Here is a 144,179-nt window from a genome sequence, read left to right on the forward strand (position 1 = left end):
GCTGACTTCCAAAAAGCGTTCGATTCAGTTGAATGGAACTTTTTAATAAAATCACTAGAAAAATTCAATTTTGGGAATAACTTTATTAAATGGATAAAAATTTTGTATACCAATCCAAATTTCTATATCAAAAATAATGGTTGGATTTCTAAAAAATGTAAAATGCACAGAGGAATACGACAAGGATGTCCCGTATCAGCAATACTATTTTTATTTGTAATGGAAATTCTAAATGAAAAAATTAATAGCTCAAATTCAATTCGAGGCTTTAGGTTAGAAAATATGGAAAAAGAAATAAAATGTATTCAACATGCCGATGATAGCACCTTTCCTTTAAGAGACATAACCTCTCTAGAAAAAGCAATCCAAATCATAGAAAATTTTGGAAATGTTTCAGGAACAAAATTAAATCTATCAAAAACTGAATGTATAGTATTGGGAGAACTTAGAAACATTCTTAATGAGGATACAACCATAAAAAATATCAAAATAAACATAAATACAGTAAAATGTCTAGGTATTTACATAGGACATAATAAAATAGAGTGTAATGAAAAAAACTGGCTATGAAAGCTGAGAGAGTTCGAAAAAATATTGGACTCATGGCGAACAAGAAAGCTAACTCTCTTCGGAAAATGTCAGATAATTAATTCTTTGATTATTTCTAAGCTTCTTTATGTCGCAACAATACTTGAAAACCCTGATCAAACTATATTTAAACAAGTAAACAAAATTATTTTCTCGTTTCTATGGGGGAAAAGAGAAAGAATAAAGCGTAAAACTCTAATAAGACATATATCAGATGGAGGGATTGGTATCACCGACTTTGAAACTAAGGTCAAAGCTTTAAAAGCATCATGGGTTTCAAAACTTATTCATTCTAACAATGATTTAAATCAACTCTTGAACGCTTGTATAGAAAGATATACATGTAATTTAGATATTTCTTATCTATTAAACACTAATATTACAAACGCACAAGACCTAAATATCAAATACCTCCCACATTTTTATAAGGAAGTAATATGCGCTTTTAATGAATGTAAAAACACTGATCGAGAGAATATCCAGTTTCAGAATATATGGTTCAATAGAAATATAACGTATAAAGGAAAAACAGTCTTTTTTCCAAATTGGATTAAAAGCGGTTTTAAGTACGTGAATGATTTATTCAATTCAAATGGATTCAAACCAATAAACGAAATCAAAGAGAGTCTGATATCTACAAACAATTACCTATGTGAATATATAACTCTAAAAAGTGCCCTTAAGAAATATGCCGCTAAAATTAACTTACAGAATATAACACATAATAGAAGTACAAAGTTGTTTTTCAATTTTCATGGATATTTCGAACATGTCGAAGGAAAAAAATCTAATTTTTTTTACCACATCTTATTACAAAAAAACTCAAAAGAGCCTAGAATGGAAAATTTTTGGTCCAAACTTTTTTGTATTGATGACCGTCAAATGTGGGGTAATATCTACCAAGAAAAAGTGAAAAAGATTTTTGATAAAAATGTATCAGAATTTAATTACAAATTAATACACAATATTTTATCTTGTAATAAATGTGTAAGTAAATGGAAAGAAAATTTTGACAAAAACTGTCTGAACTGTAATGTAGAAGAAGACATTAAACATCTAATTTTTGATTGTTGTATATCTAACCCCATTTGGAAGAAAGTATCTGATATCTTAAATATAAATGTTACATGGAAAGTTATTGTTATTGGTTTTCCAGCATATTGCAACAAAAACACGTTTATCTTTAATAATGTTGTATCTTTTGTAGCTTATAAAATGTACAAATATAAAATGAAATGTAGAGTTTTGAACGACATTGTAACATATAATGGTTTATTATGTTTTTTGAAAAGTGCACTGACACAGTTTTATATGACAGTTAAATCAGCAAAAAGCATTATGTTTAAGTTTGATATTCTTAATAGATTGAATGAAAAATTGTAATTATATTTCAAATTATGTTTGTCTAAAGGTGACCTGGCCTTTAGATTATTAAACTGGTAGGGGGAGTCTCTGGACACTTATTCTGATTTCCCCTACACATATCTACCAGAAAAATACTTTGCTGTTACATGTATTAGCTATATCTATGTACAAATCGAAATATTATGCTTATAGTTGAAAATTTACTTGTAAATGAATGCCATTGTGAAAAATATAACTCTAAAGGTGACCAGACCTTTAGATTATAAAACTGGTAGGGGGATTTTCTGGACACTAATACTGTTATCCCCCTACGCATCTAACAGAGAAATATACTGTTACATAAACCTGCTAATTACTTATGTACAAATCTAAATATATGTTTGATATCTATATATTTTTCATGTAACAACCTGGTTATTTTTTTTCCTTCTGTCTTTGCTGTATTAATGACATACTTAGCATGAAACATTTCATGTGCGGAAATTTACTTGTAAATGAATATTTTCCTCCTTTTTTTCGTGCAAAATTGTAATACAAAAGAATTTCCAAAAGTTTGTTGTACTAAGCCTCTGCGCAGGCCCACTACCTTCTGTTTTGTTACATATATATGATTGAATAAATGTGTGAAAAAAGAAAAAAAAAAATTGACTGAATGGCAGAGATTCATCATGTGTGGTTTATAGTTGCACTTTCAATGAAATGAGAATTTAGTTATAATCAGTACAAAACCAATGATTCCTTCCTGTATACACCTGTCTGTCTTCCTTGATTATCTCCTCTCTCATTCTTAGTTTACAACTTTATTTGTTCCTTTAATTCGAAGCTACAGTGAAAGACTATTTTCGTAAAATAAAAAAAAGTTTGTTTCAAAATAACAATATATACCAATCCCTAAATACAGTAAATCCAACATGGCTCGTGTTTTATCTTCTTGTGGTTTCAATAATTGGAGTTTTTCTCGTCTGTTCTCTGCATCTCTAGGGTACTATTCACCTTTGTTGAGTTGTAAATCGCAAAGCGTTAACGGTTTTCGCCAAATCGATTCCAGTGTTTTGGAGGTCTGCGATAATTGTTCCACTTTGTCTGCACCTTGCTCACTATCGCCAAATCTGTCAAATTCTGTCGTCCACTCGGTAAATGTTTGAAAAACTAGTTGGTGTTATCTCCGGGAGACAAGTATCCTTCTTGTATTACTGACATACTACAGCAGGCCAAAGAATACTCTAGATGTCTATCATACCGATATTTAAAAACTGTCTGGCTGACAAATGATCAATGTCTATGTTCGATTTACATTAAAATCATTTTTCTCTTTACCCATTTATGTAAAAAAAAATTTCAAACAGCAGTCTTAAAATAGTTATGCAAGCGTCACAGGGCTCTCCAGTTTTCCAGTTTCTTTGTATACTTGTAAACCAACTTTCAAAAGGAACAATATAGACTCTTTTGCGAATGACCGATATAATTATAGTTTTTTGCACCCACGCGTTTAGATTTCATAACATATATATTTTGTATTTAACAAATACTTCATGTATTATATATCATTATATGTTTGGTCTACGAAAGTATATCGGGTCGTTAAAGTTCATATATATAAGGCAAGTCGCAGCAGATTTTTCAGCGTTTCATTACTGCGTTATTCACCTGCGTAATCAGATAAATAAATGAAACACATCATCTTTGCCATGAAAATGAAAGCGAAAAAAAATCTGTATTGAAAGAAAAGAGTGAACTATTGAAATGTGAAAGGAAAAACCTCAAGGCTCCAAAAGTCGAAGTAAAATACAATTTATTCCTGACAACGACATTTAAAAAACTGCGCAATAAACTAGTGTATTAGATAGTGCTTTGAATCATTAACATGCAATTAAGCATATTAACCCAAAAGCAAAGCAAAAAACCATGGTATGGATTTTAGAATAGAGTATGACTGCGTCATACTTCAACGGCATTCAGGTGAAATATTGTTAATGCCAACATCTGAACTCTTTGTCTCTTCATTAAATGATGTTTGAGTCATTTGAATTTCCCAAGCATAGCACAAAAACAGATAGATATATATGGAATGGCAAGTAATAAGAATACCCTGGGTGTTTTAGGACAATTGCAGGATATTAGAAACAAGCTGCGGGTATTTCAGACTATATTAAAATCCGGTGCTTTAACAGTCAGACATTCGCACACGATTAAGCGTTAGAAAAGTATGCTTTGCAAACAATGGTTTTCAACACGCATGCATGGTTGCTACTGTCTGAAGTCATGGTGGAGCATTTTCTCTATTTTAGGTTTGGATACTAGGTGATGCAAACCGATTTGATAAAGTTTAATACAATCCGTGATTTCATATACATTTCGACACGATAAAAAAATCATACAAAACCAATGCACTGTGTTGCGATAGAAATGCATTGTATATAGTCGCGAAATCCTTCACGATCGGGTCAGTACGACTGCACCCTGACGCATTTTTGCACACAATTATTTAGCATAATCATTAATGATCTTCATCGCAACAAATCGTGGAAAATCGCATTGCGTTCGACGTAATGTGGTAATTAACTATGTGCTTTATCTGATAAAAGATTTTATAAGGTACATTTTTTATTCTTTTAGCTGGACCAACAATATTTATTAAATGTATATTCACAAAAGGATTATGTTTACACTTGATATTATTTTAATAAGATCGCATTTTAAATTTTATATGAAAAGGATGTTTTTTTTTTTTGTTTTTTTTTTTTTAGAAATAAACAAAAACAGAGATAACTAGCTGTCGATATCAGTGATATAGTGACATAGTGTGAAGTTATTATTTGGACCATATGGTTATACGAAGTTGTTTGTTGTACTCTATATTTCTTTGCATTTTCACCCGTTCCAGCGTTTCACGGTTGAATACTTAATAAATTGAAGCCAATGAATGTTCGACAATAAATCATAGAAAACTGCCCCAGCCCTACTGATATGTCGTTGTTTTACAAGAAATCGAAGTGAAACAGCTTTCAAGACTAGCAATACCATTCTTTTCTGTGTTATTACTCTCTTGTTGGGATAAAAATGCATCATTCAATAACGCATGCAATGTGATTTGTCAATTTTGAGCATCTTATTTATAATTATTGTGCGTCTGAGATTATTTTACTATTGATCTCTAATCATAGCTACTTAAATTAGTTTACAGCGAGAAAGGTTATATCTTCCAATTGGTTGAAGCATTAAAGTGGTTCTTTAATTAGTTAAAAACCAGTTAAATTATAGAATGAGCAGCAACTGGAAGCATGCCTAGTGATTCTCTCTCTATTTTGAAAGGAAACCAGTTTTCCTACAAATACTTCGTCAATTGATTCTTGTATTAACTATTAAAGGATTAGATTAACCTGCACATATCTTCACAACACAATGCTATATAGATAGCACACTTGACAACAACAAATAATCTTTAATGGTAAAGTCATCTTTATAGTTATTACTTATTACAATTATAATGAAAATTTACTTTCAATCTATTTTCATAAAATATACATGCTATGTAAAAGTTTTATAACTATTTTAGCTCAGTAAAATAACGTTAAAAAATGTAGATGTAACTTTTTTCGTCTTTTTGTAACCTGACGATATACCAGTGCCAAGCGCTCTTTTAATAGTAGTTTTCACACCGCGTCAACAGTTCTCCCTGTAAGAATTCACAAACATTAAAAAAATGAAGATAGTGTTTTGTAAAGTCCATTAGCCCTGAAAATTTGAGCAAAAACCGTTCAGAAATGAGCACGATATGAAGCCTCAAAGTTCGCGTCTAGGAAGAAAAAAAAAAAAAAGAAAAATAAGAATAATCTTAACCCGCACAATAATAGAAAGGTCTTCCGTTGGAAACGGAAGACCTTAAATACATGACATTAGGGCTTGTGATGTGTTAACTTGGTAATCTATTCACTTATTCTGAGTACATGATGTACTTGCTTATTTAAAAAATGTACAATGTATTCTCTGTTGTCTCAAAATCGGTCATTGAACACTTATATATATTCGCAGTGTTTGTTGAAGAATTGATCTACAAAATCAAATGGTCATCAAATTAAAAAAAACCTGTTATTGATAAAAGTAAGGCCCGCTGTGCTCGAAATTATGCATATTCTCAAAACAATGACTTAACGAAATAGCGAAAATCTACGAACATTTAAATCAGTGAATATTAATGAAATCACGGTGAGTACTATTGTTGACTTTTCTACACGGTCTCATTGACAAAGGAAAAAAAATCGATAAAAAAAAATTCAAACGGGTGATTGACTATAAATAGAAAGGTGGGTGTCTGATGATTAAACAACAACAAAAAATATATCAAATTATCCCTTGGCATCTATAAAGCATAAATACCGACTTTTGAGTAGATTTATGAAAGGACAGATCTTGCACAAATTTGATTTGACGAGGAGTACAAAGAGATTATACTTTATAGTCGGCCAAGTGTCTTTTTTTATATATATATTTTCTGTCTAACTACACATGAACTCGACTGTCATTCCCTCTATACATTTGAATACGATACAAAAAAAAATGCAATTAGTCTTTAAATATTAGAATAACGAATTCCCATCCTATACCTATTGGCTATGGCAATTAGTCCAACTTCAAACATTTGTCATGTTAGCGAAGGTTTTGACTGTCGGGTATATCGCTTCGAAAGACTTGCAACTCTGTTTTACTCATTATGTAAATTATCTATTTAATCCGCAGCGGCTTAACTGGTTTATTTTATCATGATTTTGAGGCAAACTTACTGCATGAACATACATAGTGTAGGAACGTGCGCACTTTACATACTATAAAGTACAAAACGATATTTCACAATTGGTTGATTGTAGATTAATTATTTTCATTCATAATAACAAAATCATATGACTGATACTGAATCCAGCGCGCTTAGACGTTCCCAGGTATGAGAGAGAGAGAGAGAGAGAGAGAGAGAGAGAGAGAGAGAGAGAGAGAGAGAGAGAGAGAGAGAAATGGTACATTTCCGTTCGACTTTAATCTCTTTAACAACTTTCGTCTTTTTAAAATGAAGTACTATCTTCAAATAGTTCAATGTTTATGCTCATAGTGGTTTTGCTACCATTAAATGATTTTCAAGACCTACAAATCTATGGCGTAAAGAATACAGAAGCAAGACGTGAACCAAATCTATGTGTTAGTGTGATCAGACCATCTGACATGTTGAATTTGCCAGACATAGTAATGAGAAACCAATAAATAAATCACACCCGAATTCTCTCCTGAATTGATCAATTAGTTTTATAAGCTACAGAGAGAGAGAGAGAGAGAGAGAGAGAGAGAGAGAGAGAGAATGCAAAATTAAAAAAAATCTAAAGCATGTGACAAATTTCAATGTTTTATGTTTAACATAACGATGAACAACAGACATGCAATAAACATACACTAAACAGTAATTTTTGCCATTGATGACAATTCATTAGGAAAATACGTTCGATGTTATGTTATCTACGTGTATCTTGTCGATTGAATCTAACAGTTTCTCAAAAAAAACCGAAATAAAGTCCTTTAGAAATCGTCTCTCAATCAGGTGGAGAAAAAACCATAAAACACCCACAGGGGATTACTGTAAACAGCTAATAAACAAATTACTACCCACTGACAGCGTTAAATTGATATTTTCGTCTCTAAAACTCTTTGAACTTCAGTCAAATGCATAGAGTACATGCATTTGTTTGAGGAAAAATAATGACAGTCTGTCGTACATGCTTTAAACAAAGAGTATTCCTAGCAGACATTGAAATATAACACATCAAGGACAATATTCGGCAGTGTTCGAATTACAATATTTTTGGATACACACGCAAGTAGTTGAAACATTGTTCGATAACAATACAATACATACAATAAATATAAAAGCACCAACCATTAACAAACATTGTTTGAGCTGAGTTAGTTTACGAATCGTCAAAATGGTTACAACACCATTTCAGAGAGAGAGAGAGAGAGAGAGAGAGAGAGAGAGAGAGAGAGAGAGAGAGAGAGAGAGAGAGAGAGAGAGAGAGAGAGAGAGAGAGAGAGAGTAAATTAAGAACATATTTCATGATTAAAAAAAGCCCTTATTAATCCTACAAAAACGAAATTCTTATCAAATGTTGCTCTGAAAATATTCGTGTAATTCACTAATTCTCAAGTAATTGAAACCTCCTTAATCCGTTTTGGATTCATCAAGGGCAAGTAATCTCTTAATCACAGACAGACGGGTAATTCACAGCAACCCGCTTTGTTTTAACTTGGTTCCAGAGTCATCATCGTTTTCTTTTGAATTCAGGTTCGAGTTATTGTACGTGGTAAATCCATTTGAACTTTTCTGAATCTTTTTCAAATTCCGCCCCAGTATGGTGGCCATTTCCCGTCTGAAATTGTTATTCAGCCAGCCGTAGAAGAATGGGTTAATACAAGACGAGCTCATGGCAATGATTTTCAATAACAAGTCTACAAGTTTGTAAGACGCGCCAAGGGTTTGGAATAAATCTGGACTGAAGTACAAAGTGATGCTGAAGATTTGGAATGGTAACCAGGTTAATGTGAACAGAATGGTGATAGAGACAAGAATCCTTGTTATATGATAATTCCGTTTGGTTTCCTTGCGCTTCACTGGTCTTCTTTTAAGGACCTTGTATATTTGGAAATACAGAACAGATATCAAAGTTTTGGGTATTACGAATTGAAAAGCAAAGCCAAAGATTGTATATAATCTGCTCGCTTTCTCTTCCCACACTTCCAAACAGAAGGGCCGGTATATTTGCTCATCAATGAAAGGTCGCATGTCATACTCGGCAATTTTCAGTTCGGTATGCACAATGGCGGGAACGGTAAACGTCATCGCAAATAAGATAATAATGATAACAATGCACACAGCTTGTCTCTGGTTAATCTTCTTCCGAAAAGGAAATACGATGACGATGTATCGCTCAATGGCAATCATTAACATAGCATACGTGGAGACGAACACGGGCATTGTGAACATCGGGATGATGATCCGACACAACACTGGTCCAAATTTCCAAAAGTCGGTGATCCCGTAATGAAGTTGGAATGGTAAATTAAACGCACAAAGCATGATATCGGAGAGAGCAAGGGTACAGATGAAGATGTTAGTAACAGTGTGAATCTGCTTGTTGATTATGATCACAATGACAATAGCGAGGTTCTCAAAGAATCCGAAAAAAATCACGACGGCAAAAAGAAGAATGAACGTAATTTTCCAAGGCTGTTCCCGAAGAAGATTGGGCATTGACAAATCCACATCAGACCTATCATAGTTGATGAAAGAACTGTAGTTCAGGTTCAGTAGACTCGCAGCAAAAGAGTCGTTCATTTTCTTTAAGTACCTCTTGCTCAGTGGTTTCTTTCTGTTTTCAAATGACGAGGTACTGTGTGACTATAAAAGCAAGAAACTGAAATTTGATAAAGTAATAAAGTGAGAAAAGTATCAATAAAAATGCTGAAGCCTTTGAAAAAAAAAATGTTTTGACTTTTTAATTTCAAATGGACAGAATGGATAGGTTATTGTTTAACTATAAACAATAAGAAATTGAAATGTAATAATAAAATGAAAAAAAAATTGACATCATATATATGCTTAACGCTTTTTTTTTAAAACAAGTACAGTTATGCTCAATTTAATTTCACATGGATAATGTATTGTGTAACAATAAAAATATAAAAATTGCAATATGATAAGGAAGTGAAAAGAATATTGATAAAATGCAAAAGTTAAATAATGTTACGATCTTACATTAAAAAAAAAACCCCGACTGAATTATATGATTTAAAAGTACATGCAAAGAAAAGTGTCACTAATGGAGGAAAAAAAGAAGATATTTACCTGTTACGATCTGCCCAATTACTCCATTCCTCCCCTCTGGTTTTTTGTTAGTATAAATGTAACTTTATGCTCCACGCTTATAAAATGATTTCAAGATCTTTCAGCACGGTAATTCATTTCCCTTTTCAGATTACGCGAAGGAATCAATCGAACTCCCATCTAATGGATCTTTTTCACTCGTGGCTGCAGTGCACTTTTCCCCCCGTAAAACCTGCTAATCAAAATGCAATTGATATTTATGTTTTTGTGTATAGCAGCTATAGCTCAACTAAACCCACATAGAGTCAAAAGTTAAAAAACCAATTAGATTTAAAAATGAGTTTCGCAAAAACTATATCTTAATTAAACCCAACCACTTTACATAAATACGTAAGTGATTATGGACATTTATAAGTCAACATTCATTGCGGTAATAAGACAAATGTTGCTATTTACCTGATCTTGCACAAGAACACTGGACTGCAGGCGCTTCTAACCCAATTCTTTAAACTACGTGAATGATGTAGGCGGCCTGAAACAAGGGGCGAAACTCTGCTACAGCGAATCGTAAGTTCACACTACATGGCATCGATTTTTTTCAGAATAAAAGTTATTAGCCATGGTAATAATATTTCTACCTTGAAAACTACAGGAGTTTATATAAAAACCGCAGATAACTAATTTTAATTACCCTTGAGACATTTTTTTTTATTTGCATTGACGTAAACATCCTTAATAACTATAATTTGGCATGTCAGAAACAATTACAGACGCTCTCATTTACATGTAGAATGCATTGAAAATTTTATCTACAACGGAAATGCACGTGATAGTTTAACCTGCATAAAAATTGAGGTCATGAACGAATGTAAAGTTTTGAATTATTTTGTAAGGAATGTAAATAGCTTTATAATGGAATTCACGCTTTCCAAAAGTTTTGTCCCTTTCTTGTCATAGGATATGAAGTTTTGATTTTTTTCATTTGACATAGCAAATTCATAGCAAATTATATTTCAGTCTTGTTCGTTTCTGTATGAATTACAATCAATTTTCTTACCGATATAAAAGAAAAAATAGCAGAGTGAATGTAAACGTTGATCTTAAATAAACAACAAAGTAAAGAAAACAGTTTCCCGATTGGTAAGGAAATCTATTTATATACTGAGGTATCCAAGAGAATCACCTAGTATAAAAAAAGATTTTGAATCCACCGAAAAGAAATCCATGTCATGCTTATTATTGTTAGAAACGTATATCTGCTACAAATGTCCAAATCAAGATTTTCATAGCCTTTTATGAACCTTTATGCATGTATCTTAGTAAAAAAATCCTTGAACAGACACACAAAATAAATTATAAAAGAACTGAAAAATTATCTCATATATTTAATGGGTATTTAGAGGTAATCAAGAAAAGCTTAGAATGGGAGGTGATGAAAAAATATGGAATTCATATGAACAATTTTGATAAGTGATTGAACTTAAAATTCGTTAGGTTTTCACACAAGTTAGCAATCTTATTCAATTTATTTGAAGAATGTTTAGTGTTCATTTGCCTTCAAAACATTTCGTGGCCATCTGATAAGATAAAATTTATGACAACATGAATTTATTTTATGAAAAACCTACAATATCTGATCTCTTGTATCAAAAGTTAAAACAGATTTGTATGTGCAGATGTGATGTGTAAACAAGAATTCGTTTTGAATCTTTTAAAATCTGTAAAATCATAACAAGAATCAGAAGTAACACTATTTAATGGTATATAATTAAACATTTATCAAAAAAAAAGTTTAACATGCAGTTAAGAATGAAATAAAAAAAATCAAGAGAAGAAGAAGCAATATGTTCAGAAGAATTGTTGTGATGTCGTTTTTTCTTCTACTATGTCACTTCTAGCTCAAGTGGAAATCTTTTAAATTTTTAATTAATTTTGAAATGCCATGTAGAGTTCATATTAACATAAATGCATTTTACCCTTAATAGGGAGGATAAAATGTAAATAGACCATAGTATATTTTCATACATAATAGCCTATTTCACAGATGATCAGTATTAATTATCCTTAAGTTCATGATTTCACTTTACAAATGATTAAGACCCAATTTAAAAAAACGTTTACATTACTTTAACCAATTATCATAAACTGTCTTTAATGGCTAAAATGTAAAGTAACGTCTTATTGAGACAGCATGCTATTATGAACGCTTATAAACTTCAAATATCTTTCATGTGTTTCTTTCCAATGCTTTTTATGAAAACTGTAAGAATACATGCATCAATGTTCATTTTCAGACAGAATTCTTCTTCAGCTAGTTTTGTTACGTCATCCTGCGTGAGTTGACATATTTGTGCTCTGACACACGACAGGATAGTTTTTGTATTGAGGAAAAAGCGTGTATGTCTAAATAGATACTTTTGTGCATTGGAGAAGAGACTCGAGAGACTCCAGTCCTTGCACGCTAAATAGAGAAACCATGCCAAGGTCTGTCTCTTTCCATCATAATATTGGATGAAACTCGTGTTAAGAATCTAGACAGGAAACTAGGCTATGTAAATCTTAGTGTAAGGTTTCTCAACATTGATAATCACAAGGTACTTTTCGTGACAGATCGACCAAGTTTGAGATTTACATGCCTTTGGGGTTACTTTATCGAAAGATGGGCTTGGCTTAACTACGCATATCAGAATTAAATTCTGCTGTACTCTTTTCTACTATGTTTTAAACAAGTACATATATGAAAATGATATCAAGTTAGCCGTTGAAACAAATATCGTGCCATCCACGAAAAATGCTATATATGCATGTCATATCAGGCCTGGTACATGTTAGAATTAAGGAATAAGGAATCATTCTTTGAGTACTATGAGGTGATAATTTTGGTCGGGGCGTGATCAAATCTATCATAAAGCCCGAAGGGCCTTATGATAGATTTGATCACGCCCCGACCAAAATTATCACCTCATAATATTCAAAGAATGATTCCTTATTTCTTACATATATATATAATTTTAAACCATCGTACGATTAAATATTAAAACATAAATAAGCAAACCCCGCTGGCGCCTCAATTTGGCGTCATTTGAAGTTATGGGTTATATAGTACAAAATCGATAGTAGTGTTATCACAGGCACAGACACTGGAAAATGTAAATATGAATTGATCATTACAACATTTCACAATTTATTAAACAAAGGAAAGTAAATAGAAAAAATAGCTTTATTTCTGTTATTTCTGTTTTGATACAAACAATTCTCCTTATCTTAGTCTTTCTTTCATGATGTTTTATGCATTAAATTGCAGTTTTGTAAATTAAGCACATGGCTCAGTGGTCATGGATGTTAGGCCAGTAGCCCAAAGGTGTCCCATTCTGGAGGAGTCCATAACTTTCATCCGCAAAGCATAAGATAAGCACCTGCTTTATCCGCCTTCATGGATCGGAGAAATATTTAGCTTATGTAAATCAAGACTAATATTCACTAAACAGTAATTGTTGGTACATGTTAAGCGATTTGTGAACTTGAAGCAATGTAGGAACCCTACGTTGAGCGGTTTCAATATGCACCCAGCTTGGGCAACCAATGTATGTCAGAAGGCTAAGATATCACCAGCCACCTCATTCATTAGAATTAACTGATATAAAACAGCCCTACCATTAAAAGTCTTGAACTTTAGTCAAATATATCTAAGCGTTGCAGGTAATAGTAGTTTATTCGTTAGAGTCCGGAATTCTTTCTTTTACAACAAATAAATTTTGTTTTGCAGGAGAGAAAAGTTCATAGGCTCACGTGACAATAGCTTAATAAACTAAGGCGAATAATGCTTTAAATGTATTTCAACATGAAGACATTCGGGCGTTGAATGGAAGACAGACTCCCTCCTTCTTTGATATCACGATCCAGATTCTTATAAAATTAATTTCCTTTTTCATCATAGTGATAAATACTTTACGATTGTGCCTTCGGTGGTTTTCCCCTTAAATGAACGTTAAGACCAAAAACGGATTATTGGAGAATAAGAAGAACAGATAACATTTCTCTAAGGCGTCTTTACGGCAGCTCATAGAACATGTTTCTTGAAGCGTAATAAAACTTTTTAGTAGCGTTAGATGATACATGTATATTGCAGAAGCGATCTTGCCGATAAAGCACCTTCCAAACTTTCATCAGTGAAATCCTTTTATCATGAAATATTTTATCTATCGAACCTTGTCCAACATAGTGCTCTTTCTTTTTCTCCTCCCATGTTAAACCAAAGTTGTTGAATTTTTTGTTTTTACAATTGAAGAAACTTTAGCAACAAACACATCTAGGAATGATATTTTACAACTCAAAATCATAAAAAAGTTCATATATAAGTCATGTTTATATCAAAATAACCTCTCATAAACACACCCTTAACTTATTAGTATCAATTTCATATTGCACGAAAAAATAAAAGGTGATAGCAAAGCCACTGACATGAATTATCAATAATGGTAATATAACACCCTGAAAATCTCCATTTACTGTTTTCACAGTTATAATTTCCGCTACTCGTCAAAAGTAATAAGCCACCAGACCAATCGGACTAATCGTTTCTTCTTATTATTATATCTCATTATTTATGTGTTTACTCAGATAGACAGTCTAGTCCCCGTGATGTTTTGATCCTAATGTACTTGAAATATCTCTTACATGTAAGGCCAGACGACACGTTCCTCAAGCTTCTGATGAAAACATTTTCAACGGACTGATAATATACCAAATAAACTAATTATTATCATTTATGACAATTTTTTCATAATATATTAAACCATGAAAAGCCAATGCTTTAAAATGCTCTTTCCCCATATTTATTACGTATTCCAATGCAACGGGGCATATAGCAACAGTTAAATGTTGTTTAGCTTGCTCGCTTGTTAAGACTGTCAAACTGTAATTTTAATGATTTTTGAAATCAATTTAACAAGGTTTGTGTTATGAAGCGTCACTCGTGAAAACCATAAGTTTGTGTCAAAGATATATATACTTTCACTAATCCTTGACAAATCGGGCGAGTGTCCAAAATAATAAAACGATTTCAGACAGATTTATGTCAAATGGAAGTAGGTGAGAAAGCAGTTATGACACTGAGGGAAAGCGTAAATAACGGTACAACACAGTTCCATTTTGACTGAACGAAACGCAAATTTTAGACTCAAAACATATTTATAATTTTTAGCGATTTTATGTTTTTTTCTCCATTTTTGGGAGTTGATTTTAATCAACTCTCCTATGCAGTTACTCTGACAAACCGAAAGTGAAACAGTGTTTGGACCAAAGCACAAATCATCGCCGCTGACATGACTTAGTTCTTGAAAATAATTAATGAATTCGATATAATGTATGCCAAAGCATTGTTTTTCAAGGAAACTCATTTATAATTACCTTGAAAATAGTCAGATTTTAAATGGTACGAACATTACAGATATTGTTTGTGGTCGAATGTATTCTTACGCCAGAGTTTAATGCAGTCTCGTTCAACTCGACGCTCGGCTGTCTCCGTAAATCTCCGACAAGCAGAGAGTCTTTCTTGCTTGTCGGACATTAACGGCGATAGGCGAGCTTTGGTTGAACGAGAATAGAGTTCAACATTGCTAGGATCCATAAATTTTCCAGAAATATTTCTATCACTGATACATAGTTTGGTTGAATTAATTCTATCTTTAAATATTACTTGACATGATTCATATGGTTTTATTTCAACATTCTTTCGTCGAAAAAGTCCGAAAATTCGTATTATAAAAATGTGCGTAATTCAAATACAGATTGAATCCTACCTGTACTTGTTATGCAAAATAATAAATCATTGATTTAGAATAAATAAACATCGATATAATTAACTCCCGTCAGATCTTCGGTACTTTGATTTGAATTTATAGATATCTAAATAATTAAAACAGTTATAATTGCGATTCATTGATCCACTTTTGCAATTTAAAAGAATCAACCAAATCTTGACACCTCTAAGAAATATCAAGCTATACAGGTTTAAGCTTTTATGTATTATATTTACATTTTTATAATCATTGAAGAATGATAATAAGTACTGTATTTGTGTGGTACTTGATATGAAAACTAAATCAAAATTGTTAAATTACGGTACATAACATCAAAATGTTCGAAGTTGGTGAGAATTTTTCAACAATATGAGATATTAAAAAAAATAAAAAAATAAAAAGAGTCATTCGTCATTCTCAGTACACGCTCGTGAAACTTATAAAACATTTTATGCACTTTTGAAATAATAAATGTGTGCCCGTTAAAGCAATCTTTTTGGGTTTAGGTCTTCAAGCAATGAAGTTAAATGCTGCTTTTGTTTCTAAATACCAGTCAGGCATTGAAGAGGCTACATACAAGCACATAGAGTGGTGAATAGTGCAAAACCCTCGAAAATGGCAAAATATAGCATGATCATTTTACACGGAATCAACTAATGGTAGGGGGAATGACCAAGATGAAAGATATCTTTAATTGGATGAATGCATGAATTACAACGTGGTCTAAACGAATCAATCAGATTCCTTTGTTAAACATTGACCTAGTGCCCATACTGTCCGGGATTTACCCTAATCCCAAACGAGGCTAATCCTGCCATGTGATTTGAAAATGAGGTCTTTGTGAACTTGGCCATTGAGAGTTGTCAATAGGACCATGATATGGTGATACAGTCTCTAAATAATCCGCAGTTCGCTATTAATTGCCAGTGATATCGCACTTAAAACCGATTAATTGGTATGCATAATATTAAGATTTGCGGAAAAGTAGATCTTCTGATAGAGGTTTCAGATTACGCCTTAGTAATAGGAAACCAGATTCAAAGCCGAACAGATCCGAAATCCGTTCAACGCCTTTTCATGTTCGACTTACAAGTTAGGCGTGGGTTTATAAATTTCATTGTTTTACACTAAAGTGTTCATATTTTTGATAACCATCAAATAAGACCACCTGGTGACTCTTATCTCTAAAGTAAATTCAGAATATAATCAGGTAACGCTTCTCCCTGTCATTTTGTCGGCATCCCGTCTCAAGACAAGACAATGAGAACAGACTATCAAGTTTACGACTTTTTAAAAATAGTTGCAAGTTTGCATAATTAAATAAAACAAAAATATAATGATTTTTTTAAATTCTTATTCAATGTCAAAAGTGACGTATATTCATAAAACCACCTGGGTATCTCTTGACCATTTTAGACTGAACCAAATAGATAATATACGAATCAATGATAAAAATAGAACATCTCTGATAGATGTCAGAATAATGAGAAGAGAGGACGTTGCATCAAACCATTTCTTTGTGGTTGGAGAACTCAGATATAAATCTAAACAAGAAGCCTAAAGGCCTTGATGGTCACCTGAGTTACCATAGACCTTTGATTGACATATCAGAGGGTGTCATTTTTTGCATTTTAAAATTTATTTTGGAGTCTTGAACCCTAATCCAAAACTCCTCCGGCTGTTATCCAAAATAACGCAGGACAAACAGCATATGATATCCGAGTGTCTCTGGTGGTAAAAAAAATCATGTTTACTATATATACCTATGCATGTGTATGTCAACCCCCCCCCCCCCCCCCCACCCCTCCCCCCACACACGCACACCCACATCAAAAGCCTTAACCCCTGCCTATGGGAATTTCACTTTTTAAAAAGAAGACATTATGAAAATAATAACAATGCATTTTGTTTATCGATCTCCATTGACATTGAAAATATATAAGAAAATATCAAAATCTGAACATTTGTCACCATATTACAACAGAAACCACAGAGAAAAGCGCAAAGGAGAACACCAATACTGACATAGAGAAGAGTCTTCGAAATATAATTGTCAGAGAAAGGACTGGAACAGTCAAAGGAAACAGAAAAATCGAAAAGAGATATCCGTGGCCTATGCTTCATAGGGAGTGTTACAGGCTTACGTCAAGTACTGAGTAAAGTTTGTATTATTTGATAACAAATACATGTTGAAAAAAACAACTCTTTTTCGAATTTATTTCCAATCCTGGTTTCAAATTTCGAATTTCAATATATGGTTTAGGCGCGTGGCTCTGGGGACTATAACACTAAAACGAATACACTTTTGAGCTCAGTCTCACTTTTACAAAAGAAATATAGCGGAAAGTAAGAGCGATATCAAAAGTAAGCTCGTCTAAGATTTACTGTCCAAGGATATGGATGGTGTTACATGCGATTTTATCGACATCTGGTATCAAATCCATATTTTGAAGTTGTAGTCAGCTAAAATGAAGTAGTACATCTCTGCATATGATTGAAAAATTGCCAAATAGTAAAACCCGGAGCCAGGAATAATGTTACCAATTAATTTGTTAAACATTTTAAAACAGTATCATCAAGGTCGAGCTGTCTGTTTTACTGACTGGAAGCAAATTTTTGGTGCAAGATCTTCCACGAGAGATAATAAATTTTATCTTCAACCAACTACTCTTTTTATCTCTTTGTTGTAAACATCATGTTTACTTCTCACTTGACTTCGTGTAGTATCTAACTGGCTTGGCTAATGAATTAAGAGCTATTGCAAACGATTCCAATATCAAAAGGTCGCTTATTCCACGAACATTCTTCATTATATGAACGTCACTGTAGCGATATCTTTGACTACCAAGGTGGACATTAATTTCCCAATAGTCTATTGAAAGCTGCGGCTGATTATCTCCTATACCCTTGAAAAACAGGAAAAATTTTAAGTACTTAACTTTATGAGCTCTAGGGGCAATCAATCAATTCTTTTGTTGCATGGACACTTAATGAGAATTTTATGTCTTTTTCAATTATAAAAAAAGCCTACAAGTACCTCTGGGGTAAAGGAAAAATAAATTCACAATGTTGTGTTAAATTATCACACAGGGATTTAGACATGGATTATCAATGATCGAAAGAAAGGGAAGAAACTGCTGTTTGGTCATTAAGTGATCGTAAGAATAAACCGAAATTTACTTGAAGATTGATCGATTAATTGTATTTATATCCATTTGTTCTTTATGTACTTTGTGAGCTAACTTTAAATACAACTACGATCGCAATGGTCAATTCACCTGAGAATTGAAATAACATTTCTCATCCGCTTTTAAATGTAAAAGCAGTTGATAGACAATGGAGATATATATTCTCTCGTATCTCCAATGATGCTTAAACGTATAAAAACGGTTTACAATTATAAAACCCACAGAAACTTGGTTTTTAAAACGAAATAGTTACACATAACATTTTTGTTTTGTATTTCATCAGAAGATGTTATTAAATCTAGGAGGATCTGTATATAATTTAATCTGAAATCTAATTTAATAGAATGTTTTCTTTGTCAAACAGTTTTGTTATTACAATCTACGTTTTCCATTTGCCTTTCCATTTAGCTTTCCAATAAAGAACTCTATCAAGTGTTAACGAGTACTCGCATGTTATGTTAGCTAGATTACATTTGGCTACTTCATTCGATTGAATGATTATAAATAGATTGAATACATCTTATAAAACGTTCCGCGATGCAGACACAGTTGTCCTTAATGCAAAATTGTTTGTTTTGAATGAATTGAGTTGGAAAAAAGCTTTTGCAGTTTACTTAATCGTGAGAAGCGGATTACAAGACATCATCTACAATTTGTATTTTGAAATTTACAAAATTAAAAGAATGTCAAGAGTAAACAAATTATACATATATATTATATTAGTGCACGAAAGACCGAGTCTCATAATAAACTTTCTAGGCATTCATATCCACGGCTTTGTGGTAACTAATTAATTACATATAAAATATACTGAACAATATTTGTCTGTTTGATACTTCACATTTTCCTCTTTCTTTGTTTTAATTAGGATCCATTAACGCATAGTAAATGATATTCTATAAATTGCATAATAATTATTAATATTTATACACATTAGTACTGAGTGCAATGAATAGTTTGCAAAGGATAATTGTGGTAAATAATACTAAAGATGAATTTTCTGCAAAGGATCTCTATTCATCTACATGTATATTCATGATGAGTCTAGAGTGAATTTTGACCCCATGGCCATGAATCATTTAACTTGTGTAAGATTGTTTATTCTTAGCTGACTAAGATATATCTTTTTTTTCCAAACATTTATTCAATCATATATATGTAACAAAACAGATGGTATATAGTGGGCCTGCGCAGAGGCTTAGTGCAACATACATTATGGAACTTTTTTGTACTACAGTTTAGTACGAAAAGAAAATATTTGAAGATTATTGTCATTATCATTTTGTGAACGGTGATTACCCTGAACAATTGCCCATAAAAGGACGAACTACGAACAAAGACCAGTTTTGAAAGCATAGGTCTAGTTGAATATGACATGCTTAACGCAGGGTCATATTTTTTTTTAGAGAACGATATAACGAATTTGTCGTGTAATAGGAATTAGTTTTCCGACCTAAACTAGATGATTTTTACAGATATCAAATGAAAATTTCTAAGAATAGTCAATATATTTAATCCCTTATTGCTTTCGATTGCTACTATTTTCTTAATGTTTCCATAATCTTGTCAATGCATTCACCAATGCGTGATGCTTGATCCTGATTGCATGAAAATAAGTCAGTTATAATTAAACAATGCTGTTTTGAGTTACACTTTTCAAATGTACTCCTGGGGCCTATGTAGGCGGGGATTATTTGCATTAAGGAAAAGGCAGATACAGATTCCAAAGATTATTGTATTGTGCATATATAAAATTCGCCATTCTGATGATAGCGGTGTAATATTTATTAGTTTGGATGTATCAACTTAAATCAAAATAGATATTTTTTGTCAGAACGAAAGCTATGAGAAGACACATTGCTTATTCAATCGTCGTATGGAAAACTGTTATCCTCTATCCAAAAGTTAATGTTTCCCCTTTCTTCCATGAGAAATAAAGCATTTCCAAACATGGTCACCTGGCAAGTATTGATGTATTATCTTTGTGAAATAAAAATTGTGTATTTAAATTCAAAATATTAACACAAACTGAGCAGTAAAAACAAACAATTTAACTATTTCCACAGTGTGCGAGATTCATTATTTTCCTTTAATCTATATTCGTTTCAAAGATGAACACAATTGGTAAAAAAAACCTTTTAGTTAAGACTATGAAAATGCATTACATTTTTTTCCTGACACATACAAATGCTCTCTATATGACCTACAATTAATAAGTAGTTGACTATGCTTACGCAAACAAATTGAGTATATTTTTAAGTTTTCTCAAAATAAGCAATTCGGTGTTTGTATTAATCATACATATCTTTTTGTGATGAAGCACTTCGATATTGACGAACTGCAATGTGTTAAAACTCTATTACAACGCATACCAGCGATTGCAAACAGTGCATTTCTGTACGTTATTATATTTGATATGCATTAATATGACAGCAATGGGAAAATGAAATCTTACTTAATCTTTAAAATAGATTTACGGTTGTATTTAGAAAATAATTTCCTCAGCTACATTGATTGTCCGCGAACAGTAAAGTCGCTTTGCAACACGGTGGCTTTAAAGTTCCTCTGATGGCGGGAAATCGTTAGGCTTGGACGACTTTTTACGTTTTGGCGAGTTTTCAACTAACTGTACTCCCAGTTGGGTTATTAACATATTAGAAATACGGCCAGGAGTCGTACATCTCGCTAAAATTGACAGGATACTGATTTTCAATATATTCTTCGACAGTGTGAAATGTCTTCTAGGGTAATTGGTCCGCTTTAATGCCTCTCACCAATCAAAGTTATTTGAATAGAAAGAACGAACTCTTAGTCATTGTACAAATTGATTAATTGTCTATGTCTGTGGAATGTGTTTACTTCTATTCATATTCAAATTGACTTATTCGAAAGGCGTTCAAGCGAGCAGCAATGTTTTGTGATTCAAAGGGATTTTAAATGATTTCAGTTAAAAAAATAAACAAAAACTTAAATTACGGCCATAAACTGATTATCACCCTTAATAGACAGTTAACTTCCAAGCTGTAAATATTGCAAGTTTATGTTGTTGTGTCAACGTACAAAATACTTCCAATTTTGTTCAACTTCTCATATACATGTTTATTAATGCATGCTTGTTGATTCCATTTACATAATAACTTAACCGTTTACACAGCTTTGTGTGCCTGTCTGGTATATGTATAAGCTTTATGTTTGCATGGGTAACTTTCTAAATACTAACTGGATACATGCATCTCAAAGAATAACCTGCATGTCCTCATGATCATGTACAGTAAATTGCATGCCTAAATTACATGTCTGCATGTACATTAAATTTGTTGTATGGTTAAAAACAATCTGTAAATAGCTTGTACTTGTATGTCTATATGAAGAAATTGAATGCTGAAATTAATTAGTTGCATGCATATACTAGTATATGTTTTCATATATTTGAAGCAGATTTACACACTCATCATATTTCTACGTGACTTATTTACATAACTGCATATATAGTACCATGCATTTTTAAATGGATGCCAACTTTATTTTCTGAATGCAACTTGCTTGTTTTATTCCCCATAAATTAAGTAGACATGCAGAATAATTGCATGTCAAAATTTACATAATTGTTAAAATTGTTCAACGTTAATAGATACACGTAGGAATGAATGTGGTCTTTGAATGATGATCAACTATTGACAATGTTATTGTAATCTGACAATTTGGTCAGTGTTTCTTATGAACATAAAACTTGGAAAGCAAAGCCATGAAAACAAAACAAAATCGTTGAAAAATTCACATCTTAGCTTTGAGCTTAAAAAATAGACAATGTGGGATTTCAACTTTTAAAATTGAAATAAAAGATATCATTAAAATCTAATAGATATCAAAGTCATTGTACATGAAATGAGCATGGGAAGCTCGAAAATGGTTGACCTATTTTTGACTTTTGGAATACTGAACCACTCGTCACATGACGAAACAGTGAAAAACGATATCAAGCTGAAGGCTGAGTATAGAATATTTAATATAACAATATGCAATTGGTTTGATTGACATTCAGTTTGACCAAATCAATTCAATAATAATTCTAGGAAACCAAGTAAGAGGAAACTTATGTAATTATAGCAAGGAAAGGTTAGCTATAAAAACATTGATAACAAAAGTCTCTTTCGATCGGTTTGTGTTGCTCAATAAATCATATCATAATTAAGAAGACTGGTTCTGTATGCTTGTGTAGGAATATAAAATGCGGATTGTTATCTAATAACGCTTGTCTGGAAGTTACAGTGGCGTTAATTGCTGCACCCTGCTCGTCTTCCATAAACATGAATTATATACCTACCTCATGTACTCGAACTGATTGGGATCCGTCTACATTCATTTTTAAGTACCTGCAAGTCGTTGTTTCCACCGTTACCCCAATATGTTTCTCTCTCAGAGAATAAAGTTACAAAAATTCTTCATTCCTATTAAATGTACTTGCAACAGAACTTAAACATAGGTAGCCTTTTACTGGATGCTCTGTTAATGATGTCTGCAAAGTCATCAATTATATATTTGCAAAATATCATCAATTAAAAGTCTCAGAAGGCCATCATATCAATGTCTCCAACATTTCATCATTCAAATGTCTGCAACATGTCATCAGTTAAACGGCTGCAGTTTGTCATCAGTTAAAGGTATGCAACATACGCGTACCATCAGTATCAGTCAATTGTATGCAACTTGTCATCAATTAAATGTCTGTAACATCTGATCAGTTAAATGTCTCTACAATGAAATTATTAGCCCAATTTTGACAAAGACTTGAATTTAAAGCAAATTGTACTTTATAAAAAGGAATGGGTGTAAACCTCATTTAAATAAATTGCACTGAAAGAGACTTTCAAAATTATGATTCAAAATTTAATAAATTTTCGTTTGCTTTAAAAAAAAATATCCATGTTTTTATCATCCAGTGTCACAATTAAAATCTATTAGAACCAAAGATAGTTGTAAATGCTATTGCCTATAGCATAATTCTGGAATACTGGTATATTGCAAACTCCTTTCCATTAGATTCATTAGAAGTATGCGAATATGTGAATACTTGAAGACTTAGGTGTAAGTAAATAGCTTCATAAACACTGAAATAAAGAAAATATATTTGGAAAAAAACCTCGAAGCTTCTTTGCTCAATTAGAACCATGTTAAAGAGTTAACGAATGCTACAATTGACAGGCTAACGGTTATTTTATCTGGTACAAGGACAACGACCTGCGAATATATGCTGAAAGATATGGTTACATGTAATTAGGTACATTTACATCATTCACACGTCTACAGAAATTGTTTAAACTATCTCTTTAAATAGATAACGAAGGAAGTGTTTTGTAGCGGCTGCTAAATATTTCTTGCTACACGATTACAGCTATCAATTCTTGATTTGTATCTGAAATGCCACCATTTAATTTCTTTTTCGAATTCAATCTTGTGTGAACATTGTTATCTATGTTTTTGTCAGGCAAAATTACAAATTAAAGAATATTTTTTTTTAAATAGTGTCAGCTGGACTTCAATGAACGTAAAGTAGTATACTAACAGCAACGATTACCGATAAATACAGAGGAAATTAGGATTAAGATATACTAAATATTGTTCCAAAAATACATTTAAATATACACTAATTTAGCTTAACTTGCGTCCAACTCCTTAATAAGAAGGAACATCAAGTATTGAAAAACGTGATCTATCAGTCATTAAAAATCTATATAGCTAAAAATATAATTTTTTTTGTTCGATATGCCAGAAATAACAACTCAAAATAAAAGAGACATGTTTATAGAATAAGAAGCGGTTATCCTTAAGGCAAATACAGTCACATTTAACACAAATATCGTAGTATTTTACGCAAGTCCAACCTTCGTTTGTAATTGTTGAACATACATCCTCCATTTTACAACAGACTTTGAAGGACAGAGTCCTAAACAACATATCACATTTTGTCTTTGAGATTTTGTCTTTCATAATTTGATCATATTTTTATCTGCTTGCCTGGTAGGGTTTTGCTGAGATAAAAGTTCGATTGATTAATTATCAAATGATTTACGAATATAGACAATAAAGGCACAGCTAACAATGTAATTCAAACAGCTTTGGGACTCCGGATGCTTCGTAGCCATCTTGTCGACTTTGAATTTTTACCATCCTTGCCATTGGAATTTTATTTGATTATAAATTTCATTCAGGTTTTTGATAAAAAGTACAATTTATTGCCAAAGACGTTCTTTAAAACAAATTAATTTTTATGAAATTGCGTGCTTAGATTTATCACAAGAGACAAGAATAGCTTCATAGTCAGTCTTTAAGTAAGTCTTATTTTATTTACTGATCGTCATCAATGCTTAAATATCGTTAATGAAGATGGATACTGGTTGATATGAGGCATGAAAATGTTGTCATAAATCAGGCTGACCCAATCTTCTATATTAGATTACCCTATGCAGTCTCTTCTAACAATTTTGCATCGTTTTAATGTGTTTCACTCAAAAATTTTCACATCAACTATATTTTAACCTTGTCATAAAATCTATATGTAACACGGATATCGCTTACAACTGAGCTAATGAGAGGTGACATGGTCTACACTAATGTGCTCTTTGAAATTGTGTAAAGTAAATTTATATTGTCTCTTATTCTCGCAGTTAAATATCAATATCGTCGAGGTTGAACCAGTCAATACGTTTAACATTTTCGATTCCATGTAATATCTTTCAATTTAATTTTGTCATAAAAACCGGGTAATAAAAGGTCTCATACAGTTTATGCTTTTTCCATTCCTAATTTACTGGGTCAAGGTACTATGTTTTGAACCATTAATTGCCACACTTTTATGCTTCTTGAGATAAACTGAGTTACTTAAAAAAAAATCACAAAGGAATGTCTCCTAGTTCAGATTCTATCCCAAATATCGTCAGATAGAAAAAGCAGACTGTTACTTTCGATGATTAATAGAGTTAATTGAGAATACTGATTTGTTTTGACTGGTTATACCGGTATGTATACGTTAACTAGCATTGTAGATGCCAGTTTATCAGAAATGAATAAATACCATTTTTATCAAGATCAGCATTAGATGACAGAATTTATTCCACAAAACTTAGATTGCAAAAACCCATATTTCAGTCTGTTTTTGGGTTTTTTTTTATCTAGTTGTTATTATGACAGAGGAAATCATTTGTACCTTCACCTTGTGAATGAGATGGTTTTATGTGTTTATTATCTTGTTATGCCCGATTGATTTTTGTTAATAGATGTGTTTGTGAGTTTTACTGTTTTATCAAGGTTATTTATTTATCAGTATCGATGGTCCACTTCAAACATACAAAACCTGTTGTAAAAAGTTTTATACAATGTAGTTTAATTTGTTAAACATTCGCAGCCAAGAAGATCGGCCGGGGACTGTTCCATACAGATATAATTTTAATGTGTTTTAGCATGCTATTTTAGGATAAAGGGACTAAAAAACCACACATAAATTGTGAGAAATATTTTTTTTACCAATAAATCTAAAAGTCTCAATTAACAATACGTTTTTTTATCTTTAAAGGTTAAAAGTATTATTGTGCTTTCTGATTTCGATATCCAGGCTTGCTCATGATATGCTTATGTACAAAATCGAAGGTAGCTATCATTGTTTCAGAACGTCTTATCATAAAAAACGAAAACACATGCATACTACTAAAATATGCCACATTGTAAATCAAATCGAATTGAGATTTAATATTGTGTGGAAAACATCTAATGGTATTAACAAAAATTTTATGCAATTAAAAAATTACAATATCAGAATGTCTTGTTTTGCCGAAAAATGTTAATCTTGCATCTATTCATCAAACTAATTATTGTTCTTCTCCTGATAGGTTCAAAGCTTGCCACTGAAATATAATTAATCTTTTCTTATACTTTTATGTTTATTTGTTAATACTTGATAAAAAGCATTAACATGTATATTCTAAAACATATGAAGTCATTCTTGCCAAATTTTCAGCTTTGCTTGCTCTGCGTTCACAGAGGTACATGTACATGAACTAACTTTAAAGGTCTTTGAGAGAAATATCAAGTTGATAACACCATTTTCAAATTAAACAAATTACATCAAAATAACATCTTTTCTACAAGTCACAATAGATGTACCTTCCTCCCTCTTCACGATTTAATACGCAAACCGATATATAAAGTATGTTTTAAAATTCAAAGCACCGTAGACAGGCATAATTTTGTGAGCCGCTCACATAATTCATTCACTTTCTGACGCCTTCCGGACATCAAAAGCATGTCGCACGAATACTGACAAAGAGAATGTTTGACAGTTTATCTACGCAATATGCACAATTACGCATCAAAGGAGCCGGGCTTTCAGTGGTTCAGTACTTTGATTACACTTAAATCTAAATGGTATAAGAGACACAACATTGTCCAAAAGTTTACTTTTTCCAAAACATCGTTTATACGTAAAAGCCGAGAAAAATGTCAACAGAGTTATGACGTCATGAATTTGAACCAACGCTTTACCCATTCTTTCATTTTTGAATGAAAATTACTTCACAGCATCGATACAATCAAGTGAGTTATTCGTGTTCTGCACTACCAGAAACGATTTACGGAAAAGACGACATGAATGCGTGCTTGCGCTTGATTCTTAATTCACAGGTCGAACAGATGTCACAGACAATTTCGTTATCAATTAAGTCGGTCACGATCAGTCCTATAATCTTATTATAACTATATTCTCCGTCTGTACCTATTCCCCATAGACTCCAAATTGGCTTTTCCTAGAAATGATTTGTTTATCACATGTATTTTTTTGTTTGACCAACTCTTTATACAAGAAAGCCCCCCCCCCCCCCAACACACACACAGCGCCAACAAAAAAAAAGAGAAAAAAGATTTAAAGGGTTCCTTTGTACACAACACAACATATCTGTAAACTATTTAGCCGAAGGAAAATGTTTCAGCCAATTATTAATGAATACCGTACTTTATCACCAAAGTCCGCTCTATGCATTAGCTCTCATTACGGGGGAAACGTGATAGGCCGTAATGGAAGCCACACAATCGATCCAAAAACCAAGGACGCTTTGTCCGATTGCAATCCATTTTATTTTGTAATTAATCAGGATACTTTTTCATTAGAGAAGCAACGGCACAATGGGTTCCCTAAAGAAGTCGTCTTTTAAAAAGTCGTTCAATTATAATGCAAACTTCTATGCAGGTAGGTAATGAGAATACATACGTGCGTACGAATGCTAAAATGAATAAGAATGGATGAATCAATGAATGGCTGAATGAATTAAACAATCAATCGATCGCTCAATCAATCATTCAATTAATTAATTGAGTGCAGATATTCAATTCAATTCAGTTTATTTCGCTCACACCATGGAATGGTACATGAGGTCAATCATTATATACAGTTCAAAAGTCAGAGGTACATTGTATAAATGAATAGATAAGTAGTAAATAAATAGTAAATAAGCATAAATATACAATATATACAATGAAGATAGGAAAAAGTATAATAATGGAGGACAGACTATTATATCAAACTGTATATTTTGATAATAAAATAACATAATTTTTTCAGGTTTGTAGCATTTGAACAAGACATAAGTTCACAGAACTTAATATAGTATTTTTCATCAAGATATTTACGTCTAAATGTCAATAGTTCTTTACATTCCAGAATATAATGAAATTCGTCAGCAATTTGACCAGAATTACACAGTTTACACACTCTTTGGTTTAAAGGTGTATTGTACCATCTCCCAGTCTCCACTGGGAGATGGTGATTTGAAGTTCTAAATTTCATAAAAACCTTTCTGAGCCTAAGTGGCAATATATTAATGTAATTTTCATAATTAAAATTTATAAAAAATATAAAAAAATATAAAATTTATATAAAAAGAAGTCAATAAGACATTGATAAGCAGAAGCTTAAGTTAATAAGAGAAGTTGATAAATGAATAATCATTGTATTATGTTTGAAATGTTAACTTATTAGCTTCTCCATAAATATTTTTTTTTATAGTGCTACTTGTTTGACCAGTGCCAGATTAAAACCACAGCATTAGAAAGTCAGTTTTTGAATTTCCATTGATATTCTAAAGACAATCATATAATTCAAGAGAAATTTTATATTTGTAAAATACATACAGATTAAGAACAATGAATGCAATTTTTAGCTGCAAATTTAATACCCGTTACTCTTCTTTGAAATCCATATCAGATGAATATGAATATACAATTTTATAAGTTGCAACGAAACAGGTTTTGTAAGGCGATCTAATTTACCTTCTGAACTACAAAATACAGATGAAGTTTGCCGATTTTATCATGCTTGCTTTTTCAAATAAACAACTTAAAAGTTTATTTGTTGTGTTGTTTTGTAGATAAAGTATCGGATATGAATATGCTTAGCTTGATATTGATTTTGATTGCCCTTAATATCAAGTTTCAGTGCCAGTATTTTTATTACAATCTCACTTTTTCGGTCGCTACTAAAGAGTATTCTGCTCCTGTTTACTTACCAAAGATTTTCTTTGGCAAAACTTACATCTTCTTATCGCTTGCATATCTCATTAAACAGTTTATTGAAAACTTTATTTCAGGCAAAATATTTTTGTATATGTAAAACGTACTGTTATAACGCTAAAAAGTTCGCATACAAAGAATTTGAATATAATGAGTCTGTCTTTTCCTTGAAGAAAACTAATTAAAAGGTATAATGAAAAGCAACTCCAAATATTGAGCCTTTTGATATACATGTAGTAAAAATGGGAGTGTACCGAACTTTCATTTCATAATGAAGTTGAACTAAGAGTATAAACTACTAAATTATATTTCTGTAAAGCTACGATTTTGTCTGATGTTAAAATAGCCAGAATAGGTTCTTTGAACACATGTACAAGCGTGCTCTGCCTGAGGCATGAAGACAATCCTGCGTTATCTTCAGAACTGCTTTCTGATATCGATAACATCACAAGATAAAAAGCCCAATTAATTTTTCCCTGTAATACTGTGAAAATATTCAGCGAGAAACCACTGATTAAGAATTAATGTAAAGCCGCCATTCTTTGATCGTGAATAAATATACCTGAATTTATTTAGTATTAAAAATTCCACAGGGAAATGATGATAAAGAAAGCATAAAAAGGAGGGATTATTTGATAGATTATACTATAATCGATGTTGAAATCAAAAGACAAGGCCTTTGGGTGTCCTTATAGTCATCAACAACATTCCTTAATGGGCCTAATATGTGTAGAAAAAAATGTTACTAATTAGAAAATCCTTGCTTAAATATATGATTAGCACAGAAATTGCAGTAGCTCTCAAATTGACATAAACCTGTCTTGTAGTGAAGAAAATAGATAAAGCACCAAGAAATTCACATTATTTGGATCTCCTACCAAGCCCCGGGATTTGAACTCACGACTTCAGAACCTACTCATGCTACTGTCCTAAGCAGTGAGCTGCCAGCGCACAAAGCCCATCTAGGCAAGGCAAAACGAACCTAGCACGTCAGTCGCACACTATACAGTGGTTTGAGATGGAGATGGAATGCAGTTAAGGTGTTAAGGTAGCACGGGACTTTCTGTTTTATACAATTCACTTTAGCCAGGGGACGTGTGTCTTCGGAACTCTGTAATTAAAATTTCCTCTGTTCCCATTCCGAACAAAAGCATTTAATTCACTCCTTATGTTACCAATTATGGGCGGCGGAAGGGTTAAAAAAGACGTTCATGCAAAACGAACAGCTAATTTTTAAAACATACTAAAATACGAAATGCTTTTACTACTCAGGCGAGGCTTGTTTGTGCCTAAACACATTTATTGCAGGAACGTAGCGCGGAAGGGGGGGGGGGTGTTCCTTCCACTTTTCCCGCAGCAATCATTTTTCTTAAATTTACATATAAAAACCCCCGAAGTATCAAGGAGCATGTAAAAATTGAAACCAAAAATAGTGATGTTAAAGGGACATGATCACGATTTTTGTCAAATTCTATTTTCCTGTTTTTATTATTGACAATGCTTTAGGAATGCATTTCCAATGACCAAATGAAAATGGAGAGCCAGTAGTGAAGTTATAAGCAAGATACAGGACTCACAATTCTTTGTCATGTAAACAAGGCTCGTGCCCTGTTATTGTTTACATTAGTACAATATACCGGTAACAGTTTTTTTCCAAGCTGATTTTTCCATCATATTATTCATTTTAAGCATAAACAAACAGATCTTAACGTTTACCACATTCATTTCGGTCTAAAACTGGAGTTTTCACTTCAACGTTCAAAATGTAAACAAATGCGTTGTTTACATAGCAAAGAATTGTAAGCTCTGTAACTCACTTATAACTAACCGAATAACACTTAAATTTTGGCTGTCTATCAAAAATGCCTTACTGAAGCATTGTAAACATTAAAATTGGGAAAATAATTTTTGACCAAAATCGTGCCCATGCCCCTTTAACAGTGAAAATGAAGTTATAGGTAAACGCATACTCCTGTTTACACCCTCCCCGGGAACGGATGAGGATTTTCATGATTTGCATATCTTTCTTTTTGCTTGTCAAGGTTTTTAGGACGCCCTACCACCCAACCCCACTATCGAAAACGATGCTACGTGCCTGTATTCTTTAATTATTTATTCAATCTGATTATGTAAACAATGATACAGGCAAAAACGATATAATTGTTTATTGAATAAGTTACATGTTACTCGTATTTAATGCATTAGTTATTATAAGTATTTTAATTCTTGTTACGATATCGATTTCTCTAAGGTACGTTTTCTCTCGGAAAAATGCACTCTAATTTATGGGTTTTTTCCGGGTTACTTTTTCTCCAGGAAACGTTTTCTCTCGGTACCTCTTTGCACGACATCTTACCTTCAGCGGACAGAGACAGATAGATGTGTGAGGGATACTGTTTACAAAAGGTTTCATATTTATTTCAAACATATGAAGTCTCTCCTGAACATTAATATTGGGTTTCAAATGGGATGCTCTGATGTGAAATAACTATTTAAAGAAAGACAACTACCTCGTCGACAGAATACATTCATAGCACACACGTAAAATAGCAGAATAGCTAAACAACTTTCACATGAACACGAAAACCGAAACATATTAAGCAGATGCTCAGAACGTAACTGCGCACTATCTAAATACAAAACAAAGAAAATAAAATTAAATCATTTTAATATGCAATTAAGTAGATACATGCTAATAAATGTTAGTGCAGCTGAATTTTTTTTTTAACTTGAGAGACATGTATATATAATGAAGCTATAATAATAAAAATTATAAAACATTTGTAGGTTTAAAATTTAAACAACATTCTAAAGGTCAATTAAATTGTCTTACTTTTCAAACTAATAGCAGAAAAGAAATCAAATTATCATGAACTAATAATAGCTATCCATTGTGTAGCGGTTTGTGTAAACTGTTCTAACCTAGTTTAGTTGAGAGTAAATTGAATAGCTGGATATTTTAAAACGTGTATTTTTAAAGGTAAATACATTTTAAATCTATAATAACTGGTAAGAACTAAGTAATTAAAATCATGGAGGCAATTTCTGTATTTTTTCAAGTGCATCGATCTCTCCGTAATAATTGTAAATTGAAGGTCAATGATATCTCTATTAGGCATTAATGTACTTGTGTATCGTCCTTTTGACTGTATACCATGGGACATTGTACATAAAATCTAAATATATATAAAACTACAACTTATTAAAACGTATCAACGTAAGTTAAAAAAAGCAAATCTAAAGACATTGATGCCTGCAGTTTCTACACGAGTCCAATAACAAGAAGTACTAAAAACACATGGCGACTTTACACAATCAGTGTTTTTCAGAGTAGTAGTAGAAATCGTCGGATGGTGCAGAGTTGAAGGTTTTTCCAATGTCAGCTGTCATGTCACGGAAAGATGGGCGTTGCTTTGGCTTCGTTTTCCAGCATTGCTTCATTATGTCGTAAAAGCTGTTTACCAAAAAAAGGTTTTATTTTTAGAACAGCATAAAAATTGTATTTTTTATGATTGGTAATTAACAATGATATGGAGAGGGTAACTTAGAGGATAAAAAGTAAAATGTAGATACTATAATAAGTTTTTATAAACAAAATAACTGGAGAGACATTGTTAATGTTAAATGTAATATTAAACTTACAAATCATTAGCAAATTCGGGTTTATCCATTCGATATCCGTTTCGTAGATGAGCCTGTACATCTCTGCTCCGAATACCTGGGTAAGGAATTTCTCCTACAATAAATAAGATGTTATTATTTTCAAACAAACTAATATTGTATAAATAAAGTATTGATTATGTACATATAAAAACTAAAAATACCAAAACTAAATATCTCCCATAGAACTACTCCAAAAGACCAGACATCACTTTTTGGTGTGGCGTGTTTCATCGTTACCAAGCACTCCGGAGCTGTCCATTTCACAGGGATACGACTCTAAACAATAAGTGCATAAGTTCAAAGATTAATACCAAAAATGCAAAATGCTGTTCGATAACGTTCTTAACAATCATAATTACATAAATAAAGTCGTCGGTTGCATAAAAGATATGACGGGACAAAAATAGCAGGATTTTAAAGTAAAAAAATACCAAAGTGTAGTGCAAGTTGACGGATCTTTTTTTATTTCTGTAGTATAAAATATCGTACCTTATCTTCCTTGGCATCACCATCATCATCTTTGTTTTCACCTTCAGCTTCCTGTTGTTGGGGACAAAATCCGTAAATTTTAGGCTCTAGTTCACTGGTTAGAAGAACATTCCTAGCTGCCAGTCTCCTGTGTACCAGCTTAAAATAAAGAATATTGATTTTATATCTCGATGGATTTTGTGACTACTTAGATATCAACAACATACACTTTTCCCTACAAGTACATGTCCTAAAACTTCGACCTGTAATTTTACTTTCACTAAATAATGAAGTTCATTGTGAGTCGTACAAGTTACCTTTCTACTCTCTAAATGCAGCATTCCTTTACATATTCCGTAGCATATTCTACAAAGCTGTTCCGATGTTTCTTCATTTGCTGTATTCTTTTGTTGTTGTAACCAAGAGTTGAGCTGGCCAACTTCACAAAATTCAAGGACCATATATGGCCCAACTGTAAAAAGAAACAAATTACTTAGGACTTCAAATCAAAACGACATTTTAGAGGGGAATTACAAGCAATATGTATCTAGTCGTTATTGGGTTCATAATAAAAGTAAGAAGACTCATTTTATAATATCCTACCGTTTAATTTTCTCAGTAATATAGAAGATAAATTATTTTTTTTAAAAAACTTGCGTGTGTCGTCATCAAACACTGCTCCCATGAAATGTAAAATGTTAGGATGTTCTCCAACCTTTGAAGCATAGAAATTTATCTTTGCTCGCATACTTATTCGATCTTCTTCAGAAGCACCAGCTGTGATAAAAAATGATAAACGTTGTTTGTTACTGATATTTGACATGATTACAAAATGAATAATTATAAAATATACATTTCACCAGCTTTGATTAAGCATGTTTAACTGTTGTTAATGATTTTTGACTTGAATTTTTTTATCAACAATCTGTTAGAATGAATAATTATAAAATGCCTACATTTCAAAACTTTCGCCACAAAGGCATTCATTCCACAATCACTCTTCTTTGGTTGATATCGTATTTTATATATATCTGCAAACTTGCCACTTGTAAAGAGGGACTCGAGCACAATACATACATGTGGGATGACCCAGTCATCTGACTTATTCACCTCCATTTGACCATAAAGGTATATATCATCTTGATCCTCATATGGTACCTGAAATAGCAAAAAAAAAATAAATTTACACATCCCGAAAGATTGCATTTAAGTTTGTTTTATTGATTTAATTGTATTGGATCAACTGATAAAACTAAAGCATTACAGAAATAACTAAAAATGTGCAAGGAGCTTTAATATTTAAATTTTTAGGCTGAAGTTGTTTATGCCTTGACAGATTAATTAGAATCAAAGTATCATTGTGACACAACTATAGAGTAAGGACTCTTCTGAAAAAACGTGCCGATATTTGTTGTTGATATTATTAAACCTCTATAGAGTAAGGGCTCAATACTCACACAACAAGCTGATATTTGTTGTTGATATTGTGACACATTGTTGTTGGTATTGTGACACATCTGTTGAGTAAGGGCTCTATACTCACATAATCAACTGATATTTGTTGTTGATATTGTTACACATCTATAGAGTAAGGACTCAATACTCACACAACAAGCCGATATTTGTTGTTGATATTGTGACACATTGTTGATATTGTGACACATCTATAGAAAAGGACTCTATACTCACATAACGAGCTGATATTTGTTGTTGGATCCTGTCCCGGACGACAGTCATTCTTCTCTGTATTCCCTGTTTTGCGACTGACAATCGCCCTGTCCTCCACATAATTACTCCAGCAATAATGATCGCCAGTAAGAAAACCATCACTGAAAACATGTAACAAAAGAGGTAAAGATGTAAAGATACATAAATATAAAATGCATCACCATCACCATCATCATCATCATCATCATCATTTATGCTTATTTTAATTGAATATCTTAAATGTGATTGCAAAACAAGATTTTGCGAAAATAATTACTTTATTTATTGTATTTTGCTTTTTAAACAATCTTGATTATATACTTTTCTTATAGCATAATCATACATTTGGCCTTTAATATAACATCTTTAATCATGGTAATTACAGTTTGCAAAACTCCCAGTATCAAAGTTTTTCAAAATTCTATTTTGTAATTGATTAGTACTTGTTATATTTGGATTATTCTTAAAATCAAGTAAAAGTGTAATAAACGGAAAAATTCAATACCCCCTCTGAAAAAAACCTACCAAAACAGAGTAAATCAAACAACCTACAAGTAATCTATTTTTCGGTGCTACCGTTGTGGCGAGCGCAGCAAGAAGCAAGAATTACTTTGCAACATTGTCAGATAGGTGATATCGTAAATTGAGATTTAAAAGGGCATGGTCACGATTTTTGTCAAATTCAATTTTACTATTTGTATAATTTACAATGCTTTAGTAATGTATTTCTAATGATAAAGTAGAGAGAGTCAGTCGTAGAGTTATAGGCAAGATACAGGGCTCAGAATTCTTTGTCATTTAAACAATGCTCGTGCCCTGTTGTTGTTAACATAGGTTTAATAAACCTGTATAATAATGTTTCAAGTTGATTATTCATTTCTTATTCATTTTAAGCATAAATAAACAGTTCCTAATATAACGTTTTAACACATTTATTTTAGGTCTAGATCTAAATATGGAATTTTCATATCAACATTCAAAATTTAAACAAAAGCTTTGTTAACATAGCACAGAATTCTAAGCTCTAAATTGTCTATTGAAAATGCCTTATTGAAGCATTGTAAAGGGTAAAATCAGAAAAATAATTCTTGACCAAAATTGTAACCATGCCCCTTTAAATGTTAGCCATTTTTGGCATAGCACTACGGGAGAAAACATTAAAAAGTATTATGGGATGGTGCCAAAATTTTTCTTGATGAATCCCCGGGTTTAGCTAGTTCTTTTTCGCTCGCACTGATTCTTAGAGTCCGTTTCGGTCGCCATACCTGTGCGCCGGTAAGCTGCGCTCGCTATAACAATAAAACTAAATGCAAACTTTCAGAAAAAGTTTGATGTTTCAATGTCGACACAAAGTATGTAGACGATGTATGACAAGACTGCACGCATATACTTACAAGCTATATTCTAAATGAAATTTACAATTCGAAGAATCTTTCATACCTATGGATATTCCGGCTATGCCACCTGCTGTCAAAGCAGCCGGTGCTTCTATTGTCTGGAAAGTTAAAAATATCGGGTCGCTTTTCTGATCCCCATATACTGTGACAAATGTCAAGTTATATGTCGATTCCGCTTCTAGTCCATTTATGTCCAAATAATCTGTGTCCCTGTCTATCCCTTTAAGTTGCGAAAACCCGTTTCCGTCTTTAGATATACCGGATACCGTAATTTTAGTCCTTTTGTAGCAGGTTGGTGAAACAGTCCACCTCAAGCGAACAGCGTTAGAATACGTTGTTTCAACATGCAGGTTCGTTGGCCCAGAGTCTAACAAAAAACAATTAATAATGGTTAAAAATTCAATGCTGTTCCTCGTTTGTTACTTTTTTATGCTGTCTATATTATTTCAAATTTTCATTTTTTAAATTACGTACATTCATCGATTCCGTTAAGGGATCCAAGGTCGGTAATCTTAAATGGAATATATACTTCCTTTATTAGTAGTAGTCATAGTTATTAACTTAGCAAATTGAATCTTTAAGGTGTTATTTCAGAAAAACTGGTAGATGTAGAACAAAATCTACTAACCATATAGGTCTTTCTGGTTGATACTAAGGCTCTGTTGTACACAATCAGCTCCAAATTGACAAATTCGTTTTTAAAGGCGTCTTTAGTAACCACCATCCAGCAATTGTCAACCTCCAGATAATGACTGTAGTAAAAGTAGTCTCCCATTTGGTCCATGTACCCTTCTTTCAAGGAAAGTGCTACCTGTAATTAAGTACCATATCATTACATCTATCTAATTCTATCCAGTTACATATGTGTTTTTTATACTTCTAAATTAAATTACTGCTGGTATCAAATATATTATACATTGCTGACGTTGAAAGGTTTAGGAACAAACAAAATCATACGTTAGATTTATTTCCAGGAATGAAATCAGTTTTGAACACAGCGCCTGTGTTGTTAGACGTAAAACTATATCTAATTCCATAAATGCCACTATCAGTATCACGGGTGTCGACAATTAATCATAAAACAATTAATCATTAAAAATAAAAAGTGTATAAAATTTATTAAAACATGTGCAATCATACTAAGTCTTGTAAAGGAACTTGTTGCATTTATTTAAAATGATAAACACACACCCAGTACTTACCGACTTGAAAAAGGAAGCGTTGAGTTTTCGATATTCTTTATAAATACGATTTCTTCTAAGTTATCAGGGGGCGTTTCGTCAAAGTATATTTGCATCATATCAATCTTTTCATTGCCTAAAATGTCGATAGCTTTTACCCACACGTTAAGAGAGTCGCCATTTTGTTTGATGGCATTAAACGAAGCCGTTTGAGACATAAAATTATCTGTTGGGTCTTTCCAATCATCAGGTGGATCATTGCCTTGATTTGAATGACGATATGTATACTGGAACTTGACTACCCCATATGCATTTGTTATTCCTTTTAGTGTTCTCTTGCCGTCTTTGTCCTCTAGATCATCCGGCACAGCCTTTTGAAAGTTGACATAGAAATTATGGTATTTGTATGGTGTAACCGGCCTTAATAGCTTGTTGCTTTCAAGAAAATCGTTCCGGAAATGACTCTTCCACGAAACAGAGATCGGATTGGTCAAATTATTTTGCCATTTGTAATTTGTTTCTTCTGCTGCACTTGTTGCAATCATCGGTGACGTATCATATGTTGTTATTGAAGACTTGGGGTCGTATAAAACCAGCGATCTAGCATATTGTGTATTGTTTGCTCTATCGATTACATTTAAGATATACGAATACATACCAGGCTGAGCAGGAACGCGCGTAAAGTTTCGCGAAGATTCGAGAAATGTGAATACATTCATTGGACTCCACGGATCGGGTTCGTTGAGATTTAAATTATTGTTTGGGTTTGGCTGTAGAAAAAACTCTTCAATTTTGTATTGGCCTATTCCAGAAAGAACATCATCCCATCCATCCCAGTAAAAATTTATTGCACTCTATGAAAATGAATTTGATATAGTCATTTAATTATTATCTTTAAACCAAGAGTATATAAATGAGTTTCACCGAACCAATCGATAATTTTTAAAAGGACTCCAAAGAACAAAAAATAACGTATAATAATATTTTGGAATAATTATTTGAGTTGAACTTAGTTAGTGTTTTTACTTTTAATTGATATTTTAAGTATTAATCAAACAGGGAAATTATAAATATGATGCATGAAAAACTTACTTTTGTTACATCGTTTGTGACATTGAACGGTATCTTCGAACAGGGATTATCATCAAAGAGGCAGTGTACCGGTTTCCTGAAGTCAAAGCGAAACATCATCGACTTCTCCGCAGGCTGTCCAATAAACGGGTCCATGACAGTAAAGGTCGGTGCCACTAATTTTCTAAACCCGCCATTCACAGCAATGACAGTCAACGTCAGACTAAAATCCAATCAGACGTATTTATTTGACCAATGCATAAGCACAAAGGAGGTACAATTGTGTGCTATTAAAATATTACAACTAGTACATACTTTAAAAAAAAGAGGTAAAAAGTATCATTATTTACTTGTCTCCATCCTCCAACAGTCTGTCAAAGTTTTCGTGAGTAATATTACAAGCGTATACACTCGTGTTTGGAGTTAAAGATCCAGGTTGATTAGAGCAATGGTATATAGAACTGTTTAAGCTTATAAATGGGTTGTCCGGATCTGTAAATTATCGATAGTTACTTAATTTACTTTCCAAATGATACATTTTTCGATCCATTGTAAAATAAACTTGCATTAAGTAGTCAACAAAATATGTAATATTACTATTAAATGCAGCTTTTGAGTTTATTTTTAAAACAAATAAATAAATATATATTAAAGGCTAGTTTAACCTTTTCTATCAACCTTGTGCAGATCTAACCGCATTTTCCCTTCAACTATCCCAAACGTATAGTTTTCGACATAGTCTGGTAGTTCATATTTCACCTCAGGAACATATATTGCAGTAAAGTCAGCATTCACGTAGTTGTAGTCTTTCTCACTTAACCACAATTTGTCTATTTCCGTTGAGTTTGGTTCTGACGAGTCTGTCATGAACCGATACAGTTCCCCCTTTTTTCCAGTCCTCTCTATATTAGCCAAAAATGCAGAGGCCTTTGTGATGATTGGAATATTATTGATATCCACTGAAAAATCCATTAAAAGATGGTTAAGTAATTATAGGTTTATATTCTTTATGATTACAGTATCCTTCTAGAACTTAAAAGTTTTGTTCAAGAAAATGTTCTTTTTATTATTTGTACACGTGTATATACATGTACACGTATATGGAATTTTGTGAGCAATGACAATGATGAGATTTTCTAGATTTTGCTACTCGAAATTTTTAGTGAGGTTTTTATACGATGTGAAGGTAACTTTATGCTTGTTTAAACTTCATTTCCTTTTATGACATATATATAACATCTATATTTTGCATAACATTATCACCATTTCAATTACTATTATTTTTTTCACATCAAAGAATCAACATTATCTAACATCAGTTATTTTCTGTTGGCGTTGATTTTAATGAATTTTCTTAACATACATGTTTTACATCGACTAAGTCCTGTATTTCCCGTAAACCCATTATTACACTGACAGTTGATTGTGTCGGAGCAACTCCCAGGAAAGCATGGCGAATGGTGGGAACAAAGCGCTGTAGATTAAAAAAGATGTGAGTTTATATAATTACCACTGGATAATGCAAATGATGATTACATCACGACATTTTTTATAAAGTGATGCTAAAAAATATAAAATGATATGAAATATAAAATGATAGAACTCTTTGCAATATTTCATCACTTTGTTTTTGTCAAGATGTGCTTCGTTAATGTAACAATAATGGGAAAAACATTTTAAAAATATTTCTAAGTTTATTTTAATCATTTAAAAGTATTTTTTGTTTGTTTTAAAAGCCTGTTAGCAAGTAAACTTTTGTTGATTCGTCTTTGTTTCAACGAAAACCCTCCCCAATACTCACGTATTTCACAGCGTCCACCCGTGTAAGTCTGTAAACAAGAGCATGTTGAGGGCGATACACAGGTTCCATTGTTCGCGCATGGTGGATTGCATATTGCTGCAAACGAAACACATAAGCATTAACTCTGTCTAAAATAGTTTCTTACTAAAATTATAACTATAACAGCATGTGTTTCAAATGTCTGATATCATATAATGAACTTAAACTGGGCAAAAATGTCGATAGGGAAAAGAATAAATTACATTGAATAAGAAATAAAAAATCCCAGAACAAATTTCATTAATTGTACGTGTAGAAGAACTAAAACGTTATCCAATGGGTCATGACATAAATTAAACAATATACTGTCTCTATCCCCCCACCCCAAAAAAAATCCTTAGCTTACCGGTATTTCTTTCATAATACTGAAATGTTAATTTTCTTCGATAATTTAAACACCTCTTTGAAACTTTAAAGATTGCTAGAGACATTTAATTGAATATTTGCTATATCAATTGCTTCCACATAAATTTAAAATATCATATAATTTATAGCATTTATACTCAGCATACACTTTTCCGCTATATAAATTTATAATATTCTAAATATAAGTCCTTTTTTGAAATCGTGGTCTTCGTGGGAACCGAATTTTTTTTTTCATTGAATTTCTCACTTTCACAGCATATATATGTACATATATGACATATCTTGTACATATGTTTATATGATCATCTTTGAAAGCTTTTAACCATTTGAATAAATATTATACAGATCTTATGTAGTGAAAGTAAATTTTGGGAAAGAGAGAGAGTAAATAAAAGGAATAGAGCAAGGGAAAGATTTGGGGCATTGTTCACATGGGTATATAAAATATAAACCATAATCATGTGATAGGTTCCTGTTCTACAGGTATACTTGAAAGAGGAAAAAAGAATAAAACACAAAAAAATCAAAAAGAGACATCATAGTTCAAAATAAAATTGAAATGAGACACAAGAGAGAAAAATTTAACTATATATACTGCAGTGCTACAGCTTATCACATATTTTTTGCCTATGCCTTTTATACTCCTTCTATCTACAATTTTTCATTTACATTAATTTTTCGGTCAAGAGCATTTCTATTATAACATTTTTTAATCCATGTATATTTGGATTTGCATTACAATTTTTTATTTACAAGAAAAAAATATATTGCTTCACAATAAGAACTATCAAGTTAAAAAATCTATAAATATCTCTATTTTTGTGTTTTCCAAAGAGAACTGATTGTTTATCAAATGTTATTAACAAATCAAACTGTCGCAAGATCCAGTCTTCAACAGCAGACCTTAAATCTTTTACAATAGTAGTGTACATTCATAAAATAAATGCCCAATACTCTCTTCATCTCTTTTACAGAAAATGCATACAGGAGACTCTGCTTTTTACTTTTTTTATTTTGAAAAAATATTTATTTGTCAGAACAGTCGTCCTATGAAGAATTTGGAACTGTAATTAATGTAGTTTTGATTCTTGTGTAGATTTAAAGGGGAGTTCAAAAATTTTGTTTCAGGTTTCTTGTGCATAGTTATGACCCTTTTCTTTCCATTTTGATATAGATGTACATGCTACCCTCTTTTTATCTAATAATAAGTTGTACATAAGTTTGCAGCCTTTCCAATTATTATTAAACAATAGGATATGATTAGGAATAACTGGTCAATATTCTTTTATTATTTGTAAGTTTGGTATGTATAAATCTTGTGTATGCAATCTGGTCCTTACAGCAGTTCATATACTTGCATATTCAATAAAGTTTGTCATTGGATTGATTTGTTTCAATTTTTCAAAGTTCATAAATGTTCATTTAATATTAAGTAAATCACCAACACATATAAATCTTGTATTAGCAAAGCTTTTAAAAAATATTGATTTATTGTCTACTTTGATTTTGGGATTGTACCATATATTATTATCTATAGCCTGGGATTTTGCTCCTATATTTTAACCAGCTAAGAAGCACCTCTTACCAGAAGGAATTTTCCAAAGTTTTACATAAACTATATGAATAATCTGTGCCATTCATCCATATTTCTGGGATTTCAATTTTCAAAATGGATTCTATAGGCTTTACCCATTTTGTATCAGCCCAAATAAGTCTTTTTATCCAAGTAGATTTGAGTGCAGTAATAAAATCCCCGTAATCAATCATTTTGAGACCCATGACAGTAATTTTGTACAATTGTACTCTTCTTTACTCTTTGCACTTTACCACCCCATAAAAATTGGAAAATAGATTTCAAAGATTTCAAAGTGTTTTAAGTAATCAATGCTTGGGTTGGGTAATGTTAGTATTAAATGATTTAATTTTGGTATTATTAATGTTTTAATGACTGTAATTCGCCCAATAGGGGTTAATATTCTTGATTTCCATTGATTTATTAATTTTCTTATTTCTGAGCGTTTTGGTAAATAGTTTAAGTCTTTCATTTCATCTAGTGTTACTGAGAATTTAATACCTAGGAGCTTAAAAGTTAAATTGTCCCAACTCAGTTTCCATCGTGAGTGATGAAATACAATCTCTTGAAAATGTTTTACTACCGATCCAAACCATTTTTGTTTTTGTGAAATTTATTTTTAAGCCTGAAACCTGTGAGAAGGAGTCTAAAACCCTGAGGATGCCATCATATGATTGGGGTGGACCATCCATTATTATTGAAGTGTCGTCTGTGTATTGATATATTTTGTATTCTTCTCCGTCTATGATCATGCCTTTAATATCTTTATCGTTTCTTATTAATATTCCTTAAATTTCAGCACAAAGTAGAAATAGGTATTGCGATATTGGGTCGCGTTGTCTACAGCCTCTTTCTGGGTAAAAATATTCTGAAATTACACCATTTTGAATTACACAAGCTTTTATTCCATTATAAAAGGTTTTAATCTAATTTTTGAAAGAGGGTCCAAAATTAAGTAAATTAACATTAATAGGCCTGGTATATCAATTTGTTCTGTATAGTACATGAGGTCATTAATAAGTCTTATGTTTTTCCTAATGAATCTTCCTTTTAGAAATCCAGTCTGGTCTTTATTTATTAATTTATCTAGAACCGTTTTCATACGTTCAGCTATACTTCCTGATGCTAGCTTGTAAATTACATTTAATAAGGTTATAGGGCGCCAATTTTTCAAAAATTGTTTAAGATTTCCTGCTTTAGGAATGCACATTATTGCACCAAATTTATTAATTTCTGAAAAACTTCCTATTTTAAAAGACTGATTTATTGCCCTTGTAATGAATGAGCCAAAGTCTTTAAAAAAAAATAATTAAAACCTCACTTGTGAAACCATCAGGGCCGGGACTTTTGTCATTTTTGTTTTGTTTTTTATTTCCAGGAAATTCAGTACCTCTGTATTAGTTAAAGGACCTTCAAGGGTATTTAATTCTTCATTATTAAGTTTAGGGCTATTTATTTTTTTCAACTTTTCATAAACACTATATTCATCTATGATTTCTCTTTTCTTATGCAGCTTTTCATAAAAAGACTTTGTTTTTTTAATATCTCTGTTTAATCAAGAATAAATGACCCATCTCCTTTTTCTATATTTGGTATTTGTTTGTTAATAAAGTTCCGAGTCTCAATATTTATATAATATCTAGTAGGCTTTTCCCCCTCATCAATCCATTTAGACTAAGACCCTATACAATGCCCTTTTAATCTATTTTTTCTGAAAGTGAATTTAAAGAGATTTCTGTTAGATTTTGCTCTAAAGACACAATATCTTTTTCTCATTCTTTTTCTCTTTCATTGATTTTTTTTCTTATAAGTAGAAAATGTGATGGATATTCCTCTTTTTTCAGTAAGCAGAATGTCCAAAAAAAGTTGATCATCAATAATGAATTGTATTTCACCATTTCTAATATTATTTAGGTTTTCTAAGTTGTATATGGGACAAACATATTGTCTTTTTTCTTTCCTAATTATTTTTTTACGGAGTGAATATATGTCATATCAACTAAAAGGGAATTATTAAATGTCCAGAAACCTTTCCCGTTTATAATTTCGTTTACTTTATATTCTAAAATTACAGGAAAATGGTCTGATCGATAACTATTTTCATATTTAAATTGTGGTACTCGGTTTGTAAGTGTTTCAGATATTAGAAAAAAATCTAGTCTAGCTTGTTTTGTAGGGTTTTTTCTCCTCTACGTGTATCTCTTTAGTTTTGGGTAAGTTTCCCTAAATACATGTATGTCTACCAGATTAAATGTCTCTATAAATTTCAAAACTTCCATTCTTGCTTTTGGGTTGTTTATGTGCTTATAGTTCATAGAATCTTAATCATATAATATGCTGGTATTATATTAAGACAAGAGTCAATTTTACCTATTATTTTCGAATAGAAATTGGGTGTATCTAAATTTGGACCATATGCATTTACCAGTAAAAGGTTCATATTTTCAATAATGGTATCTAGTATAAGATAATTACCACTATCGTCTTTATGTACATTGTGTACCTTATATTCTAAGGTAATTTAAAAGAATTGCTACCCCTCTTGAATTTATTTTATAACTATTGGGAACAAAAGTTTTTTAAAGAATAGAGAACTTAAAATAATGTCAAAGTATCAACGTGTACATTGTGGTTACTTCTGCATTCATTCTTTTATAATAACAACCATTATTATGTACTCATAAAGGCCCACAGTCTTTTACGTTACCTCAAAATAATAAAATAAAACTTATACACAGTTTAATCGAACGACCACCGATACATATAAAAATGCTTGATCGAGATCTTAGTTTTTTTTCTAATGATAACCATATAGCAGAAAGCGAGTAGGAAGTAAGATACATATACAAGCTATTATTCTGCTGATAAAAGAAGGTTTATGGCCCAATAGCTAGTCCAATTAATTATCGAGCTTAATTTTGTTGAAAACTGTGCCATTGGTTTTGAGTAAGAAATTAAATTAGAAATTTACACACCGAACTATACTGATAAAAACATCTACAGGCGCCGAATAAAGGTAGCTCATCACAGGAGTTTCAACGAGTCCTCTTTTCAGGTGAGCTAAGAAGTGTACTAAACGTATGGCATATTTTCTAATGTTTACTACATACTCTTGTTTTTTGTTGATTTGTCAACTTATATTTTAAAAATCTTACGTGTTTGACACTGGGGACCTTCGTATCGATTCAGTATACAATGACATGTACTTGGTGGTGATGCACATGTTCCACCGTTTAGGCATGGAGGATTACAGACAGCTGTAGAAAATACACATCTTAAGCATGACATAACAAAGAATATTTATAGTATCATAAATAACGAAATGCATTACAATTTATCGACGATGAACTCCTGCAAAATAAAATTGGAAAGTCTTCCTACGTTGTCTGCAGTGAGGACCCGAGTATTGAGTAGAACATTGACAAAAGTTTGGACTTCTGCAGTATCCCCCATTTTGACACGGAGGGTTACAGTCAGCTGAAAAATAATACTAGTAGAAGTTTGCATGGTTTTTTAAGATCATTTTTAATGATTGTTATTTAAAATAAATACATGTTAAACATTTCATTCCTTAAAACTTTATCAAGATAATAAGATTTGAGATTAAAAGAGTTTGAATTCTAAAATGACATTATTATATACAGTGACAAGATTACACAATCAGAGTGTATTATATTACGTGTAGAACAATCAGTGCCCTTATATCCTCCATAACAGGTACATTGATTCGGTCTTGAACAATGACCATGTCGACATTGTGGATTACACAAAGCTGAAAAAAGTTCATAGTTATTGTAAATAATTCTTTCGTTTATAATGGCTGAAGTTAATCCTAAAGTATATTTTAATTTGAGAATATTCACAATATAAATTTTTTAAAAAAATAATGTCAAGAGTATGCATTGTAATCTGTGTTAAATAAAACTTATTACTTACATGTAGGTTTGATTAACGCAACACGATGCATTTTTCTATACACGCAATGCAATTACATACTTTCCTTTTTTGTGCAATGAGAAATAAAACATGCCACGCGGCAAAAAAAAAAAAAACAACAACAAAACCACCCTGTCATATGTATGGCAGTTTGGAAAAAGATAAAAGTCTTACGGGTTTGGCACGAATTTCCTCCATATCCGGGAGGACACCTACAAACATTTGGAGCTACACAAGTTCCACCGTGCTGACAGTTGCAAATAGCTTTAAATAAAAACACACGGTGTTACAACAAAACTCCACAAAATATTTATTATTTTTATTTCCAATTGCTATTTCATTTTTTCCCTTTCCATGCAAGAAGACATTTTAAGGCACAAATAGTTGCTATTGACAACTAAGTTTATTAAGGACAGGTTTCGCGCAATGCGGAAACAAACTGATTTATTCTTTATGCAGTTGTCAAAGTATACCAAAGTTAGGTTGGCAGTAGGAAGTTTGTATGTTAACAGAAGAAACTTAATCATGTTTAGACAATACAGCATACATACGCTGTGAACAATCACTTCCTGTGTATCCGGGACAACACCTCTTGCTGTACTTGTAGTAAACACGGGTAACATAGCGATAATGGGTGCTGTAATACATACACATAATCTTAACAAAATATAAAAAAAAAATCAATCTAAACTATCATAACATTATTAAAACCATCCATATCTTTCTAATTGAATAAATAGACAAAATAATTGTACATATGTACTTTCATAGTTATATTTATTATAATAGAAATACAAATTTAAAATCAATTCACATCTTTTATAAAAGAAAAATGTAATTTATGAAAATGCTTTAATTACCAGTGTCGAGACCATGGCCACCATCTATGACAAGAACAGACGCTCGCACTGTAGTAAATGGGCACAGGTCGATCTGTGTAACAGGGTGAAGCCGCCCTAAAATTGTTACTAGGTCCATACATTTTGGCATCAATATTGAAATTCTGCATTCATACATTATTAATTCTTTTTATCGTTATGTAATACGAAAAACTGTGTATAAATGCATGTATGCAATATCTTCCTTGTTTAAATTCCACGAAAACGCCCTATTTAACATATTATTTGATAAATTAATTTTTTTTTTGTCAAGAAATAAGGCTAATTCAAAACAGTACGACAAAAATTAAGTTTGAAAAAGTATGAAATATCGAAAATATATGATGCAATTTAAAGTTTAACCTTATCAAATAAAATACAGAAAATGAAATATACGAGAAAAAATGATACAAATTTGTTTTTCCATTTATTCAGCTTGAGCATTTAAAGCAGGGGCGTGTACTGATTGTTTAGAGGCAGCAAAGGAAGAAAAATTACGTTCATTCCAATCTAGTTGTTTTTTTAAGCCTTCAGAGATAACTTTGATTTTACACCAATTACTAGGCTTCGTAAGACATATTTTATTGAGAATTTTGATTCAGAAGTAAAAACTTAAGAGATTCTTTTTTTAAATATATTTTTAACTACTTTAAGTAGATAAAAAAAGTTTTGTAACTGCATACCTATATTTATACGAAGATTACCAACTTACATAGTAAGGTAACAAAACTAAAGCAGATATATGCTTTTTTCTGTGGATAAAACTTTGATGGGCAATTTTTGGTTAACTTGGGATATTGATGTAAAAAGGTTTTTTTTTTATTTTATTTATCTTTTTTTTTTTTTTTTTAGCGAAAAATCATTATAAAAATATTTAACTTACCTTACAGCAGAGAAAATGTACACAAATAAAGAAAGAAGAGTAAGAAAAATAATACAGGGCTTCATTGTGATGCTCACAACTTAAAGCATTTAACTCCAGGTGTTGTCATTTTATTTGATGACAATTCAGGAAGAAATCCCCGCTATCCAATATATTTGCTTCTTATCTACTTACGTAGAAAAATTATATCTGTCCTTAATAGATTGCAGATACTTAAAACTGCGAAGCGAAAACTACACAGCATCAGTTTTCCCTGATTTATTGAAATCTAAACGTTAGAGTTTCACTAGAAGAATTCAAATAGGCAGATCTATATGAATTTAAGGTAGTAAAGATTAATTTTAATGACGTATTGAATTCATGTCACATGTGAGAATAAAATTTCACATATTTGCAAGCATTTTTACTATGAGCTGTAATTTCCAGAATTGTATTTTTTGTACCCCATCCCCCTGTATTTATGATATTGCTGCATGAACTTTAAAACCTTGGGATATATAAAATTATAAGAAATAAATTAATTCAGGAGAAAGATTTCTCTGTTTAAGAACAAACATGTATAACAAATTAATTTTCATAAAGAAAACAATATATCAATTTTGTTGCAATCATGGCCTTTAAATGGCTTTTCCCATAACAATGTGACTAAAGAAGTTTAATTTATTGTAGCAGTTCATCACAATTTCTGACCAAAAAATTCAACATGAAAATTGCAGCAGATATTGTTTTAAAATCGCCTAAAAATTATCACCAAATAAAAGCATGTAAGAATTGAAGAAAAGCTAACCACATAATACATAATTTACAATCTACATACATTTTTATGTTAATATTTTAAAACTCATTTTAACTGAAAGATTTGACAACATTATTGGTTAAAATTTGCTCCGTTGTCAGATGCCTATTGTGCAAACGACGCCTATACAGACATCTACAAGCGCCATTCCAAGTTTAAAAAAAAAAGACTATTAACCAACGCGCTGAAAAGTAGGTATTTTTAGCCTAAATATTTGAACAAATTTTCGTCGAAGTTTTCTCAGCAACTAATTCTCACAGATGTTTGAAATTTTAATGCACTCTTTATTTGGGCATGCCATATGAGGAATACATTTTTTAACATTTTCGATGATTACTTTCTGTTAAATGTCTACAATTGATCAAACATTAAAAATGCTGTCTCTTTCTCCTTCATAGCTATTTAGTCATTTTACTTGTGCAGCTTATAAAATTAAGCCTAAACCTTATGCATGATAAGAAAGATGGTACATCCTTGACCAATGACATACGGCTATGTATTTCCTGCTGCACTTAGTTATTTCGTATTATTTCCGTCTAATTTGTTTTGATAGAAAAAAGCTCCACCATATTTGAAGCGAAAGTTATTTACATAAATGACATTTTTGTAATTACTTTATGATAAGATATTTTTTATTTCCTTCCACGTAATTGATGAGTATTACCGTATAACGGGTAATTTTTACTGCTGCGATTTTTTTTACGAATTTGTCTTAAAATATGGCGATTTGAATTTTACGCGTAATTTTTTCACGAATTGGACATGTTCGTAAAAATTAATATCATCTGTGGTAAAAGGGGGGAAATTTCACCGTGACATTGTTACAGTTAACACACATACAAATCAGAAAAATCGTTTTTCTGTTAACGAGTCCTTAATTATTATGATTGTGTTTATTCATTTCCCTTTATTTCATATGTGATATACATGTACACTTTACTTCTTCCTATTAATCTCAGTTCGATTTACCGGGGGAAAAAAAGAAGACAACTCCATTTCAAAATTCAATAGCGGCACGATCGGAATCGATGTATTTCGTATATTTTCCCCTTTTCGGTGTTCTTGGTGGAGAATTAGTTGTGGCAACCGATTTATTTAAAGCAGTTATAACTTCCTTTGGAATCATTTCAATTAGCGATCCATTTAGATTTGGCATTGTAGATACTTGTTTAAAATAGCTTCGTATCCCCGCCATAGTTATTAATTGACTGAGTGAATGAAATCTAGCTACTAACGTGGCATTATACGTAGTTTTAAAAAATACTCAAGACTGAATAGAAAGATCTGTTATCACCACGTGACCAAAAACGCTCAAATATACCTACATGTGCAGCCGCCAGGGACTGAGCTGAAGGTCATGAACATTACTTTCATACGTCTGAAATATCTAATAAATCCTCCAAAAGCTTGTCTCATAAATAATGAACCATTGAGCATTATATGCATTATATGCATGTTAAAACTGTTTTCCATTTTTTTTTTACTTTAAAACCGTTTTTAGGCGGAAGCGCCTATTGCAATTGCTTTCATGACCTTCTACGTCAAAGGTCAAATTCCTGCCCTTTTTCATGGTAGCTCTATCTGATGTTATTTAAACTAAGGGCATACAACTCTTTACCCCCCCCCCCCCCACACTTTTCGACCCCCGTTTAAACATCGTTTTTGATAATAGAACTGTGGTATGTCTCAAACCTTTTACTTCGTTGTTTTTAATTATCTATTGAAACTGCCTTTAGCAAAGATAGCAGTTGGTAGAGCTATGAGTTTACGATTTTCATAGTACAGGAACGAACGATAACTCTTGCGATGGTATGCGACATAAACGAAGGATAAGCACGGAGTCTGATGCCTGTAGATGAAATTGCGGGGGAAAAAATAGTTCAATTTGAAATTGCGTGTTTATGAGTACAAAAGGAAAAATTGATAGGGAAACAGGTACTGAATGCTTTTTTAAAAAACAACGGTGTGCATAAATCTATTTAAAAAAGATTATTAGAATGATACCATGCATATAAATTATTTGTAAACATACAAACTTTTCGCGTAGTAATATCAGACAATACTGCATATGCAGTGTAAAAATTTTGTCAACAAACCCACGTTGAGAACAACTGGTGACTGTCCATCTTCGACATAGTAAGGTAAGTTAGGTAACTAATGTGTTATTTCTCATTGTTTAAACGTTTGCCTCATCATTTTAGATTTTCGTGTTACAATAATGGTGATAACATTTTCTTGATCGAGGAGCTGGTACTTTCTTAATTCGAAATTCCTCTGACTATAATCCCCGCTTGTATATTGTGACGTGCGGAAGAAACAATGTCACAGTGTAAAAGTAAAAGCGGGGGTTAGAATCAGAGAAATCTCTGATAAGTACACAAATTTTATGAAAGAATTTATATTGTTTGTGTTAGACATTCATCGATAATTCTGAAATGTCGGTCTATAGTTATGAATACTGTACAAGACGAGGCCTACAGTACAGGCAACGCGGATCCCGTATTGGCCCGCGTTACCGTCACGGTATTTTTATCGTTCCCGCGATACACCATCGCGGTTTTTGATCGCGGTATGGATTGCGACCGTGATGACACCGCGACGGTGTGATTTACCGTTATTCCTGCTGCTGCTTGTTGTTGTTGCTTTACCATTACAGGCAATGCAGGTCGCGTAAATCCACGTCAAATATGCGACTTCAGATTTAAGCATAACAGCTGCATTGTAAATTAATTGTGGTCCATATTATTATAAAATTAATAAATTATATTTATGAAATAGAATTTCATGACATCGGAAACTACATTCGAATTACAACATAAAATGATTATTATGCTGTTTAATTTTGTGATGTGTAAATAAGAACACATATCTTTGTATTTGACGTGCTTATTTCAGTTATTATTTCTATTAGTTGATAATCCTGTTTTTATAACAATCTTAAAATTAAATATTTTCATAAGATATGAACTCGTATCAATGCAGAGCAATTTCATCTTCTCATTTTATAAGTTTACACGCATAGCGCCGTAAATTGTCAATACATGACTTGTGTATGTTTTAAATTAAGAAATGAACAAATGTTGGGAATCAACTAAGAGATCTATTTTTCCATTCAATAATAAAATTATCATTCATATATAAAGTTGGTGCTGCGTTAAAGCACATTGAATCATAACGTGTATCAGTATGCGTTTCCTGTGTATACATATAAAGTTTAAGTCACGATAATTTTCTGTGTATACATGTAGTGATTAACAAACTCAGGGTAGAAAACGACATGCCCTTGAGGGTTTTCACACCTATTCACGACAAAAGAAAAAGTCTATATCGCGTACGGCTTCGTCTAATCGCACAACACCTTACAAGAGAGAGAGAGAGAGAGAGAGAGAGAGAGAGAGAGAGAGACGTTTAGGCGTAATTTAACGTACACTTATGTGAAATATACTAATATCCAATACTAAATATTCATAAAATTAGTATTCATAAAAGAATATAGTACACTGTAGTTGAATCCATCATGCAATTTCAGATTTGAGTCCACGTGCTGCACCTGTCAATCAAATCAACCCGCTAGCTCTACCACGTGTTTGCTCCATGATAAAGTTTCGTTCTATTAGTTTTATTGTTAATAAAGAAAAAAAAAAGAATTATGTTTAACAGTTAAGTTTTTTTTACAATGTTCGTGATGCATGATATACTGTGTTTGGAAAGTTTAATTCGTTGTGTTTTTTCTCTATCTCTCGTTTAATTTATAATGGAGGTTTTTTGCGGGAAGGAACATCTTCAACACGTTTAGCGGTTAAAGAACGCAGTAAAATAAATCAATTAATTGATATAACTATTAGTAAAATTGTTTGATATGCATGTAGGATTCTTCTTGGTCAATCGTTACACAGATTATCTACCTGCCTCATTCCTGTGTATTCTGTGCGTTCAAGCGTAGAGTGATTTCCTGTCAGTGCGACGGTTTCACACCTTTGTGTAAAACAATTGGGACTGAAGTCAAATAATGTTAACTTCGACAGTCTTAAAGCGGTTTGGGGGGGGGGGGGGGGGAGGATAAGGTTACGATAACGGGACACGGGTTTACATATTTGTAGTAGCTTTATATTCAATAAGATTACATGTTCATGCCCACATAAAATGACATCAATACATTTACTGAAATGTTTAAATGTTTTTTTATCGGCATGAAATGCAAAACTTTCAAAACATGTTCTTAATTTCTTTGAAATGTGTAAGAACATAAGAACAGTTTAACAACATTTCCTTCTCAAAATTTTTTATCTAGTTATTCTGTTAAGAGAGAGAGAGGGGGGGGGGGGCTCGGTCGCGAGCGAACGCTAACCTCCGTCACGGCGGGTAGCTTGTACACCATCACGACACCATGACATGGGATACCCACAATATCTTTCGATTACATAATTTTATGCAACTCTGGGTATCTCTAAGGCTCCTTACTCTCTCAGTCAGACTGACTCTATAAGAACACACGGCTTCGCACTTAAAGATTGTCGTCGCAAACGTAACGCACTTTGAAAGTGGGAATCCTCGCGTAGTGACAAACGACGAGCCATACATGTACCTAAAGTAACGCAACACAAATTCAATAAGACGTGAATTCACAAAAAATGTTCTTTACACGTAAAAGACCTTGTAAGAAATGAACGGAACATGCTAAAAATACCGGGTTGGTAATTTTAAAGGAAGCCCTAATTTTTAATCACTTGCTCATCATTAGTTGACACGCATGGACTTCAAAACAAACAATACAAATGTAGGCGGACCAATTAATTGTTAAGAAAACACAATCACACTGCGTACACATTTATAATTTTATTGGCAATTAAAATCATTTCATGATAATTTTTAATTTAACGACCTTCTTAAAATATGATAATGGATTCGAAAATATTTTATTTGCAATTGCTGCACAAGTATTAAATTAAATACTTTTATAATTTATTTAATAGCTATGAAATAAAAAAAATAGTAAAAAAGACTCCAAGTATTTCGATTATAATCTCTGTCAAAATCGGGTTAAATATCGTCATTAAATATAAAGAAACATTCAATTTATTTGTCATTCGGGGAGATAACTCCCGCTTGTATACGATACTTTTCCATCGATAATTTTACCGTGGCGGGGACAGGTAGATGATGAGTTTACCGTGATGGGAACGCGGTATACCTGTCTCACCTGGCCGATCACCTCGATGTGTTTATACCGTGACGGGGCGCGGGAAACACGGGATCCGCGTTGCCTGTACTGTATATGATTTCTTTAAAGATTAAAATTTAGCACAATGGAATCGCATATAAAGGAAGGTAAAGTTTCCTTTTTATAAGTTCATATAGTGATTTTATATTACGTTACGAACTGCACTGTATGATACAGGATTCATTCATTTTTTGCTTACAAAAAATTACAATATTCAGCTTGGTTTTAAAATGACTCATGAATAATGCAAATGGATTTTCTCTAAATATATCTCAAATACAGCTTTTAAGTATTATACAAGATGCAATTAATTGGCTGATATCATAAATATTCCAGATAGGCTATTACAAAAATATTTAATTGAACATTTAAAAAGAATTAACATGATTTATCCTTTTACCTACCATATTTACTTGTGTGACGGTCGGACCGGTTCGAATACCGGCGCCAGATAGCTCAGTTGGTAGAGCACCTGACTAGAGATTCAGGGGGCCCGGGTTCGAAACCGGGTCTGGTCTGTCATTATTTCTCCCATCCCGTTACATTTGGTGCCGTGACCAACCCCTTGAACTGACAGGTGAACTCCTGCCAGGGGAAGAGCCTGGTGATCTTCAAGGGCGAAGATCATTAAGGGTGGAGGAATGTAACGGTCAGACCGGTTCGCATACCGGTGCCAGATAGCTCAGTTGGTAGAGCACCTGACTAGAGATTCAGGGGGCCCGGGTTCGAAACCCGGTCTGGTCCGTCATTATTTCTCCCATCCCGTTACACTTGTATCTCAGAATTACGTCATCATTTCTCTATAATGAAAGTGACTAAGATTTCCTATGGAAATTTGTCTACGTCATAATTTATGTGATAATTTTGATGACTGCATCCTTTTTTACAATTTTAAATTCATGAGAACTTTGACTATATACCGGTATATCTTTGATCTACCATGTTCATGATTAATTGCAATTCCAAAAAGACTCAATTATATACCTGACAATGATTATAGGCTATAACCTAACATATATCTATTTGTTCTATATGTATATGTTCTTTCAGATGAATGTCAAGAAACTGATTAACATTAACTGACAAGAGGAGACAATCAGAGCCCAACATCATTCTTCATTTCTGGTGAAGGGGAGAGTTGCTAAATTTAGGCGCACAGCCAAATTCAAGCAAAACAATGAAAAAGACGGATGCTGTAAATGCGGTGTTGGCTTCCCAGTTCAGCACTTTTAAAGAGGGACAAACATTGCACATTTGCAACTTCTAAATGGAAGCAGGGCCTCTTAAATATGCTGGAATCCTCATCTTAATGGCCTTAACACCATTTTCGAGGTTAGTAAATGCACTGTACAACTAAATTTTATTACAATATTCCCCGTGGTTTTCTTGTTTAAGTAATTTAACTAATTATACCCATGCTCAGAAGGAGAGGGGGTATATTGTTTTACCCTTGTGTGTCTGTTTGTCTATAACACAAATTTTGTCAAAGATATCTCAGCAACAATCGCAGATGCTTGAAATTTTAACTCAGTCTTTGTTAATTGGTAGGATTCATTTTTCAAAATATTTGATGTCAACTTCCCGTTACATGTAATGTTAACTATGCTTTTTTGTATACACATCAGAGCAGGAGTATCACTAGTGAGCATTAACTCACAGATATCTTGTAGTCATATCTTTAATAATGTAGTAAATATTCTTGTTCTAAATGCAATTATAAACTGAAGAATTTTGGAGGAAAAAAAAACCTTTTATTTACAGTTCAATCACTTCGTTGTCCATAAATTATATATAATACATGTATATCGAAAAAACCTTACAAATATTGATAATCCACATCATGTGATCTTCTTATATATCTCATCCTTTATTTGCAAAATACATGTATACTTTTGAAAATAAATTATTTAAAGGAAGTGAACATGAAAAAATTATCAAGGGCTAAAATGTGTCTGTTTGATGTGTATAATGATATCTGAAAACCGTTTAGACAGAGCTTTCCTGAGTAAAAAGATATACCACTTAGAATAACTTATTCTTGCAATCCATGAGCGCTGCCATATTGTTAAAATCATTACCTCCCTGCTGGGTTATCTCTAAGCATCTAAGAGAGGGCAGCACTGATGCTGCCGTCAGTGAGACACATTGCATTTATACACACGTTTAGTAACAGAGATAAAATGCCATCATCAAAATGTGAATGGAAACTTGAAAGGATTATGTAAAGAGTTGTCATTTTAAACAGTGTTTATGGAGGAAGACTTTGGATCTCAGAATGATGCATTCCCACCAGCAGTTAATGTGACATGTAACTAGAATGGAATGTCCGTGGATCAGTGTTATCGTGACCTATTTTTTCTTGCACTCGGGAATTTCTTGTTTATGAGTTTGAGCATTATGTGTGCTAGATAAATGAGCACACAAGGTGCATGCACAGCATCCTGACTTTTAAAAAGTGTCTTAGTCCTGCTATTCTTCTGACAGCATAAACAAAACCGGCGTTCATGTCATCCAATCTGATTAAAATAAGATCTTTGATCCGCTCCGACAAATTCGATGTCGCTACACAAAGTGTAGCGACATCGAATTTGTCAGAGCGGATCAAAGATCTTATTTTAATCAGATTGTCATGTCATCAAGATCTTATGTATAAAACAAAACAAATCAGAAAAATTTCCAGGGCATTTAAATAAAAAGTAACGGTAGGAAACCCCACAAAGAAAATGGAATTACAATTCTATATCATTTTGAATTGAAATCTAAAAACAGCATTTTATTTTTGTAAACACTGACTGCCCCATGCATCTCCGTACAAACATCTGGAATGCTATGGTCTTATATTTCACAAATTAGTTTATCTATATTCATTTTTGTACAAATCATAAATAGTTATCTGAGGTTCATTTATAGAAATGTACTAAATCCTTGTCTTCTCATGACAATACACAAAATTTTTCTTCACATCAAGGCATATTTTTCTTCTTAACTTTTATCAACTCTGTACATAAACACTGGCCTAGTTCCAACATTGACCCAGTCACCAGCAGCAATGTGGCTTATCTACGTCAGAGAACAGATGCATGCTGGGGAATAATGGATAACCTCCATAAACCTTTCACTGAGAGTGTTAAATTGATAAAATCTCTTGATAGAAATAAACAAAAAGGTAACCGACCTCATTTTTAAGTTTCAAAAGGCTTTTAAAATTTATTAAGCAACAATTATTTTTTCATGTTCACTTCCTTTAAGGTAAAACGCACATAAATTCAAAAATGTTTTATTGATTTATTTTATTTTTAAATCCATGTTTTCTTTATTGGGGGTCAAGTATTTTGTAATGAAATATTGCTTGATAAGATATCCATTGTTCATTTTCATCAACACATTTTAGAATATCCTCCTGAAAAAGACAGCTGCCATTGGTATAATGGATGCAAGACAACACTAGTGTATTGAAATTGTTGTTACCACAAATGGCACACACCAGGATTACACGCTTTCCAAAAACACATTTACGGCATGCAGCTATGAAGGGATTCTTTGGAAGTCTATGTTCTGTAATGGGGAAGTTCTCTTGAAGATTCCATTAGTATTAAAATAAAAACTTAAAAGTTAAAAGTTCAAATGTCTTCAGTACTAGAGACCTGTGATTTGACAGTACAACATCGAGCAATTGTAAAGGACACATAATTTCTACACTATTGAATATCAATCTATAGTTATCCATAAATTACTTGGCTTTTACATTGTACATGTATTGTAATTCTCAACATTTGCATATATGTTTGATCTTTGTTAAATATATGTATGGTGTACAGTACAGTAAGTAGATACATTCTTTCTAAGTTTTAAACATTTGTCAACAAAATGTATGAACTGCAATCTGAGGATCATTTAGAGGTCTGCAATTCTCCACATATAAAATGACTTTGAAATCAACCTGTTACTGTTTAACTTGAGAAACTTGAGAAAACTTCAAAATCTCTTTATTGACTACACATTGTCCATATATTTTGTGTATCATTCTATAAAGCTGATTTCTCAATGGCTTTTGATTCTCAAGTGAGCAAAGTGACACACAGATAACTTGATTGTGTACAATACTGTAATCAAGTGATGTACAAATGTAATTTCTGTATATTGGTGAAACATTATTGTAAAGAATAAAATACTGCAGTCTCAGAAGTTCAGTTCATTTAATTCTAATACTATAATATTCTTTCATCATTTTGATGTCAAAATGACTATTTTTAATAAATTGGCATAATAAATGAAAATGTATTCCTGTAACTTCAGCTTGCATATAAATATCAATTGTTATACGAATGTACTTCACAAAATAGATGTTTTGATGTTTAAATTGCTTTTCTCATCTAATCTTTATTTAAGGCATAATCTGGACTAATCTGGTGCAGTAACTGAGCATTTCCACATTTACTACATGTATATACCTTAATTGACACATTAGAATAGTGTTTTCTGTTATCAAACAAATTCTTAAAAAGAAAATAGTTATAACACTATTACATTGACAACTTGCAATCATGCTTCCGCCTATCAGTACTTTCAGTATTTTGATTATAGACAAGAATGCAATAAAACGATAAAAATATTTTTCAGGGCAGGGTTTTCTTTAACAATTACCCATAAATGAATTGGCTTTAATTTGCAATGTACTAGATGATACCCCGCGCAAGCGGGCAGGTATGAAATTTCTAATCTGAAATAGATAATATATAGATGTACGTGGCCTTAATCCTGTTTGTTGCAGCTGACTGAAAATTAAAATAAACTTTTTTATTTTATTTTTTTTCAAATCAGAGAATGGGTATTTAGTGTATCTCTATCTAAATTTGCTTCTCTTGGTCAATTTTCAATATAATTTGTATTACTCTCCCGAATAAGAATTTCATATATAAAGACTGTTTTGAAAAACAATTTGTAGGGGGCATCCCCATTAAACTTATATACGTAGAATATAATAATCTGTGAATTAATGTTTACAAATTATTGTCTAAGGTTAACAACCAATCTGTCGTGGTAAAAAATGAGTACGAAATTAAAACACGCGAGGTTATGCATAATCATCCATTTGCATGCATATTTTAAACCCAATTTGTCAGATTCAAAATATCTGGTCGATGGTTAACTCGTCCTACACTTTCCGTCATGATGTCAATTAGCCAACCCTGTCTTGGCACCCTGTTCTGGAAAGTTCTTTCCATTTATATCAAAATCGCATTAGTTGTTCCATTTTATTTATTAACTTTTTGTATCAATAGAAGTCCGATCCAAGGTATCTGCCTGCGATGCATGATGAACTCGTTAATTTGTCAATCCGGGCGCGTTCTTGGTTATCCCGTTCTGGAAAGTTATCAAGCGAATGTGTATCAAAACTAAAATCGCCGACTAAAGAAACGAATTGACTCATTATATGACTCATTATATATATATTCAACATTTGTTAAATCTTAACTTCTATGTATTCTGTAAATAGGCTCATAGTAAATTTATTCACTCCAGGTAATCATTCAATACTATTTCATTGCAAGTATATATTTTGATACAAACCACCCCTGACTTCGATCCGCCAAAGCGTGTCCACCAACTTACTCTCATTTTTGCTATTTCGTATGGAGGGTAATCGTGTTCAAAAATCCAGACATGTAAACTTGTAAATCCGAATATATAATCGTGTTGGTGTGTGAGTCTGAGTATGAATATGTGTAATTCTGATCGTGTAACCTATAAAACTCGGGCATAAACACGTGTAAGATTTGACTCAGTTCCTTCGCACTATGTACAATTTGCAGCTTTATTGCTTTCATCAGTTAATTAAACATTGAACTTTGCACACTTTCAATCCGTAGTTTCTGCATTTGTATCTTCAGGCTCAGCAATAGCACATCTGACATAATACAAATTGACAAATGTAAAGTCTACAAGTTTGTCGAATTTTGACATGACCTTATATGACAACTGCCTTGCTGCGGGGAAACGGCATGCCGTGATCGCCGGTGTAATGAAGAATAATGACCCCCGTAGAATAATGACCGGGGGTCATTTTTCTACGTAGAAAAATGACCCCCCGGTCATTATTCTACGCAGAAAAATGACCCCCGGTCATTATTCTATGTAGAAAAATGACCCCTTTGCCTGAAGAATAAGTGTCATTTTGATAAAAATGAGCACACTCCACATGAAGAAAAGTGACCCCTGTAGAATAATGACCCCCTTGTAGATAAAGTTTTTAAGTACATTTTTTAGTATTTGTGAAATAGTCTTTACATTATTGTAATTTTTACTGCTGAAGTTTACAGAAATTATAATTCATATTCAAATAAACTTAAAGTGAAAGAAGGGGTACATCATAGAAAATAAAAATCCTTCCGTTATAACAAGATATTGACGTATTGCATCGGGGTATGGTTGTCATCTTAACAATTAAATTTACATATATCTATGGTGTTCCGATAGGGCCACTTCGACCTTAGGGCGAAGATGCGAAGTTGCAAAGGCGATAGTGCGAAGGCGAAAGAGCAAAGGTGCGTAGATGCGACGACGAAGCGCGAAGATGTGATGCCTAAAGTGCAAAGGTGCGAAGGCGAAGGAGCGATACTTCTATCACGCCTTCCCAACTTTGCACTCTGGCCTTCGCATCTTCGCACTTTCGCCTTCGCCTTAAGGTTTTTTGATTGCATTCAGCAAGTCTCGGTCGATTACATAGAATTTAATACAGGCACCGTACTCGCTAAGGTTTTCGGATTAATCCATGCTATTATTGGTACGCATGCGCTAGGCCATCGCGCTTACTATGAATGTTTATAAATATTTTAATGTGTACATGTAACATATATGTTTACCAGTGCTGGCTATGCCTAATCATTATCTACTCCACACAAAATTTAATGTCCGCCATAATGTGTACATATGCACTTCCAGACTCCTGTCACTTACCAGCCGTCTCTTTACCGTGGACCAAACACAGTAACAATGTAATTTCATTATGCAACACTCCTTGCTCATGCATGGATCTAGAGGGGGATAAGGGCCGAACCCCACCCCCCTGGATTATTTTATTTTATTAATTTTATAAAAATAAAATTTCGAAAATATGCCTCGGAACCCTTTAGAGCTCCGCAATTATAAAACGTAATCACATATTACAAAGCTCACCGAGACGAGGCATCACCTTTATGAGGCATCGCCTTTATGAGACCATCTTTATCATATTATATGAACACCATCCTTTATGATCTTGGATATTCATGGATTCTGTTTTGAAACAATATCGTATATCATGATCATCTGTTAAAAAATTGTATGTTAATCATATGTTCATATGTTAATCAATACAATAATATAAAATTATAAATGCATCCTATCATAATTACAATATATATCATATAATACCATAAAATACCGTAAAATATTGTGAGATACGATATTGTAACGTATGATATGACATTGGATGGTGTTATACATTATTGTATTTGATCAAACAATACAATATCATAAAACATAATGCAATATAGTATTATATGAAACAATATCAAACTGCAATAATACATCATAACATTGAAACATATGATATTAAATTGTATAATTAAGCATTGAATCATTATTGTTTGAAAGATGTGGTCTCATAACTGCAACGGTGTGTGCATACAAACTGTATAACGCGCGCTAGCGCATTATGAAAATTTGTTTGCACTCATTGTTGCAGTTATGAGACCACATCTTTCAAAAAATAATGATTCAATGCTTATATTTACGTTTTTTTAACATGTATTAATTTTCCTTCCCGCAAATAAGATTTTTTTAAAAAGGCTCTGTCTTATTTAACAAGTAATGCAAAATTAACAGAGTGGCCACTGGAACAGCCACAATATGCTGACAAAAATAGTATACAGCGTTTTAAATTCTAATAACACAATTTTATTTTTGCTTTCTGTAATTTAATGAATTTACTCTTCGTATACTAAGAAATAAATCAATTGAATTCATTTAACTGTCAAAATATATTTACATCAATGAGATATTTATCAGCGTAAGTATAATATCAGGTCGTTATCCGGTTTGAAATCGAGAGAAGAGTCAGTCCTGTTCTTCGAAAAATACTGAAGAAATACTGAATGTATTCATACGCACCAGATTTGGTGATTAAGTCTTCTGTGTTGTGTGTAACAATATTATATTATACATATTGTATCATATGATACAATAATATATTTTACAATATCATAAAATACAATTTCATGTGATGTGATAATATATCATATTATAAACCAATATCATATTATACACTATCGTATGATACGATATTATATAATAGAACAGTATCATATTATACAATTTCATGTGATATAATTCTATATTACAGAAACTAATATCATATTATACAAAATCGTATGATACAATATTATAGAATATACAATATAGTATCATAGGATATAATATTATATTTTGCAATATCTTATGTAATAGTATCATGTGATTAAATTATAAATTAATAATACAATATAATATTATACAATATTGTATCATAATATACAATACTATACAAAACGATATCATGATACAATATCATACCATAAAATATCAAAAAAAATTATACAATATCATATCGTATCATATAACTTTTTATAATATTACATATGATTATCATAGGAATCATGTTATATCATTTATCAACAAACACATCTATCTATCGAGCAGGTTTGAGTAAGGTAGAAGATTTCTTAAGCATCCTTGATAATGGAGATCAGGCTCTGCATCTGAAGCAACCTCTGCGTTTCATTTATAATATAGTTAAATCAACTATGCAAGCTATCTATCTAGCTATAAAACATGTGACCTGTTCCAAAAAACTAAACCTCATCAAGAATCATAAACCTATGGCTCTGATTCAGCATTCAAGCCTGTCAGGTGCATCAGTATCATAAGACTATATCAATGCAAGATTGGTAAAGTTAGGACCAGTAATAACTTAGATATCGTCATCAGAGGGCACCTGTGTCAAAAACTTTAACCAGCTCTTAAAATCTTAACCTCCTCCAGCATCCGAAACCTGTGGCTCAGATTCAGCATTTAAGCCTGTCAGGTGCATCACTATAATAAGACGCACCAAGATATTATCATTAGAGGGCACCTGCAACAAAAACCTTTACCTTCTCCTGCATCCGAAACCTATAGCTCAGATTCAGCACTCAAGCCTGTCTGGTGTATCATTATCATAAGACACACCATCCATGCAAGTTTGGTGAAGTACGGACCAGCAGTAACTTAGATATTGCTATTCAAGGCACCTGCAACAAAAACTTTAACCTGCTCCAAAAACCTTAACCTCCTCCAGCATCTGAAAGTTAGGAACCAGATTCAGTAGGTCCAGATGCATCCTCCATGTAACTTTGGTGAAGAGAGGACAAGTAATAGCTTAGATACAGGAGCTGCAACTAAAACTTTAACCAGCTCCGGACGCCGACGCCGGGGGTATAGCATATGCTCCCATTGACTTCGTCTCGGTGAGCTAAAAGGCGAAAGCGCGAAGATTCGAAGGCGAGAGTGCGAAGTTGCAAAGGCGAAGAAGCGGTAGTAGTATCACTTCTTCGCCTTCGCAACTTAGCACTTTCGTCTTCGCGCTTCGCCGTCGCATCTTCTATATTCTTCATATTGTTCATGAATATAATACTTGCATTGATGATTTCCGCAATACAAACTGCTGGGTATACAAGTGCATCACTCAGAATTAATGATGAAACCAATATTATGAAAAGTTTACTCCACTGTTAGGCATTATAACCAAGCTGAAGTTAGAGCCATTACGCCAGTAGAGGTTAACGGCTAATAAGGAAAATCGTCAAAGTACTGAGAGTACTCGTACAGAAAATATATTTTACTTGATCCTCGGCATACTTTAGTAAGTTTATTTAATACCACGATGATTAATGCATCAATAGTTTGTATGAGCATTGGTAACGTTGGATACAATAAAGATCGTGTGATCAAAATCAAGCGGGATATAAACCCCTAACATGGGTCCTAACCTCTTATCAACGCTTTTAGAAACACTCTTTTCTTATTATAATCGATCAGTGTTTATTATCTATTAAGATTTACTATAGTCAGGTACTCTTCACAAATTTGCTCTAAAAGAATAAAGTCTATCCATGATCACAAATACAACATTACAACAAATGATGTTCATGTATTACGTAGAAGAAAACAAAACTAACGCAGAATGCTTTTAAAAAAAAAATAACTTTCCCCAAGAAATGTAAATAAGAAGTATTCATATTTCTACGTTACCTGCCCCCTTAGTCTTTTCCCATAAAGATATATACATGTATCATTCTTCGATTGACAATTCATTCACCAATGAATATTGCTTATATTATTACAACAATTATTCTTTCATGATTATTGTTCGTTAATTATCACACAATATCCTCATTGTGTATGAATCTTTCTTTATTTGCGTCATTTCCCGCCGTTTGTCGACAAGAGAAGTAACGTAACTGTTAACAATCAATTTGTGCAATGTCAGAGTGTTTTACGTGTGCTTGTTACGGATAGGAAAAACTAAATACAGCGATTTATTTACAAGATCAGTGTTTATAATTTCAAAATCAGTTGAACAGAGTGAAAAATAAAGTAACTTCAAAGTCATATCTTGGATACGGGGTAACCAATTTCTATTCATGTTTACGGGGGGGGGGGGTCATTTTTTTATGGGGGTCATTTTTCTTCATGTTTAACATGATGAAAAATAACCCCTGGGTTTTTTTTCTTCAGAAAAGTCCAATTATTCTTCAGCTAGGGGGGTCATTATTCTACGTAGAAAAATGACCCCCGGTCATTATTCTACGGGGGTCATTATACTTCATTACACCGGAATGAATGAAAAATAAACATAATATTCAGCTTAACTGTTGCAATAAGCTATTAATGAACGACACTTTTTCTATCGAAAATACCGGTATTATTTTTAGAAAATTTTTGAGGCATGATTGAAACTGGACCTAACAGAAAGAGGGTCATGCATATAAAAATCGTCGCCGATGTGACGAATGCGCTAATTTCTGTAATAAAAATCTCATGGTATTATTCGATAAGGGTTAAAAAGAAATGCCTTATATCTTACTTCTCTAAAATAATTTGACATGTAATTTAAACTGGAATATAAGTTAATGCGTACTCTTTTTTTTCTAGAAATGAGTCGGATTAAGAAATTTCCTAAGGGACTAAATAGGAGTAAATATATTTTGAGCGGCATGAAATTAGGAGACCGCCGTGAGGTCCCATGTAGCTCCATTGCTTCTGAATTCGAAGATTTTTTTAGAGAGAATTTTTAACCGGGTTTTTCGATTATTGAAATAGTGAAAATGGCGGGCGGGCAAGTATCTGCCGAAAAGGTACCCTTATTGTACTGATAACTCCTCGTACAGTTTTCGAGATAGGAAATTGTTCTTTTGCATATCAATTATACATATATCAGAGGTATGCAAATTGCTAGGATTTTGATTTCTGATAATTTATCAAAAAATATCAGCTGTAGAACTTACTCATTTTTGGCAAAAACATTGCATATAGAGTACCCCATTTCTTTGAATAGGTAGTATTTATCAATTCAGGATTGACAAATGGATTATGGATACTGTTCACACAAAAGAAAACCTGGTTTGCTGTCACATTGACAGCTTTCTTCTTGTTCTTTTTGTTATTTTTCTGAATAAGTTAGAATAAACGATCTGGAAAGATTTGGTAGTTTTTTGCTGAAAATGTATGTAACTATACATGTATTTATACTTTTTTAAAATATCAAAATGATTTTGTTGTGCAAGTGATAGATAAATAATAAAACAATCTAAAACTGTTATAAATAAAAAGAAGTTTTATAATGATTAATCAAAGTACAAGTTTTGTTAAAAATTGAAAGGTTTTGAAGAAATAGTAATGGTATACTAGTATGTTTATGTTTTTGAAATTATGATTTTTCCTTGTAAATTGGATTTCTGAAAATAAGGAACGGGGTGGGTCGGATGAATTTGATCGTATATGAACTGGATTTTAAAATACGTGTATATACTGTACTGACGATAATTTTACAAAATTAAGTAGTTGCTTTAAGGCAAACAGTACATGTTCACAAGTGGCAGTAAAGCTGTATTTTAATAGCTGTCCGGAAATTTTTCATCAACCAATTTCACAGTCTGTATTGAACCGACATTCAGGACGTCATGCTCATATCCCGTAATAATTGCTTGAAATTTTAAAAAATGCCCATTTTCACCTGCATAATAGGCTTTTTTCCCTATATATTGCCGACAATGCAAAATGAAACATTTTTAAAAATAATTTATACACATTTTAATTTTACGACAGTTAACCTTATCTTTGGAATTTATATTTATATATTTTTAAAGGGGGTGTCGCTTCTTATGTCTCATATTAATCAAAATCTTAAAACCAATGTCTTTAGATTCTTTGATTTACTTATCCATAACTTTCCGAAAAATAATACTTTCTAAGTAAAGTTGTTATCCAGAGATAATATGATTAAAGACCTACCATATTTTTTTTTAATTTATTCTGCCCCCATTCCGGCAATTACGGCATGCCTTTACCTGCAGCTAGCCTTTTTCTATCGGTGACGTCACTGTTTCCATATATGGTCATGTCAAAATTCGACAAACTTGTAGACTTTACATTTGTTGATTTGCAACATGTCAGCCATGATATTTCAGAAAACGGAAATACAAATGCAGAGACTACAGATGGAAAGTTTGTATTATAGTGGCAGGTTACATGTAAATAACAAACAGCATTTTACAGCTGCAATTAGCATATGTAGGAAAAAGTAGATTGAAGGCCTGCGGTGTCAACTCTAAAGTGTTTATCCCTGAGTTTTATAGGTTACACGATCAGAATTACACATATCCATACTCATACTCACACACCAACACGATTACATATTCGGATTTACAAGTTGACATGTCTGGATTTTTGAACACGATTACCCTCCATAATTTCGGGCTTGTTTATTGAAAATGCAAGTAGGTATTTGATTAATTTCACAGTAATAACTTATCAGTTAAAATTGAAGTATACCTTACGGACATTATCACACAAGTGTTGAAATACCAAGGTGTAAGCAAGTACGCTCGTGCATGCATTTTGTAGTTTATTTGCAAAATGCCTTAATTTATAAGTATAGATATATTTCTATATACTGACATTTCATGAGAGCTGTACAACAATTGTTTCCATTTTGTTTCCTCTTCAGTAAAAACATTCTTTACAACTTGTTTTGAAAATAAAGTTTTGTTGTAAACACTATCTGCATATACGGAAAAGGATTTGACAAATCATACTCAATAGCTGTCTTTAGAATAGTCTTGGAAACAGTGTTTTTATCTGGAACATCCTTGGAAGATAACAGTATGAAAACTTTATTATGAACAGTGGTTTTGTCCGTTCTCATTAGTGTACTAAGAAATAGAAGGCGGCATTTATCTATAGATTTGATGTACAGGATGGAGAAGGCCAGTATTTCGAGAGTCCTTGAACAAATCTTGAGAAATGACGTTGGGTATATTCCAGTCTATACTTGTCCTTTTTGTAAAATCAGCCCAAAGTTCACATGAATAAAGAGAAGATGGAATAACGATTCTTTTCCAAATTTTGGTTTATACAACTGAGTTTATTTGGGAATTATTAACGCCAACAGGACGGAGTGAATGCATTTTACTTCTTGCGTTTTTGCAAGCTTGTTCTACAAGTATGTCACTTTTCAGATTAGCGTGCATTAAACAGCTAGCATAAATAACATTAATGCAATTGCATTGCTAAAGAGCTGTACAAGAAATTTCAATGAAACGTGTGACTGTTTTTAAATACAATAAAAGCACTTTTATTTTGATTATACTGTAATCTCCATTTTAAGCATATAATTCCACAAGAAATAATAATTCTTGAAAAGATCGAGGCGAGTTGCTTATTAATGCTATATCATTGGCAAGCAGAATCCCTAAAATATACAAGCTGCCCATCAGTACACCATTGGTAGATTTACATAGTTCATACAATAACTCATATATAAACAATTTTATATATATATATATATATATATATATATATATATATATATATATATATATATATATATATATATATATCTATCTATCTATCTATCTATCTATCTATCTATCTATCTATCTATCTATCTATCTATCTAAACAATAAATATAAAAGTGCTGAGCATTGTACCTTGACCAACACTTTGAGATATTTTAAAGACCGTGAAAATAAGCATCGCCTTCAAATTTACCTGGTCAGTGTGCCCCTGTCAATCAACTGAATTGAGGCCCCAGATTGGATGTTAGAAAATGATTGACATTCGTTTATTCGTCCTCTGTATACCATGTCTAGCGCTCGCGACGATCGTGCAATTACCTTTTGTCTTTTGATGGATACCGTGACGATAAAACGCAATGTCTTGATAATCAAATAAAACTACTGTTGACAACGATTAAATTTTCTGCTTTTGAAAATTGTGAACGATATGAATTAAAAATTTACTCGTACTTTATGTACCACACCAAACGCTCTGATCACCTGCAGACACCAAAATCACGTGGCGCCGATCATCTATGAGAACTTTTCTTTATTAATAAAGATGTTTGTGAATAATTGAGAATACAGAATTAATTAAAATCAAATATTACGTCCACGATTTATAACTTTAGTTATCATATTTCTTTGAGAATTTTCATGAGCCGAAATTTGAAAAGAAACAAGTACAGACAACTCTGGAACATGCGCAGCAGGTAGAATAATGTGCACTGTAGCAGCTGATCGGAGAAGTAATACGAACGTACATTGTATAAATGTTGTATTGGTATTTGAGGTCGGTACGATGATAACATATTGCATAAAACATTGCGATAAACTCTCACTAGACCCCGTCAGAAACTTGTTAAAACAAACGAAAGATTTTGGCCATGTTGCACGCGGTTATTTCATGCTTTTATATTCAGCTCAACGATCGACAATTTGCTTTTCCGAGTACATATATGAATACAATATTTTTATAGATCATCGAAAAAACTCTGTTGAGTGCATTTTAAACCCCGTGTATATTGACATGCATACACAAGCGAGTGCGTTTCCCTCGGGGCTTCACACCTTTATCGATATAGCTAGGTTCCACCCCTACCTGAAATTGCCTGAGGTAAACTACCCGGTTAAAAACCTCGGCCTTTAAAGAGTCCAGAATTGACTCCAGCAAAAGATACAAAACATTTGCTATCATATTACCAATTTTTCAAAATTGTCCACAAGGTATTGTCAATTCCAAGTTCATATAACTTATACAAGAGACCATTGTGCCATATTCTATCAAAAGCCTTTTCGTTATCAAGAAATGTACAGAAAACTGGTGATTTACTATTATAATAACCAATGATTTCTTTTATAACATAACAAGCAGGGACAGCACCATGACCAGTTCTAAAACCAAATTGTAATCGATGTGGAAGATAGATTTGTCTATCTAATAAATCATTTTCAATATGAGACAGAATAACCTTCTCAAACAGTTTACTGTGCTGATGTTAAAGTTAATTCTCTATAATTTGTAAGATTACTTTTATCTTTGTTTTTACCTTTGAAGACTGATATAACCTTACCAACTTTAAACAATTCGGGAACATGATATGTGCATGTCTAAGTATCGAATTTAACAAAATACATAATTCATCAACAGTTTTATCGCCACAGAAAATGATATGTTCTTCGTGAGAAAATCTTGACCAGATGCTTTTCTCTTGGATAATGATTAAATTTGATTTCCTCACGTGATATTGAAATTTTAGAATACAATGTTGAGTTGAAATTATTGTCAATATCATGCACAAGCTGGTCAATATGCTGTTTAAATAATGTCTTGTCGAATTTAGTCAGGTCCTGACTTTCCTCTGTTATATTTGAGTAATAGTCTTTCCACAATTTACACATGGCAAGTATGTTGTTTACGGACTTGTCTTGATATGATAACTAGGAATTTTGGCTGAAAATCGTTTCAGGTTTTTTCTATGCCGTCTTGTAGAATTTTCCTAGACCATTTCTGTTGCCTTGTCGATCTAAAAAAATACGGACTGCTGCAATTGTTTTGCCGACTGTCGGTGTAATCTTCGAAAGTTTCGCTTTGCTCTCTTATAGGTTAAAAATGAGCTTGCATCTTTTGACCTCGGTGACCCGTCAGCTTTCCATGATCAGCGGGCATCTCTCATATCATAGTGAGCTTGGTGTAGACTGTTTTCTTTCCAATCTGGTTTTAAGAGATGTCTAAACTTTCCGTGTGGAATATGTTGGTCGGATGCTGTTAGTAGAGAAACTGTAATTTTCATCAGATGTTGATCGATGTCATTATTGCGGTATGTATCTTCCTGTAATTAGCAAAGATAGTTGTCACACTTGTTTTTATTGGAATTCAGATTATCGGAATTTGCAACATTCCATTTGGGTATAATTCTCGATAGATTAAAGGAAGTTTGTGTTTTAAAGCTTGTTTAAAGCCAATTTCTGCAAAAACTGGAAAATGATCTGAAATGTCATAATTTTATTCTGAGTAAATTTCTTTGTGCATAATTTTTGAGTTCAGCCATTCTGGTACAAAAATGTAGTCTAATAAAGTTTGGGATTTTCTATCTTTTAACTGATACGAAAACACTTCATCGGATTCAAACGTATTACACAAGTGTCGTTCAGTGACGCAATCGACTAATAGTTTAGATTTCAAGCTACTGTGTTTGTTAATTATGTCTGTATTACAATACCCACATAAAACAACAGGCCCGGTTTCGCATAGCTAATCATAGAGATCAAAAAGTTCTAGAACTTCAAAAGACAGGTTGGTCGAAGGAAGTAGGCAACCAATGATGTATACATGACTTTGTCAGATTGTCAGATTGATTGCAATAATACCTTCACTGGAAAATTCAATCTGATTTAGAATGTAGTCTTCAGATTGTTTTACTATAAAAGCCACGCCTCTTCTGGTAGTATTCTTTGTGGTAACACCATGTTTTGCGAATGTTGTAACTTGATTATCTAAAGAGGTCTCTAGAATTGACACACACCTTTCAGACAGCCAGTGCTCTAATATAAATACATTATCGCTAAACGTTACTACTTGTTTAAGTTCAGTTATGCCACGAAATGCCCCATGTATATTCCATGTACACAGAATCATTAAAATTGAAAGATCTGAGGATGACGGAGCCATTTCATATATTCATGGTTTCATTTCTTACAATCCAGTCTCTGGCTGATATTATATTTGGCCAGAAATAAGTTTTTGAAGTTTTGTTATAATCTTTTTCGTCAATATTTACACTGATAATAAATGTTCGGTATCGTTGTGCAGAGTGATTTGCCAGACGGAAGATGCTAAAACATTGACATTTTTGTTGTGGCAATAGTGAACGATATACCCTTTAACGTTTTCGAAGGTGGTATCACGTGCCTTGATATTAGCAAGGACCGCACGTTTCGAGGGAGATTGCTTTTTGCGAATAAAAGTTTACCCTTTGAAGGAGTTTGAAGAATCTTCTTCTGCAGCAACATCGGTATCAACACCTAAAGCACGATTCCGGTTCGTATACAAGACGAGTGAACTGTACTTGGACGATTTCTGTTTTGGAACGCAATATACGAATGTGATTGTTTGGATTCCGAACAAGGTCTGTTTTTTCTGAGGGAAGTGCACCACCATTACATACGTTACTGAAGGACTATTCTACATCCGCTCGTCTTTATTTGCACTATACGACGTAAAGTTATAACCGGTAAGACTTGGTGGTTTTGTCGCAGTTCCATTCTGTTGACTGATATTAACAGCATTTTCTTGTTCTTCACAAGATGCATCACTGCTGTTGTGTTTTTGACGAAAGATGTGTTTCTCTGAATATTGTATGCTGTTTTGTTCTGTTGGTTTTTCAGATGAATATGTGTTATTTTACCAGTTTGTTTAAAGGTTATTTTGATGTTTGTGTTTCATAATAGGTGTATTATCAAATTAAAGTGTACCACATCTAAATAAGACATATTGTAGTTTATGGCAGCGTTTCTATGTACTATTTGTCATTGGAAGTGTTTTTGGCTTGCGTAGATGATCCAGTGGTTGTTAGTGCGCTGGTGGCACACTGCTAGGAGAGTGGGTTTCGCAGGTCTCGACTGCAACGCCCCAGTCGCTCTATAATATATACTCTATAATGACATTTTTATATAACTATTGTCTTCCCTATGGGCAGGTACATGTAAGTTGTCATTTATTTGTTCACGGGTTGCCCTGAAAATTCAACGATAAGAGGTTGTAATAACTCCGCTCTGATGTAAATAACAAAATAAGCAAAGTCGACATTAATCAGGAAGTTGACGTCTGATTGGTATAAAACTAAATTCCAATATATGGCAGACCTAAACAAAACATGTTACTTCAAGCATCTGCAATGAATAGTTGCTGAGAAATCCTTGACGAAGTATATTAATAAATTTATTAGAAAATTTAGACTGAACAACTTATTTAAAAAATCGTAATTTAACAGGGAGGTACAAAATAAATAACACCATATGGCATACCCAAAAGAACAGTGTGTAAAATTTTAGAAAATATATGATGAAGAGTTGTTGAGAAATATTTGGCGAAAATTTCTGGTAAAAAATTTAGTCTAATAAGAAACAAAGTTGTCATTTAACAGGAAATTGAAGTCTGATTGGTACAAAAAGAATTTCACCATATTTATGACATACTTCGTTAAAGGTTGTGTTAAAATATTAAATATCTATGATGAAAAGTAGCTGAGAAAAAATACGACAGAAGTTTGTTACAAACAGGCACATAGACAGAAACACAAGAGTAAAACAGCATTACCCCTCGCCTTCAGAGCAAGGGTATAATTAATTATTTGTATTGTGTTTATTAGTCCCCTACCGGTTTTCACCGGAGGGGACTATAGCTTTCCTCTGCGTCCGTCAGTCCGTCTGTCTGTCTGTCTGTCCGTCCGTCCGTCTGTATTTCCCACTTCAGTTTTCCACACTTTTTTTCTTTATGCGTTTGAGGAAAAATATGAAATTTGCTGAACAGCTTCAAAATGTCAAACTACAGATCAAGTTTACACTTTTGTAGCGTCTGGTTGACATATTTTTGAGAAAATTAATTTTTTATGTTCCAAATTTTTAATGTTCGGGCTCGTTATCGGGCTCGGTGTGTCTCAAATAAACGAGGAAAGTATGTTGTCAGTAATAATATCGTGCATTACTTGGACCATTCCTTTTACTGTTTCTAACAAACAAATAAGTTATGTGAAATAGTGTCAAGCATTGTGTTGTAAATTTAATCGATAGGGTTTTATGTATTATTACAATCGGGTCCGTTAACAGGTTGGTTTGTTGAGACGGTAAAAAATGATATTCTGCATAACAGTGCATTGTTTTCACAAATTTCTACAAACCGGTAGGGGACGTGTATTGCTTATGCAATACTCTCAGAATGCTTGTTTTAAGTGGTTTTTAGCTCACCCGAGCTGAAAGCTCAAGTGAGCTATTCTGATCACATTTTGTCCGTCGTCCGTCTGTCCGTCTGTCCGTCCGTCGGTCTGTCCGTCTGTTCGTCTGTAAACTTCTTACATTTTGAGCTTCTTCTCTAAAACTGCTTATCCAATTTCAACCAAATTTGGCACAAAGCATCCTTATGGGAGGGCGAATATAAATTGCAAAAATTAAAGTCCGATCTGTATTCAAAGCGGAGAAAACCTTGAAACTGTAGAAAATGGGGGGTGCATTTTTAAAAATCTTCTTCTGAAGAACTACCGAGGCAAATTCAACGTAGTTTAGCATAAATTATCCTTATGGGAAGGAAAATATAAATTGCAAAAATTAAGGGGTAATTTTGTTTCAAATCGAAGTTATTACGAAAATAATAATAAAGGAAAGGCGTGTTTCAATCGGGCTCGGCATCCGGTAAAATGGGTAGGCAAAACTTGGCCTGGGCAAAACAAAAGATTGGCAGTTATTAATCTGCCAATCTCATTAAAATTTTAGGATATTTGATGGACTAGTATATTTGTATTCGCTGTAGATATTGCTGCAAAATAATGCGTATTTGGAATTGACGATTGCCGATCTGCCCCGGCATTTATTTTGCCACGGCCCGGGTTTGCATACCCATTTTACCAAGACTCGTATTCCATACTTCTAAAACGAGGTTCTTTGTTTAAAGCAGCCATGACATTAAACGAAAAAGTGTCGATCTGACTATGATGAATTTGCTTGTTGTGCAACAGTTCGCGTATGAAGGGAAGTTTTGAAACATGAAAAATATATTGGTGCCGCTTTTGTGAAGTAAATTGAGGCTAAATATTTCAATGCGTTGACAGTTTTCACACATGACGTTGGTGTTAGCTTGTTCTGATTTTCGTTTCGTTTTCATTATTTATGCTTTGTAACCTGGAAACTGTCGTCTGTATTTCGTGATTTTTACGTATCAAATCAATCAAGGACTTCGGTAAATCAAACAGTTACGTTAACTGTTTACCTGCGCAAATAAAGCAAAATCTGATGTAGGGGTACTGAAATACAATTCATTCTATCGGTAATTCGGCATTATCTTTTGCGTAATGGTAGATTAATGCAATAGGTTTTGTTGAGATGCTCGGCATTTTCTCTAGTTTATTCAGTTTAAATAGAGTTTGATATCGCTTACGGAAATATGTAGGTATATCCATGTATATATATATGATTCATTTCGAAAAAATAAATTGTGTTCTTTATTTGTTATACATGTAGTGCATGTTGTTTACAATTTCTATTTACTAACCATATTTGAGTGTTAAGCTTCGAATTATAAGCAAGATACAGAGATTTGCTCACAATTCTATGTTTGTACACAGATCTTAAAAGCTAAAGATTAAAAAAGTATAAAAAATTGTCAATATTTTTTACGAAAATTTTCAAAATCTGTTCTTCCAGAAACCCACTTATTGAATTGTAAACTTAACCTTTTTAGCTCACCTGAGGATGGGGCCACAATGGGGGATCGAAGTTTAACATAGGAATATATGCAGTAAATCTTTAAAAATCTTCTTCTCAGAAATTAATCGACCAGGAAAGCTGAAACTTGTGTGGAAGCATCCTCAGGTAGTGTAGATTCAAAGATGTGAAAATCATGACCCCTGGGGGTAGGGTGGGGCCACAATGGAGGGTCGAAGTTTAACATATGAATATAAAAAGTAATTCTTTAAATATCTTCCTCTCAGAAACTAATCGGCCAGGAAAGCTGAAACTTGTGTGGATGCATCCTTAGGTAGTGAAGACTCAAATTTGTGAAAATCATGACCCCCGAGGGTAGGGTGGGGCCACAATAGGGGATCGACGTTTTACATAGGAACATATACAGTAAATCTTTAAAAATCTTCTTCTCAGAAACTAATCAGACAGGAAAGCTGACACTTGTGTGGATGCATCCTCAGGTAGTGTAAATTTTAAAGTTGTGAAAATCATGACCCCCGGGGGTAGGGTGGGGCCACAATGGGGGATCGAAGTTTAACATAGGAATATATACAGTAAATCTTTAAAAATCTTCTTCTCAGAAACTAATTCGCCGGCAAAGCTGGAACGTGTGGAAGCATCCTCAGGTAGTGTAGATTCAAAGTTGTGAAAATCATGACCCCTGGGGGTAGGGTTGGGCCACTATGGCAGGCCGATGTTTTACATAGGAATAAACAGAGTTATTCTTTAAAAATCTTCTTCTCAGAAACTAATCAGCCAGGAAAGCTGAAACTTGTGTGAAAGCATCCTCAGCTAGTGTTGATTCAAAGTTGTGAAAATAATGATCCCCAGGGGTAGGGTGGGGCCACAATGGGGGGGGGGGGTCAAAGTTTAACAAAGGAATATATAGGGTAAATCTTTAAAAATCTTCTCAGAAACTAATCAGCCAGATGATTCTTTATAATTGTTAAGACTTTGGCCCCAGGACAATTCTTTGGCCTCACGAGAAGGTTCAGAGTTTGATGTACGTTTATATCCAATATATAAACTATTGTTAGGGATCTTTTTTAGATCTGCAATACTCAACATATGCTATGACTATAAAATCATCCTGTTAGAAAAGGGACTAATGATTATAAACATAAGAATATCCAGGGGAAAATGGATTTTATTTATACAGGATTTACATGAATTATTGTACATTGTCCAGATAGTTTGTATTATGACTCCATTGAGCTGATTTTATCATACCGCTTGTTCCTCAGGTGGGCAATGTGGCCCATGGGCCTCTTGTTTATCTCTTGTTACCAGACGTCTTCTAGATCAGACATTTACAAATATTATTTTTTTAAGATTAAAACATTTCTTTTCAAATGGGCGTACGCATACCATTTTTATATTATATCTCATATGTTTATTCCTTGTTATCTTTTGCAGAAATCAAAAAGCTACCTATGAACATGTATTAATATAGTCATAAAAATGAGGCAACCATATGCATCCTTTTTGTTAAAAGTACGCCAGAGATACTAGAAAAAAGTTTGTATTTGTGCTACATGTATTTTGTGTATATGGAAAGGAAAAGAAAAACCCTTAAAATCATCGAGGGCTTGCAGGCTTGCATTGATAGTTTCAAATACATTTCTGTTTTTAAAATATTATTCTAGAATTTATTGTTAATAGTTAAAAAGGAGCTTTTTATTTTTGTTTTGTTTATATACATGTTTAAATCACAAAAATAATATCACACTGGAACAGAAATTACTTTATTGCCCCCTCTCCCCGAAATGGGATTTATATGTAGTTAGTCGCTATAATTTATAGTTACTATATTTTTTTGATCATCAGAACATAAACTCATAGTTAAGTTGTTTAGATCACATTACTTCGTTTATATGATATTTCATAGATATTTTGTGGAATATATTACATTAGGACTGATCAAATTTGGTATAATGATCATTACCCCGGCACAGTGTTCTTTCAAGTAGTTTAGCTTACTGTTCCTTGAAATACTTTTTAACATTTGATTGAATTACAATGTAATAGTGCTCTTTCGGTTAACGATGTCTTTCTGTTACAGCTATCAATCGTACTCGTAAAATTAACTACTATTGATCGAGTTTATATTATGCTGTTTGAATGCTATACCATCTAAGACATCTAGTTACATGTATTTTGGTAGTCAGGTTTATTCCTCTTAAACTTTGACGTGAAATGAGCATTTATGATTAAATATTTATTTAGTGAAATTTTACTGTAATATTATTGCTGTGCTAATTGTCAAAAGCGAATAGCTGTAGATACACCAACAGCATTTAATTACGCATTAAAGCCTTTGTTTACTGACTTTTCAGAAAATAGCAGTTTATTTGCAACTATTTCTTATGGCTAAGTTTCGGGAAACAATTGCTGTTTAGATCGAAGTACAAAAAAACGAATGTTATTGTTATTTTCCGCATAGCAAGTATGTAATTATTAATGTAAAACTTGCTAACTTCAAAGGTATCGGCTTGAAAACTCAGGATGGTAAATAAGCACACCGATAACTTTGTTGAACTTAAGTATATAAATCAAGAAAAATCTATAATCTGCTTTCTGTCACATTAAAAATAGCAATTTATCTGAGCTCTATTAACACACTTGTGAAGCTAGCCACTGTGGTATACAATAAGGAAATATCGTTTGGTCGCGTCTTATGATATATTTTGAAGGACTTTTAAATTTCCTTATTCCACGTTTTTGTCTTACACACTTAAGTTTGAACATGCCATTATATATCAATTCTTTCTTAGAATTTGAATTTTGTTTCCTGGATCATAGAAATAAATTCCGGTTTATGAGATCCGGTATTCTAATATATTCCATTTAAAACTAATACAATCATTATCAGGTAACATATTACTACTATTTATAATATATAAAAACACTATAGGTGATTTATACTTTTATACCAATATCAATTTATCCAAGTTTGGGATTTTATAATCTTTTTAACATTTGGGATTTTACTTTAAACAAAGAAGACAAATCGACTGCCAACTTCAATTTAAAAACAGATTTCTTCAAATGAACATACTTAAATTATCAATCATCAGGTAAACATTAAGTCAAGATTCAACAAATATATATATTTTTTTCAATAAAAAGTGACCTGCCAGCGCACTTAGCCCTCGGCCATCTATGCAAGACAAACGATGACGAACAAAACCGCGCCCTATACAGTGATGCACGGATCATGACAAATTTTCGGGGGGGGGGGGGGGGGGTGGTCCGAGGGATAATTGTGTTTCATACTTTCGATATTTTACAACGTGAATTTAATAAATTTAAAGGGGGAGGGGAGGGGGAGGGTCCTCCCCGATTCCCCTATCTAGATCGGATTTCGCATGACACTGTTTTGAGATTGACGTGGAATGCAGTTAAATAACAATCAGAGAGGATCACAGCGATACACGCGTTTATTCAAGGTTGATCGCATTTAACCTCTTTGTATTAACTAGTATGACATTATCTTATGCACTAGTTTATGACATAATATTTGAAAACCACCCAGGCAATATTTACTGGTTTTTCTTTCACTTTTCATCAAAGCCTGGAAACCTTCTGTGTCAATTGTGTTCTTTTAACTTTGCCCAATGTGTCCTAGATAGATTGAAATTGTCAAACGGATTCAGAGGACAGAGAGATGTACGACAGACACTATTTTCAAAAGATTTCAAATAAATTTAAAACACAGGAAGTCTTTCCAATGAATATTGTTATTGGGGTTTCAAATCAAATGCAAATTTGATGCAATATAACCCTTTAAGGAAAGATAACTCTCTCACCAAGAAATAACAAAAATACCCAGTTTTCACAGCATTTATACACAAAACAGCTTATTTTATGCATACTCTGTATGTGGAAACTTAGACATTGTCCCTCTTCAGTACACGAAAACGAAGCATTCTTTGGAATTATAATAATTTTATTAATCGTTCACTGGAAAATACAAACAAATATTTAGCAAGTGTTTCCAGTTAAACGCACTGTCTATATACAAAACAAGGACAATAAAAGTTAAATAAATGCTTTTGTTATATATTACAAAGTGTTTTATACAAGCCGATAAGTGTTAATGCAGTTACTTAATCTAACTATATATATATATATAAAGCACTAAAAATGGCTAACGACACAAACAATAGAAATTGTCAAATTTTCGGGACATCCCGTCCCTTCTTCAGGACCAAAAAATAAATTACATAAGTAAAAAACAAAGAAAACAAAATCTAAAGCTACTACTAAACTACTGAAGAAACTATAAAAAAAACCTAGCTACATTATACACATCATTAGTTCACATTCTTAAAGAAGGTGTTGATACTGTCGCCGATCGCTCTAGACTTTAGTTTAGTAGTTTTTTTGACAATTTCTATTGTTTGTGTCGTTAGCCATTTTTAGTGCTTTATATATTTAGTTTACTGGCTTAGTATCTATATATTAGATCCGACACTTTAAAGATGCCTAGTGTTGTTGATTCTATTCAGTGCTTTATATATATATATATATATATATATATATATATATATATATATATATATATATATATATATATATATATATAATTGAAGTTTAATCATAATGATAGTTAAATATCAAAAACATTTTGTCAAGTTTTCTTACTTTCCACACTAATAGCAGAAAGTAATATTGTAAAGAATTATTAGCTACTCGTTGTTTGTTTAGCAGTTTATAAGGTATAAACTTTTCTAACCCATTTAAATTCAGAGTAAATTAGGTAGCCGTTCAAATCTTAATTTATATAAACATGCTTAAAACATGTCTTCCAAAGGCAGATATATTTCCATTTCATAATAACAGGTAATAACTATTAGAGACAAGAAAACAATTTTTGAAATTCCGGCCCAACTTTTGCCCCGATTATTGAAGTATCAATGATACTGATATCTCTATATTTGGCAACTTATATCTCTATATTTGGCATAAGAGATATGTAAACCATCGAACATTGTAAAATAAAGATATATATTAAACTGAATTTCATTTAAATGCTGTCACATATATTAAAGAAAAGCAGCGGTGATGCATTCAGTTTCTACACAAGGCCAATAACAAGAACAACTGGTAACACATGACGTCTGTGACAATCAATGTTTCTCGGAGTAGTAATAGAAATTGTCGGAGGGTGCGGAGCTGAAGGTTTTCCCAATGTCAGCTGTCATGTCACGGAAAGATGGGCGTTGTTTTGGTTTCATTTTCCAGCATTGCTTCATTATGTTTTAATAGCTAATTAAATAAAAAAGTTTTTATGTAAGAATTATATTTTTATGTTTGGTAATTAACAATCATATGGAAAAGGAAACTTGGAGGATAAAAGGTAAAATATGTATACTAGAATATGTTTTTATAAACGCAGAAACTGGAGAGACATTGTTAATGTGAAATTGAATTAAAAACTTACAAATCATTAGCAAATTCGGGTTTATCCATTCTATATCCGTTTCGTAGATAAGCCTGTACATCTCTGCTCCGAGTACCTGGGTAAGGAACTTCTCCTACAAAAAATAAGACGTTATTAATTCAAATCAAACAAACTCATATCATATAAAAAAGAAATGATTTTAAACATCTAGAGCTTATCGAAACTGAATATCTCCCATAGAACTACTCCAAAAGACCAGACATCGCTATTTGGTGTGGCATGTTTCATCGTTACCAAGCACTCTGGAGCTGTCCATTTCACAGGTATACGACTCTAAACAATAAATTAAGATATGTATAAGATTTATATCACAAAATGCAAATACTGTTCGATAACGTTCTTGTCTATCATAATAACAATGAAATCGCCGGTCGCAAGAAACATATGACGGAATAAAAATAGCTGGATTTTAAATTTCAAAAAGATCAAAGTCTAATAGATATCTAAGGATATTATTTATTTTTGTAGTACTCAGACCTTATCGTCCTTTGCATAACCATCATCGTCTTTGTTTTCACCTTCAGCCTCCTTTTGTTTGGGACGAAGTCCGTAAATTTTAGGCTCTAGTTCACTGGTTAGAAGAACATTCCTAGCTGCTAGTCTCCTGTGCACCAGCTTGAAATATAGAATATTATTGAATTTTATTGACATCTCGAAGGATTCTGTCGGATACTTATTATTATCACAACATTGTCGATACACTTTCCCCTACAAGTGCATGTCTTAAAACTTTGTCTTGTACTTATATTTTAACTAAAAATCAAGAATCATTGTGAATCGTACAAGTTACTTTTCTACTTTCTAAATGCAGCATTCCTTTACATATTCCGTAGCATATTCTGCAAAGCTGTTCCGATGTTTCTTCATTCGCTTTATTCTTTTGTTGTTGTAACCAAGAGTTGAGCTGGCCAACTTCACAAAATTCAAGAACCATGTATGGCCCAACTGTAAAAAGGAACATCAAAATTTATGACTTCAATCAGAACTACTACATTTGTTAAGAGTGAAATTATCAATCTGTATTTAGTCGTTATTGGTTTCATAATAAATGTACATTTAATATCTCAGGGTTTAAGTTTCTCAGTAATAAACATGATAAAATATTGAACAAAATAACTTACGAGTTTCGTCGTCAAGCACTGCTCCCATGAAATGTTAAATGTTAGGATGTTCTCCAACTTTTGAAGCATAGAAAGTTATCTTTGCTCGCATAGTCATTCGATCTTCTTCAGAGGCACCAGCTTAAAAAACAGGTTTAACATTGTTTGTTACTGATTTTGATTTCTATAGAAAAAAGTCAATTTTCAAGTCCAGCCATCTCTAATATTTATAACACCTTTCATTTCTGCGAAACAGGTGGGTTAATTTTTTCAGAGAAACCACTATACCACCATCCATCCGTAAGCTGACAAAAAGAGTATGTCCCAAAAATAAGAATCCAAATGTCTTTTCTTTGCAATGGTTTCCGATTAAGCAAAACATGTTCATCACGTTATACAGGGGCGTAGCTTCTATTGTGACAATAAGGTCAGGGGCGTAGATTCCATTGTGGCAATGAGGCAACTGCCTCACTAGAATTATTTTGACCATCAATGGGATTTTTCCTCCCACATAGTAGAAATTCTATTCTACAGCAATGCTATTATGTTGGATTTTATACATTGTAATCAAACGCATTCTTTGCGTTCATTTTAATTAAAAAAAAATCTTTTGATGTTTGCTGTTTGGTAATTTAAATATTATCAAATGTTTTTGCTGTATTTTGCTGTAAGAAAAGTCGTTAATTATTAACGTCGTTAATTAATAACGATTTTTCTTACAGCTTTGTCAGCTTGCGGATGGATGGTGGTATAGTGGTTTCTCTGATAAAATAAACCCACCTGTAACGCAGAAATGAAAGGTGTTATTAATATTAGAGATGGCTGGAGTTGAAAATCGACTTTTTTCTATGGAAATCAAATATAGAAATATAAATTCTTAATGAACTGTCCCTATTTTTTTTTCTTCTGAGGACAATACCAAAAAAATATAGGCCTAAGGGAAAGTATGCATATATATATAATTCTGATTAAATTCAAAGATACAAATATACGAATCCCCCCCATCCCGCCCGTCAACTTCACGGACTGGGATTTTGGAAATTGTGAAGTGATTGATTTAATTTATTAATTGTATTTCGACTTGATTTTCAGTCGGTCTGCTCTTCCAACAACAATTCCCCTCCCCCGAACACTCTTTCAAAATATGTTTGCTCTAGCCTGTTAAGATGCATTCGTTCGAAACGCCATGATTTCATGAAAAAAAAATACGTATACAAGCAGTGGGTATTGGTATCTTACCAGGCACCGACGGTCATCAATTCAGGCAGCTGTATGTTTTATCAATGACAATCATTTGAATTTCTCAACAAAACAGATTCGTTGTAAAAAAAAAATTGATACTGGTATTATGGGGTTGGAAGGACAGCGATGAAAATAGAGCTCAGTGCTTTAAAATATTGATTTCATCGAAATTAGAATTTGTCTTTGGTTTAAAATAAGAGATCCATTTTCTTTTAAGTCCTTGAGGAGACAGCTTAGACACATAGTTTGTAGTTTGTTTGATTTACTTTTAGTACCTTTATTACTTTTATCATTTATATCAGTGCCCTTTATGTAATTGAATTGTACTTTATTCATGTACTATCTATAGCAAACGCCATTTTAGGGAATAAACTTTTCATGAAAAATTAGGAATGGAATGAACTATATAAATAAATATAAACGTGAATGTTGTTGATCAAAATCGGAACGCAACTTTAAATGAAAACATGAGTGCAAACGGTGTATGCGAAAAAAATTGCGCAAAAGCTAGGTTGCAGATGGTTTTATTCATTATCTCTTAAATGCCCATGATGATAAAATTGAAATTAGTCATTCATTAATCTAAATGAAATCCATCAAGAGGAAGTATAGTAAGGTCTGCCAATGATCAGTGCGGATACATGCGTACGTAGGTATAACGCTTATCTTTGTACTTCGACCTACTGATAGATTGAAATATTCTCTTTTGAGAGGTGGACAGACAAAACCATCCATGTCTTAAGGATTGCTTTGCATGTCCACTTCTCTGTATAATGCAATGTACATGTATCAGCAAAGCTCTCCTGAAACCACACACTTCACCGCCAGCAACTGCATTATTTATTGGTAGATGGCAGGCGCGAGGCATCAATGAGGGGGCTACCCTCCCAACTTCTTGCAGCAGATATAACCATAAATTTACATTAGGATTTTCACGATTTGAGAAGTTGTAATATATTTTTTTAATTTTTTGGTTTCTCAAGTATTTTTGATGAGCCCCCCCCCCCCCCAATCCACATTCAAAAACCACGGCATGTACCTGGATATACTGTCATACAATTAAATGCGCTTGTCAAATATCCCTACTGTTTGGTTTTTTTAGTTTTAGTATAACAGCATCCTTTAATTGCACAATCATCTTTCTACATTGACAATTTGTATCATAACCGATTAAACAAGACAAAAAACGTTTATTTCAACCATTTATTTACGTTGGTACAAAGCGCTTTACCTGCTCTAATGGAGAGGTAACTCGTATTACGAACGATAATTCCAGGTTATGAAAATCCCAAATAGCATTTAAGCGTTCGATACCACACAAAATTAAGAAAAAATTTTCTTATAGTTTGTTAAAATATTAAAAACTGAATATAGAAAGAAATTGCCCTTTTGTAAACCTGTACATTATAAAGTATATTTAGTTGGAAGAATTTAAATTTGAAATTGTATTTTATGACTAAACCAAATGGGCATTTGCACTATCTTATTCCCCCATCTTCTTTCTCAGCATATATAACAACAAAACGCAAAAACTCACATGCCTATATGTTGTCTTTATTAAAAAATAGAGTTAATACACAGTTTGGCTGTTTTCGGTACCACCATTATGTTGTCTTTCTACTCCAGTTTAAATGTAAAACCACTATTTTCGGAATCAGACACTACGTTATAAGAGAGTAGTAATGCTAGGTAAATTAAATTATCCTCCCATTTGCTCTGTTTCAAATGTTGTAGAACCATTTTTGAAATAGGGGTTGACCAAGTATAAATGTCAATTTTCTCATTGCTTGGTAGCATACTCATCATCTGACCTTTTTATTTCTTTAAAGCTAATCCCTGATTCAGATTCACCATCCAAACTAAGGAGGTCTCGCTCCTGTCTGAAATGGTTGGAACAGCTCCGTTCTCTATATCTGCCTGCTTCACCTTCTCTACTAATGTTTCCTCCTGCTGTTTTTGACTTCTGGTTTTCTTTTTTTGGACTTTGATCCTTTACTCTCCGTTGATCCAGCCTTTGTTCATTTTGCACGCCAACTTTTGGTCTAGGCATTATGCTGCAAAACACTATACCATATAGCAGAGAGTTCTTTCTTTCTTACTACATGCATAATTAACCCCCATTTCTTGATTCATTGTCTATATAATAATAGTAAACTTCAAGATTTAATACTCAGCACTTGGAACTGTTCATATTTAGTAGATACAACACTTAAAAATTTGTCATAAACATCGGTGAAACATTCCACTGTGACTACAGAGTAAAAAAAGAAGAATACATTTGGGCTTATGTATGCCTTTTAATAACTGCAACAGAGCCGACTTTACATATCATTCATGGATTACTAACATTCTTCAAAAGGTGTTATACATAAGGAATGACAAGTGGATGTAAATTGGCTTATTTAACCACAAGTTTCTGACCTACAATACCGAGAACTAATATGTTTTAAATTAACTTAGTATGGCATTTAAACATACACGATCCTTCAATATACAATATATCTGTTATTGGATAAAATCTTAGAAAACACAAAAAACCATATGCCGGATATGTAAACCCGACAGCTTCTAGGAAAGGAACTCAACATTTTACCCTCTCCATACATCCATAGACTGTATATGTTAACACAGCATCTAAACAAATTTGGACTGCTAATTCATCATGCATGCACAATTTGTATCACTTACACCATATATAAGTAACCATATAACACCAAACCATTTAGGGGCTATTTATCATAAACATCATAGACAAGTTATGCTAGATATGATAATCCTAGATAGAATGTTCTATCGTTATAATGACAGATGTCCTTACGGACCCGGTTTAACGATAGAATTCGTCCCATATACTCGCTTCGTAGCAAATAACAAAATTCTATCGCGCTGTATCTCGCCTAAATTTTCATATAATTGGTCTCAAATACAATGTTGCTCTTTTATAATCCCATATTACCTCATTAACTGTTTTTGCAACAAAATCACTGCCACTTTTATAATCAAGTTGGAAAATTCGCTGTTTATGGTCGCCATGTTAATGATAAAATCCGAGACATTCCGAGTGCGATTTCCGACAAAATCAAACGTGTATTTTAACAAAATGCATCGGTACGACTCATTACATGTATATTTTGTGGACTAAACTGCATATGCATGTACAAAAAGGTTTGTAATGTATGAAAATGTGTTTCCCCCCTGCAGATCATTTTTAACAGACCTAAAATCGACGCGAAGCTGATCAGCTTCGCGGCTGCTACATTGCAAGTATATGGGACGAATTCTTATTGTGACCTGAGCGTAGCCTGGTCACGGTAAGATTATTCTTTCTATGATAATCCCTGTGTCACACTTAAATGTAAATGCACATCCATCGTCATCCCAATACACCTAAGCTTTATTAACAACCATTATTAATAACCAATAACCAGCTGGACACCAGCATCTGATCCCGGACAAAAATCTCTGCATAACTTTTCACTAAAAAGACTGTTAACTAAATTAACTTTAGTATTGAACCACTTAAAGTTAATCGACACTCTACCTCGTGTCGTGGGGGGGGGGGGGGGGGGGGCTTCTTGTGTATGCATGGCACCAATAACCTTTGATACTCACAAAAAGAACAACACTCGCCAAAACTTGCGGAGCACACCGGTTTGGAGCTAAATTAGATATTTGGCTGATCCTGCTATTTATGAATAGGCAAATGCAAATAGCATAAAAAGGCTCATAGTAAAATGAGTGTAAATAACCCCAAAAATCCTTTAAGCTCTCATATCATCATTATATGAGTAATTAGTAATTACACGACACATATCAGTTGATACATGATACAAAAACATGTAGGTATTTAGATCACTTAATTTCCTGTATATGTATGAGTATAAATACGCATATATATAGATTGGACGTTTAAGTAGCTAATAACGTTGTAATTTATTTGAATAATCATATTTTAAAATACATTCTAAAACCCATTGATTCTCTTATGACTAGTTCAATTAGGTTGAAAAACCCAGGATTTTTGTCATGTAACAGGCATGTAGCATCATTTTTGATGAGGAGGGGGACAGACTCATTCAAAAAATCTTGTCAAGCAGGGAATCCAAATTCGTTACATATATTACCTACTTCATATACCTTTAGTTTTAATTTGAAGGTCTATTTCTTTCTATCATTTTTTGTACATCCTGCAAAAAAGTGTGATAAAAAAGGGCAACTCCATGATAATGTGTATTTTAAAAAAAGTATACTGGAGGAAAAAGTAGGGGATGGGGTGGGGGCAGTCATGTTCCGTTCAAAATATAGTTCTATCAAATTATAAACTTTGCTTACTATTTCTATGTCAAGTTGTACAGTTGTGATAGATAAAAAAAAATATGATCCTAAAATTTCTCCGAACTTGATTTAATGGACATCTAGTCGATTATTGCCGCATATGCTAGCTTGTCTAGTATATGCTATTTCATCCAAGCACCTGTTTATAATGTTTATGTTATTCGGGATTTGTTCGGGTTTAACACATTTACTCATACCATGCATATATGCTTGTATGCTTTAGCTCTCTCTTCGTTAAAAATAGCATCTGAAACGTAATGATGTTTGCCTCGAATTGAAATTACTGCGGCTAGTACCGCCATATGAATACAATTAATGAATATATTAAATCATCGTGTCATCTATTTTTTAGGCATCTTGAATCAACTTTTAATATTTTGATAAGTCAAACACCAGACAAAACTCTTTCCTTAAGGTAGCTCCATACTCATAAAATTCTCTGAGGAAAGTTGAAAAACCGAACTGATTTAGACTCAATAGACTTAAATGTCACCATTTGTTAAAAAAAATATACATGTCATCACACTTTTTGAGATGCAAGATAAACATAAACTAAAGCATATTTTAGCATTAGAAAAATGTTTTTTTTTCTGTTAAAAGTAAAATCTTGTAGGCAGATATTTGTTTTGCTTGTTTAATTTTAATGTCAACTTTATCAGAAAACTAAAATTACAAAAATATTTTTAAATTAACCGTTGGAATAAGAAAAACTATAGCATTTAGACATACAACTGAGAGAAATGTCAGAAAAAGAGTTATTTCCCCTTTGTATAGATAAAATATATAAAAATTTGGAAATTTAGTATAAAATTAAGTGCGAAAATATCTTTAACCTACCAATAATTCTAATTACATCCATGTGATTATATTCACATAAAATAAATAAAACTATCTTGCACAATTTTTAAAGAATTCAAAGTTTTACAAAAAAGTGTGACGTCACAGAAAACTGGATCTACTTTAAAATACTTTATTTAAAGACTATAATAAGAAATTCATGAAATTTTGACACAGTTTAACAGATCATATTACCAAATGATTCTATCAGTTTAATCAAACTTGACTTTTTTGTTTTCACATAAGGTCAGGTCAAGGTCACTACCTTTTTCCTAAACGTAAAGGATGATAAAAATAAGTGTATATCTTTGTAGTTCTGTAGACATTTGTTTAAGATTTGAAGATTCTATTCTTTAATGAAATCATAGAATATTCGAATATCTATCAGCTTATACTACTAAATTGGAATAAATATTTATACTAAAATTTATATTGCTTAGCCCGCATTTCCTCTAATTTTCTTAAATTTTGAAGAAATTTCGATTATTTTTTTATGCTTCAAATAAAAGAATATTTTTGATTTTTATGTATTATGAAGACTTTATATAAAGATATATATAAATTGACAGAAAAGCTAATATATTGACCATCATACGAGAGAAAATTGATTTTAGTGATTTTTTCACAAAAATCAATGAATAGAATGGGCGTTTTTAAAAGCTTATAAAAATGTAATTTGATAGGCAAATCATATTTTAAAAACATATTCTGATACCTAAGTATCATAATTTTATGCCCTTTTTCAAAAGCTGTTAACTTGCATAATTTTTAAGACCTTATTCAAAGCATTATGAGCTGCAATTTTCATGTTGAATTTTTTTTTTGAAGATATTATTTTCTACTAGAATGACATAAAATATCATGGGTTTAAAATTTCTATTAGCCATATTTTTATGGAAAAAGTCGTCCAGAAGCTTTAATTGGTTGGAGCAAAATCGAAGTTTTGTCGTCCTGTACAAAGATTAATCTGCTACATGTATATTCCTTGGAAGAGAAATCTTTCCACTTACAGAAATCATTTTTTTTTTCAAATCTTATCTATCATAAAAGTTAAAGTTACATGTAGATTTATCATACTAGCAGGTTTTTGCTTCAAAATAAATTTCAAAAAAAATAATAGTCAAATTGCTTGAATATGCATACATGTACTTTGAGATGTTGAGAAATTAGTAAACGTACATTTGATTTTAGCAAGAATTGGCAAAGGTTTTTTTTTTTTCTATTTTGCATTCAAGGAGTCATTTTCTTTTGAAACTGGATGAAATTAAAAAGGAAGTAAAGAGAAAATATTATAGGCTTTAAAACAGCAGACCAAAATATACTAACATGACATTTACTATGCACCAGTTTATGACATAATATTTGAAAAACATCCAGGTAATATGTGCTTGTTTTTCTTTCGCTTTTCATTTCAGCCTTTGAATTTTTTTTTTGGTCAATTGTGTTTTTTTAAATTTTGCACAATATGTTCTAGATACGTGTAGACTGAAATTGTCAAACGAATTCAGAGGACAGAGGGACAGATAGATGTACGACGGACACTGTTTTCAAAGGTTTTAAATTTGTTTAAAACAAAGAAAGTCTTTTTAATGAATATTAATTGCTATTGGATTTCAAATGGGATGCAAATTTGATTCAATATAACCATTTAAAGAAAGACAACTCTCTCATCGAACAAAATAACAATAATACCCAGTTTTCACAGCATATACACACAAAACAGTTCTATTTATGCATTCACTGTTTGTTGAAAATTAGACAGAGGTCCCTCTTTAGTACACAAACAAAGCAATCTTTGGCATTATGATCATTTTATTAATCGTTTACTGGAGGATATAATTAGATTTTAGCAAGTGTCTCCAGTTTAACGCATTATCTAAATACAAAACATGGACAATAAAAGATATGCATATTCTTTCGTAATAAAGTACAGAGGTTTTTTTTATATAAGCTGAAAAGTGTTAGTGCAGTTGAAATTGATTTAACTTGAGAAATATACATATATACAATTCAAGTTTATACAACAATGAAAGTTTCAAACATTAAAACATTTTAAAGGTCAAATTGTCTTACTTTCTACACTAACAGCAGAAAATAAAATTGTGAAGTATTATTAGCTACTCATTGTTTGTTTAGCAGTTTAAAAATTATAAACTTTTCTAACCTATTAAAATTGAGTCAAATTGTTATTCATATAAACATACTTAAACATGTTTTCCAAAGGCAGATATATTTCCATTTTATAATAACAGGTAATAACTATTTGAGACAAGGAGGCAATTTCTTTTAATTTCAGGACCAACTTTTGTCTTGATTATTGAAGTGTAAATGATACTAATATCTCTTTTTTGGCATTAAGAAATACATGTATGCATACCATCGAACATTGTAAAATTTAGATATATATACAGAAAATTAAACTTCATTTAAAAGTATTCTAATAAATTTTTAAAAAGCAGCGTTGATGCCTTTAGTTTCTACACAAAGCCAATAACACGAACAACTGGTAACACATGACGACTGTGACAATCAATGTTTCTCAGAGTAGTAATAGAAATCGTCGGATGGTGCAGAGTTGAAGGTTTTCCCAATGTCAGCTGTCATGTCACGGAAAGATGGGCGTTGTTTTGGCTTCATTTTCCAGCATTGCTTCATTATGTTGTAATAGCTGATTATATAAAATAGGTTTTATGTAAGAATGGTATTTTTCATGTTTGGTAACTAACAATCATATGAAGAAGGAAATTTAAAGGATAAAAGGTGAAATATGTATACTAAAATACACTTGTTTTTATAAACACAGAAACTGGAGAGACATTGTTAATGTGAAATGAAATAATAAACTTACAAATCATTAGCAAATTCGGGTTTATCCATTCTATATCCGTTTCGTAGATAAGCCTGTACATCTCTGCTCCGAGTTCCCGGGTAGGGAACTTCTCCTACAAGAAATAAAATGTTATCAATTTAAATCAAACAAACTCGTATCATATAAAAAAGAAATGATTATATACATCTAGAGCATACCAAAACTGAATATCTCCCATAGAACTACTCCAAAAGACCAGACATCGCTTTTTGGTGTGGCGTGTTTCATCGTTACCAAGCACTCTGGAGCTGTCCATTTCACAGGTATACGGCTCTAAACAATTAAGTAAGGTGTGTATTTATATCACAAAATGCAAATACTTTTCAATAACTTTCTTAACTATCAAAATTATAATGAAATCATCGGTCGCAAGAAAGGTATGACGGGATAAAAATAGCTGCTTTTGAAAGTCAAAGACCAAAGTCAAAATCAAGTTTAGGGATCTTATTTATTGCTGTTGTACTTATACAAAATGTACCTTATCTTCCTTGGTATCACCATCATCATCTTTGTTTTCACATTCAGCCTCCTGTTGTTGGGGACAAAATCCGTAAATTTTAGGCTCTAGTTCACTGGTTAGAAGAACATTCCTAGCTGCCAGTCTCCTGTGAACCAGCTTGAAATATAGAATATTATTGAATTTTATTGACATCTCGAAGGATTCTGTCGGATATTCATTATTATCACAACATTGTCGATACTCTTTTCCCTACAAGTGCATGTCTTAAAACTTTGTCTTGTACTTTTACTTTAACATAAAAATCAAGAATCATTGTGAATCGTACAATTTACCTTTCTACTTTCTAAATGCAGCATTCCTTTACATATTCCGTAGCATATTCTGCAAAGCTGTTCCGATGTTTCTACATTTGCTGTATTCTTTTGTTGTTGTAACCAAGAGTTGAGCTGGCCAACCTCACAAAATTCAAGAACCATGTATGGCCCAACTATAAAAAGGAACACATTACTTAGGATTTTAAATCAAAATGACTTTAAAGAGTGAAATTAAAAACATTCTCTATATCTATACGTTATTGGTTTTAACAATAAAAGTAAGATAACTCATTTTATAATACCAAGCACTTCAATTTTTACAGTAATATAGAAGAAGAATTATTTGAAAAAAAAAACTTGCGTGTTTCGTCATCAAGCACTGCTCCCATAGAATGTAAAATGTTAGGATGTTCTCCAACTTTTGAAGCATAGAAATTTATTTTTGCTCGCATACTCATTCGATCTTCTTCTGAGGCTCCAGCTTTTTTAAAATATGTTTAGCATTGTTTGTTTCTGATTTATGACATAAATATTTATCGACAATTTTTAGAAATGAATAATTAGAAAATACCTACTTTTCAAAACTTTCGCCACAAAAGCATTCCTTCCAGAATCACTCTTCTTTGGTTGATATCTTATTTTATATATATCTGCAAACTTGCCACTTGTAAAAAGGGACTCGAGCACAATACATACATGTGGGATGACCCAGTCATCTGACTTATTCACCTCCATTTGACCATAAAGGTATATATCATCTTGATCCTCATATGGTACCTGAAATAGCGTAAAATTTTACACATCCGAACAGATTGGATTTAAGTTTGTTTTATAGATTTAGTTATATGGGATCAACTTTTAAAACTAAAAATTATACAGAAATTACTCAACAATGTGCAAGGAGCTTCAATATTTCAATTTTAGGCTAAATTGCTTATGCCATGATAGTTTAATCTATGCCTTGATAGTTTAATCGGAATCACAATAGCATTGTGACACACCTATAGAGTAAGGACTCTCCTTTCATAATCAGCTGATATTTGTTGTCGATATCGTGACACTTTGTTGATATTGTGACACATCTATAGAATAAGGGCTCTATACTCACATAACGAGCTGATATTTGTTGCTGGATTCTGTCCCGGACAACAGTCATTCTTCTCTGTATTCCCTGTTTGGCCACTGACAGCCGCCCTGTCCTCCACATTATTACTCCAGCAATAATGATTGCCAGTAAGAAAATCATCACTGAATAATAATAACTTTTTCATTTTAATTTAAAATTTATCGTCATCATTATCTACATCATCATCATCATCATCATCATCATCAGTTATGCTTGTCTTAATTGATCATCTCAAAAGTTATTGCAAGACAAGGTCTTGAATGATTTAGATTTAGTGTAGTTTGCTCTTTAGTAATCTCGATGATAAAAACAATACACTATCATTACACTGGCATTCATAATTTGTCATTACGTCTTAAAAGACGATGTGTACCATCTGCAAAACTGCACGTATCTGAGCTGCCTTTTTGTTGTTTCATTTTGTGATTGATTAGTACATATGAACTTGCAATATTTGAATTTTTCTTGAAAATCAAATTAATGTCAAATAAACGGGATAAAACTAAAATCCCCCCCCCCCCAAAACACAAAACAAAACCACTGTTACTATAATAATTTAAAACCTAATGCAAACTTTCATAAAACGCTTGATGTTTCAATTGACGAAAAATATGCAGACGGTACATAACAGAACTGAGCGCATATCCTTACTAGCTCTAGCTTTGTTCTGATAGAAATTTACGATTAAAAGAATATATCGTACCGGTGGATATTCCGGCTATTCCACCTGCTGTCAAAGCAGCCGGTGCTTCTATTGTATGGAAAGTTAAAAATATCGGGTCACTTTTCTGATCGCCATATTCTGTGACAAATGACAAATTATAGGTCGTTTCCGCTTCCAGTCCGTTCAAGTCAAAATGATCTGAGTCCTTGTCTACAAGCCGCAAAAACCTTTTCCCGTCTTTGGATACACCGGATACCGTAATTCGTGACCGTTCGTAGCAGGTTGGTGAAACGGTCCACCTCAGTCGAACGGCGTTAGAGTACGTTGTTTCAACATGCAGGTTCGTTGGTCCAGAGTCTATTAGAATAAAATAGTTTTAAATTTTATGCTGTTTCTTGTTTGTTACCAATTATCTACGTAAGATTTTTTTGTTAAAAATTACATACATTCATCGATTCCGTTTAGGGATCCAAGGTCGGTAATCTGAAATAGAGAATAATTTGATTTCTTATTATTGATTTCTTTGGCAAACTAAGTCTTTTTTTTTAGACAGATTGGTATAATTATGTTAAACAAAATCTACTGACCATATAACTCATTTGAGTTGATACCATCGCTCTGTTGTAAACAATCAGCTCTAAATTGACAAATTCATCTTTGAATGCGTCTTTAGAAACTACCATCCAGCAATTGTCGACCTTCAAATACTGACTGTAGTAAAAATGGTCCCCCATTTTGTCTGTGTACCCTTCTTTCAAGGAAAGTGCTACCTGTAATATAAGTGCCATATTATTATATCTATAGAATTCTATCCAGTTATCAATGTATTCTGTTAGTGCTTCTAAATTAAATTACTGCTTGTGTCAAATATATTATACATTTTTCACGTTGAAAGTGAAAGAACAAACAAAACCATACGTTAGATTTATTTCCCGGAATGAAATCACTTTTGAAAACAGCGCCTGTGTTGTTAGACAGAAAACTATATCTAATTCCATAAATGCCACTATCAGTATCACGGGTGTCGACAATTAATCTAAAAAGAAAAGTATTGAAAATTATTTATTAAAACGTTTGCAATTATAATTGTAACGGAACTAGTCGAATTTATTTCAAATAGTACACACAGTACTTACCGACTTGAAAAAGGAAGTGTTGAGTTTTCGATATTCTTTATAAATGTGATTTCTCCAAGGTTATCGGGGGGCGTTTCGTCAAAATAGACTTTAATCATATCAATTTTTTCATTGCCTAAAATGTCGGTAGCTTTCACCCACACATTTAGAGAGTCGCCATTACTTCTGATGGCATCAAATGATGCCGTTTGAGACATAAAGTTATCTGTAGGATCTTTCCAATCATTAGGTGGATTATTGCCTTGATTTGAATGACGAAACGTATATTGAAATTTAACTACTCCATGTGCATTCGTTATTCCTTTAAGCGTTCTCATGCCGTCTTTGTCTTCTAAATTATCTGGTACAGCTTTGTAAAAATTAGCATCAGAATTAAAGTACTTGTACGGTGAAACCGGGCTTAATAGTTTGTTGCGTTCAAGAAAATTGTTCCAGAAATGACTCTTCCATGACACAGAGATTGGATTTGTTAGGTTATTTTGCCATTTGTAACTCGTTTCTTCCGCAGCACTAGTTGCAACCATTGGTGACGAGTCGTCTGTTGTTATTGAAGACTGTGTATCGTACAAAACAAGTGTTCTAGCATATTGTGAATTGTTGGCTCTATCAACTACATTTAAAATATACGAATACATTCCGGGTTCAGCAGGAGTACGGGTATAATTCCGCGAAGATTTATCAAATGTGAATATGTTCAGTGGTTTCCACAACTCTATTTCACTTAAATTTCGATTATTGTTTGGGTTTACCCGTAGAAAGAACTCTTCAATTTGGTATTTGCCAATTCCAGACAGAACGTCATCCCAACCATCCCAGGTAAACTCTATTGCACTCTATAACAATCACATGCGAATAGAAACAAAAAAGTGTATTTTAGATATATAACCATCATTGTACAATCACGCATTTCTGAGTAAATATTTTAAAAAATTAAAATTGTATAATTGTGTTAAAAAAATGAATTCTAGGTTTAACGCCTTATCAAATTGCCCAAACAATATTGTTTATATACACATGTATGTACATGTATATGATAAAGCCTCGACGTAAAAAATTTACGCGAGGACATTTTTATGCAAAGATTTCCAAAATAGACTTTACTGGAAATATGTTTTCATTATTACATGTAACTTGTTTTTAATCAAATCGAGCAATATCATAAAATTGCTATTGTGTGTTATCATGAAATGAGTGATTATAGAATTGTTGATGAATACATTTTGACAGGATTATTGTAGATTATATTCATGATGAATACGTATATGCACATTATATTTGATAAAATACCTTTGTGACATCTTTGGTGACATTGAAAGCTATTGATGTACATGGAACATCGTCTAACCGACAGTGTACTGGTTTCCTAAAGTCGAAGCGAAACATCATCGACTTTTCCGCAGTCTGCCCGATGAACGGGTCAACGACTGTAGATGACTCTGTCTTTAATTTTCTAAACCCGCCATTCACGGCAATGACGGTCAGCGTCAAACTAGAATAAAATCAGGCACAATAACTCTACAGAACTTGGCATGAATTCTATAACTGATACACGTGAACTATTTCAATAGATGTTTATAATCGCTTAAGAAAAACATCAATTATCAATTCTATGTAATAATGATCAATATTTAATTAACTATTATATTTTGATTTTGTTTTCCCGAGGACTAGCAAGTGAGAGTTTTATTCACAAGAAGCAATGATCTTTGCAAATCCCTGTAAAAGTGGTAAGGCCTTGCATTTCGTCCATTTTAACACAATCAAACCCTTCAAAACTCTCACCTTTCACCTTTTGAAACGGAACGCGGTTTCTGTACAAAATAATATGAAATGTCGAGATAAGTAATGCGAAACGTCGGCCATATTGCCGAATGTAAATTCTCACCACCCGGACACAGAAATATATACGGAGTCCCGTGCCATGTTTAAACAAATTGTAACATTTTAGTCCGAGAGAAAACAATGATTCTTACATAGAATTGATTTTAAATTGTACTGTACATGTTTCTAATACTTACTTATCTCCGTCCTCCAACAGTCTGTCAAAGTTTTCGTTGCTTATATTACAAGCGTATACACTCGTGTTTGGGGCTAAAGATCCGGGTCGATTTGAACAATCGTAAAACGAACTATTTAAACTTATAAATGGGTTGTTTGGATCTGTAAATCAAATTATAAAGTATTAATTAAAAACAATCTCCTAATAACATTACCAAACATTTTTTTTGCATGGAGTTAATTATAAAATTAATGTTTTTGCAACATCTGAAGTCCATTTACAAGTCCTCTCTTCTCTTTTTGCCTTAAGAGTGTGTTTATTTCTAAACGTTTTTAATCTAACATAAAACTAAAAAAAAAGATATACTCGAACCTCTTCTATCAACCTTATGCAGATCTAACCGCATTCTCCCTTTAACTATCCCAAGTGTATAGTTTTCAACATAGTCTGGTAGTTCATATTCCATTTCAGGAACATACATTGCAGTAAAATCTGCATTAATGTAGTTGTAGTCTTTGTCGCTCAGCCACAATTCGTCAACTTTTGTTGAGTTTGGTTCTGAAGAGTCCGTCATAAACCTATAAAGTTCCTCTTTATCTCCAGTTCTCTCTATATTAGCCAGAAATGCAGTGGCTTTTGTAATAATTGGGGTGTTATAGCTATCCACTGAAACATCCATAATAAGGATAGAGTAAAATGTAGTATAAAATGGTAAGTAAATACACGTGTTTTCATATTTTCTATATATTTTATAATGTTTACATGTACATAGAAAATGTTCTTTCTTTAAATTTACATGGATATCATACATGAATGCAAAATCGGAAATGTTTTTTAATATACGATAAAAAACCCATTACTTCAAATATATTTCGATTGTTTTTACTTTACATTTATATTAGTATTTACAACAAGCAAACTGAATAAGTGTGACAACTTTTTGAAGTATGATTGCAAAATTCCTTTGCCCTTTCGCAAAATGTCATAAACTTTCATTTTAAATCTTTTCAGACAAAGTTACATGGATATCTAGAACGAAATTAAAAAATCTTAACTTACACGTTTTACATCGATTAAGTCCTGTATCTCCTGTGAATCCATCACTACACTGACAGCTGATTGTGTCAGAGCAATTTCCAGGAAAGCATGGCGAATGGTGGGCGCAGAGCGCTGTTGATTTCAAAAAACATGAATACATATTACAATTCATTGAAAAAAACATGAGAGCATGTCACAGGCGCTTGTTTCTATAATAAAAGTTCACCAGATAGTAAAATAAAAACACAAGGTAAATAACTCCGAATTCCACGGAGTACCCCCCCCCCCTTCCGTGATTTGCAATAAATTTTGCTTTCGACGTAAAAGAAGCGGACAAGTGTTTAACATCATTCGCTTCTTTGACAATTACCGACAATATCTGGCATGCTTGTCTTTATTTACTTCCATATCATTAAGCATCGTCCAAACATTGCTCGCCGACAGGAAATACTTCACACCACGAACATATATGTACTGGTCTCGGGAAGAATGCAGAAATCGATATCAAATTGTTTAAAAAAAAAAAATACTATGTTTTAAAATATTGCAAACCTTAAACATGGTGATAATCAACCGGAAAAAATTAGAAAACTACGTACACCTAATCTAAAGATTTTTAGCTTTCCCCAACCCCCAAAGTGATACGTAGACAAATGACGTGCACATATTCAGCCCGAGACTTTTTCAGCCGGCGAGCAATGTTTGATATTCTTATTAGAGATTAAAAATTTTAAATTAATGAGAATGAATACACCGAATACTTTTTTAACATATTCCTGGTTTCCTGGTATAGTTGGGGATTAATATAATATATAAAACTTTGTTTCACAGTGTAAAGGTATCCATTGTATTAGTACTGTGCTTTTTTTTTTTTACGAACCTGTTCATTGATCTATACAGAATGACCCGATTTTCAATTGCATTATTTAAAAAGCATATCATTGGTGAATATTGAAACAAAAAGAACATAGCCACTCAAATACTTACGATCTTGACAACGATCACCTATGAATGTCTGCTTACAGGCACATTTTCCGGGTGATACACATGTTCCGCCGTTCTCGCAGTCGGGGGTACAAATTGCTGAAACAGAACATTCAGTTGTAAACTATTTTCTTATACATTTCTATATGATTCCGAAAAGTATGGTTTAATAACGAAAAATAGAAGTTAAGAGTAATAAACACTTAAAGAAAAAAACCAACAAAACGACATCAAAATTTAGAATTCAAAGTGAAAGTATAATAAATGACTTGTAGATGTAACCTTCCCGCCTCCTCTTGTTTTGTTTCAGCTGGGGATTCGGACCGAACCTTTCCCCACTTACAAACATTTTTATTCATCAAATCATATTTTTATCTTTATTTAGGTAGTACAAAACAAATAAGCTACAATTTTCCTATGATTAAATTTCTCTGAAATTTGGATATTTTGTTATTTGCAAGGAAGGCGGTCTAAAAATATGTAAAAATAATAAAAATCCGACCCGGCAATTTTTGCCCACATCGCCTCAAACCTGTCATTTGAATCTCCTTTTAAGAGATTGTAAAATTGAATTACTGTAGTCATTGTTAGAATTTGTTTTTGTTTTTTTAAAGATATTACAAATGTTTGTAATATTATTTATGCAGGGGACCTTTTTTACAGTGATTTACTTACCGACACTAAAAATTCAAAATTGTAACTGATGGTATATCTGATGTAAAGTAAAGATATCACAATAATTATATTTTTAAGACGAAAATTTCCATCACTCAAGGTCTTTATCATGAACAGGTTTCGAAATTATCAAAATACGACGTATCTCATTTTTTCTTGGATAGTTCATTGATATGATATGTATTATTTTCTTAAGATGGTGGACTAAAACCAACTTTTACATAATATTAATCATCATATTGGGTATTTAGGAAACTATTTCAAATAATTAATTACACAGACGTCTCTTACTACTTTATTTGTTGTTATTTTGTATTTTTGATATACTATTGTTTTTCCTAGTTATACTGTTTTTATTGTGTAAATAAAAAAACTAGTTAAAAGTTTACAATAGAAAATCTTGGAAATTGTTTGTCTCAACCAGTGATTCACGTGTGTTGATTGCATATTTTTTTACCTTGAAATTTATCAAGCTGTTATAATTTTTTTTTTCAAATACACTTCTGCCAATACCTTGAAATTATATGTCTTTAAATTTGTGTTATGACTGAAGGAGGAAGCAAAAAAGCGTTGACAACAAATATGATAATGATTTTTAGTTGTGAACAAGACAGCTTTTAAAAACTCAAGATAACTTTTGACCCACTCTTTTCCAATTATATCGTAGAAGGCGGAGTTAAGAGAGAGAGAGAGAGAGAGAGAGAGAGAGAGAGAGAGAGAGAGAGAGAGAGTGTTAAGGGGTAAAGAGTAACAATCATTACATGTAGTTATAAACAGGCAAATAAATACCCTACATGTGCTGATGCAACTATTACAATGTTTTCACGTAAGATTGGTTGTTGACAACAATGTCTACACATCGGAATGACGTACAAATGTAGCGTCAAAAATACCCAAAACAAAATATTGGCTTGTTGCTTTAAATGTAATTTAAATGCAGATATCTATTTTCATTATATGATTGATTAATATTAATTCGTCGCTCTCTGACTGGCTGATATCAACAATCTAGAAAAAATAAAACATTATATTCATCTGCACGTGACCCATTAGATTAATTTAACGTTTGATGTTCTCTATAATGGACTAAAAATAAATCGTTCATTGAAATATCGCGTCTCCCAATTCTTCGGCAAGGGTTACAAAGTAAAATCTTTGCTTGATACATGCAACACTCAATTTGATGTCCGTATCAATTCGTCGGTGAATCAAATTATTATAATGCTGTTCCGATAGGGCCACTTCGACCTTCGCACTTTCGCCTTTAGGTCAAGGTGTGAGAGTGCGAAGTTGCGAAGGCGAAAGAGCGAAGGTGCGACGGCGAAGGAGGGAAAGTGCGAAGATGCGACGGCGAAGCGCGAAGATGCGAAGGCGAAAGTGCGAAGTTGCGATGGCAAAGAAGCGATACTACTATCGCAGCAGATATCTATTTTCATTATATGATTGATTAATATTAATTCGTCGCTCTCTGACTGGCTGATATCAACAATCTAGAAAAAATAAAACATTATATTCATCTGCACGTGACCCATTAGATTAATTTAACGTTTGATGTTCTCTATAATGGACTAAAAATAAATCGTTCATTGAAATATCGCGTCTCCCAATTCTTCGGCAAGGGTTACAAAGTAAAATCTTTGCTTGATACATGCAACACTCAATTTGATGTCCGTATCAATTCGTCGGTGAATCAAATTATTATAATGCTGTTCCGATAGGGCCACTTCGACCTTCGCACTTTCGCCTTTAGGTCAAGGTGTGAGAGTGCGAAGTTGCGAAGGCGAAAGAGCGAAGGTGCGACGGCGAAGGAGGGAAAGTGCGAAGATGCGACGGCGAAGCGCGAAGATGCGAAGGCGAAAGTGCGAAGTTGCGATGGCAAAGAAGCGATACTACTATCGCAGCTTCGCCATCGCAACTTCTCACTCTCGCCTTCGCATTCGCCTTCGCCTTTTTATAATTGTGGAGCTCTCTATCGTTTAAAGAAAATTTTAGCTTATAAAAGGACATCTGAGGCAGACGATGAACTTTTTGTAATATATATTTTCAACAGCCTGCGCAGATCCATAACTTTTTATAGGAGGGGGTGGATGGATAATTATATTTGTCGGGTGTGGGGGAAGGTTCCGAGACATATTTTGGAGATTTTATTATATATACAGTCATTTCATGCATATCTTTTACAATTTAATGCTATGCTATGGTATGCGATTTTAATGATATGCTATGAGATTTGTATGCTATGCTATGAGATTTGTATGCTATGCTATGAGAATTTGAAATGAAGGGCTTAATGATATTGTATGCTATGCTATGCTATGGTATGCTATGAGATTTGAACAAAATCGCCTCCATACACAGAAGAGTTCCTCACATTTCGAAGTAAAATAATAAGAAGCCAAAGATTACCACAAATCTGTCATGTAAACATTTATTTTATCAAATAAAAACATTTAAAACCGAGTTAAAATACCGTTGTATGCTATGCTATGGTATGCTATGGTATGATATGACGAATGCGATTCTATGAGATTGTATGCTATGGTATGAGATTCCAATGCTATGCTATGAGATTTCAATGCTATGCTATGAGATTTCAATGCTATGCTATGCTATGGTGTATGTTGTAAAAGATATGCTTGAACTGACTGTAATTAATAAAATTAAATTTTTCGGGGGATGAGATCCGGACCCTCTCTCCCCCTTTTACTGCATGTGTGAAGTTATTAATATTGAATTTTCCGGGGGGCGGACCCCCTCTCCCCCTCTAGATCCATACAGACAGCTGGTAAGTGACAGGAGTCTGGAAGTGCATATGTATACATTATGGCGGACATTACATTTTATATGGAGTATATAATGATTAGACATAGCCAGCACTTGTAAACATATATGTCACATATACACATTAAAATATTTATAAACATTCATAGTAAGCACAATGGCCTAGCGCATGCGTACCAATGATATCATGGATTAATTTTTCAAAAACAATAGGAAAGAAAACCCGTACATTCTGTAATGTTTTGACATAACGTCATCCCCAAATGCATACAATGTAAAAACTTTTGCCAGTTTGTAACTATAACGATGATCCATTTAATCTCTCTCTCTCTCTCTCTCTCTCTCTCTCTCTCTCTCTCTCTCTCTCTCTCTCTCTCTCTCTCTCTCTGATTGGACAAAGTTTAGTCAAAACGTCACGTTGAAACTTCTCTGGGGTTAAAACCTATGAAAAGCTTCTACGTAGTTCCTTTATAAGTTCATGTCCGTCAAAACCATAAAGATGCAGCCGTTAAACCAGTGTGACGTCAAAAATATGACCTCTTGATCCATTAAAATTTACATGGAAATATACGTTTTTGCTATTCATTAAGTTCATTTAGTGAATAATATTTGCAAATTTTAAAATATGTGTCGTAAAAAGTAACATCTTACGTGTTTGGCACTGGGAACCTTTGTATTGACCTGATGGACATGAGCATACTTTTGGTGATGCACATGTTCCACCGTTCAGGCATGGGGGATCACAGACAGCTGTAGAAAAAAAACATATCATAGTGTGACATTTCATGTAATTTATCACCAATTTCATTTAATTATACTTAATTAGATATTTTGAATGAAAATTGCAAAGACTCCTTACCTTGGTTGCAGTAGGGACCCGTGTAAGCATTTGAACACTGGCAATAATTCGGACTACTGCAGTATCCTCCATTTTGACATTGAGGATTACAGACCGCTGTAAAATAACAGTTCATTCTTGATTAGTACCATTAATAATATTTTCAATATTTTGGTTTTAAACTCATCATGATCACGTTTTTCTTTTTTTTATTTGAACTTATTTGATTGTATGTATGATATCAAGTGGGGTTGAACACGAGTTTGGCAACTTACTTCAGGTAGGGTTTTATCTTTTTTTCTTCCTTTAAAGCATAACCACAATTTGAGCAATATATTTTCAATATAGCTTTTTCTTTTCAATAGTTATAAAAAATGCTTCATTATTCTATTAAATGGTCTACCTTTGAATATCAAATGTCAAATTGCAGCACTATACAGAGGTCTCAACTCTTTGAAATGTAAAAATGTCCGTGTTATGTTTTTGTTTACATACAATATGCTGGATAAAAAATAACACCTTCAACAAAATAATATGTTATATTCAAAATTTTTTAAATTGAGTTCAGGTGAAGATGAATAAATGCATTAATATTTTTTTTTAATGTTTGTAGTTTTAGTTTTCTGACACAGTTTACAATAAAATTAAACATGATAAACAAGTTTCTGCGTACAAAGAATTTACTTTATAAAAAAAATTACAGTTTGCTGATGTTAAGATATTTTGTAGTTTATGTTTATCTGACATCTCAAATAGTGTGGTGACATGTATATTTTTCCAATAATTGATGAAATTTAAGTTTATTTAGTTGAAATCAGTTCTTTTTTAAAACTTTTACGAATGGAGTTACCTTAGTAAGTAACTGTTTCAGTTTTTCTGACGGGCAAACACATTTTCGATACATTCACATTGCATCCAAATGCTTTACAGTAAAACACGGTTATAGCAAACTCGCTTATTATAAATTGACGCTTATTGCGATATAATTATTACTTCCCGTGACTTAATTACATGTTGTACACTTGGCGGATATAACGAATTACGCTTAAAACGAAGTAAAATTAAAAGTCCCAGGCACCTCGTTACATGTATAAGCATGTTTTACTGTATTTCATACGTTCTGAACAATCAATGCCGCTGTATCCACCATAGCAGGTACATCGATTGGGACTTGTACAATACCCATGGCGACATTGTCGATTGCACCGTGCTGCAAGGAAAAAAGGTATAAAAACTCTAATGAAGGTAATATAAGCCATTATAAGATAATATCAATCTATGTTGAAGAAAACAAAATATTAAATTTCGCTTCTCACACATATAAAAATCTGCTTAGACTTATATAAGAAAATATTGAATCTAAAGACATATTGAATGTGCCCGTATTTAATTGACTGAAAACATCTACTCGTCTTTTTAACATTAATAATTACTTAATTCTGTTTCCTTTGGTTTCAATATATCTGAAAAAGATTGTCTTACGAGTTTGGCATGAATTGCCTTCATATCCAGATGGACATCTACAAAGATTTGGAGCTACACAAACTCCACCGTTCTGACAGCTGCAAATTGCTTTAAACAAAAGAATGGCACTTTGTTTAACAGGTATGGCAAAAAGTCATTTTGAGAAAATCATGAACAAACATCTTTGCCCTGGTTACTTTTTGTAGTAATTCAACGCCACCACAGATCTGTTCAACTCAAATGATTTCGTTTGTTTTTGTTTTTTGTAAATGCTAAGAAGACTAAAATTTTGTAGTATTTCTTGTAACGCAATACCTGGTATATAGCAATTTGAAACGATTAGTATTTTTGGAAATGAAATATGCAAGAAATAGATTTGTAAGGATGTGAAATTGTTAAAAATAAAATCTGATTTTGATTTAAGTGTTAAATTGAACATAAAACAGTCATCAAAATTTGAGGAACAAAATTATCTTATAGTTTGTGATTTGACAGCTGATCGATTCGTTCAACAAGAGACAATTTTTGTAACGCATACTTTATTTAAACCCTTGATTAGTGAAAAAAGGCAGTGAACATCGCAACTTTATTGTCATGCTTAATTTCGTGCATTCGTTCTAAATGAAATCTCGTTCCACTATAACATGCAATGGACATCACTTGCTGTAGGTAAGAGTCTGTAAGAAAATTGTCTTTGTTTTATCTGTCCAGTATGAAAAAAAAACGCCGCCTTATGCTCCCCAAGGAGCGAACAGGAATAAGTCAAGTAAGTAAGTCTTGAAAAAAAAAAACAATGAAACCACACTCAGCATAGTATGATGAAAGCCGTTTATTGCTCGAATTTTAATAAAATTTTGGTTTTGTTTCATTTTTATTCCATTTTAAATGATGAAAAAAAAATTTAATAACTTTATTACAATTACAATTATTTATTTGACTTTATCGGGCTTGATTTCGGTTTGTTTCGATTTTGAAATTCGGTTTGGTTTTCCTGCCATTTCGTCTCACAGTGTACAGGTTCACGCGCCCTGAGTTTAAAAGTACTTTTACAGTTCATGGCGTCATTTGCATCATTTCGAATGGTAGACAATCTCATCGTATGTTTATGTACAATTTTTGTGTAACATGTTTATTCAAAATCTTTAATTTATTGATTCTTTATTTATTTATTTACAATTGCACAAAAATACACGAAAACTCTTTCCATATGCATATCGCCTAAATCTGAAAACCTACCTATTAGCACTTTATTTCCTCGGCAAAAATAACCATTTCAGTAAATTTGTTATAAGAAAACTGAAAAATGTACTCTCATAGGAATATCTTGTTTTTCAATAAGACACCTTTCAAATATCATTTAATTCAATGCAAACGTAAACATGAATTAGTTTGCAAATGAACTTACGTATTGAACAATCACTGCCAGTGTATCCAGAGCAGCATCTCTTAACATACCTGTACTTCACTCGGGTAACACCGCGATAATGCGTGCTGAAATAAATAATAATCACCGGAAGTCAGTAGTAACTTAGGCGCATTTCAAAATATTACATTCATCAGTTTCGACTTGTTATTATTTTTTTCTCCCATTGTCGTTGTTTTTAATACTATGGACCTTATATATTTTTGTGAATATCTTTCTTTGTACAATGCAAGTATCACTAAACAAACTTTACACATTATTCATCAGTTGTATGACGGTTATATTAAACAGATTTTGAATTTTCTTGTTTGAATGTTATAATTCCGCTTAAATTCTTAACCCAGGATAATTGTTTCAAATTTGTTGAAATCGAGTTTAAGAAAAATAAACAAAATTAAGCTAAATAAATGTAGTATAGGGTATATATAATACAATAAAAAGGCAAAATACGCCTATCTTTTAGGGTTTCACGCGTCTTCTTTAAGTAAACACTATATACACAAAGTAACTGGTATTCAGGAAAGCAGAGCTGCTGCATTTAATATTAAAAGGAAGAAAACATATGTTTGCGTAAGCGGTTTTTAATTTTGACCTTTCTTCAGGTAGAAAATGGGTTGCTTTGAATACACTTTTTGGTTTAAATAACAAAGGGAACATTCTTTCATTGGGCTAACACTGACTGACTCAGGGTACACCTTCAATACTTCAATGCAAAATGTCGAGTGTCAACTCAATTGTAAACATGAGAGAGGCTAAACGTCTTTTATTGTACGATTGAGTAATTTCTAGCTCTTTGATTTGACTGATATCAAATGTTCTGGACAATATAAGTTATACTCAACTTGACTCTCAAGGTTAATATTGCATCAGATTTTTTTTGTACAATACTTGTACAATTGCCTATTATTATCCTTTCATGTTAAGTACTTAAATACTTTGACACAGTTGATAATCCGTACTAATATCTTCATCGTTTGCAACACACTTAGCAAAGGTACCACAACAAATTGTTACATGTGCGTAAATTATGCGCGTACAGTTCGCCGTAGAATTCACGCCAGCAGTAAAGTTTTCCTTAAAATTAAGACATTTGGTACAATAAAATAAATTGTGTCTGTTTAGGCAACCGTTAAGTTGACGCCCCTTTAAAACCATTGTCAACATCCACATCGTCTCCGTTAACAATAGTTTTCCGGGGGTTGTCAATTTCCACTGTTGTCCTCTCAAACAGGCACACTTTATATATTATCATTCCTGTCGTCCAATGAAATATTGCATGTTTCACTGTGTTTAGTTATAACTAAAATATGACATTAACTAACTGAATTAAGGTTATGAGTTTTCCTTGTTTGATAACACTGAATTTGAAAAGTCAATTTGTCACTGAATCATATAATAAATCAATTATGGCTGGATTTTCAAATAATGTGATGACTCGGTGGTAATTATTTTACTTCCTGGCTAGCTAAATCACTCTTTTTTTTTTAAATCAAGCAACAATTATAAAGTATCAGTGAGATAATTTCGTTTCAATTATGGTTTAAATTTGCTTTTGCTATGATCTTTCTTTATCTAGAAGAACGACATACATATACAAGTGGTGACGCAATAATCCATGACTTCTTCATCAAGTCCGGATCTAAAAAGGACTTTTTTTTAATACGATATACGTCTTTAACTAAAAATATTCAAAATATCTTATTCAAAATCAAAACCATTTTATGGAAAGAAATCCAATATTACCATTTTCGTCTCCCCCACCAACTTCTTCTCCAACACGAACACACTGTTACGGTATAGTAAACTGGCCCAGGTTGAATTGTAAAACAGGGAGCTGTTCTAAAATTGGTATAATTGAAATCACAAAAATTACAATTCCGAAATAAAACAAAAACAGAAAATAAAACAGAACAGATACATGTAACAATAACTCATTTGATAACTCTCCAGAAACAAAATGAACACTGATATAAACAAATCATTTACAACTTATTTTGAATATGGATCATATCAAAATCTTGCTCAATAATACACCGTATATAGTGGATGACCGTTATTCAACAACAGGGGAAATATGTTGAGCATAATTATATTCACCTAACGCAATGTAAGATTTGAAGCATCTTGCGTTTTCAAAATATGTATAAGTCAATTGCTTTCACTAAAAACATTCATTTTTCTCATATTGACTTAATTTTAAAGCTTTATATATATTAACAACCGAATCGAATCTGTTCTTCTAATGAAATCTTAGAAGAACAGAGCAGAATATTAAAATCCCATCTGTGTAATCGAGGCTATAAAGCCCACACAGTTCAATCTGCAATTGATGAGATTACTACAAAAGACAGGAAAACCCTTTTACAATACAAAGAGAAAACAGACAAAAACAGGGTTCCACTTGTCACTACATATCACCCCGCCCTTAAGAACCTCAACAGCATCCTTAGAAATAATCTGCCCATTTTTTACTCCAACGAAAGAATGGTTGATCTTTTCAAGGATCTACCAATGGCTGTGTTTAAACGCCCGAGGAACTTAAAGGACATGGTAGTGAGGGCAAGATTAGACAACCCGTTGCCAAATGGTGGTTTTAAAACATGTTCCGATACCAGATGCCTGTTGTGCAAACACAGCACCAACGCAGACAGTTTTAAAAGCCCCATCACGAGTCGCACCTACAAGATATTTGGCAACACTTCTTGCCGCACAGACAGCTGCATCTATCTCATCAGTTGCAAAGTCTGCTCTAAGCAATACTTTGGCGAAACAGGTGACCTCCGCAGAAGGATACAACCACCGCTCTACCATAAAGACCAAAAAAGTCAAGGAGCCCGTCAGAGAACATTTTAATACAAGTGGCCATAAATGGGAAGACATGACAGTATTGGTTATTGACAATAATCCTCATTGGACAGACGCGGAGAGGAAGAGCAAGGAAAAGTTCTGGAAGCACAGACTCAAATCATTCAGACCTGATGGCATGAACAAACAAATGGACTTCACTAAAATGAACGTCTCATAGCCATACATCACCTGACACCCACATAGTAATTTCATGAAATCTGTCAACTGCGCCTCTTCCATTCATTTATTAGTTTCTTTACTACCTTTTATTTGTAAATAATTTTTTCTTAATTTTATTTATTTATTTTCATTTAATTTTATCTCTTTTTAATTAAAAATTCGAGTCTATATCATAAGTGCCGTACGAGTTAACAACGGGGGTTCAAATTTTCATTTATTAACTCGGACGCCAATTTTAATTAGCTAATTAACTTAATCAGGCGTGAAGTTGGCAATCGATTGATTACTTTATAGCGATCGACGAAAGTAGCAACACCTTCTTTAAGAATGTGAACAAATGTTTATAATGTAGCTGTTCTTTTTTATTGATTTTTAAGTAGTTTAGTAGTAGCTTTAGATTTTGTTTTCTTTGTTTTGTACTCATGTAATTTATTTTTTGGTCCTGAAGAAGGGACTGATAGTCCCAAAAATTTGACAATTTCTATTGTTCTTTTTGGTCCTGAAGAAGGGACTGGTTGTCCCGAAAATTTGACAATTTCTATTGTTCGTGTCGCTAGCCATTTTTAGCGTTTATATATATATATATATATATATATATATATATATATATATATATATATATATATATATATATATATATATATATATATATATATATGTGTGTGTGTGTGTGTGTGTGTCATCAAATAATTATCATTTCGCTGAAAAAGTATGATCTACCGTTTTCTTTTTCAATCAAATCCTTTTTGGAATTAAACTTTTTACATTAGTCTACCTCTTATTATCTTGTGTTTTTGGCCATGTGTTAAGATACTCTTTCAAATGCATTTATTGCATTTGGTTCATTTATCTGATTTGAACTTTTGTGATTCGGCTGCAGGTGTTCCAATTGCAAGATATCATATATTGTCAGTTGTCATATACTTAACCTTATTTATTTTAAATCAAAAACTAAAATAAATATCCTCACTGCCTAAAGTCAATAATAACGTTCAACCCAATATGAATAAAATAGACTTAAGTTTAACATTACAATATTTTGAAGGAAAAAAATGATTATAATTATAAATTCCGAAAGACATAAAGCTATATACAAATTCATGTTTTATTCAATTCATGCATAAATTACTCGCTGCACTTACCTCACAATGGAGAAAATATTCAGTAAAAAAAGACCAAAAAGAGAGCCAACCGTGCTTAAGTTCATTGTGATAGATTCTTAAAGAGAAAAGTACGGGCGTCAACTTTTATAAATATTTGAGGACATGACAGGAAGAAAATGAAAAGATCCAATCGCTTAGCTTGATTTAAGTTTTCCAATCAGATTCTAGAAAAACCTTAAGTGCGCCGTGAGGACTACACTTTAATTCGCATGGTATCTATAACGTGCGTAAAGAAACTACAAAAACAAGCGTATGTAACACTGTATTCTGCTGTGTTCTCTGTGTTGTGTATATGTGTTCAAGATTGTGAATAACTTTGCGAAAGTTTTTTTTTGCAGCTACCATCTTTTTCTATACTTTAGTAGTATAAGTACATTTGAAGACATTCATTTGATTTTTATTTGCAAATTGAACACATCATCAATATGTAACCACTAAAAAGTTCGTTGTCTGATGGTGTTAAATTGCATAAGATATACGTACACGTACATGTACATACATTTCTTTATTTACATAAATATCGAAATTATGTTTTATTACTGAAAATCTTTTAAAAAATATAGCTGCGGTGAGGCTTATTATTACAAAATGATTTTAGCTAGAAGCGTTATGAAGAAAGTCTGGAAAAGAAGATTTTTGGAATTTTAAAGAGTAAAATATTAAAATTATATTATAAATTATATTATATTAAAAAAGAATGTATTGAACATTATCAGTTTCTGTGAAATGAAGCTAATAGGATTTTTTTTTTTACAAATATCTGGAAATGACCGCCTTAATCCCCCCTAAAAGAATCTAAAAAACTCAAAAGAAGAAAGAAAGAATGTTATTTAATTGAAAATATTTCCTAATTTCACTACAGAAAAAGAAAACAGAAGCAAAAAGAAGGAACAGAGAAGATAAAAACCGATAAGACTCAATATTATACTACGATCTAGATTTAAACAACAGTGGATAGAAATTACAATAGAAATGTCTGACAGAAAGGTACGAAAGCCGAGAAGGATCATTCGAGATTCGAGATTCGAAATACGAGATTCGAAATACGAGATTCGAGATTCGAAATTCGAGATTCAATATCTAAATTAACCAATCAAATCAAGGAACTGAAAATATGTATCCTAGCGACATCAAACTGTTCTAAATAAAGATCATACGTACATGCTCTTATATACAAATAAATGCTATGTTCACTTCTCCCTACCTAACTAAATAATTATTTGTATTTACTTTTACAGAGAATATCTAAGTAGACTAGTAATAATGCAGTGTGCTTCGCGGATCTAAGTGATTTTGTTTGCCCTGGTGCATTTCCACCTGATGCGTTTGAACCCTAAGGTATTTCACCACCAGTAATTGTTTAAAACCCGGGTTTATTCACCCCTTTTGTGTAAAAATGCGGTTATGGTAGAGAACTTCATAAGCGTAGCTAATTTTTTCTGTAGGGGGTCCTAGGCCAATTTTAAAAATTTTTACTATGTAAATTTAATAAGCTCCAATTTTCCCGAGGAGGGGGTCCAGATCCCCTGACCCCCCTCCTTTCTAGATCCCCGCATGAAGATTAGTACATGTATCTAAATAATCTAAATATAAATAATTTGTCCTGTTTCACTAATAAATATAAGCATTACTTATCGTTTTTATATATGCATACAGTGATACACTAGTACTATGATTATAAACAAATCATTGAGATATTATCACATCATACGGAATTATTAATAAATACATTTTTTTTTCCTTTTCCTCAGTAAACAACTTATTATGAGTCTTACTTTTGGAATTGTTTTCAATATAGAAGGATACCTACTCTCTACAATTAAAGGTAGGAATGATAGGGTGCCAATTTGTTCACATTGCCGATTTCTTGTGTAGAGAACAGTAAAACCTTTTATTTGATTGTGCATGAATATTTCAAAATTAATTGTTGTACATAAATTTTGTTATAATTCATTCATTGATATATCAACAAGAAAGAATAAAAGCATATGTTTCACAGCCAAGTTAAGTTTCTCTGTAGTTTCCTACCCCCTACCCCCCACCGCACCAAAATTGACAATAATTACATATAAGTCATACAAATGTTTACTTTTTTTGTAAGTAAATCTCTAAAGATGTAAATAAGCACTGCAAACAAAGATGTGTGTATTTAATATACTACTACATTACACTTAGCCAGATAAAATGTAATCAGGATGAAGCTACAAGGGGTGAGTGGTGCAAATTTACCAATTTGTCGCCATACACACAGAACACCAAATAAAGAAACTGTGAGTGGTGTGTGGAATGCATAAAAGATGGCAGCAAATTATCTCAAATAATCAGTGCAAAAACCCACAAATTGGCTGTTATTTGTTACATATCCTGCAAAAACATTGATAAAAAATGTTATCGTCCCATAACAAAGCTGATTAAGTTAATGTGTACATATGGTCAACGTACATGTAATTCTAATATACAAGAAGGCGGACGTATCAGGCGGGGATCCAGAAAATTAAATTTCAAAAATGATCGGTTGAATTACATTAAATGCTTTGAAAATTGTTTTAAACTATCGCACGGGTCAGAATGCGTGATAGAAGCTATGTACAGTGTAATTGGAAACTTTCATTTTATATCAATATGTAGTATTACCTATTATAACAAATGAGAGTATAGCACAACTGCCACAAGCAATACATGTCCTTTACCGGCACCACCTCCCTCCCCTTAAAAAATGCCGTTTTATTTGCTAAAATGTGTGTGGTTCAAGATTTTTCTAAAGGACATACCCGATTAGAATTGAAAAAGAGTCGTACGTTTAAAACTAATTTTGTCAAAATTTTTAGATTCATTTGGTTATATTTTGGTCCATTTGGGTAAATATATGCACCAGCGCAGCTCTAATTTATATATAATCAGGCCATAAATTCAAAATATTTTCAAAAATTAATAGCTTTAAATCCAGTGGATGAAAGAAAAGGAAAGCAAGTCGAACTCGATGAGTGCTAATACCTGTGCTGAATGAATGATACAGTAGGATAAGCGCAAAAAAGTCCCGTCTTCTCTTTCCTACCCTATAATTATTGGAATATTAAATCCAATTATTAGAGTCAAATTAAAAATCAAGTACGGATATGTACATGTTTATCAAATTAAAGTAAAACTACTCATAATTTATCTACAGTGCATCGTTATGGAGCTACACAGAAAGTTTTATATTAATTTGCCGAGCCAAATAAAAAAAAAACCTGGAAAACGAAGAGAAAACAAAGTGGGGACAGAATAACTTACAAATTAATTAGGACTATATAGCCCCCCCCCCCTCTTGAAATGTATATACTGAAAACAGATTATTGGCGTACAACATCAGCACACAATTTAAAGAAAATTTCATGGTTTTTTTTAATCATTTTCGCTAGCTAATGTAAGACATCACAAATACCCCAAACCCCCTCACGGAAAAGGAAATGCTAGGTGATGAGAGAGAGAGAGAGAGAGAAAGAGAGAGAGAGTGTCGATGTAAATCACAGGTGCGCTAACACCGTTAAAATTAAAGCTTGCTAGTTGGTCTGCCCTACCCTAGCTACCTCCTCTCTTTTCTCGTTTTAGAGGCTTAATTATTGTCGATATATGCTTGTAACAAATCAAATCAATTTCAAATTCTAAATCAAACTGAATTTGACACTACAAAACTCTCTGTCTGTCTGTCTGTCTGACTCTCTGTCTCTCCCTCTCTCTCTCTCTCTCTCTCTCTCTCTCTCATATCGACAATGGCATTGCCATACCCTACAATACACTATTCTTATCTGGATTTTTGTCTTTGAGGTTGTAAATTATTATATCTTCTATGGTTTAAAACTTTATCATAACCTATATTTTGACATGTCGATTATTTCATTGAGTTTCGTTTCATAGCTGAAACATTTAGATTAAACAGATCTTTCTTCGCGAGCCGATTTTTACACAGTTGGGGCGAATACACTTCGGGTTAAAATTGTTCGGGGGGAAATACATACAGGGCAAACAAAACCACTTAGATTCGCAAAGCCAACAGTGTTATTTCTAATTTAATTGTTTATACTGTGTGGGGTTAATTCATCAATGTTAATTTAACCATTTTATAACCACTATATAAGAGCTATTAAGACATTTATTTGTAGGAAAGAGCATATACGAATGATCTTTATTTAGAACAGTTTGATATTGCTAGGATACAGGTTTCAGATCCATGATTTGATTGGTTAATTTAGATATTGAATCTCGAATTTCGAATCTCGAATCTCGTATTTCGAATCTCGTATTTCGAATCTCGAATCTCGAATGATCCTTCTCGGCTTTCGTAGAAAGGCGTAAAAATAACAACAAAAGATTATTGTAGGCGCATTGTTAAACGAAATCAGCAAAAGAGATTCAGGGTTAGAGAAGTATAAATTTTCCAATATCAAAATTGTCCATTGATTGAGATCGATAGTGTTTTCTTTTTGAATTTAAATTTAAATGGCAAGTATAAATAAGATTTGTGTCCTGTCGATATTTAACACGCCTGTACTTAAAATAATGAAGTTTGATAGACCGATGAGAAAGAACCTTTGCTATGCTAAAATTACTGACACCACAATAATACTTTATATCTCTTTTCTGATTTCCCAGCCGCGCAGCATTTTACAAAAGACATTGCGACAAATACAATGCACGTTAAACTTTTCAACCAGGAGCAATATTCTACGCATTAAACTTACTTTTTTCTATCTTGATCTTTTTTGATATACAAATAAATTGCACACTTATTATAATTTTTTTTTTCATATCGCTATTATACATCATACCACGTCCTCGGGTAAGCTGCATTAGTCTCATGATAAGACATTACATGTTCATTCGATCATTTCGAAAAACAGATAACTCATTGGAAAATATCAGTTGGATAATATATAAAACAGGACACAATGAGCAAAAGGTTTTTCAACAATCGCTTGTACATATATACTTAAACATCGAGAAAAAGTTTGTCATAAGAACAAAAGTTAACAATACAAATAAAAGGACCCTTAAACAAAAATCTTAAACCCTTCAGTAACTTAAAAGCAGGTATATGAATAATAAAACTGTGTATTATTTCCTCATCGGACGGTTAATATATCTTGCACCACAGTTTATTAGCAAAATTATAAAAGCTGTGAACTTAATTGTCTTTGTTGTATTCATAATTTTGAAGACGAAAATTAGTTTTTTGTTATGTAAAAAAAAATCAACAAACAAGCACGCGTTTACAGGTGTTATTTTACGAGAAGCATATAGAATTACTGTATTCCCAATCGGCGCTTATATTCCTTGCTTTTACTGTTTTTACTGTTATTGACAAATGGAATATATTTTCAACGTATTTCGTCAAAATTACTTCATTCAAGCGTCCATAATGACAATGATTTTACATTTAACTCGAAACCTGAGTGTGCTAATGTCAATGATAGATATTAACTGTTTTATCATTGGCCAGGAATATGTTTCTTCCTTGACCCTGTGATATTCATCAAATTCCCGAACTTAATGCCCACGAATATTAATGAAACCACAATAAACAAAAAAAGTGGTTGAAACTTGGGACACCTCCCCAGAGGAATAAACAATCACCGTTTCGCCATTAATCGCCGTCACCGAAAAAACGAGCCCGTCGAGGAGTATTGAAACTCAGTGGACACAAAAGGAATCATATGACTGTTATACTTAATGACCATAATTCCAATTCGGCGGACACCGAGAGGAAAATTTAAAGCAAGGAAAAGTGCTAAATCCACATACATAAATCATTCAGACCCTCTGGTATGAACAAACAAATTGACTTCATTAAAATGAACTATCACCATGTACCCAAAGAGTAATTTTTCTGTTATTTATTTCTAAAACAAAAAATTGTTTAATATTGTTACATTTTAATCTCATTTATTAATTCAAAGTCTTATCACTCTAAAAAGATACTCAAATTATTCCATATTGTTTTCGTCGTTAGGCACAGTACTATGTATGTTTCAGTTTTATAGTGCTGTTGTTTGGGTGGTGTTTGTGTCTACACTAAAACAAACTCTCTATTGGGTAAATGATACAGGTGAGCTTAACATTATTAAAAATACCATCTTCCAACATTTATTCGTATATCATTCGAGGAATGTCAGGCTTCTAACGTTGATCATACATTAAAATAGATCGTTCTTATTTTTCTTTTACCTCTATTTGGTGATATTTGCATGTATTGACAATATATATACAGGTTCAAACCGCATATTGAAGTAATATTCAAGTTCACAACCAAAAATGTCACCTATTCCTTTTATGGCCCCTGACCAATGGCGTATGACGATGTGTTTCCTTCTGCATCTAGCTCTGTCGTATTATTTCCGTCTAATTTATCATAAGATATGAAACGCACAATTGAAACCATATTTGAAGTCAAAAGTTAATTACATACATATAAATGACTTTTTTTTGTAATAATTTCATGATATTTTACATCTTTGTTTAACGGTAATTTTAATGTTTGTGTTTGATAATGTGTGTATGATTATGCTATTTAAGTGAATTTCACATCTTTATCAGAGATCGTGTAGCGTGTGACAGTGTGTCTATGTACCTTTTTTTCATCGAAAGTAAGTATTTTGGTTTACCTAGATGTCATGCCCTGGCCGCGGCGGAGGTGAAGCTCTATTATATCTTTATATAAATGTTGTCTTCTTTATGATTATGTAAATGTAAGTTCTAGAGAAAGAGAAAATATTATTTATTTTCTCACAGATTTTCCTGAACATTTACAACAAGATAAATGTGAGCCAATGCTCACTAACGGTATTCCCGCTGTGAAAAATATACAAAATAAGTATAGTCGCAATTTAGCAGGAAGTTGACTTATGTTGGTAAAACAAATCCCACTATGTGAATACCTAAATAAAGAGAGTGTTAAGTTTCAAGCATCTGCGATGAATAGTTACTAAACGTAATGCGACAGAAATTTATAACAAATTGCTGTAAGGATGCTAGCTTTGAGGATAAATAACAAGTTGCAAGTTATAATCAACTATTGGAGAATATTATGATATATGAGCTCATATAAATCATAGTAATAAGAACTGAAATTGATACTATTTAAAATATCTAAAACAACCTACTGAATACTAACGTATATTTATGCATTCCAATTTCAAAACTGGAGGGATTAACATCTATCATTGTGTATACAGTCATTTCATTCATATCTTTTACAATTCCATGCTATGCTATGGTATGCGATTTTAATGATATGCTACGAAATTTGAATACAATGCTATGAGATTTGTATGCTATGCTATGAGACATTAAAATGAAGGGCATAATTATATGCTATGAGATTTGAACAAAAACGTCTCGATTTAGTTCTACATATTTCGAAGTAAAATGGCAAGAAGCCAAAGTTTATTACTAATCTATGAACATGTGAACATTTATTCTTTCAAATGAAAACATTTAAAACAGGGTTAAAACCATGTTGTATGATAAGCTATGGTATGCTATGGTATGCAATGACGAATGAGATTATATGAGAATGTATGCCATGGTCAGAGATTCCAATGCTATGGTATGAGATTTCAATGCTGTGGTATTAGATTTCAATGCTATGCTTTGCCATGGTGTAAGTTGTAAAAGATATGCTTGAACTGACTGTATATCAAGTTTCCAAAGCGTACTTTCGGCAAGAAAAATCTGTCAATCCTTCGTGGCTATAATTCAACCTATGGTTAATAACGGTTCACTTTGATGAGGTTAATATAACAACATCTTAAATTTCTGTCTCTGAACTATTTTATAATCAAAACGAATCACGAAAATTAACGTTTTGACACAAAACAGGATTAACAATTACCTGATCTTGCAAATTCACAGAGATGTCACATAACTGCAACTGCTTTGAATTTTAAAAACTGTTTTTCATTTTGCGAACTTTAACAAATTAATTCATTGCGGGATTCATGGACATTTATTTCTGATCTGCAACTAAGTCGATCTGAAGCAGTTAGCATTACGAGTGCGTTTGACACTTGTTACAGTGGGAAATTTACTTTGGGCATTAGGAATTCAATCAGATGTTAAAAAATGTATTTTAAAGAACAAGAACCGAAACTACTAAAGAGAACACTTTACCGGATAAATGATTATATACATGTATCAAAATATGACAAGTCCTAATAGATGTATTATTCACGAACGTAATGTGATTAAAACAACTGGGCTATGAGTTTATGCTCTTCTTAGCGTAGAAATATGGTGATAATGCTTAAAGAGTTGAAATTTTGGCTAATGTAAGTTTACCAAATGCTGCCAAAATCCCAGTCAACAATTGTTTTATTATCCTCTTCACTGTGGATGCAAGCAAAATTTTTAGTATCATTTACTTTACACAGCTCTTCGGCTTTATATTTAATTCTGCCAATATTGGACGAATATTACATGTCATTAGCTATGACGCAGCTGTCGAACAATTTTTATGTTTGATCGGTAGACCGGTCATCTTTAATTTTGTTTAACATTTGTTTTGTTTGTACACAATACACCGCAGAATATTCTAAGGGTATAACCAATGCATATGCTGAAACAAATTCTAAAAAAATATTTTATCGTTATGACACTGGTTGTGAAATACAAACGCCTTTTTAAAGGTTCAGTTTATATCAAATCAAGATAGTTGGAGGATAACTATGCTTAAATATTTATTAACTCACTTATTAGGTACTCCACATAAAGTTATCTGCAAAGACTATTTTAAATTACAGTAGTGTTTATTTCATATGTTTGAATGGGGTTACAATTTAGCTGTATCATTTAGGTGCATTACCTTGCATAGATTTACCATGTGATATGGTGATATGATTATCGTTAAGTTTAGTATTTAGAAAAGAAGAGTATCTAATGTACATTATAGAATATATTAGATTTATTTATATATCATTTGGGAACAGCATAGCTCACTGGGTAACAAAGGGGGTTCTTTAAGCTTTATTGAAGTACATTTATTTTCAATAGGGGTGCTTATTATATTATCATTAATGTACAGATGGGTTCATGGCGGAGTCAAAGCAAATGTTCAGTTTATTATTGGAGTTTACCTGGCAATCATTGGGTAAAAAAAATCTAAATTAAATCAAGGTAAAGTTAAAATTCAATTATTGATTTAGGCTCATAAAACTTAATGGGGTTGGGGAGGTTCTTTTGGTATAATTGGTATTGAATGGGGTTCAATGGGAAAAGAGGCTGTAAATGATTCCGATAACCTGCACTTGTATCAGACATTTATCTTGTTAACTTTAAATTAATATGTTTTAATCTTTCTCTATTCATTTTAAAGGCTCTATTCATAACTTTTGGGCATAAAAACTTTATTCCGTACATTGTCATTTGCTTACATCAAAAGTATTGGCTGGAAAACTCAGGATGGTATAAAAGCACTCAAACAAAAGTAAAAAATCAAGGAAAATTTATATTCTGTTTTCTGTTACATGAAAATTGCAAGCTATCTGAGCTCCTGTAAAACATTTATGTAAACACTGTCGGAGACAAAAGGGAAATAATGTTTAATCGCGTCTTTCTGATATACAGTATATTGAAGGACTTTTAAAGTTCCTTATTTCACCTTTTAGTCTACTGCACTTTAGTTTTAACACCGCCATTCCTTCTCAGAATTTAAATTTTGTTTCCTGGATTATGGAAGAAAATTTAACGGCTTATTAGATTCGATATTCTTAAATATTCTATTTAAATGTAAGATGCCCATTTTAGGTAACATATATCTTCCTTTTATATTATATAAAATATAGACGTATACACCTATATATCAATAACCAATTCTAATTTGGGATTTAAAAATCTTCCCAATATTTAAGGCTATACTCATTCATATATATATATATATATATGTATATATATATATATATATATATATATATATATATATATATATATATATATATATATATATATAATGTTTTAGATCATTTTAATGACAATAATAGACAAATGGCCATAAATTGAAAAAGTCCAAATTAAAGTTTCAATATTTTACCTGTAGTTGTCGCCGTAATTGCGCTTTGTTTTCACTTAAGGTAGCTCGCGGGTTTACCTGCTTGTGGGAAAACCTACCTTGTAAATTTGTCAACGTAATCCATGGGTTTCAGAGTTTTATTTCTATATCTTTTTTAGATTCGTCTGCGCGGTAATCGTGTTTCAAATAAAGTGTCATTGATGAAATCAAGCACCGCCATTTTAATGAAATATATACATGTAGTAAAATGCACATTTTAGTCGAAAAACGCATTACAAAACTATGCTCCAAACTTTTAAACGATTAAGACGAAATTAATTATACTCAACACAATAACAGAGAAGAAGATAATTATGAATCAATTCATGAAGTGTTCTCTGCTAATTTTTGGCAAAACAACTTTAAATATTTAAAAGATTTCTCAAAACCTTATATTTTCATTACGACGTTAGCACGAAGTCATCATTTCCTTACGTCTAAGAACCCAAAAATTAAAATGATTTATTGACAAGACGAGCTGATTAGTGGTAGTGATTTTAGAACATGTAAATACTTATTATACATTATTGTGAATGTTATCAAATGCACAAATGCAATTAATCTAAGGCTGTAAAGATACAATAATTGCTATTTTTGTTTTTCTGAAACTTTGAGTCAATCAATGCAAAAACAAATGTGAGGCAACTACCGACATAATAAGTTTGTAAACGTATAAAATAATTAGCTCAAGCCAAAAGAATTGCAAAAATTTGATCGGTATTCAAAATTACGGAAGTTATAATTGTAAAAAAAAAAGCGAAGTTAATGAATACGGTTCAATAAATTTACTTGTCTAATTTAAAACATGATATTAAATAGAATAGTTCCAACGCACACTTATACTTTATAGGACAAAATGTGACAATGTATGTGACATCTTTAAATTTTCAGCACTTGATAATCATTAATGTTTGTATAAATAGTAAAAAACTGTATTTAAGCTTTTAAAATATTTTTTTTATGTTTCTTAATATCTCATTTGTCATTTTACAAAAAATATATGAGTTTACTATGACGGTCAACTCTTTACGTCGATTCCTATTGTGACGTTAAAACAGGTATGGCGTAATTGTGACGTCACTTTTACTCCATAAAAAGTCTCATGTGTAAACAATAGTGACATAGCGACACTGTTAGTGAGTGTAAGATATTTCTAGACATGATCAGAATTTTTACAATTCATATTGACTTTAGATTGCCGCTTCTTCCAAAATTATGCAGTAAAAATTGTTAAATGACATTAGTTAATCTATTCAGTGTTGGCTATATAACGGTGTTTAGGAATAAAACGTGGTGCATTTGTCATAAATCTAAAGGAATATGAAGGAAAAATTCACTGCATGTAATAACATTTATTTTCATTATCAAAAGAAAAAAACAATGAAAACAGGTTTACGATTTAAAACATGAATTACTTAAATTCGAGAATCGTGATTTTAAAAGAAAAATTTTAACAAATAGCTTACTTTAGATTCAAACTTGATTTTCAGAAATTTTTTAATACTTATTAACAATGACTAACCAAACAAAATTACATACAAGATCCTGTTTCATTTACGGAAAAGGGAAATAGTACAATTGTGTACCACCTGTAAAAGGATTCATTACACAATGAATCAACATCTTCTCGACAAAATTAAGTTTAAATCTATGGATACTTGCTTATCTACAATCTTTTAATTTCCTTGTGTAGAAGAATGCACTTGGTAATATTCCCCATTTTTTCCACATGACAAATCATGACGTGCACAGTTTTCGGAAACATAAAATCTACTCGATAGTGTCGTATAGGTTAAACAGTCAGGCAAAAGTAATATAAAATTACTCTTTGGCAATACATTAATTCGATGATTAACAAATTTTTAAGTTGTTTATAAGTGAAATAAAATGACGTTACCTTCACATAGCATTGTCTATTCTGGTGTTTGTATTATTGATAAAACAAAAATTTGAATAAGTCAACTCAGCATGTAAATATAGTAAACTTGTTCATTTTAGTTACATACACCCTAAAATGAAAGTTCCATGAACAAGGTTTTTTTTTCAACAAGTGCAACCACCTGATTAAGGGTATATTTGAATATCTTGATAATGTTTTACAAATATGATAGAAAAGTTGGAAGTTAAACGTTGAATTTACATCTGAAATCTTATGATTTATAATTATTTCAAAACTTATACTTATTCTTTATTTTGCATATCAAATTAATAAATTATTGATTTAAACGAAATGCCAGTCAGCTTTAAATTCAAGCTTGTGTGCCCTATGGCGTTCAATAATATAAGGTGAAGGCACTGCCTCAAGAGAGGAAAGTCTCTAGTAATTAAAAATAAAACCCAAGTACATCCATTTTTTAAAAACATGATGCTGGTTCTAATCCTTTCTCCACAAACAATCAGTAAAAAAATCGTTTCAAGGCTGGAAAACAAAAGGCAATTCTATAACCATAATTGATTAACAGAGACAAACGTAATCATTTTCGATTCATCTTGATACATACAAATCATAAGTAGCCTAAAATAAAAACAATTGGAGATTTCTTTCTTTATTTATTTAAAGTTTAGAGAAGGCTTGTCGACTGCCATGCAAGTTTTTAATAATTTTTGGCAAAGCGTAATGCAAGCCTGGAGCGAAATTATGCAGCATCCTACCACAGCCCCATCAGAAATTCTACGCCAGCCACTATGGCACAATAATGAAATATTAATTAATAGACAACGTGTTTGTAAATCTCACTGGATCAAAAAGTGGATATTCTTTATCAATGATCTTATCAATGACAACGGCAACTTTCAAGACAAATTTAATGTTCATACTAATTTTTAAACTTATAATGGGCTAATATCAGCCATCCAAAAACATTGGAAAGAATTGATAAAGAATGTCCCGAGAGAAGAAATATTTGATTGCAATATTGAAAAATTAAGAAAGGCGCAAAAGGTATCAAAACTTTTTTACCCTATATTTTTATCATCTGTCGCCGAAACCCCTGTAAATATAAAACACAAATGGGAAGAAAGAATGTCTATATATATTGTAGAAAACGAATGGGAGCAATATTTTATGATTCCTCATAATGTCACAATGAACACAAAATTGATAAGTTTCCAATTCCAAATTTTACATAGAATTCTGTGCACTAACTCTCGTTTATTTATATAATATATATCAAAATATTAGATACTGAAATGTGTTCATTTTGCCATGAAACTAAGGAGTCAATAAGTCATCTTTTTTATGGTTGTCTGCATGCACGAAACATTTAGATTACAATACAGGAAAAACTAAAGAACTTGTGCAATATTGATGTGTGTTTTAATGAACAAACAGTAATTTTTGGATGTAAACATGCCATCCCTGTATTGTATAGAGCACTTAATCTATTGATATTGTTAGCAAAAAGGTTTATTTATATTAACAGATGTAAATATATTTTACCCTCTACAAAATCACTGTTCGAATACATTGAATGTTTTAGATATGTTGACATCTACTCTTCCCATTCATTGAACATACGAAAAGAAAATGAGGTCAAGGATAGTTGGCGGATCATCTCAAAAATATTAGTTACTTGAGTTTCAAATTTCATTCATCTTTTTATGTTACGATTGTACATGCATAGTCTGTGAATAAATTATAAAAAACAAAAAAATATTTATTTAAAGTTTTCATTAGAAACAATGTTTTAATGTACTGCTTGAAAAATGAATTGATAATGTTAACACTAAACTTTATTAATGAAAAGAATAATTACCTTAACACGATCAAAATATAATCATTTCTTTTGAAGCTGACATGAATTCATAAAAGCATTTGCAATGGGTCACCGTTTTAGTTTTGATCGCTCCACAACTGCCACAGGTGTATATATACCGGTCGAGAAAGTTAGGGTCGATTGCTTACCGATTCAGCATGTTCCACGGATATTTAAATGCATAAATACACATTGCAATAACATGTTTGTAAAAAAACAAAGGAAACTATATACAATATTGTATTATATTGTAGATCCCGGCCACACTACATAAAACATTGTCAATATATACAGTAAAACTTTGAAAGTCACAACGTAGCATCAACAACATCCCGTTTTTCTAAACGGCTATGCTTTCACTGTACTATCAAATACAGTGTGTGGTTTGCGCATGTACGTTGATTAAGCTGTGCCTCAGAAGGAAACTTTCAACATTGATCGAGGTTTTTGAAATATGTTTGCCTTTCTTATAGAGTTTTGTTTCGTCTTTCATTATACATTCCTTACCAGTGCAGTGAATGTCATACTACTTTTCAAAACGTGTTTCAACAAATCTTTCCGTTTAATTGTTGTAACATGGTCGGATGAATGAAATATCTAAATGTGGGGAAGCATGATAGGGTTATCAGCCTCATACAAGGGATGTGAAGCGATGAACGTTACAATAGACATCGAAAACTAATTTAGCGGTAGTCGGAGATTAAAGGGAAATAATGCGTATTTATGAAATCTTGTTTACTTTAAGTATTAAAGTACGAAAACTGATTACAATAATGTTAGTAAATAAACTGTCATAAAAACAGCAACAACAACAACAACACCCCCCCCCCCAAAAAAAAACCAAACAAACAAGAGGCCCAGGGGCCACATCGCTCACCTGAGCAACAATTGCCTTAATTCTGATCAAATTAGCATTACAGTATCAAAATATCTTGACAACTAAGTACAGTAGATCTTGCTAAAAAAAATTTGAAAATCTGCAAATTTTTATCGACCTCTTTTTTTTGGGTAAATACCAAGCCCCTTTTGTTGTTGTACCTGTAAGAAATTTTTTCTCTATTCCTATATAACGCCCCCCCCCCCCCCCGATTTCACGGCCCTACATTTCTCTAGCTGGAATCATGGTTTCATCAAACCTAAATCTGCATAGCCTGTGCTTTCACACTATATACTGCATTTTAGACCGAAAACTTTCCCAGAATATTTTTAAAGAGTTTCTCTATATATTCCTATGTAAAAATTTAAACGGCCATCACGGCCCCGCCCTACCACTAGGGACTGTGATTGTGCAAACTTGAATTTACACTACCCGAGGATGCCTCTACACAAGTTTCAGCTTTTCTGGCCAAAAAGTCTTTAAAAAGAAGATTTTTAAAGATTTTCTCTATATATTGCTATGTAAAAACTCATCCCCCATTGTGGCCTTACCCTACCCCCGGGGACCATTATTTGAACAAACTTGAATTTACACTATCTGAGGATGCTTCCACTCAAATTTGAGCTTTCCTGGCCTAATAGTTTTTGAGAAGAAGAATTTTAAAGATTTTCTCTATATATTCCTATGTAAAACTTGATTCCCCAATTGTGGCCCTACCCTACCCCCGGGGACTATGATTTGAAGAAACTTGAATTTTAAACTACCTGAGGATGCTTCCACTTTAATTTGAGCTTTTCTGGTTTAATAGTTTTTGAGAAGAAGATTTTCAAAGATTTTCTCTATATATTCCTATGTAAAACTTGAACCCCAATTGTGGCCCCATCCTACCCCCGGGGACCATGATTTGAACAAACTTGAATCTACACTATCTGAGGATGCTCCAATTTAAATTTGAGCTTTTCTGGCCTGATAGTTTTTGAGAAGAAGATTTTAAAAAAATATCTCTATATATTCCTATGTAAAACTTCATCCCCCGTTTGTGGCCCTACCCTTCCCCCGAGGAGCATGATTTGAACAAACTTGAATCTACACTACCTGGGGATGCTTTCCCTCAAATTTGAGCTTTTTTGGCCTGGTAGTTTTTGAGAAGAAGATTTTTAAAGATTGTCTATATATATTCCTATGTAAAACTTGATCCCCAAATTGTGGCCCCACCCTACCCCCGGGATCTATGATTTGAACAAACTTGAATCTACACTACCTGAGGATGCTTCCACTCAAATTTGAGCTTTCCTGGTCTAATATATAGTTTTTGAGAAGAAGATTTTTAAAGATTTTCTCTTTATATTCCAATGTAAAACTTGATCCCCCTCTTGTAGCCCCTCCCTTCCCATGGGGGCCATGATTTGAACAAACTTGAATCTACACTATCTGAGGATGCTTCCATTTTAATTTGAGCTTTTCTGGTCTGATAGATTTTGAGAAGAAGAGTTTTAATGATTTTCTCTATATATTCCTATGTAAAACATGATCCCCCTATTGTGGCCCTACCCTACCCCCGAGGAGCATGATTTGAATAAACTTGAATATAAACTACCTGAGGATAACTCTCTCATCAAGAAATAACAAAAATACCCAATTTTCACAGCATTTATACACAACACAGCTTGATTTACATGTATGCATACTCTGTATGTGGAAACTTAGACATAGTCCCTCTTCAGTACACAAAAACAAAGCATTCTTTGGAATTATAATAATTCTATTAATCGTCCACAATACAAAAAAATATTAAGCAAGTGTTTCCAGTTAAACGCACTATCTATATAAAAAAGCAAGGACAATTAAAGTTAAATATATCCATTTGTAATAAATTACGAAGTGTTTTATACAAGCTAATAAGAGTTAATGCAGCTGCACTTTATTTATATATATATATATATATATATATATATATATATATATATATATATATATATATATATATATATATATATATATATATATATATATATATATATATATATATATATATAATTGAAGTTTAATAATAATGATAGTTAAATACTAAAAACATTTTCCACACTAATAGCAGAGAGTAATATTGTAAAGAAGTATTAGCTACTCGTTGTTTGTTTAGCAGTTTATAAGGTATACACTTTTCTAACCCATTTACATTTAGAGTAAATTAGGTAGCCATTCAAATTTCAATTTATATAAACATGCTTAAAACATGTCTTCCAAAGGCAGATATATTTCCATTTTATAATAGCAGGTAATAATTATTAGAGACAAGAAGACAATTTTTGAAATTCCGGCCCAACTTTTGCCCCGATTATTGAAGTGTCAATGATACCTTTATCTCTATATTTGGCATAAGAGATATGTAAACCACCGAACATTGTAAAATAAAGATATATATATAAAACTGAATTTCATTTAAATGCTGTTACATATATTAAAGAAAAGTAGCGTTGATGCATTCAGTTTCTACACAAGGCCAATAACAAGAACAACTGGTAACACATGACGACTGTGACAATCAATGTTTCTCGGAGTAGTAATAGAAATCATCGGAGGGTGCGGAGTTGAAGGTTTTCCCAATGTCAGCTGTCATGTCACGGAAAGATGGGCGTTGTTTTGGCTTCATTTTCCAGCATTGCTTCATTATGTTGTAATAGCTAAATAAATAAAATATGTATACTAGAATATTATTTTATAAACGCAGAAACTGGAGAGACATTGTTAATGTGAATGTAATAACAAACTCACAAATCATTAGCAAATTCGGGTTTATCCATTCTATATCCGTTTCGTAGATAAGCCTGTACATCTCTGCTCCGAGTACCTGGGTAAGGAACTTCTCCTACAAAAAATAAGACGTTATTAGTTCAAATCAAACAAACTCATATCATATAAAAAAGAAATGATTATAAACATCTAGAGCATACCAAAACTAAATATCTCCCATAGGACTACTCCAAAAGACCAGACATCGCTTTTTGGTGTGGCATGTTTCATCGTTACCAAGCACTCTGGAGCTGTCCATTTGACAGGTATACGACTCTAAACAAATAATTAAGGTATGTATAAGATTTATATCACAAAATGCAAATACTGTTCTTGTCTATCATAATAACAATGAAATCGCCGGTCGCAAGAAAGATATGACGGAATAAAAATAGCTGGATTTTCAATTCAAAAAGACCAAAGTCTAATAGATATCTAAGGATATTATTTATTTTTGTAGTATTCATACCTTATCTTCCTTGGTATCACCATCATCATCTTTGTTTTCACCTTCAGCCTCCTGTTGTTGGGGACAAAATCCGTAAATTTTAGGCTCTAGTTCACTGGTAAGAAGAACATTCCTAGCTGCCAATCTCCTGTGTACCAGCTTGAAATATAGAATATTTTTTAATTTTACTGACATCTCGAAGGATTCTGTCGGATAATCATTATTATCACACTTTGTCGATACACTTTTCCCCACATGTGCATATCTTAAATATTTGTGTTGTACTTTCACTAAATAATCAAGAATCATTGTGAATCGTACAACTTACCTTTCTACTTTCTAAATGCAGCATTCCTTTACATATTCCGTAGCATATTCTGCAAAGCTGTTCCGATGTTTCTTCATTCGCTGTATTCTTTTGTTGTTGTAACCAAGAGTTGAGCTGGCCAACCTCACAAAATTCAAGAACCATGTATGGCCCAACTGTAAAACGGAACATCAAAATTTATGACTTCAATCAGAACTACTACATTTGTAAAGAGTGAAATTACAAACAATTTGTATTTAGTCGTTATTGGTTTCATAATAAAAGTACATTAAAATTATCTCATGGTTTAAGTTTTTCAGTAATAAACATGATGAAATATTGAAAAAATAATAACTTACGAGTTTCGTCATCAAGCACTGCTCCCATGAAATGTAAAATGTTCGGATGTTCTCCAACTTTTGAAGCATAGAAATTTATCTTTGCTCGCATACTCATTCGATCTTCTTCAGAGGCTCCAGCTTAAAAAACATGTTTAACGTTGTTTGTTACTGATTTTTGACATAATTTCTTTTTATCAACATTAAGTTAAAATGAATAATTATAAAATACCTACATTTCAAAACTTTCGCCACAAATGCATTCCTTCCAGAATCACTCTTTTTTGGTTGATATCTTATTTTATATATATCTGCAAACTTGCCACTTGTAAAAAGGGACTCGAGTACAATACATACATGTGGGATGACCCAGTCATCTGATTTATTCACCTCCATTTGACCATAAAGGTATATATCATCTTGATCCTCATATGGTACCTGAAATAGCGTAAACTTTTACACGACTGTGGACATCTCGACTGATTGCATTTGAAGTTTGTCTTATTAATCTAGAATTAGTTGTATGGGATCAACTGATCAAACGAAAGTAATTACTAAAACTAATTAAAAAAGGGCTTCATTATGTAGGCGTTAATTGTTTATGTTTTGAGAGTAAAATCTAAATCACCGTAGTATTGTGAGTCTCTATTCACACATAACGAGCTGATATTTGTTGTTGATATTGTGACACTTTGTTGTTGATATTGTGACACATTGTTGTTGATAGTGTTGCACATCTATAGAGTAAGGACTCAATACTCACATAGCAAGCTGATATTTGTTTTTGATATTGCGATACATTGTTGTTGATATTGTGACACATTGTTGATATTGTGACACATCTATAGAACAGGACTCTATACTCACATAACGAGCTGATATTTGTTGTTGAATCCTGTCCCCTACAACAGTCATCCTTCTCTGTATCCCTTGTTTGGCCACTGACAGCCGCCCTGTCCTCCACATTATTACTCCAGCAATAATGATCGCCAGTAGGAAAATCATCACTGAATACATGTAACAACATAAGTTAATTGTTTTTATTTGAATCTAAAATGTATCATCATCATCATCATCATCAGTTATACTTATCTTGATTTTTTATCTCAAATGTTATTGAATTACAAGGTCTTGAATGATTTAGATTTAGTGTACTTTGCTCTTTAATAATCTTGATGATAAAAATAATACACTATCATAACTTTGGCATTCCATATGATATCTGCCATTACGTCTTAAAAGACTACGTATACCATCTGCAAAACTGCGCGTATCTGAGCTGCCTTTTTGTTGTTTCATTTTGTGACTGATTAGTACATATGAACTTGTAATATTTGAATTTTTATCGAAAATCAAATTAATTTAATATAAACGGGAAAAAATAAAATTCCCCATAAAAACACAAAACAAAACAAAACAATCTGCAACTATAATAATTTAAAACCTAATGCAACCTTTCAGATTCGCTTTGTTTCTGTTTACTAAAAATATGCAGACAGTACGTGACAGGACTGAGTGCATATACTTACTAGTTTTAGTTTTGTTCTGATAGATTTACAATTCAAAGAATATATCGTACCTGTGGATATTCCGGCTATGCCACCTGCAGTCAAAGCAGCCGGTGCTTCTATTGTATGGAAAGTTAAAAATATCGGGTCACTTTTCTGATCGCCATATTCTGTGACAAATGACAAATTATATGTCGTTTCCGCTTCCAGTCCGTTCAAGTCAAAATGATCTGAGTCCTTGTCTACAAGCCGCAAAAACCTTTTCCCGTCTTTGGATACACCAGATACCGTAATTCGTGACCTTTCGTAGCAGGTTGGTGAAACGGTCCACCTCAGTCGAACGGCGTTAGAGTACGTTGTTTCAACATGCAGGTTCGTTGGTCCAGAGTCTATTAGAATAAAATAGTTTTAAATTTTATAGTGTTTCTTGTTTGTTACCAATTACCTTCTTTTTTGAAAATTACATACATTCATCGATTCCGTTAAGGGATCCAAGGTCGGTAATCTGAAATAGAGAATAAATTTGATTTCTTATTATTTATAGTGACTTCTTAGACAAATTAAGTCTTTATTTTGGACAGATTGGTACATGTTAAACAAAATCTACTGACCATATAACTCTTTTGAGTTGATACCAACGCTCTGTTGTAAACAATCAGCTCCAAATTGACAAATTCGTTTTTGAATGCGTCTTTAGAAACCACCATCCAGCAATTGTCGACCTCCAGATAATGACTGTAGTAGAAATGGTCCCCCATTTTGTCTGTGTACCCTTCAGTCAAAGGAAGTGCTACCTGTAATTAGAGTGCCGTATTATTATACCTATATAACTCTATCCAGTTATTAATGTGTTCTGTTGGTGCTTCAAAATTAAATTACTGCTTGTGTCAAATATATTATACATTGTTTACGTTGAAAAGTGAAAGAACAAACAAAATCATACGTTGGATTTATTTCCCGGAATGAAATCAGTTTTGAACACAGCGCCTGTGTTGTTAGACGTAAACCTATACTTAATTCCATAAATGCCACTATCAGTATCACGAGTGTCGACAATTAATCTAAAAAGAAAAGTGTTGAAAATTATCTATTAAAACGTTTGCAATTATAATTTTAACGGAATTAGTCGAATTTATTTCAAATAGTACACACAGTACTTACCGACTTGAAAAAGGAAGTGTTGAGTTTTCGATATTCTTTATAAATGTGATTTCTCCAAGGTTATCGGGGGGCGTTTCGTCAAAATAGACTTTCATCATATCAATTTTTTCATTGCCTAAAATGTCGATAGCTTTCACCCACACATTGAGAGAGTCGCCATTACTTCTGATGGCATCAAATGATGCCGTTTGAGACATAAAGTTATCTGTAGGAACTTTCCAATCATCAGGTGGATCATTGCCTTGATTTGAATGACGAAACGTATATTGAAATTTAACTACTCCATGTGCATTTGTTATTCCTTTAAGCGTTCTCATGCCGTCTTTGTCTTCTAAATTATCCGGGACAGCTTTGTAAAAATTAGCATCAGAATTAAAGTACTTGTACGGTGAAACCGGGCTTAATAACTTGTTGCTTTCAAGAAAATCGTTCCGGAAATGACTCTTCCATGAAACAGAGATTGGATTTGTTAGGTTATTTTGCCATTTGTAACTCGTTTCTTCCGCAGCACTAGTTGCAACCATTGGTGACGAGTCGTCTGTTGTTATTGAAGACTGTGTATCGTACAAAACAAGTGTTCTAGCATATTGTGAATTGTTGGCTCTATCAACTACATTCAAAATATACGAATACATTCCGGGTTTAGCAGGAGTACGGGTATAATTCCGCGAAGATTTCTCAAACGTGAATATGTTCAGTGGTTTCCACAACTCTATTTCACTTAAATTTCGATTATTGTTTGGGTTTACCCGTAGAAAGAACTCTTCAATTTGGTATTTGCCAATTCCAGATAGAACATCATCCCAACCATCCCAAGTAAACTCTATTGCACTCTATAACAACAATCACATGCGAATACAAACAAAAAAGTATATTTTAGTTATATAACTATCATTGTACAATCACGCATTTCTGAGTAAATATTTTTAAAAATAAAAATTGTATGATTGTGTTAAAAAAATGAATTCTAAGTTTAATGCCTTATCCAATTGCCCAAACAATAATTGTTTATATATACATGTATGTACATTTATATGATAAAGCCTCGACGTAAAAAAAATTACGCGAGAACATTTTTATGCAAAGATTTCTAAAATTGACTTTACTGGAAATATTGTTTTCCTTATTACATGTAACTTGTTTTTAATCAAAACGAGCAATAACATTAATTTACTATTGTGTGTTATTATGAAATAATAATAAGAATAATAAATGATTATAAAATTGTTGATGCATACATTTTGACAAGAATATTGTAAATTATATTCATGATAAATACGTATATGCACATTATATTTGACAAAATACCTTTGTGACATCTTTGGTGACATTGAAAGCTATTGATGTACATGGAACATCGTCCAACCGACAGTGTACTGGTTTTCTAAAGTCGAAGCGAAACATCATCGACTTTTCCGCAGTCTGTCCGATGAACGGGTCAACGACTGTAGATGACTCTGTCTTTAATTTTCTAAACCCGCCATTCACGGCAATAACGGTCAGCGTCAAACTAGAATAAAATCAGGCACAGTAACTCTACAGAACTTGGCATGAATTCTATAACTGATACACGTGAACTATTACAATAGATGTTTATAATCGCTTAAGAAAAACATCAATTATCAATTCTATGTAATAATGATCAATATTTAATTAAATATTATATATTAATTTTGTTTTCCCGAGGATTATCAAGTGAGAGATTTATTCACAAAAAGCAATGATCTTTGCAAATCCCTGTAAAAGTGGTAAGGCCTTGCATTTCGTCCATTTTAACACAATCAAACCCTTCAAAACTCTCACGTTTCACCTTTTAAATAGTCTTTAGAAATTTTCGCTGCACTTTTGTTGACTTTCCTTGTTTTGTTCGTATTAAATTCTGTTAACTTCAAAGAGGTTTTGGCGGCGCAGCCGTTATATGGGCTCCAGACACAACAAAGTGACATTATTTCAAAGGGAATCTTTACTAAATAAAAAGAACCTAAACGGAACGCGGTTTCTGTAGAAAATAATATGAAATGTCGAGATAAGTAATGCGAAACGTCGGCCATATTGCCGAATGTAAATTCTCACCACCCGGACACAGAAATATATATGGAGTCCCGTGCCATGTTTAAACAAATTGTAACATTTTAGTTCAAGAGAAAACAATGATTCCTACATAGAATTGATTTTAAATTGTACTGTACATGTTTCTAATACTTACTTATCTCCGTCCTCCAACAGTCTGTCAAAGTTTTCGTTGCTTATATTACAAGCGTATACACTCGTGTTTGGGGCTAAAGATCCGGGTTGATTTGAACAATCGTAAAACGAACTATTTAAACTTATAAATGGGTTGTTTGGATCTGTAAATCAAATTATAAAGTATTATTAAAAATAATATCCTAATAACATGACCAAACAATTTTTTTGCAAGAAATTATTTATAAAATTAATGTATTAGCAACTTTTGAAGTCCATATACACATCCTCTCTTCTCTGTTATGCCTCAAGGGTGTGTTTATTTCTAAACGTTTTTATTCTAACAGAAAACCAAAAAAAGATATAATCGAACCTCTTCTATCAACCTTATGCAGATCTAACCGCATTCTCCCTTCAACTATCCCAAGTGTATAGTTTTCAACATAGGCTGGTAGGTCATATTCCATTTCAGGAACATACATTGCAGTAAAATCTGCATTAATGTAGTTGTAGTCTTTGTCGCTCAGCCACAATTCGTCAACTTTTGTTGAATTTGGTTCTGAAGAGTCCGTCATAAACCTATAAAGTTCTTCTTTATCACCAGTCCTCTCTATATTAGCCAGAAATGCAGTGGCTTTTGTGATAATTGGGGTGTTATTGCTATCCACTGAAACATCCATCATAAGGATAGAGTAAAATATAGTATAAAATGGAAAGTAAGTACACGTGTTTTCATATTTTCTATACATTTTCATAATGTTTACATAGAAAATGTTCTTCCGTTTAAATTTACATAGATACCTGAATGCAGAATCGAATATTATTGATCATGTTTAATCTTTCTTGGTTTTGTTTTTCCATACACGATAAAAACCCATTAATTTAAATATATTTTGATTTAATAAGTGTGACAACTTTTTCAAAGCATCATTACAAAATTCCTTTGGCCTTTTGCAAATGTCATAAACCTTCGTTTTAAATCTTTTCAGACAAAGTTACATAGATATCTAGAACGTACTGAAATTAAAAAAAATCTTAACTTACACGTTTTACATCGATTACGTCCTGTTTCTCCTGTGAATCCATCACTACACTGACAGCTGATTGTGTCAGAGCAATTTCCAGGAAAGCATGGCGAATGGTGGGCGCAGAGCGCTGTTGATTTCAAAACATGTGAATGCATATTATACAATTCGTTGAAAAAATACATGAGAACATATCACAGGCGCTTCTTTCTATAATAAAAGTTAACCCTGTAGTCAAATAATAACACAAGGTTAATAACTCGAATCCCATGAAGTACCCCCCCCCCCCTTCTATGAATTGCAATCATTTTGGCTTTCAATATAAAAGAAGTGGACAAGTGTTTGACACCATTCTCTTTAATGACAATTAACGACAATATATGGCATGCTTGTCTACATTTACTTCTATATGATTAAGCATCGTCCAATCATTACTCGCCGACAGGAAAGACTTTATACCACGAACATATATGTACTGGTCTCGGGAAAAATGCAGAAATCGATATCAAATTGTTTTTAAAAAAGATACTCTGTTTTGAAATATATGTATTGCAAGCATCAAACATGGTGATCATCAACCAAATAATAAATATGAAAACTACACATTATTGAAGAGATTTTTAGCCTTTAACAAACCCCATTGTGATACGTAATAAAATGACGTGCACATATTCAGCCCGAAACCAGTACATACGTACTAGTAGATGATTTTGGTGTGAAACGACTTTTTCAGTCGGCGAGCAATGTTTGGACGCTGTTTATGCATGCAGAGAAAAGTAAATAAATGCAAGCAAAAAAAATAAAGGCTCCCCACTTTTGACACAGCAAAGATTTTTTCTTAAATTTACATTAAAAAAAGTAAATTATCAAGGAGTTCCCTCCTACTTTTTTGAGACCAAGTGAAAAATTGAACTAAAAATAAGAAAATGTGAAATACGCTCTCCCTCCCCCCTGGATAAGGATTTTTATGACTTTGTAAATTTGCCTTTTTGAGGTTTTTATTTGCTTGTCAAGATTTTTTGGACGAGCCTGCCCGCCCCCCCCCCCCCCCCCCCACATCCGTTTCGATGCTACGTGCCTGGTAAGTAGATTCTATTGCTTCGTCTGAAAGCGAAAAATGATTGCTATTCATGGAAGGGGGTACTCCAGGGAATTCAGAATTAGATACCTTGTTTTATTATTATCGTATTCGGTGAACTTTTATTACAGAAACAAGCACCTGTCGAACAATCTGCAGTTCTAGATTGTATAAAGGGAAATTTATGAAAGGAAATGACTTCAGTAAATGTTATGATATAGTGTTCTGTTATTGTAAAACGAGAAAGACTGCATGATAAATCAAGAGGATTGGCACATACACCACTCCTGTCAACACCTCAACTATTGAAGAAGCATCAAGCATCGCCTCACGCCACTGTCGGGTTGGTATAAGGTAACCAATTTTCTATTAATCTAATATCATACAATGAGATAGGCTGCATGGCAAAGACCTCGGTATTTTAAAAATTGCGTCTTGCAGATGTTTTTATTAGAGATTAAAAATTTTAAAATGGGAATTTATACACCTAAATATTTCTTCACATATCCCTGGTTTTTTTTAGTTGGGAATTAAAATAATAAATGAAACTTTGTTTCACAGTGTATAGATATCCATTGTATGAGTACTGTTTTATCTTTTGTACAAACCCGTTTCGATCTTTACAGAATGACCTGATTTTTAATTTTATTATTTAAAAAGCATATCATTTGTGAAAATTAAAACAAAAAGAACATACTCAAATACTTACGATCTTGACAACGATCACCTATGAAGGTCTGCTTACAGGAACATTTTCCGGGTGATACACATGTTCCGCCGTTCCTGCATTCGGGGGTACAAATTGCTGAAACAGAACATTCAGTTGTAAACTATTTTCTTATACATTTCTATATGATTCCGAAAAGTATGGTTTAATAACGAAAAATAGAAGTTAAAATTGCACAAAAATCAAATAAACACAATTCAAAGTAGGTTTCGAAATCATCATAATACGATGTATCCCTTTTTTGCCTTTTATAATTCATTGGTATGATTTGTATTTTTTTTCTTCTTAAAATGGTATATTGTGTACTCAAGAAACTATTTCATAGAATTAATTATACAAACGTCTCGTACAATTTTATTTGTTGTTATTTATTTTATTTTATTTTTGTTGTACTACTGTTCTTCCTAGTAATACTTTATGTATTGTGTAAAAAATTAATAAAAAGCTAGTTTAAAGTTTACAATAGAAAATCTTGCCAATTGTTTGTCTCAACCAGTAATTCACGTGTGTTAATTGCTTTTTTTTTTAGCTTGAAATTTATCAAGCTGTACTGAATATTTTTAATACAATTCTGTTGTTAACTTGAAATTACATGTACTTCAATTTGTGAATGAACTGAAGGAGGGAGCAAAAAAGCGTTGACAACAATTATGATAATGATTTTAATTGTGGACAAGACAGCTTTAAATCCAGATACTTTTTGACCAACCCTTGTCGAATTAGATCGTAGAAGGCGGAGTTAAAAGAGAGAGAGAAAGAGAGAGAGAGAGAGAGAGAGAGCTAAGGGGTGAGAGCCAAGGGGTGAAGAATAACAAATCATCATTAGTTATAAACAGGCAAATAAATACCCTGCATGTACTGATGAATATATTACAGTGTTTTCACGTAAGATTGGTCGTTGACAACAATTTCTACATATAGGGGTGACGTAATGTCAAAAGTAGCCAAAACAAAATATTGGCGTGTTGCATAAAATGTAGTTCAAAGTGCAGATATTTATTTTCATTGCACGATTTATTAATTCCTCGCTCTCTGACTGGCTGATTTCCAACATTCTAGAAGAAAAAAAAACGTTATATTCACCTGCACGTGACATAGGAAATCAATTTAGCATCTGATTTCCTGTATAATAATACTGGACTAAAAATAGATCTTTCATTGAAATTCGTGTCTCCCAATTTTTTCGGCTATGGCTTCAAACTAAAATCTTCGCTTGATACATGTAACACTCAATTTGATATCCGTATCAATTCGTAGGTGAATCAAATAATAAAACCATTATTGTACTTCTTTAATCAATACGTTGATTTAGCTACCACCGAAGTAGAATATTAACATCGCCTGCGATATTGTACTTCTCGGGTAGCTTAATCATCGTACTGAATAAAAAAACATTAATTGTATCATTTAAAAAATAAAAAGAAATTTGATGCTTATCGCGCCATTATTTAAAATAGCAGACTCTGTTATATTTCAGATGGTTAAACAATGCTGTATTTATTTTTCTAGTTTTTAATTATCCTTTATTGAGCCTCTATTGTACCCTTGATTACATGTAAATGTGTATATTCACCCAAGTTTAGGTTTTGGGTCGATCTCCTTGGACGTGTCAAATCTAGCTGAACTATCTTTATAAATTAAAAATGGTAACAGAAAGGAGCAATTTCTCTGGTTTAATTTTTGAATAACTTTATGACAGCTTCTCGGGCTCCGAATGGAGAGGTTAATGACGGCCTGATGTAATCTTGTATTCCTACCGTTCCTAGCTAGAAGTGTGTGTTTCGACGACTTTGGAGATCAGTCTATGAATTTTTTTGGTGTTATTTCTAATGAACATAATTGTGAAAACGTTACTTTTGATATTGTATTTGTTACATTCTGGAGGATTGTTAAGCCTTAATTTTTGGTCACCGTGCAACAGACTCCATAGTCCGAAAATTTGACGTTTTTACGATTTAAATATTTTACTTGCCATGAATATTTCCGACTACATGCTCATTTAACTTCTAACTTTGAGCTTTTAAAGTTTTGTGTCGTCCCAGCACCTACCATAACACACCCTTCCATTCCCATAACTATAACAATGATCCATTAAATCTCTCTCTCTTTCTCTCTCTCTTTTCAAGTCCCGAGCTCAACTCCGCCTGATTCGATCTGATTGGACAAAGTTTAGTCAAAACATCACGTTTAATCTTTTCTGGGGTTAAAGCCTATAAAAAGCTTCTACGTAGTTCACTTTAATAAACAGAACCGTGTAACTTTTTTTTAATTACTCAATAATATATGTTTTCATTCCTTTGTAAGTTCATGTCCGTCCAAACCAAAAAGATGCAACCGTCAAACCAGTGTGACGTCAAAAATATCACCTTTTGACCCGTTAAAGTTGACATGGAAATAAACTGTTTAACTTTTCATTAAGTTCAGATAGGGAGACTATTTGCAAATTTTAAATATTTGTCATGAAAAGTAACATCTTACGTGTTTGGCACTGGGAACCTTTGAATTGACCTGATGGGCATGAGCATGTACTTGGTGGATATGCACATGTTCCACCGTTCAGGCATGGAGGGTTACAAACAGCTAAAGAAAATACATATCATAGTGTGACATTTCATGTATTTTGTCACCGATTAGAAATTCATTTCATTATACATTATTAAATATTGTGCAATGAAAATTGCAAAGACTCCCTACGTTGATTGCAGTATGGACCCGTGTAATGATTTGAACACTGGCAATAATTCGGGCTGCTGCAATATCCTCCATTTTGACATCGAGGGTAACAGACAGCTGTAAAATAACAGTTCTTTCTTGATTAGTATCATTGATAATATTTTGAATATTTTGTTTTCTAAACTTATCACGATCACGTTTAAACATAATATTTCTTGTTTAATTTGAACTTATTTGATTGTATATATAATATAAAGTGGGGTTGAACACGAGTTTAGGAACTTACTACAGGTATGTTTTTATCTTTTATTTTTCTTTTTTTAAAGCATGACCACAATTTGAGCAATATATTTTCAATTTAACTTTTTATCCTTTTCAATAGTATTTAAAACAATGCTTCACCATTCTATTTAATGGTCTACCTTTGAATATAAAATGTCATACTGCAGCACTATACAGAGTTCTCAACTCTTTGTGTTGTAAACAATGTTCGTGTTATGTTTTTGTTTACATACAATATGCTGGATAAAAAATAAAACCTTCAACCAAATAAAATGTAGTATTCGAATTTTTTTTTATCTGTGATCAGGTAAAGATGAAGATGATTAGTTTGCATTACTACTAGTTTTTTTAAATAACGTAGAAAATATGTTTAATTACTTGTAAAAAAAAAAAAAAAAAAGACACAATGTATGTTTACAAGCAAAGGTGGTGTGAACCCTGCTTCCCAGTTTTAACTCAATATACGAGTATTAACATTTAAAGTTTCATAATGCATTTAAAATACACTAAAAGGCACCATTGAAACAATTACATTGAAAAAGAACTCAAAATAAGAAATCAGCTAATGTCGTGGCCATGCTTCTTAAAAAATGAAGTTCACGTGAATTAAAGTAGATCCATTTATCTGTGTTGTCATACTTTTTATGAAACTTTGAATTCTTTTAAAATTGTGCGCGATAGTTTTAAATCTTTTATGTGAATAAAATGGAAGAAATAAGAGTTATTGTTAAGTTCAAGGTGTTTTTGCAGCTTAATTTAGCCATAAATTTCCATTTTTTCTAAATACATTTCATCAATGCTAAGAGGGAAAAAACTTTTTTTCTTACTTTCCTCTCAGTTGTTTGTCTAAATGCTATAATTCTTCACATCCCAACAATTGATTTGATTTGACACAGTTTACAATAGAATTAAACAAGATAAACAAGTTTCTGCCTACAAAGCATTACTTTTCTTTTAACAAAAAATTATATTGCTGACGATAAAATATTCTTTAGTTTATGTTTATCTGACATCGCAGAAAGTGTGATGACATGTATATTTTTCCAATATTTGATGAAATTTAAGTTTATTTAGTTGCAATGAATTCAGTTCTTTTTTCAACTTTTACGAGTGTGGAGTTACCTTAGTAAGTAACTGTTTCAATTTTTCTGACGGGAAAACATATTTTCGATACATTCACATTGCATCCAAATGCTTTACAGTAAAAAAAAAACACGGTTATAGCAAACTCGCTTATTATAAATTGACGCTTATTGCGAAGTTGTAAACTTGGCGGATATGATTAATTACGCTTATAACGAAGTAAAATCACAAGTCCCAGGCACTTCGTTATAAGCGTGTTTTACTGTATTTCATACGTGTTGAACAATCAATGCCGCTGTATCCACCATAGCAGGTACATCGATTGGGACTTGAACAATATCCATGGCGACATTGTGGATTGCACCGTGCTGCAAGGAAAAAAGGTATAAAAACTCTAATTATGCTAATATAAGCCATGATAAGATGATATTGTATTAATCTATGTTGATGAAAATAAAATATTAAATTTCACTTCTCACACATATAAAAATCTGCTTAGACTTCTGTAAGAAAATATTGAATCTAAAAACATATTGAATGTGCCTGTATTTAATTGACTGAAAATATCTACTCGTCTTTTTAACATTAAAAATTACTTAATTCTGTTTTCTTTGGTTTCAATATATCTGAAAAGGATTGTCTTACGAGTTTGGCATGAATTGCCTTCATATCCAGATGGACATCTACAAAGATTTGGAGCTACACAAACGCCACCGTTCTGACAGCTGCAAATTGCTTTAAACAAAAAGAATGGCACTTTGTTTTACAGGTATGGCAAAAAGTCATTTTCAGAAAATCATGAACAAACATCTTTGCCCTGGTTACTTTTTGTAGTATTTCAACGCCATCAAAGATCTGTTCAACTCAAATGATTTCGTTTGTTTTTTTGTTTTTTGTAAATGCTAAGAAGACTAAAATTTTGTTGTATTTCTTATAAAGCAATGCTTGGTAAATAGCAATTTGAAACGATTGATATTTTTGGAAATGAAATATGCAAGAAATATATTTGTAAAACTGTGAAATTGTTTAAAAAAATCTGTCTGATTTTTATTTTAGTGTTAAATTGAAAAAAAAAACCAGCCATAGTTTGTGATTTGACAGCTGGTCGATTCGTTCAACAACAGACACTTTTTGTAACGCATAGTTTATTTAAAACCTTGATTAGTGAAAAAAGGCAGTGAACATCGCAACTTTATTGTCATGCTTAATTTGTGCATTCGTTCTAAATGAAATCTCTTTCCACTATAACATGCGATGGACCTTCATGAATTCGAATCACTTGCTGTAGGTAAGAGTCTGTAAGAAAGGTGTCATTGTTTTATCTGTCCAGTATGAAAAAAAAAATTGCAGCCCTATGCTCTCCAAGGAGCGAACAGGAATAAGTCAAGTAAGTAAGTCATGAAAAAAAAAAACAATAAAACCACACTCAGCATAATATGATGCTAGCCGTTTATTGCTCGAATTTTGATAAAATTTTGGTTTTGTTTCATTTTTATTCCATTTTAAATGATGAAAAAATTGTAATAACTTTATTAAAATTACAATTATTTATTTGACTTTATCGGGCTTGATTTAGGTTTGTTTCGATTTTGGAATTCGGTTTGGTTTTCCTCCGTTTTCGTCTCACAGTGAACAGGTACACGTGCCATGAGTTTAAAAGTAATTTTACAGTTCATTGTGTCATTTGCATCATTTCGAATGGTAGACAATCACATCGTATGTTTATGTACAATTTTTGTGTAACATGTTTATTCAAAGACTTTAGTTTATTGATTCTTTCTTTATTTACTTACAATTGCACAAAAAACCACGAAAATTCTTTCCATACGCATATTGCCTAAACCTGAAAACCTACCTATTAACATTTTATTTCCTCGACAAAAATAACCATTTAAGTAAATTTGTTACAAGAAAACTGAAAAATGTACTCTCATAGGAATATCTTGCTTTTCAATAAGACATCTTTTAAATATCATTTAATTCAATGCAAACGTAAACATGAATTAGTTTGCAAATGAACTTACGTATTGAACAATCACTTCCAGTGTATCCAGAGCAGCATCTCTTAACATACCTGTACCTTACACGGGTAACACCGCGATAATGTGTGCTGAAATAAATAATATTCACTGGAAGTCAGTAGTAACTCAGGCGCATTTCAAAGTATTACATACATCAGTTTCGACTTGTTATTATTTTTTCTCCCATTGTCGTTGTTTTTAATACTATTGACCTTATATATTTTAGTGAATATTTTTCTTTGTACAATGCATCACTTAACCAACTTTATATAAATAGTGCCTGTTTGGGAGGGTAACAGTTGAAATTGACACCCCGAGAAAACCATTGTCAACCGACGCGAAGCGGAGGTTGACAATGGTTTTCGAGGGGTGTCAATTTCAACTGTTATCCTCCCAAACAGGCACTATTTATTTTGTTATACTGAATGTCTTTTTTAAAATTTTTAAGAAAATTTTACTGCTTTTATATAGGAATAACGTGAATTCTACAGCGAACCGTACGCGCATAATTTTCGCGCATGTAACATTTTTTAATGTTACCCGTTGCCAAGTGCGTTGCTAACGCTGAGGGTAATAGTAAATATTATTAACTGCGTCTTAACCAATCAGATTTCAGTATTTAATATGAAAGTATAACAATACAAATTATTCATCAGTTGTACGACAGTTATATTAAACAGATTTTGAATTTTCTTGTTTGAATGTTATAATTCCGCTTAAATTCTTAACCCAGGATAATTGTTTCAAATTTGTTGAAATCCAGTTTAAGAAAAATAAAAAAATTAGGCTAAATAAATGTAGTATAGGGTATATATAATACAATAAATAAGCAAAATACGCCTATCTTTTAGGGTTCCACGCGTCTTCTTAAAGTAAACACTATATACACACAGTAACTGGTATTCAGGAAAGCAGAGCTGCTGCATTTAATATTAAAAGGAAGAAAACATATGTTTGCGTAAGCGTTTTTTTTTAATTTTGACCTTTCTTCAGGAAGAAAATGGGTTGCTTTGAATACATTTTTTTGGGTCAAATAACAAAGGGAACATTCTTTCATCGGGCTAACCCTGACTGACTCAGGGTACAAACATTAAACACATCAAGGCACACTGTCGAGGGTCAACTTAATTGTAAACGTGCTAAAGGCTAAACGTGTTTTAATATACGATTGAGTAATTTCTCGCTCTTTGATTGGCTGATATCAAATGTTCTGGACAATATAAGTTATATTAAACTGAACTCTCAAGGTTAATATGGCATATTTTTTTTTCTACAATGCTTGTACAATTGCCAAATATTATCCTTTTATGTTGAGTATTTAAATATGATTGGTTTTGACGCAGTTGATAATCCGTACTAATATCTTCAGCGTTTGCAACACACTTGGCAACGGGTACCTCAACGAATTGTAACATGCGCGTAAATTATGCGCGTACGGTTTGCCGTAAAAATCATGTCAACAGTAAAGTATTGCTTTATATCAAGACATTAAG

The 144,179-nt window shown here is 32.4% G+C and overlaps 4 protein-coding genes and 1 long non-coding RNA gene across 8 annotated transcripts in view; 1 reads left to right on the plus strand and 4 right to left on the minus strand.

Annotated features, from left to right (window-relative positions):
- Positions 1 to 7,329: 7,329 nt before the first annotated feature.
- LOC136276504 (neuropeptide F receptor-like) lies at positions 7,330 to 10,366 on the minus strand. 3 transcript variants are annotated; one of them, XM_066088673.1, is made up of 3 exons: positions 10,271 to 10,366; positions 9,836 to 10,049; positions 7,330 to 9,388 (listed from the first exon to the last, which is right to left on the minus strand). In XM_066088673.1, the coding sequence occupies exon 3, from the start codon at positions 9,323 to 9,325 to the stop codon at positions 8,213 to 8,215; it is 1,113 nt and encodes a 370-aa protein (XP_065944745.1). In that variant the 5' UTR covers positions 9,326 to 9,388; positions 9,836 to 10,049; positions 10,271 to 10,366; the 3' UTR covers positions 7,330 to 8,212. The 3 variants fall into 3 exon arrangements, with proteins under 3 accessions (XP_065944745.1, XP_065944747.1, XP_065944746.1); XM_066088675.1 differs by having other exon boundaries at positions 7,330 to 9,404; XM_066088674.1 differs by having other exon boundaries at positions 9,836 to 10,046; positions 10,271 to 10,364.
- A 21,649-nt stretch (positions 10,367 to 32,015) lies between these two features.
- Positions 32,016 to 48,427, minus strand: LOC105320732 (uncharacterized). Its single transcript, XM_066088058.1, has 25 exons — positions 48,321 to 48,427; positions 47,420 to 47,515; positions 47,111 to 47,196; positions 46,734 to 46,823; positions 46,303 to 46,395; positions 46,005 to 46,100; positions 45,779 to 45,880; positions 40,646 to 40,741; positions 40,208 to 40,318; positions 39,510 to 39,803; positions 39,195 to 39,336; positions 38,866 to 39,067; positions 37,795 to 38,627; positions 37,550 to 37,667; positions 37,221 to 37,403; positions 37,067 to 37,103; positions 36,636 to 36,959; positions 35,178 to 35,317; positions 34,445 to 34,646; positions 34,146 to 34,265; positions 33,806 to 33,960; positions 33,510 to 33,647; positions 33,182 to 33,296; positions 33,000 to 33,093; positions 32,016 to 32,811 (listed from the first exon to the last, which is right to left on the minus strand). The coding sequence occupies exons 1-25, from the start codon at positions 48,383 to 48,385 to the stop codon at positions 32,673 to 32,675; spliced, it is 4,071 nt and encodes a 1,356-aa protein (XP_065944130.1). The 5' UTR covers positions 48,386 to 48,427; the 3' UTR covers positions 32,016 to 32,672.
- Positions 48,428 to 51,120: 2,693 nt separating this feature from the next.
- On the plus strand, positions 51,121 to 58,108 carry LOC117681889 (uncharacterized). The gene is made up of 3 exons (XR_010714930.1): positions 51,121 to 51,257; positions 55,388 to 55,669; positions 57,729 to 58,108. It is a non-coding gene; the product is annotated as an uncharacterized lncRNA (long non-coding RNA).
- A 22,788-nt stretch (positions 58,109 to 80,896) lies between these two features.
- The window catches only part of LOC117688892 (uncharacterized), a 65,004-nt gene continuing 1,721 nt past the window's right edge, over positions 80,897 to 144,179 (minus strand). The window contains exons 3-25 of one of the 2 annotated variants that reach the window (XM_066088059.1): positions 142,690 to 142,775; positions 141,311 to 141,400; positions 140,941 to 141,033; positions 139,322 to 139,417; positions 139,106 to 139,207; positions 136,610 to 136,705; positions 134,842 to 134,952; positions 134,171 to 134,464; positions 133,820 to 133,961; positions 132,922 to 133,123; positions 131,614 to 132,446; positions 131,396 to 131,513; positions 131,064 to 131,246; positions 130,921 to 130,957; positions 130,524 to 130,841; positions 129,812 to 129,951; positions 129,181 to 129,382; positions 128,966 to 129,085; positions 128,628 to 128,782; positions 128,321 to 128,458; positions 128,013 to 128,127; positions 127,834 to 127,927; positions 126,698 to 127,742 (exon numbers count right to left, since the gene is read on the minus strand). In XM_066088059.1, the coding sequence (XP_065944131.1) occupies positions 127,604 to 127,742; positions 127,834 to 127,927; positions 128,013 to 128,127; positions 128,321 to 128,458; positions 128,628 to 128,782; positions 128,966 to 129,085; positions 129,181 to 129,382; positions 129,812 to 129,951; positions 130,524 to 130,841; positions 130,921 to 130,957; positions 131,064 to 131,246; positions 131,396 to 131,513; positions 131,614 to 132,446; positions 132,922 to 133,123; positions 133,820 to 133,961; positions 134,171 to 134,464; positions 134,842 to 134,952; positions 136,610 to 136,705; positions 139,106 to 139,207; positions 139,322 to 139,417; positions 140,941 to 141,033; positions 141,311 to 141,400; positions 142,690 to 142,775 (3,904 nt within the window). In that variant the 3' untranslated portion in view covers positions 126,698 to 127,603. Of the gene's footprint in view, positions 81,147 to 81,350; positions 81,489 to 81,663; positions 81,819 to 126,697; positions 127,743 to 127,833; positions 127,928 to 128,012; positions 128,128 to 128,320; positions 128,459 to 128,627; positions 128,783 to 128,965; positions 129,086 to 129,180; positions 129,383 to 129,811; positions 129,952 to 130,523; positions 130,842 to 130,920; positions 130,958 to 131,063; positions 131,247 to 131,395; positions 131,514 to 131,613; positions 132,447 to 132,921; positions 133,124 to 133,819; positions 133,962 to 134,170; positions 134,465 to 134,841; positions 134,953 to 136,609; positions 136,706 to 139,105; positions 139,208 to 139,321; positions 139,418 to 140,940; positions 141,034 to 141,310; positions 141,401 to 142,689; positions 142,776 to 144,179 lie in introns of those variants that run through there. The other variant, XM_066088060.1, reaches the window with a different exon arrangement.
- LOC105326363 (uncharacterized) lies at positions 89,286 to 110,466 on the minus strand. The gene is made up of 25 exons (XM_034467745.2): positions 110,328 to 110,466; positions 107,902 to 107,997; positions 106,141 to 106,226; positions 104,754 to 104,843; positions 104,389 to 104,481; positions 103,293 to 103,388; positions 103,085 to 103,183; positions 98,981 to 99,076; positions 98,015 to 98,125; positions 97,328 to 97,621; positions 96,975 to 97,116; positions 96,244 to 96,445; positions 94,957 to 95,789; positions 94,739 to 94,856; positions 94,408 to 94,590; positions 94,267 to 94,303; positions 93,860 to 94,177; positions 93,139 to 93,278; positions 92,606 to 92,807; positions 92,392 to 92,511; positions 92,049 to 92,203; positions 91,735 to 91,872; positions 91,415 to 91,529; positions 91,236 to 91,329; positions 89,286 to 91,055 (listed from the first exon to the last, which is right to left on the minus strand). Exons 1-25 carry the CDS (start codon positions 110,390 to 110,392, stop codon positions 90,917 to 90,919), a joined length of 4,062 nt encoding a protein of 1,353 aa, XP_034323636.2. The 5' UTR covers positions 110,393 to 110,466; the 3' UTR covers positions 89,286 to 90,916.

The sequence above is a fragment of the Magallana gigas genome, chromosome 6 (assembly GCF_963853765.1).
Source record: "Magallana gigas chromosome 6, xbMagGiga1.1, whole genome shotgun sequence".
Lineage (NCBI taxonomy): Eukaryota > Metazoa > Mollusca > Bivalvia > Ostreida > Ostreidae > Magallana > Magallana gigas.

What these genes read in the sequence shown, in the direction of transcription:
- LOC136276504 (XM_066088673.1), bottom strand. Translation starts at nt 9,325, where the DNA reads ATGAACGACTCTTTTGCTGCGAGTCTACTGAACCTGAACTACAGTTCT.
- LOC105320732 (XM_066088058.1), bottom strand. Translation starts at nt 48,385, where the DNA reads ATGAAGCCCTGTATTATTTTTCTTACTCTTCTTTCTTTATTTGTGTAC. An exon ending in AACAAATATCAGCTCGTTAT is followed by an intron (nt 34,647 to 35,177) that starts GTGAGTATAGAG and finishes TTGCTATTTCAG; the next exon opens with GTACCATATGAGGATCAAGA. An exon ending in CCCGAATTTGCTAATGATTT is followed by an intron (nt 32,812 to 32,999) that starts GTAAGTTTAATA and finishes TTTGGTAAACAG; the next exon opens with CTTTTACGACATAATGAAGC.
- LOC105326363 (XM_034467745.2), bottom strand. Translation starts at nt 110,392, where the DNA reads ATGAACTTAAGCACGGTTGGCTCTCTTTTTGGTCTTTTTTTACTGAAT. An exon ending in TCACCAAAGATGTCACAAAG is followed by an intron (nt 95,790 to 96,243) that starts GTATTTTATCAA and finishes TGATTGTTATAG; the next exon opens with AGTGCAATAGAGTTTACCTG. An exon ending in CCCGAATTTGCTAATGATTT is followed by an intron (nt 91,056 to 91,235) that starts GTAAGTTTATTA and finishes TTATATAATCAG; the next exon opens with CTATTACAACATAATGAAGC.